Raw genomic sequence first — 144,179 nt, forward strand, 5'->3', positions numbered from 1 at the left:
TTTCACTGCAGAGAGAGTAAAATAAAGAAGTCTGAAGSAACAGTATGAACTGATCCAAGTTTTCTCATTTATTAGAAAGCAAAGAGGAAGAAAAACGTTCATAAGGCCTAGAAGTCAGGAAAATTGTCTCTGCTGATCCAGGGAGAAATCTGCTGGCATACAGAACCACTTTACAGAATTTCTGTCAGGACATGCCAAACTCCAGAAAAGTGCCAAGACTTGAAGGGAAAACTTTGAAAACCTTGTAAATCTAGATGCACTAGTGAGATCTAGTGCAGCAAACACCCTCCAAGGGCTCTGAGTGCACCAGAGCAAACTTCTCCCCCTTCTGAGGTTTGCATGCAGCCAGCTCTGACATGGTGCAACTGCATAACACTGGATCGCACTTCTGTAAAGATGCTAAGTAATGCAAAAGAACTGCAAGGATCCTCATGGGGAGGCCACAACCCCAATGTCTCTGACCCTTGGCTCARGAGTTTGTTTGAGCTCAGGCTCTTGTGTCTTGCTGACATTGACCTTGCCTTGTGGAGATGACATCCTGACTTGGTCACAGACGTGCCCTTATACTTTAGCAATTTGGAGATCACCAGACTGTGGCTGATCCTGGTGATCTTGACTGGACTTGATCTGATCCTACTGCTCRAGGACTGGGCCCTTGTTTTGAGGTCACTGCTTTGCTTTCATTACTGTTACCCTGGTTGAGCTCCCATCTCTCCCCCACTTACCGAGCACCTGACCCTCACTGCTGCCCAGCATCTCCTGCTATGCAGACTTTCCCACTTGCCTCTGATGTGAAGCAAAAGGAGCAGTGACAGAATCTAAGTAGAGATGCAGGGGCAAAATGATGCCTGGTATTCAGCAAAAGCAAGGTAAAGTTCAACAGAAATTGAGACGAGCATAAGGCAAGATAATGCCACCTCTGGCTTAGAAAATAACTCTCAACACTTACAACAAAATAATTATAATTACTTATGTGAGGCTGTTCATCCTTCAGTTACAGACAGCCCAATTACCGCACACTCTAGTTTTAGCCTTGAGCTCACTGAGTCTGCAGTTGAGCTGTACCAAGGAAAAGTTTCTTCAGAGCTACGTTTCTTTGGCATTGCCACTGTACGGCACAGAGCTACTGTCTTGTAAGCCCGCTGTCTTCTCATCATGCATCTCCCATGGAAACACCTCTAATTCCAGAGAATAGCTATTGTTTTGCAGAAAGACATGAACTCCCGGTGATCATAATACTGACATCACTGCAGTTTATTACCCAAACAGCACACTCAGTGGTCCAAGCAGAACACCCTTGACAGCTAAAGCTGACAAATGAACATTTCTGTACAACACCATCACTGTTATTTGTATGGTACCTTTACACATTCAAATATTGGCTAAAAGATGCAATATAATCAAATCACAGCCCAGGGGTCAATACCAATGTCTTTGCTTCCAGAAGATCAGTCACTCAACTACTTTACTCCTCAGCCTATGCAATAGTAATAAGAGAATCTTGGATTGTTTCAGAGAAGCTATTGAAATAACTACAGAAAGGGTTCAGCAAAAAAAATGATATAAAGAACAGTAACACATTGCCAAGACCAGATGGTATTCACTCAAGAGTTTTGAAGCAAGTCAAGGATGAAATAGCTGAATTGCTAAGAGAATTATGTAACCTTTCATATAAAACAGTCTAGGCTCTTAAGCCTGGAGGGTAGCATATGTGATGCTGAGGTCCCAGCGGAGATTTACAGAAACATCAGACTGATGTCCATATTGGGCAAACTAATAGAAAGTATACGGAGTAAGGAAGAAATTGCATAAACATTGTATCAGAAATAATCCAGACAGAGTCAGGGCAGCTTTACATAAAGGATGATAAGTTTGCTTTTTAGTGGAGTCTTGTGAAGGTGTCAACCAGATTTCAGAGTAGAGTGATCAGGCTGTAACTTGTAAGTGTAATTCCAAAATGCTTCCAGGAAGTCCCCGATCTGGAAAGACTTAGAAGGAAGTGCCACATATGTTTGCATTTTCTTTTTCTTCCTTAAGCACCTGCTTATAAATACTTTTGATAACAGGGTATTAGGTTAGAAGGATAGTTGGTCTGACCAGTCATTAAACTGGTCTTATCATATTCTTATCAGTCTGACTCATGGAGTAAGTAGATGTTTTCTAAGCTTTCAATGTATAAAGCACAGACCCAAACTGGCAGTTTGTTTCAGTYTGGCTCCCAAGGGTATAGCCATCTATCACAGTGATAGCTTTCCTTAATTCTRAGAACATTCAAGAGAGACTGTAAATCCCTTTGAACACGAGCTCTCTGTGCTGGAATATGAAGCTTTCCTGTGGAAATCACTGTATTTCTCCAAATGTTGTGCTCGTGCTAAAGTGTCTTGCTCACTTCTGCGTCAAGAAAATTCATTTCTAGCAGCCATGGGCTCCAGGTTCAAATAAAAATTACAACAAATTTCTTGGGTAGAGAGGAGTTTTCTGGGAACACTCTGGAGTGATTTAGCTCTACCTGAATGTCTTGAGACATGATAAACTTAGTCTCTTCAAACTTTCAGCATTACTATGGAAATCAAAGGGGATAGAAGCAAGAGGGCAAAGAAAGAAAATGCTAAATCTGCATGAGAAAGGCACAGAGAACAATAGAGATATGTGGCAGTGACTAGCAGAAAAGGATCGGTATTTATACAGAAAAGGACAACGGAAGTTGAAATCAGTTCAAGAGCTTTCAGTCAAGATTCGTACCTTGATACAGAGTCAAATGCCAGTACTCTTATCTCTTTTTAATTACATCTGCTCTGTTAGCTGCTATTTGGATGATATCCCCCAGAAATCACTCAAACCAGCTGAGCTGAGGTGACATTAGCATGAGTTAGATATATGACTCTCACCAAATTAATACAGGCCAGGGACTAGTTCTCTGTTGAAACCAGTCTCAGAGAGAAATGAAAACTGTCCATAGATGTTCATTATGGTGAAATACAATCTGAGCTTCAGGTAAAGTTAAGAGCTTACACTCTTCCAAATTCAAAATACGGATTTTTTTTTTCAGCATGGCTTGAGTTAGTGGTGGGAGGGGGTTGTGCATTAGGATGGTGGGTCAGAGAAAGTGAATCTGATAAATCTGCAAGATTTACATGACTTCAGTGATGAACAAAAGTCTGTTGAAGGAATTTTGCTCCCCTGCTACAGTCATCTCTACCCTGTATATTAGTGTCCCTAGCATACTGGCAAAGTCATGAGTCTTCTGTGAACAGATCTCTTAGCTACTGGATTTCAGTCCCTTTCTCCTAAGGGCATCTAGAATCCCTTTCTCAGGAAAACCCTCTACTGACATTATGGCAAATTCAGAGATGATAAGGCTGGGTTTCCTGCAAAACACAAGGCATTTTCATGATTTCTGATAGATCTGTGGTAATAAATTAAAATTCAGTATCTAAAATTATTTCTATTCTCAGCTTTCTGCCCTGCTGGTATCAGGACTTGCCAACTTAATAATAGCAACCTCACAGGAAACAGCTTCTGAACCACTGCAGTTTTCAGCCCAGCTACATAAAAGTGAAGTAGATTTACCTACTATCTTCCATCCTTCACCAGTACTTTTCATTTTTCCTCAGTAGTTAATTTCCTTGGCACTGAATGAACTCTATTAATCACTTCTGGCCCATTTGTGTCTGTTCTGTGCTGCAGGAAATCTGACTTTTAATTACAATACTTTCTAGCTGTAATATTACATTGTCCTGAAGCCTGACAAAGGAATTCTTATACATGAAAATGTTGCATTATGACTGACTTTGAATGTCGGCTGTAGCTTTTGAAGGTGAAGTGCAACAGCACACGAAAGGCAAAAGGAAACCATACTTACTATTTATCTCGGAGTTTATTCCTAAGGCACCGTGAGTGGCTTCTATTCTGCTACTGCTGTTTGCCTTCAGCTTTATTATTTGTTCTTCTGAGTCCTCAGAAGTGTTTTTAATCCAGGCCGGAAAAAAAAAAAATGTGAGGCAAAACACAGGTTGTTGCTGAAGCAGTTACCATATGTCCTTACCAGGTCCAGGAATCAATGAAGTTGCGTTGAATTCTGTGACTGAAAGACCTAGTCCACCACATCAAAGTTATATTGGGCCACACAACTGTCTAGATTGCCTGTAATTGTATACTATAATCATGCCTTGAAAAAACTTCAGGTAAACATATTTTCTTGGGTTTTATCTATGAACCTGGGTCACATAGGTATCTTGAAAAGGAAGAAAAGAACTTGAGAGCAACCTCATAAACAACCTTGTACCGAATCCCAAGTGAATCTGAAACCATCTTCCAGTTAACCTCTAAACTTCAGTGTCTGGTATCCAACACACAGCARTCTCCTCAGTATATTAATCAGTGGCTTTTCTGCCTTGTGTTAGTGGGCTCAGTGAAAGGGCACACAAAGTGTGCAGCCTATGCTTTCTGCAGAGTCTGTCTAAGCACCTTTCCTGCTAGCACTGGATATAGCTGAGGATGCAATGGACAGCTGAGACATCCAGAGTCTGCCTGGGCTTAAGCCATCTGGGCAAGATCAATACTCATTTCAAACCAAGGAAAGAAAATCCTGTCCATATGCTGTTTAATATGGATGTATCACACATGGCAATCTCTGCCCCAGGTGTATCTGTGCTGTTAGAGCAAACAGAGTATGTTTCTGATTAACAGCTCATTTTTCTCTCTTAATTACAACCATGTACTTTGCAAAATCACTTCAGAGACCATTTTAGGAAAGACAGAGGCAGGACTGAAAAAGTTGATGCTGGCTACCCGCCCACACAGTGTTTCTTCTGTGTGCCTGCTTTTGGAGCTACGGATGGTTTGAGCATTGCTTGCAAAAATAATGCTACAGCAGCACAGAAGATTAGATTGGACACAGGTCTGAAAGCACACACACTCGTGCTGCTTGTTGAAAGTAGCATTTCTAGGAATGGAAWGGAAACACACTACACAAATTTCTGGGGAAGAAAAAAAAAAGCTGGGCTTGTTTGATAATCATAGAATCATAGAATGCCCAAGGTTGGAARGGACCTCAGAGGTCATCGAGTCCAAACCCCCTGCACACGCAGGGTCAATAATCCATCACAGTTTTCTTCTTAGTCAAAAGACAGCCAGAAAAACAGCCACCAGGGATGTAAGAACAGTCAGAGAGCCCAATCAGATCCAGAAGACGATCATCAAATGTTGCTCAGAGGTAACTGTCTCCTGCTGCTGCTATTCCCTTTTAATCTATGTTCTAGGATATGTTGCTCATGCTTGAGTTAGAACATGAGTTCTCCCCTTCTTGCTCTTGGGCAGAGCTTCTGAACWTGGCATACAGAAACCCTCTTTGGGGATGGGAGAGCTGCCAGTTATCAGCACACAGCTACAACAGAGAGCCTAATCTCGCCACATCTYGGCACACAAGTGCCTCCCTAGCTTCAGAGTGCAGTACTGCAGGGATGCTGGAAGGAGGTCCATGAGAAAAGCCTTCGAATTCAAAGAGAAGCAATGCTAACAGCTTTTTCTTGACAGTTTTCACTTCATATGTGTTTCAATATTTTAAAGAGATAAAGAGAGAAATYTCAAGGATTTCTTTTAAGGAATAATCATATTTACACATATGTATCTATAGGTGCATGATACAGGTTGTCAGTAATGCTAATCTCTTTACATCCTCCTTCACACAAAATCTGTGGTATCCCCATCATTATCTGAAGTAACCACTTCAGACAGCATTTGTCACAGTGAAGGTTAGGTTGTTACAGGAATTACACAGTTAAACTTAACAGAGCCTATCTCAGACCAAACACTTAGAGGATATAATCTCTCTCAAGTTTTGGATTGGATTCTACTGTGAATAAGAACAGAGACAGTAGAAACTGTTTGCAGCAGCACAACAGCCATTCAAATCCAGATGTTTAAAAAAAATCAACAGTGTAGTTTGCTCATAACAATGGTTTGAAAAATCTAACAAAATCTTATAATCTTTTAGAAAATATTTTTGTACAAGATAAAAGAACATAAAGACCAGTATATGTTCCTATTACTTCTGCCTTTTTGTATATTTTAAGAAACAACTAAATAACAACAACAAAAAAAAGCCTTTCAGTCTTCATCATTTTTGTAGGGGATAGAAGAAACAACATCATAAGCAATAAAATATTTTCTTAACCACCCAAAGGCAACAAAAGTACATGTTTTGCAAGTAAATAATTTTGTCAATTTTTTTATAGAATTACAGGTTCTTTCYATGTCATTGACTTTACAATTGGCATTTTTCAGCACTTCAGAATCTTAAACACCTTTCTTCCCAGTAGGGAGGGAAATAGATTCATACCTGTTTTGCAGAGCTCCAGAGAGATCCAGAGGTTCACTGAAGAAATCAACTGCAAAGCAAGGACTTTTTTGTCTCTCCCACATCACAAATCAGTTCTTTAACTTAATCTTCTTGCTTCGTTTTCAAGTACTTTACTGTAAATCTTTTATCTAGCTTGTCTCTTTCTCTGCTCTTTCAGAATCCATTCTACAACACCCAACATGAAGGAAATGTTTTATGAAGTTGCATACAGTCATGGCTTTTGTGACAGGATCCTAGCTGAATCTCTGGAGCTTTGAGGAAGATCTACCAGTACGTTCCTCAAAGCAAACATCTCTCAAGCAATAAAACAGAATTCTTTTYCAACTTTCTTTCTAATGGAACAAATTTCCTGAATTGAAACCAAATATCTCCATCCACTGCCACTTACTGTCCTTGCAGTACAGATTTTTTCCTCCTGTACTGCTCACAGTCTAGCAACCAAAAGGGACTTGCTTGGGATAACAGAAGCAAAGATTGGAGGTAGAGTGAGCTCCWGTCTGACATTGTTCTGGGATCATGACTGAGTAGGTCTGGTAGTATCTTTTTCCCCAAGTAATCTTGTAGTTTTCATTGTGTGTTTCATTCCCTACAGAGCTAGACATTAAAGGCCRGTATGTACTCCAGAAACATCACACTGTTTCTTCATGCTTCCCTCTTACCCACTAGCAAATATCTTCCAAGAATCTTTGGCCCTGCATGCAACATGGAAGCTCTTTGGGGCAATAGCTGTGTCTCTTATGAAGCACTTCTCATAAAGCACTTGAAGACATTGCCTCTATACCAGTAATACAGTGTGTTGACTAGACTTCATGATATTTGCTTTTGGTCTAGATGTAGGCCAGACTCATGCAAAAGACTGAAGTCTAAAGTCTGAAGAGATGAATAAAGTTTTACTCTATTATAGGAAAGACTTAAAAGTTGCTTAAGCAGAATGAAATCTGAAAGCCTGTCCCCAAAATGGAGTCATAAATGCAGTTTCTGTATTGTCTGTCGGAAAAGGATGCTTTGAATGCCACCTGCATTGTGGATGCACACACAMGTGCTTGCTGTAATTCCATGTTTACATTTTTAGAGGCACTGAGACATGTAATAAGGGCTATTTACTATAACAAATTTAATTCTCATAGTAGATTCAATTCTCACAGTTCATCAGATCACTTTTGTTTATAGAATTTACTGTAAGTGACTGATAAGGAAAAAAAAACACAGCTTAGTCATCAAGAATGAGTAGTTAACCCTGCAAAATTATACTCAAAGCAACTGACTCAGCTTTGGCTATTGCAGCGGTAAAAACAGCACATCAGYCTATCTTCTACTGTGAGTGGTAAATCATCAATCGCACATAGACCTCGAAAGTGAAAGAAAATATGGTCTGATGTATCTGATCACACATTTAAAGTGGTAGAGAGAATGAGAGAATTGAGTTGGTCTAAAACAGAAGTCAATGCTCAGTTGCAAACTAAATTAGCAACTTCCAATGCATCTGTTACTTTATTTACAAAGGTCTCTGTGCCGTGTTCACTTGGCTCTGTTGATTTTTTGCTATTTCTTTTCATGCTGGGATTTTCTGAGCCTTTAGATTCTTATATTTCACTTCTTATTTCCCCAAAGAATTCCTGCTCTTTTTTATATTCCATTTTAAATAAAGTCCCACCTACAGCACATTTTGATATTTCTGAGCTGTCACTTCTACCTATGATTCATTTTTGCATGTTTTGTCATTCCTAATTTTATAGTTTCTAGAAGTGGCTGAGGAAGATGGCAGGTGATAGAAAGATCTATAAGAGAGAAGGAAGAAAACATCTTGTATTTCTCAGTGAGCTAAATTGCAGGCTCTGACATTTTCAACAGTCCATATGGAGGTGATCAAACTGTCTCCAAAGGACAGCAAGTGCTTCCCCACAGAGACTGTAATATGCATATATAAGACACTTCAATCACTTACCTTCCTCTACTGCTTGGCATTTCTGCGTAAGCTGTGGAGCTTTTTTCTATAATTTGGGATCTTTTCAGTTCTTCAGGGCTGGACAGGGGAGTTGAATCACTGGGCTGGTGGGGATGGGAATGGTCCCTATTTCCCATGTGGAGATGATCCAAGTTACATTTGAGAATTATTTGTTTTATTTTCACTGTAAAGCTTTAAAGAAAAATTATTTCATGGAAGCATAAGAATCTCCTGATTAATGCATCCTAACTGACCAAATAGTTTCCAAAACTCATTTGTGAGTGGAAATCAGGTAATAAAACTTAAGTGTCCAATATCTAGAGAACCAGAACATGAAAACAGGATACTTCAGACATTAAGAATTATCTGGAAGTCTTGCAATAGCCCTATTATGTTGGGATTGTATTAGATTCATCTTCTTTTCTTTCTTTTAAACCAAGGAGTCTCTAATCAGAGTCTCACCTGTTCACATCATCTTGCTGAAATGAAATTATTTGAGTTCTTTCATCTCCAGTTTGATAGGACACTGACAGGCTGCAATCAAGCCATAGTAGCTTGAATTCATGAGTCTGAACTCATCAGCTAGTGTCACGGCCATGCCATTTTGCTTTTTAGATGTAAGCTGTAATGATGATTGCTTAAACTTCACGTTCCTTTCTTCACTTTTAGTTATTATATACCTTCTATTTTCGACCCATCTTGGACCCATTTCAAAATGAAGTGTAGGCAGGAGTGTTGTTCCCAGTTTGACATGCGTACACATGGTACTTCTACTGCATCCTGGTTTGTACTATTCTAGAATAATTAATCAAACCTGGCATCTTTCTGCAGTACGGAGCATACAGGGACTGCTAGCATCAAAACTCTAGTCAAACCAGTTTCTTTTCAGGACTATTCCCACAGAAGTTAATGGGAACCATTTTTTCCTAGCACTTCTGGGAGTCAGTCTGTTCATTTGCTGCTTTCATAGCGTAAAACTTTAGAAACTGAACCAGTTAGCAGGTACCCCCTAGTTAGCACCAAGACATAAGAGTTTATAGCTGCATGGAGGCTCCCTCCTTGACCACATCTGCAGAGAACCAGCCCTCCTTCTGATGTTGTGACACATGGGGCAGTTCTGATCTTCCAAGCAGAGAGCTGCATAGAAGCACTTGAGACAAAATTGCTTCCAGGGATAGAAAAGGAAGGGAAAGATCCAAGCTATACTGCTCCTGTAGAACAGTAGAGACCTGCTCTCTGCAGGTAACTGCCTGGAGTACTCYGCTGACTATTAAGCAGTATTAAGTATTAAGTATTAAGCTTCCAGCATCTTAACTGGTTTCTTTCCACGGGCTTTTTCTGTGTAGATGCACTATTGTTAGGGTCTAGCATGCACATATACCTGTGTATTTGTGTGTGTGTGTTCTCTCAGACAAAGAGATTCGAGAGATCTCTCTGAGAAGTTCTGCAAAGTTCTGGAAAGAAGCTCCTCAGAGTCAGATGTAGAAGAAGGACACGACAGCTAAATTCATAATGTTGCTATGCTACTTGGGAGGTAGAAACCAGGCTCTTTAAATCCTAGCTATTGTCAAATTCTAGTATTTTTCATCCTGATGAGGCAGTTGTTCAGTGCTGAAAAATAAAATTAAATTAAACAGAAAAAATAAATAAGGAGTTCTGAAATATTTGAAAATTGGGTCTCTGAAAACTAACCTGAGTTTGGGGTGAATTATTAAACCTGAAACCTGCTACAAAATGGAAGCAGCTGAATTATTTTTATGTATGTCATCATATTGCAACAAATCCACAAATTCCAGGAAAATGCCACTGAGAAATCAAAACTAGCTGAGCATGAGTATTTATGTCCAACTTTATGTTTGGCTTTCATAGCTAGGCTTCCATATCGTGCTTATTGTCACAGAGAGGAAGCATCAGACCTGCTTAAACCACCAAAATTAGTTCTTACACCAAAAAGCCCAGTGATGTTATAAAAGGAGAAAGAACAAGGGCATGGGCTATGAATTCAGGACCAAATATGTTTTGGCTTGATTCAGAAACCTGTCATTTATCAGCAGAACTCTTGTGAGATTAATGACATACTTCTAATGGAGAACTAGTGTAATGGAGTGATAAAGTACAGCAGAATTTGTACGCTTTCTCATCCTCTGTTTATATACTTCATAAAAGTTCAGTATATTTTGCTGCAGAACACCAATTACTGGAGATGATTCCCCTTTTCAAGATAAAATTCAGATTACTTTCCAGGAAAATCTCATTCAGTTCTGTTAGGTGACCAAAGAAAGTGTTTTCGGGGAGAGAAAAATACCTAGTTCATTTTGGCTTGCAGAGAGTGTGTCAATATGATGCAGAAACATTATTTGAAAAGAAACAAAACAAAACTCAACTCCATTTTCCAAGGCTTTGATGGGGAGGATGTGCCACTACAACCTTTAAATGTCTGGCTGCCTTTTCCTCGTCAGTGAAATGCTAACTTATAGCAAGAAGCACCTGCCAGAAACCTCCAGAGAGCTACCTATCTAAAGATGATATGTGAAACATGATTTGTCTAGCAGCCAGTCTAACTTGGTCGGTAACGCTGCCATTTCTCTTTTTTCCCACTTTATAGTGTATCTGTCAGCCTCACAGGTGCCTTTGCATTTCTGCTCCTATCTTCCCATCTGCCCTGCACAGGCAGTTCTTTAAATAACCATGGCTGTTATTTGGTGACTTTTAGCAGAGAGAGACGAGCATAACCGGCAATATATTTCCCAGTAAATTCATTAGGCAAGAGGAATACATTTCTTCTATTACATCAGCCCTTACATGCAGGACCATCATTTCATTTTCCATTTTAAATTTAAATCTACTTCAAAATTTTCCATATCATATTACATTAGACCCTGTCTTTCTGTGCTAATTATWAATGGCAGGAGGAAATTGTGTGTAGCAAGCTAATGGTCTAATTTTAAGATATGGCAGGGCAGCTAGAAATCAGGTTTCTGCCATGATCGTTAACCAGGAGTATTTACTTTTATCAGATCAAATCCTGAGCCACCCTTCCGGAATTTCAGCTACAGAATGACTGACTCTTCCAGTCACTTTAGCAAAGACTGAGAAATCCTCCAAATCCCACTTCCTGGGACGTTGTGTTGACCAGTTGGTGGAGTTCTCTGCTAGCATCTGGAAATACCATGGTCTCTTTTCAGGGGTCTCAGCATGTGATCCATCCTCTATCTTGCTCTGTGGGGATGGTAAGGATAGGCAAATGAGGCAAAAACTGGGGACTGCAAAACTGCAAATTGCTACGATGTGCTGGCAATAATGGCTTCCACTTAAAATAGTCCAGAGAGCAAGACTGAGGAATAATCTAATTCCCTTCATACTTTATTGGATGCTGAGGACATTAAGTCAGTAAGGGAAGGCATTAGGGAAGGCAAAACTAAGTATTCTTGCCTGTCCTAGGAGGCAAAAATTGCCAGTGCTCTGACTCATGTYGCCTGCTGTCTCGGTGCTGTTGTTACCTCCACTTCCACGTGCACAGGGCAGAGGAAAGAGCTCTCCTGGCATGCCCTGCACTGGCAGGTCCTGCTGGCACAGCGGGGTAAGAAACACAGCCCAGGGTGTTACATTTCTCAGGGAAATGTGGATATGCTCCCGGCTGGTGTATTGAATGSCAGGGAGATTTTCTAGCTCCAATTGCTCCTTGGTGGGCACTCCTGCCAGCCCTGACCTTTCCAAGGCCAGCTCTTCCAAGGCCAGGGCTTGCAGAGCTGTGTAGTGACGTACCCTCCTCGCTGCCAGATACCTGTCCCTGGGGTCATGTACAAGGGAGCTGGCTCTTTCCTCTCAGGACTTGGCCTGTAAAACTGTCCACATCTAATGTGAGATATTTCTCATGCACAATCAGCTACCTTATAATCACCTCCAGGTAAAGCAGATTAAAGTGAAAGGCAGATTGAAGTATTTATTCCCTATCTAGAAAACAAACAACCCAGCTCCAAGTGCTTAGAAGACTAATAAATTAAAGAAAAATCTGTATGATCCTCTGCCATTAAGATCATACCAGTAAGACCCATCTCCCCATATTCAGTTGATTATTTGCTCCCCCAGTTCACTTTGAATGAWACTTTCTGGTGAAGTGTGCTCACTTTATTTTTTTCAGGCAATRTTTCCTTTAAGATCTTCTAGTTTTATCATTATCGTGTCTTCTTTTTGGGTACCCACTAGATTTATTTTCTGTCTTACTCGACAGATAACAAGATGAGAATTAAAACCAGGGAATGGAAATGTTACTTTAAGAGATCAATCATTATTTTCTGTACTTGTATGGCCTAATAACAACTTCTTGACTGGCTGAAAAGCACTTCTCTCCTTCACATAGTCTCTGGAGATTTTACACATAGAGTGTGTCTTCATTTGTTGCATCCTGTATCAATTTAGACATTAATAAACACASCTGCTAGAAACATCTATAGCACCTTACCAAGACTAGACACTGAAGCAGTCAACCACTTTGGGGAAATAATAAGCATGGCCTGACTGAAGTCCAAATCTAGCTTTGAAGGGAACCATAAAATCAATAGACAGTGTAGGTCTCACATACTCCACACTTCAAAATGTTCTATTTCCTAGCATGTGATATGGATATTCTGCATGCACAGCTCAAACTTTCAGGCCATCTCCCTCCTGTGCAAACACTTTTTGTCTTTCATGAAGCCTGCCGGAAGCTAACAGCTGCTCTCTTTCCCATCATTACTATTTTCTAAGGGCCAGATAGAACTGTATGTTTAGCAGCAGCTCTTCTCTACTGTGGCTGCTCAGTCCCGTCCTTGTGCTGCTGGCACGCATCACAAGATGTGCTGGAGAACTAGATTATGAAACRGATCCAGGCTAAAACTATCTTCAGCCAGCTGTGCGGCCAGTTGTGCCAACACAAGAAGAGGAAGAGCATAGGAGTGAAGGTTGGGCAATAGGGCTCTTTAAGTGGCACAGGCACCAGACACTTATGTGGCAGTCTAGGGGTCATCACCTCAGACAGTGAGCACTATGCTATRTCAAGGAGAACCTCTCCAATGTAAAACATAGGGGTGTTTAGTTCATAAATACCTATGTCCATTCACTAACAGGACAAAGGAGATAGAGTCAAAAGAAGCTTTGAGCTCCAGCCATGCCAAAGGAGCAACACAATGAGCAATAACTAAGATAAGAGAGACCTAAGGAACTGGAGAGGAAAGCAGGAGCTTTGAGGAACAGCATTAGTTTGCCTTCAGTCTTTAAGAAAAGCGTTTTTTTAAAACTGTAAAAGCAAGGGGAAAGGAAGTCTGTCCAATGTGAGAAAAAGCTTTCTTTGTGTCCATTCCAGCATTATCTCTGCTTCGGCTGAAGGTTGTATCTATCCAGTGCACAAACTCACCATTGAAACCTGGTGACACAGACAAGTGAAGGARACTGTTCTTGGGCTTCGTCACATGCTAGGGCTCAAAAAAAAGATCAAAGCATATTTATGGAAAATAACATTAAAGATGCATATATACTTCACACAAAAGTAAGAGAACTACCATCTTGCTTAGTTTCTAATGAGAAAAATATCTGGAAAATCTTGCTGAGGTATAGTAGGTACTAAGGTTGAGTTGTTTGGAGGTATGTTTGAGCCTGCATGGTCTTTGAAAATTTACCTTAATCACATAAATTCCTTTTCACTTCTGCCTGGCATAACCTGAGCTCTTCCCAGTCAGGCTGCAAACCTTCTACGCTCTCTGATCATGCAGTATCTCTCCTGCTCTTCACTTATTTACAGCTGTTCAGCATCCCCTACAATACAAAAAAAAAAGTGTGTTTCTGCCTATTGAGTCTCTTTCTTCTTCCTTCCTGATCTATAGCCCCTGTCTGCCTTGTGAAATGAAACTCAGCAGCTTAGGCAATTTTTCTCCCTATTTCCATCTGCTGCTGAATATATGTGTTGTAAGTTTAGAAGCTATGAATGATGAAGTATATGCAATCTTAATTTAACGATAGCTGGTTGAAGAGTGATGGCTTAGAAATGAGAGCATAACGGCCTTTGAGTGGAGTGTGTAAAGGAAGTGAAATTTTGTGTCTGAAGGTCTACAGATTACAACAGACTGAACTTGGGGACTAGTAAAGATTTGAAAGCATAGAGCTGGGATCAAGAGACCTTTGGAGATCTGCAGGGAGAGAAAAATCATTTCTCTCATGACCCTTTGGCACACTGACCTGTATACTAAACTTTAGATGAAAACATGAAAGGGCAGAATAGCTTTTTCTTTCTGACTGGGTTCATTCTTCTCTAACTGGGACACAGCTTCAGGTCATGGTTATATCATGCTCTAATCTAAGACAATCTTTCAGAAATCACTAGAAGAAGCATGTTTGTCTGATCCAATATCCACTGATTTGGCTTCAGAATGTTCTATGTGAATTCATTAAGTTGTGTGTTCAAGATCACTAGAATTATTGGTCATGATCCAATAGACGTCTCTGGCTCACAGGCTAGACAAATTACACTCAGATAGATTGGCATGCCTCTAATTATAATCTTCTACTTTGATTTATCAATGGCTCCCAACTTAGAAACATTAATTGGGAAACCAGATAATCAAATGGATCCTAGGAAAGAAACTTCCCTCAAAAACAACAACATACAAGAACAAAAATACAACAAAACAAAAAACAACAACAAAAGAGAAAGTAAACTGAGTTTCAGTGCCTAACTATGCAATGACATCATCATCACAAAGATTAGAGAACCTATTTAAGACAAATAATGATGCAGACAAACAAACGAAAAGCATGCCTAATAGTATTTATCATAAAAAAGACTCTAAGCTGCACCTTCATGGCTTCCTAAAACAAACATAATGTAAGGCATCAATGTTTGGCACGTGACACTAAATAATTAGGATGATAGTATTTAGGGACACAAGAGCATAATAACAGGAAGAAAGGATGATAGATGTCACTGTTATCATAAGCTAYCCTGCTGCTGGCACTTTCTTTAGCTTTCTGCTCCTGGCAATGGATTTTACATCCTTTATACAATTCTAATTGCATTAAGAGGTTTTAAAATATCCTCTCAGGGACAAAACTTGAATTCAATGAAAATGTTGTTTATACTGCCAAAATGTATAATTAAGAACAAGATCTAGCTGTCTTCTGGGAAATGCAGCTCAACAGGCCAGTTCTGAGATCTGCTAAGCTGTTCCTCCTGCCCCATGTCTCTGCTCTGCTTTTACCACTATGATGCTTCTGAAGCAATGAGAGCCAAAACTTCACTGGGCATTAAAGAAACAAATATTTTCCCTGTTCTTTCATTTGAAAGGGGGGGGATTTCATAGGGAAGGAGAGGGAATTCATCATGTGTCCCTAGTACAACCCTGAATAACTGCTTCCAACCCACTGTTTCCACATCAGCCATTATTTTATTCATCTTTATATTCCCCCTTCCGTCCTCACTTTTCCAGGCTAGAAAGTTGCAATTCATTCAGTTCAATTATGCACAGAAGCTGTTCTACACTCTGACAATTGCTTTRAACTGATCTTTACCTCTTTTAGTCCAACAGCAACTGGAACATGTGAGACCCACTTGAGATCCTGATATATGATGCTGCTTGRTTGCTTGAGGAAGAGAAGGGGGACGATGTGTTGCTCTGTTCAGCACCACTGCATCTGGGATGACTTCTTTCACTGCTGGAAATACAGGAGCTGAAAACAAATAGAAGAGCTAATGTCCCTTTTTTCCCCCTTCCAGATCTCCAATCTACTTCAGTCTCTTCCAGACTGCAAACCTACCTGCTGCACCCTTTCAGAATAAGGCTGATCACAAGTATAGCCAGTGCAGCTGATAGTCAACTGTGAGCAGTTTCAGTCACTCTCATTCTCTATATAGTCCACAAGAATCTCGGGAACATGGAACTGAGGTTGTCTGGAAATTRTCAAAAAAATTGATTCCAAGATCCATTTCCAGCACAGTAATAGCCCATTTATGCTTCCATCTTGCATGGGTACAGTGAGAGCTATTTTGTTCAGGTACATTTGCCAGCATCTAAAGACCCTGGGAGTTTAGGTAGTTACTTACTTTAGGTCTCCTATCTGAAATGTTATCATACATACAGATATCCTCAGTAAATAAACAAGTTCAATACCCAGCATAATACCTAGTAAGATCATATCTTCATGTCTCACTGAAGAAAAGAAGTCAATTCTAATTTGCCTCATCAGGAGAGCTTATCTATACTTTGCTTTATTGACAACCCCAAAGTTTGAAAAAAATGCAAGTTACCTTTATACAAAAATGATATATTTGACCTCAAAATAGAAAGATGCTTTAGTATGACACTGTCAGACTCCTGCTATGGCCTCTTTTTGACAATTGGCAGAGAGGACTCCACATATTAATTGATAGAATAACAAAATGGTTGAGGTTGGAAAGGACCTTTGGGAATCATCTAGTCCAACCTTCCTGCTCAGAGCAGTCAAGCAGAGAGGGTTTCAAAGGATCTTCTCAAATCAGGTTTTGAGTAACTCCAAAAATGGAGACTTGACAGCCTCTATAGGCAACATCTATGAGCAACCTATTCCAAACACTTTTTTTTTTTCTTATGTTCAAATGGAGTTTCCTGGATTTCAGTTTGTGTCCATTTCCCCACTGGAAAGAGTCCGGCCCATCTTTTTTACTCCTTCCTCTCTGGTAATAATAGACACTGATAAAATCCCCTCTGAAACTTCTGTTCTACAGGCAAAATGATCCAATCATTTTAGGCCTCTTACAGCACAAAGTACAGAGAAGCTCACAGAACAGGCAGACACAGCTTCCAGCTTACCCTGAGGAGTGCACACCTACAGGGACAGCAATATGAGTGAAATGCAAATTAAAGTAATCAGAACAAGCAATACTAAAATGAGAAATTAATTAACATAAGGGGGAAAAAAATCTGACAAATGTCTCTTTATATTCAAAAAAAATAAAAAAAAAAGGAAAGATGCAACGTCTCAGAGACCTAAGAGGTGTCTTTCTGTGGCAACCTAGAAATATTATCTTCACAGATTGTGCTGTTTTTTCTGCTTTCACAGCCACAAATTCAAAATGATTCCAAGAACCTTATGCCAGCACAATGGTTTTCTGCTCATGTGATAGGCTGATGTCTTTCCTCTCTTTGAAGCTGTGCTAAAAGGTCAACAAGCTACACAGACACACTTGGCAAGTACCTCTTCTCCACTGGCTAGGGTACTAGATTAATGCAGGTGACTAGACTTTTTTGCTCCTGAGCTCTCTTTGTTCCATATATTAAATTTTCCATTGCATTTCATCACTATCTCCCTATCTCTCTCTCATATAATTTCTTTCATAGTATGCAAAAGCAAAAAAAAAAAAAAAAAAAAAAAAAAAAAAAAAAAAAAAAAAAAAAAAAAAAAAAAAAAAAAAAAAAAAAAAAAAAAAAAAAAAAAAAACCAAAACTGCATTCCCATTTTTTCCCTCCAGAAATATATATTCAGTTCTCAGGAAAAAAATAAAGAGTAAGAAAGAAGGAAACATACACTCATGACCGAGAATATGCACATATGTGAACATTTTGATGGAAGATATTCAGATACTGTGGTGACAGCCATAGTAACAACACCTGAAGAAGAGAATACAAAATAATAAAATGAATATATGCATTGCCCRGAACCTTATTGCTTTACCCTTGCCATCTTTTTGTGATGGAATCCCTATAGAAAGTTTTAAGTGGATACCTATAGCTCTTTTGATTCTCAGAGAAGCCATACCATTACAGAGAAGTTCCCAGATTCCTCATGTTCTACAAGCTTTGATCTAGGTGAATGTCTTAGTGCTGGTGACATTGCAGCAATTCTTGTCTCCCTGAAGGTCCCCTCAAAACAGCTAATTGGGAGGTGACAAGTCTACAATAGCAGGTTAACGTGAAGATCCTGGAAGTGCTTCCAAGCTCTTAGTTTCAGCATCCCAGTTATCTTTTTGAGACTACACGGCAGGACCATTATCCCACCTTTCGTCCTCGTTTCCTTACAACACAGCATGCCATTTTCTAAATCCAAATACTCAAAGACTGTGGAGTGAATTATAAAACGTTTTCACTGCAGATATTGCCAGAGACACTGACCACAATGATATTGCCAGACTCAATTCACAGAAGCCACCTAACTGTAAGCAACACTGACTTTGAGGTGACCCAAAGCTACAGCGTCCTGTGAACACCTCAGTCCATCCTCTTGCTTAATACGTCCAATTAATATTGGATTATAGCAAATTAAAAAGGCTATTCTGTGCTTAATTGCACTGGTAGCTCTTCAGACTTCTCAAATGAAAATCAAATACCAGTTGCTATAAATTGTCGGCTGACAGCAAGTTGATGCTATGCGCACACATAAAATGTTAACCATGTTTATGTTACTGCTTTATGTTAATAGCTATAATAAAAGGGCAGAGACAGAAAGAGAACTCAAATCTCTGGAGTCCTAGGACAGCACAAGGAATGCTTCTCTCTTTCAGGGTTTTGCTTGTGCAGGAGGCCCTCATACACTGTAGAGCTCCTCAGTTCTGCTCAGGCAGAGCATGAAGGCACAGCCATCACACTGCATGGTAGCTCGTTTAAGCCCTCTGATCAGGCACTGCCTTCTGCRCTTGGTGCTTCCCAAAGCACAGGTGACAGACATCAGTCTATGTCACCAGCTTCAACAGCATGGATCTCTTGGCAGCAGCAGCAGTTCAATAACGAGCTAGCAGTAAAACACTCAGAGACAAAGTGTCAGAGGCAGTGACAAATGGCAGCAAGGTTCCCTTAGCCGTGACAAGGTCACACCTGCAAGGGCACCTTAGTTGAGAGCAAACCACAAAAGCCTGATGCAGCCAGGGCGTCTCCAAAGAAAAGTCAAACAAAGGAACTATAGACCTGTATTTGTTCAGAACAAATATAAACTCTTTAGGTTACAGAGGGGGTCAATGCATGCAAAATAGTGACAGGTTCAAGCCTCCAGACAGGAATCCAAATCTGGTTTCAATTTAGATTAATCCTCTTCTCTTCCTCTTTCCTTTCCTTTTTTTTTTTTTTTTTTTTTTTTCCCCCCTGCTGAAAGAATGTTTTTTGGGGCTTCTTCAAGAGTTGGGGGTTGGCGTTATGTCTAGTGACATACCTGGCAAAGTAGAAAAGTTCTTATCTAAAATAGCCTGGAAACCTACAAACCATTCTCAGAGACATTTCAACTAACTGTACTGATTGCCTTCTATCTCACAAAACTGCTGGTTCAGAGGTCAGTATTTTCAGGGAAGCAATCCTAAACTGAAAGAGAGTGTATTTATCGTAAAAAGGCCTTCTGAGGAAGCACTGCAAACAAAATTCAATGAAAGCAACAAAGCACTGATATCCTGAATACTTTTGCTGCTTTTGCAAAAGAGGAGAGACTCTTCCCTTTTTTTCCCATATGCAGAAGCAATGAGCATTTACTCTTCTTGCAAGCACTAACTCCATTGTTGCATAGGAATTATTTGTGCCTTTTGGACTTAAACCTCTTCAACACAGACTTGCTTTGGGCTGTTGCCAAGGCTTTAATGAAAGTCTCACTACAGCAGCCACACACAATCATTTCGTTTGTGCTGTGATGCACTCCCAAATTGAGCTTGCTTGACTGGCTTGGGCAGGGGAGAGAATTCAAAGCTTGCACTTATTTTAGCATTTGCTTATCTCTTTCCTGGGGTTTGGGTGTCAGTTATTAGACTTTTCCGGTGCATTCCTGCTCTCTCCAAAGGTTTTTCTGATTCCTTCTGTCCATTCACTTTCTACAGTTTTCTATAGATTTCCAGCTTCCCGATCCTCCATATTCAGCTAGTTGGCAATTAACCTAGAAAAGAACAAACATCAAGGAATTATTATGACAGCAATAAATACAATCAGACCAGTGGATGGCATCTCCCTTCTTGGCTCCCACCTGCAGTGGAACAGCCAGTAAAGTAACTCTCTACATGAAACTCGCTGATGGAAGATATAGAGAGCTCTTGTGCCTGAGTGTTCTGTATTAAGAGTACACTGGAGCAGGTACCAAAAGTACCAAAACTGCAGGAAATGTGGATGCCATAGGAAATCAGTTCTGGGGAAAAGACCATTCAATTCTAACTCCTCAGGAGGTGGGAAGAAACCAGACCACATCGRTAAGGAGGGATTGAGAGACTCAAACGTCTGTGATGCTGTTTTTCTGAAGTGCTTCTCATACCATTGATAGGACCACACAGCACATAGAGGTCTTGTTAAGCCAGCTTAGGGCATAGTCAGAAGACAGTAAAAGAAAGAGASGATTTAATTTATTGTGACTTGAGGTGTCCTAGGACAGACGGGGTCTATGAAGAAACTTACATGTCTGTCTAAAACAAGAGGAATCATCTGACCACACTAGAAATTACAAAGGTTATAAAATAGTTTTTTTAAAGTTAAGACTTCAGAAAAGACAACAGGTATTAAAGAGAACACAGAATATATGTAACATATATTCTAAGGATGAAGTCATTAAGCTAGAGATTATATTTTCACAAGAAGTTTAACAGAGATGTGGATAAAATTCTAACAGGAAACAGAATAGAGTTTCAACAAATAAAGTCTCTGTTACAGTGGATCTATTAAAATAGGTCATCAGCTCAAGACCACACTTTTATGTGCATTGCAAGGATCTAAAAATATATGGTGGACTGGAAAGCTTCTTTATGATAACACTGATAATTCAAAAACTTGGTGTAAGGAAATACATCTATGGTGCAAGCTGCCACCAGATACCATCTACTTATATAATGATTTATATCTATTATGTCTATTATATCATATTATGTCATTATATTCATTATATCCTATATTCCATGTCATTTGCTATATAGCAATAACATAGTATATAGGATTAACATAGTATGCATTGCCATTTGTGAAGAAGTTACATATTAATGAAAACTGAGAGTGAAATAAGAGAAAAATACAGAAATATTAACAATGTTACAAAGACRGACAAAATCCATACAGACTAAAATTTCCATGCCTGAACTGAAAAGGGGTATTATTGCAATATTCTTAACCACTCAAAGAAGTGGCTGGTATTGTTATATGCTAAAGAAAAGTAAGGAGACTGTAAGGGCAAGAGACTAATAATGGAAGAGTTTTATCCCCATACACACTGGGTAAATGTCAGAAAGCAGCATAACATAGACGATTTTACACATATTTAAATTACATTTTCTTGGAACAACTAACATCCAGGAAGAGGTGAAGCAAATTTTCCTGAGCTTCTTGAATCACTGCTGTTTTGTTTCAAAATTATACTGATATAGTGACCACAATTATGTGAATTCAATGCATTTTTTAGAGAGAATAAAACTATGAAAAGTCACTGAAGGTTCACTTAAACTAAAAAAAGGAGAACTGTATAAAAATAAGGAAGCTTATTAAAAGATTAAAGGAACAAGTCAAAGGATGAAGTGTTTGGTGTCGATAAAGACTTTCTTTCAGGGAGTAGAAACAGAGCAGAACAAGTTCAAAGGAAATATAAACCACTTTCAAAAAGTTTTTCTTTAAAAAAAAAGAGAAAAACTGACACCATAATAAATTACAAAGTTTAAAAGCAAAAAGAAACAACTTCAAAAAGAGAAAATCATAACCATGCCAAAAACTAGCATTTAATCTTGGCATGTTAAATTAAAGAACATGGTAGAACATTAGCAACCTGCTAATGGCTAATAACMTCTTTTTTAAGTACATCAGAAGCAGGAAGCCAGTCAGGGATTCTGTAAGGCTGATGGGCAAAGAGGGTGAAGCAGAGCAYTCTTGTAGGTCGATGGCTGAATGAACTCTTTGCACTGGTATTTGCTATGGAGGACCTGGGTTAAGTTGCTTCAGCCAAACACTGCTCCGCAGGGACAGTCAGAAGCAATTGGCTCCTCCAGTAGTTGAGGTTTAGAAAGAAAAATCAATAAATTCTGCAGGTGACATCCCTGAGGAATTCTAAAGGAATTTAAAAGTGAAGATGAGCTATGAAATGGGAAATGTAACCTCACAYATAAATCAGCCATATTTTCAGAGGAATGGAGTATCATCCTCTGAAGACAATTTCTTGAAAGATTTCAAATAAATCTAACTTCTTTCTCGTGAATTGGCAACAACTACAATAGACAAGTGAAGTCCCTTCAAACCAGATGTATTCCAAATGTATTCTGCTCATCTGAGCYTTCCTGTTTTGTGACTCTTTCTAAATAGGGAATTATCTCAATAGCTACCCGATCTACATGTTAGGTTTCTAAGGCTTAACAAGATCTCTCACAAATAAGGGAGAGTCAATACAACAGAAGAAACTCGTGTCTCACAGGCCTTTCAGAGTTCGTTAAAGGAGCCAAAATACACAGGAATGAGAGAGATTCAGCTGGCATAAGGTACTTCCTTTTCCAATAGGTTTTTGAAGAGTGCCTCATCAYAGACACTTTAATGAAATAAAGTTGTCAAAGGAAAAAAAAAAAGAGTGATCTTCTCTTGGAAGTGTCCTATTGTAAGCTTGGAAGCAAAAGGTAAGAATGAATGGTCAATTTTCAGAAAAGACAAGAAAAATCTCCATCACCACAGTTATAAAGTACCTGGAAAAGGAGGTGATTTATAATACTAGCAATAGCCAAGGTGAGTTTCTTCTGGATATTGGAGACAACACAAAACTTAAAAATGTATGCCAAAGAATATGCTGGGAGAATTAGAAAAAGCAAAATACTACTATCAGAAAGGAAGAAGAGACCAAAATCAAAGCTGAGTTGTATTAAGAAGAAAATTACTCCTTGAGAAATTTGTATTTAAGAAGATATAGGGAGGAGATCCCTGCCTGTCTCAGGCCATCCTTTTATCTAAGAATAACCATGGAGAAAGATGTAGAAATGAGCATGAGCATTCACAAGAATTAGACCTGCAAAGCACAGGTTTTCTGTTTTGAACCCTGTAGTTCTGAGGGGCTATCTCATATTTTTAGCTCCTGATTTCTATTTCTTACCTAGACTGTCTAGCCTTGGTTTGGTCTGAAAGCTGCCTTGTGGTTTTTTTCAGTAGTTAAGGACCCTGTCTGGCTTCTCAAGGACTTCAGTTAGCCTTTTTTGTTTCTTGCCTGCCTGTCAAAGACTGTCTCCTTGTCCTTGTGTCTTCTCCATCATTCAGTGAGTTGGCAAAAGGAAGGGAGGACCCATGTAGCAGCAAATCCTACAGCCACCACCTCAGCTGCTGCAACAACATCTTGGTGTCTTTTTGACTGAGGAGTTGTCTCCACTTCTACAAAAAGGATGACTTTAAGGGGGAACTGTGAGGAACTGTGAGGAAGAAGTATGGGGAGGATAACTGCTGGGATAGAATGGGAGAAATAGATCTGTTTAAACAAGGAGATTAGAATAGAGAGTTAGAAGGGAGAAAGATAAATTCTAAAGAACTGAGGTATTGGTAAGGGAGCTAAGGAATTAAAGGAATCATGAAGGCAATCTGATGAAATTTGAATAACTGCATACATCAAAATTTCACTGCTTCTGATGAACTCAGCTGTATAACATAGATGGATAACTTCAGGAAAACTTTTTTAAAAGAAAACTGAGATGTGATAGGTACAATACTTACAATTAGTGAAAATAATGCCTGGAGAACCCTTCTCTGATGTTTCTTTGATGTTTAAAGCTCTCTAGTAAGATATATTTAGGCTCTCTGCCCTTATGTTGCCATGCAATACTATTTTAATTTCCATGCAGTTTTTCTTAGCAGCTGCTGTCATCTTATTTGATTTGATGGCTTTTAACTTCTTCCCTCTCCTTGTTTTCCTTTCCTCGAGATTTTTGGCTTTGAAAAATCAGTCCATAACGATTTTAGTCTTTTCCAATCAGAAAATATTGATTTTCTCTTTTAGAGAGCATGAACAAAAATACAATTAAGAAGTATAAAAATAGCATTTGACAGAGCATGCCCCTCTGCACGTGATTTGGTAATTTTCTTAAGGATTCTGTTTATGCAGCTTAAAGACTGCAGAAGTACTGACTAGCGGAAAATGGTCCAATCTGTCATTTTATATTATATGGTAAATTCAGAACATCAGCTATGATAATTAGGCTGGTTGTGGGATTAGTTAATGTCTCTGTTTTGGAGACTGCTGATGATCTGTTTCCACAGTTCACAATTCTATGCAATGTTTCATGTCTCCACTTTTCACTACATTCCCATTTACTCTGTCTTGCTGCTCACATAGCTTGTTCTTTTCCTTTCTTTGATTGATTTTTCCACGTTCTACCTTTCATCTATCTCAAGCTATTGTGCAGACAAGATGTTCTCCAGCCTATACCTGTAACATCTAATGATTTTCCCATTCTTACTGCCTATCRAATTTTCAGCATGTTTTCTTAACAACTAAATACAAAGATCTTTTAGTGTCCTTGTCTCATCAGTGTTTAAATCTGTAGAGTATTCCCCAAATTAACCCGATCTCCAGTTTAGCATTGTGACAGCAGGATATTTTTTACTGACAATTCAAACACAATTTTGCCTGATGAATTCTAGTTCTAATCTTAGGATTTCATCAATAATAATTTGCTGTAAAAGTTCACAGATATTTAACATGACACGACATGTTTCATCTTGCTTTTCATATATATTTTTATAGTTTTATGAGCTTTGATCTTCATTAAGACTCCTGACTTACAGTCTACACTGATCATATTTTAAAATCTCTTTTTTCTCAGGAATGGAAAATTATGGTCACTAATTTTCTATTGATTTTTAACTGCATATCACAAATCTAGGGCCCTGCCTCATACACAGGGATTACGACACATAGATGAAAGAACAGAAAGTTTGGAGGTTTGGGKTTTTTTTTTAAACAACAGCATAATGCTAAAATCAATTTCATGGACTCATTAATATACAAAATATTACAAACAGGCACTGAGGTTTATTTCCTATTTCCAGGGAAACTGAGGGCAAAACTCCCACTGTAAATTCAAAATGCACAAAAAAAAAAATCAGAAAATGGGCTCTAATAATATAATTGAGTCAAAGTTCTTAGCCAAAAGAAAAGAAGTCAGAGAGGGAACAAAGAAACAGATCTCAAAAATACAAAAAGCTTTTGCAAAGGGGAAATGAATGCTTGTCATAGAGAAAAAGGTAATAAATAATGGATTTATACTGGACTTTAAAGTACGAAAGCTCATCTCAGACAATAGAAAAATTTCTTAATATTAATGATGATGAAACAGTGTGCTAGGGTATCTATAGAGATTTCAAGTCATAAAAAATTAACTGTTTTTCTGTCACATGACCCTCTCAGGGTTTGTGATAGAGTCCCCAAAATGATGTAGCTATAGTCAGCAGCAGCTCACTGACCCCAGATGGTAACAGGCATGAGGTGTCCTAGCCGATGAGTGAGGAGAGCCGAAATACTGACAGTCAAGTTTTTGCACCAGTGGGGTAACAGTTGTCTATCTGTAATTCTGCACACCACTTCATCCAGAACAAGGGCATGGAGATGAACTTCTACAGMCGGTAGTTTTATCTGCTTCTCATTCCTCCATCCCAGAACAACCATATTTTGGCTCGTTCTGGGGCTGTATGACAACCATCTCTGACAAATTAAATAGATCTAACTGATCCTACCTTGAGGAAAAGTAATCGACCTGATGATTTCCCAAGACCTTTACTAGATTTGGTTTTTATTATTCTAATGATTCTATGGGCCTAGAGGAAGCAAGAAAGGAAAATGTGTGTTGCATGAAATGCACTAGAGGATATGTCAACATTTTATAGGTTTTATATGTATGGACTTTTTTAAAGCTATTCCTTTCTAATAGTTGAAAGTAAACAGAGGTCAGGATTGCTGTTTCATATTATGGAGTGTTCACATGTTTAAATATTCCAAAAGCGTTCCTTCAAAACAACTACAGAGACCTTTAGCCCTTAAGCAACATGAGTTGTATGGAAGTCCAAAAAAAAAAGAAAAGGAAAAAAAAAAAAAAGGAGGAGAATTGAGCCTTTTACATGGCTTGAGAAATGGCTTCATGTTTAGAACAGTGTTCTCAGTGAGGCTTTTCTCTCTTTGCCTTTTTTAAGTGACAAGCAATTACTATACCAAATATAAAGGCATGACATCAAGCAATAACTCAAACATTCAATAACTAAAGAAGACTAATTCAGAGGCAGGCTAGAGAGAGAGCTCTATCCGAATCCAAAACTTTTGGCATTGAAAAAATTTACTAACGCTTGTAAGAGCAATAAAGAGAAAAGAAAAGCCAAGAACATCAAGTCAATTTGCAATGAGAAGAAGGGTGGGAAGAACTTCTGTGGAACTTGCTAAATAGCAACGAGAACACAAAGTTGGCATGGTGAGTTCAAAAACAACATCATTATCAATACTAACCTTCTTCAGGTTTCATCAGTTTTGTTCCATATACAAACAAATGCATCAAAACTAAAATACGAACTCAATTGGATAACATTTTGTACCATTTTGGTTTTAGTAAAAAAAAMCCACTTTTCTGAAATTTTCAGAGTACAGATTCAGTGTCAAATAAAAAAAAAGAATCCTTCAGAATTTTATGTTTAATCTCCTTTATCTCCTTTTTTTGGTCCTTTTTTTCAATAACTTGTTTTTGGCTACTACATTCTGTAATTTATACAGATAGTAACACTCTGCTCTTAGAAAATTTCCCTAAATTTAGACAACTCTTTTTTCGACTCCAAAACTCTCAATTTGATTGCTGTAACAATATTCAGTTCTCGTACATTCCCTCATCTGATGTACTCTTAATGTAAGAGAGATATTACCAAAACGTCTTCCTGTACTTTACGATCAATGTGCTTAGATTAAAAATTGACATGCGATTTCTCCATTAGGATTTTCCCTTGAGTTTCCCATCTGGCATTTTTACTGTGAAGATAAAGTTTAAAAATATGTGGTGGTAGAACCTCTATTTCAGAGGTTCTCTACGGGCTTTAAGGTTGGACTGAATTCCATTCTTAAAGTGGGGTTTATGTCCTTAAATCATTAATGGTAAGTGATTGCCAAATCTTACCATTTCTGGGGCAGCAAACAAACTGAAAATCCACATTAAATTTTAAGTTATCCTCAGATACAGTTTGAAGATTCAGAGCCATTTAAAACACTCCCTTAAAAAGGTTTCCTTAGTGTCTAATTCCTTTCTATCAGATCCCTCTAACTCAATCAACAGTTGCCTAATTTACTGCCTGATTTAACTTCATATAAAAACACTAACACAGGAGAATCTGAAGAGACTGCAAAGCAATACACTCACTAAAGACACATGTTCTTTTGAAGGGATGCTGACCCTTCCAGCATCCAAGGAAGGACCAGTCTGGGATAACTGAAGCCCAGGAGTGGAGTCTGGCTATCACTGGAGGCAGAAAAATCCCTCACACTCAGGWCTGCTGSTCTGGTCTCTGATTCTTCTGCATGGGTCCTGTGGTACAGAGAAGAGAACATAGCGCTGTCTGCCCTCACTCTCACAGGGATTATTTATCTTTTCTTGGAGTCTGAACAACAGAAAATCCCTCTTTTGTCATATAAATAAATAAAATGTTCAACTTCAAAGGACTAATGATATTTCTGCTCTGGTCACAGCCTGTGTACAGCACGATGATGCCTTCTTTGTAAATCAGCCACAACRCTGCATAGCTGGAGTGAGTTTCGCACTCGGAAAAACTTCTGTAATTTCTGTAGAAGCTTTAAACACAGTGTGGATGAATAGAATGAATAGCCAAAGTAAAGCATAACAGAGTATGTAGAAAAAACAGCATGACACAGAAATAACAATATGACACTTACTTTCTTGTACTCTTCTGTAAGTATTTAAGCCATATAGTTACTGTCATATTATCAATAAAGTAGAATGCAAACTTAGAGCCAAAAGCCCCGGTAGCTTTTAAATGTGCAGTAAATTTACAAAACTGATTAAAAATTATGATGGTCAACCAGGGGATAAAGTTCCTGGGTTGGGCGTGCTGAAGTCCATCCATGTGACACAACTTGAAACAACCCTGCCCTCAAGGCAGGAAGGCCTGGTCTGTGAAAAAGCCCTACAGAGCTGGTGCTTCTTCTTTTGTGGACCCTTTTGCAAGAGAACTGAGCATCTGGCTGCTTCTGGTTAAAAAAAAAAAAAAAAAAAAAAAAAAAAAAAAAAAAAAAAAAAAAAAAAGGTCACTACAACAGATAGTGTGAGAGAAAAAAAAGAGACCAAAAATAGAGGGAAACAAACAAAGTGGGAGGATCCCAAGAGCCATTGGAGAAAGGTAGAAAAGACGTTACATGATGACAGGCTGGATTCAGATATACAAATAACAAATTAATAATGTATGAATCACCTAAAATGCAAGATTTTAGCCATATGATGAGAAAAACAAAACCTAAGGTCATATTAGCTCCTTGTTTTGAGATCTCTTAGGAGTTTTAGAATGTTCCCAGCGTGGGGAACCTAAAAGCATTTTATACAAGGGTAGGAGAAAGTTTAGATTCCTTAATGGAAAGCGTGGAGAAGTTCAGATTCATTCAATTACTAGAAATCTCAAAGCAGACAAAATATCAGAAAGCTTGAGAGAGGATAAAGGTTAAAAATGAAAAAAACACAWACTATTTTCCATTTTTCAGCCACACTCAAGCTCCAGCTACGAAGATCTCTTTCTTCTTCAAACAACACTGACTTCAAAGATGTTCTTATCTAGGTGGTTGATTCGAGCCAATAGAGTTTTAAATTGGAGATTTAAACAGAGGAACAGAGCTACTAACTCAGTTCTCCTGACTTTCTGTAAGGCCCTGCACATGGCAGGAATCCCTCCATCAGCTCATGGGAACAGGGAGCTCTATATCCAAGCCACAGACCACATTTTACCTTTACCACCACTTTTACTTCTCTCCAGCAAATCCTGTACAATTCCTGTAGTAATCATCCTTCTGACTGTATGTTAAGTATTTAACTAGACAGAGGAAGATATCGGGGAATGCATAAATACCTGCTGCAAAAGAAGTGTGTATGAGGACCTCCGACTCTTTGCATAAGGTTTTTGCAGATGCACTGACTGCAAAATCACAATTTCTTTAGTTTTCTTATTATGCTCTCTTAATGCTGCTTGCTCTAAGTACACTGGCTGCAAATTATAAAGCTGTAAAGACAAACATCCAGTTTTTGCATATTGCTATAGACATTACTGTTCTATCAATACCTACAGATACATAAAGACCTGAAATACCCTGAAGTATATAAAAGACATTTTGAAATAACTCAAAAGCATTTTGAAATACTTATTTCTGAATAACAGAAATAAGCAAAGGAACAAAATAAGCAGTGTTTGAGTTAGGAACATATCTTCTACAAGTAAGAAACAAACAATTAAACAACCTCCCAAACATTAATCAAGAAAAAAATACACAGAGATGTTTTCATTATGCAGACATTAAATAACTAATCTGAAATAAATGATGAAACGTTGGCATAAGGAAACTGGGGGACAAAGTATAGGCAAAAGAAGATGGATAAGTGTGTCTGCGAGAAGCACAGCAGTTTACAGCACTTGTGAATAACCAAAATTCTAGTCTTCTTCCCTCCTTCTCCATCTACTTCATCCCAGTGATACAGAGCAATCCCCTTCACCACCCTGTACAAACAAATGAAACAAAATATCCACAAATAAGAAAGAATAATATTAAACACCCAACAAATTCAAAAGCTTTTCATAAACAAAAAAATGAATCAAGGCTACAGGACGTTAATCTCTACTATTAAGGATATTTAAGCCTTAATATTTTACTTGGTAATGAAGCAAACATGTAGAATAATTACTGTCAAGCAATTAACACATTTTAGTGAAGATGAAATGCATCGTTGGGTTTGCAAAAAAAAAGCTGCATCTGTTACAGCAATGATTATAGGAATTCAGGCCAAAATTTTCCCCTTACAAATTATGATGAAACATGTTTTAGGGCACTTTTGAATATTTTGGGGGAGTTTATTTGAATGTAAGGCACTGGGTTAGTGTCTCTGAAGTACTGAAGAGGGAACATTTGTTGTGTGCAGCGTTGATAAATAGGTAAGAGACCACGGAGGGCAAACAAGCACATACTCTGAGAGGGCAGTAACTCCTCTTCATTAAACAAGCGTTTCAGCTTGTTGCCAAGCGTGTTTGACTGAAGAAGCAGGAATATCCCCCAGTTCTTTCTGAGGTGTACAAAGGAACAGAGCAGCTAGACAGAAACACACAACATCAAAGAACAAACCTTGGAAAATACCCTGAGGAAATGCATCTCTCTCCTACATATAAATATGTTAGCTTCTCACAAGCTGAGAAAACAAGGCAGAAATACATGAAGTAACAGAAACAGAGGTTGAATAATAATGGAAATAAAAGCTCAGATTAGCCATTAATTTTAAATTGAAGTTAAAGCTTGAAAACTGCAATGGTTGGGCATAGTCTGAGTTTAAATATATATTTTAAAAATATATAGTAAAAATATATAATATTTTTAAAATATATATCCATATATTCCATATTCATATATTTATTTTATAAATATTTAATTATTATATAACATTTTTCCACTATATATCATAGAGATGAGAAGGAAAAAAGAACCACTTTAAAAACCATGTTTTGGAAGGAAGAAAAAGCTCACAACAAGGGATGCTTTGAGAAAAATGACATACAGAGGCTCCARGGGAGAGTGTGAGGGAGCAACAGACCTGACCACCTGTGGTTGGCTGGTAGGCTTCTTAAGAGAGACACAATATACACCCAGGATCTTTTTGTCTCTTTATCTCTTACACCACGACATCTTCTTTCTGTTAAGATTAATTATATTGTGCCCGTCTCTGTCACGTGGTTCTGAAGACGAGGCCACTAGCACCTGAAAACTAAGCAAAGATGAGTTACGAGGTGCGGTGATCCCAAACAAAATTAACAGTATCATGGGATTCTCCTCTAGCAGAAGATGTCAAAATCCCTTTCATAAGAAATTGCACATACCTTCCAGATATCCTGCAAAAGGACTGTTTATTTTCAAAATATCTTTACAGTGATAGGTTCAGCAAAGTAGAGACCCCCATATCCATCCTGAATAATCACTGGGAGAATCTCTGCATGTGGGAGGGTTTGGCCACCTCTCTAGCTCTGTCCTGCAGCCACTGCTAAAAGCAGTCATGCAAAGGTCCCAAGGTTCAGAAAATGCTCAAAGACAGCAATCTTGGAAAGAATAGTAATCTTTTAAGGAATTTCTTCCTAAAAAAATATGTAGTGAACATGGGAACTCCTGCACATCAGCAAGGGAAACTGCAGGGAGGAAGCCTGATGAGATGTTCAAAATGCTCCACGGTGCATTATGATTGCAGCAGAGTAGCAATGGATTATTACTGTTGTCCTTGGCATTTACTGGACCTTTCCAACCATTGTCCAACAGTTCTACTCTGTCAATTAATCTCATTTCACCTGGAGAAATTTGATATGATCTTCAGATTGGAAAAAAAAAAGTACGCATTGATTTCCATGAGCATGCCTCTGAGCAGGGAACAGGGCAATGATGAGTATGTTCAGTGCTGATTATCTTGTTCAGGAACACAGTATTTTTCATTGTCTATTACTCCTGCATGTCAGGAACATCTAATTCTGTCCATTCCATAATTATTTTTCAATAAGAAATATTGCTATTAGCACATCATCATTTAATAATGAACTTTGAGGAAAAGCTCTTTCTGAAAGACAGTGAGCAGGTTATTCAAGGCAAAGCTCTAACAAACTGCCAGGTTTCCTCATTTGTACTGAGAGGGTATTCAAAATATATGTAAAGGAGCACAGGAAATGTCTGTCTCGCAGAAGGGAAGATGACAAATAGGTCAACATTAATTTAAGCCTAATTGAAGATATTTTTAAAAATAGCTCTCTGCAGCTACTGGAGTGCTACACCTCCCTCATTTATTTAATGCTTACTCTCTGTGATATAAATGTAATTACAGAAATGATCCATCCAACACAGCATAATTTAAGACTAACAGATTGCATTGTAGAGCTTTACAAAAGTCCCTAGGCTTTATTGGGCTGCTGTTGCTGGTTCCTACAGGTCTTCACAAGAGGGCTGTTGAAACCAACTCTGCTAACAGGTGACAAATTGGACAGTCCTATTCCTGCTTGGCATGGTGCTGCCTCCAGTTTACTTTCATTGGCTGGATCCGGACCGTGAATGAATCACAGCAGATCCTGGATAAACAACCCCTGAGGCATATGCTGTGTCATGGGCTGTGGGCCAGGGCATCAGACCAACGGCATCAAACTGCCACATGGTGACCAGCATTCATCATCCCGTGTGACTCCGGTTTGGATCACGACCTGATCTGAGGAAAAGCAATGCGCTGATCACCATGATCAAGTTAAAGAAACATAAACCTGTAATTTTGTATATTGTTAATTAAAACAAACAAAAAATTCTGAATAAAATATAAACATCGTATTATTTCAATGACTGTAAGAAGAGGATTGAATTTGCAGAACATATCCCCATAAAACTGTGGAAGAAAATCACTTAGAAATGTAATCTATGGGACAGCTCCATCCCTGTGCTGTCTGAGGACCAAACAGAAGAGACAAGAGAAAGGTAACTAGGTGGCACATAGCAGATCATCTCATCTCTTATTCTCCAATAATATATTCCTTATAGTTGACATGGTGTTTTCAGCAGCAGCAACCGCCAAAGTATTTCTAATGGAGCCAGCCACACTCTCTGGAAGCCAATGCAGGTATCTGGAAGTCAGCTGCCTAAGTGGACTCTGCTGAGTTCACAAGGCCATTCACAAGGCCATTCCTCAGCCTCACAAAGCCAAGTGCTGACAAAGTGCTGTCTGTCAGCACTGCAACCTGGGTGACACCAAATGCACAGGTAGTATTTAGATCTTTGGGAAAAAAAAATCTCATTTTCTCAAAATGAGAATTTGCTTAAGAAAAAAATTGCTCATTTTCTGTCCAGCACAAGGGATCTACATTTTTGACATTTTCCTTTTAAGCCTTTTGTTGCCTGGCTTGGTGCTATAAATGAGAGTTATCACTTGCACAACCCTGTAATACAGCATTGACACTAGGCTGTGAATTTTTTACCAAAATTTTAGTCTCTGGACTGAAGCCTGTCAGATTTGCTCTGTCTGAACTTTTCTCAGCCTGCTTGCAGCTTTGTTTTTCTTGTTTTAGCTGATAGCTGTTTCTCTAATTGACCAGGTGTCTATGGCTAATTTGCTTTACTTCTGCTTATTTTTGCATGATGCAATCATATTTTGATATAGACAGCAATAATACGCAGTTATTCTATGCAGAACTAAATATATTTATAATAACATAATGATATAGGATAGAGAAAGAGCAGCCTGTTTTGACAGAAGAGCCCTTGAGGAGTGGAGGCAAAGGATGCAGCACAGAGGAACATGGGCATGAGACACAGACTTAACGGCACAGCTATAAACAACTCACCCATGGTCAAAGAAATGCACACCTGAAACTGGAAAAAAAATAATTTTCAGGGTAACAAAGAGAAGTAGTATCTAATACATACAAAAGGCACCATATATAGTAAATTCAGATGYAATGAGGAGCTGTAAGTCAATGAATAGAGTGAAGTTATAAGAACAAGCTGGCAAATGTGTAAAAATGACTCCAAGTGGATCCCAGAGCAAATAAGAAGAAACTACCATCATTATAAACATGAYTGTGAGTGTAGCAGAGCACCCATCCCACTGCTAAGGCTAACTCCAGGCATTTTATACTTGCCTACACTGCATGAATGGAGATAAAGGCAGAGGAAAGACAATACTGTGGCTGTAAGCCACAAAAGAAAGAGGTTGAGGTCAAAATACAGCAATGAATGATTAGTTAATTGCAGAAACAAAGTCACGATTCTAGTTTTCTAGGAAATCTGTGCATTCAAATGTCAAGTATTTTGAAATKAGTGTTTTTCTTATTATGATTCTCATGATCTTCTGCTGAGAACAACAGTTGAACAGAGGATTTGTATGATTTAGTTTCCTGCAAGACAAGAGACAAAATGAATCAAAGACCTCTCTTCTGCAAATGCTTCTGCCTAACTAGAGAGATCGAATGATAAAACCTAGAGATTAGACTTTTTAAATTCAAATCAGTGGCCTATTCATACAATAAAAAATCAATCATTTTGAAGCACTTTCCTCTTCTCGTCTCTTCTGAAATGCAGACAYTTAAAATTGCCAATTCTTTCTAAAACTTGGCTACAATTTCCTACAAATTACATACAAGCTAAAATACTCTTACAAGTRTACAAGTTTACAAGTATACAAGTTTAATACTCTACTGGAGGAAGACAATGCTAAAAGCTTTCTTGATTTTAGCAAGGAATGTTGCCAGCCTTTCTTCTTTAATTAACATAATTTCATAAGATCATGAACTAGTCATCAATGATTTTGATACGAAATATCAAAAATAATGAGGCAATAATTCTGTCAAAAAACTGCCCTGAAAGTCAGAATGACTTTAAGAAATGCAGTTTTTAAGTACATCACTCTGTAACTGCAAACAGGAATTCATATAGAGAACAAGACTTATGGTTTGACCTACTGTCAATAGTTCATTATTTGACAGGGAACTGGGAAATGATTCAGACACAACAAAAGACAAATAAATCAGGCTACAGAATCCATGCACAGGCTATTTGCCAGAGAAAGAACCTGCAACCGGATGGCTGCAGAAGGTAGATGCAATGAGGAAAAACAGAAGGCACAGCACTGCATGATCTCCGTTACTTTACTGCAGCCATGCAAACTGAAGGAAAGGTTTTACTGGGCCATAATTTGGATTATCATGCAAGTAACTGAAAGTTAACTCTAGTTAAGTCCACTGTTTTCAACACCACTATTGTGAAAAACCAAGACTTTTCCAATTAGATAAATAATAAATAAAGCTACATTTGGTTCTTGAATATGGTATTTTTTGTGCACACATCAGTAAAGAGTAGAAATATACAAGAAAAAACTACACTTATCTTGAAGGATAACAGTTATGCATCGAGCTGGAGTTCTGCAGATGCATGTCTTGTTCTGAAGTTTGCTRCAGATTTGCTGAATGATGTCGTGCAGCTTATTTTTGCTGCCTATTTCCCTAAACAATAAATTATTCATAGAAGGACTAGCTCTTGCTACTTTTTATACAATGTCAAATGCAATGGGCCTTGGTCTCTGTGGAAGGTATCTATGTACTAATGCCACAAGACTAGTAACACCTTGGGTAATGACAATTTTTGTACATTTTGTATTTTCAAACAAAAACAGAAGCCATTCTACTACAGGTATATAGGTTAGAATTTCATGGCATACATCTAACACWTACTATTTTAAACATCCATATGTTACCTAGTTGATGTACATTTGCAACACTTTCCAAACTACTTGCATCTCTTCCCAGGCAGTACTGCATCACAAAATACAATCCACTACAGAAGTTTTCTGTTGCAAAATGTAGTTTAAATCTAATGATWCACACAACTATTTCTTTATCATAAAATAATGCCCAAAGGATATTTGCAAATTCCTATTCATAAAAAAACAGTGTAAGAGAAGAGATAAAAAGTCAGCGTTCWTCATATCTATCCTCACTAAATCATTCAGATATTCCCTTTTGTATGTCCCTTTTAATAGAAATCCCTGCATTTCCAGTTTGCAATCAGTCAAATGATTGTTTTCAACAATGTTCAGAGCAATAAAATATTCATTTTTTTAATATATTTGAAAAATGTTTATGTTTCAGATGCACAGAGACACAGCATAAAACTGCTTGCCATTTTAAGGCAGCCATTTCCCTCATCAGCACCTTGATCTGACCAGAATGTTGCTTTTGAAACCAGTAACAATACACAGTAAACGTCCAATTTTAAGTGTTCTCTACCTGTAAATAAATGCTCCAAAGAGTAAAGAAAGTGAAAGAAAAATGTCTCAGTTCTTTTCTGCAATAGTGGGCAAGCCAATTTGTTTGCAACTCTATGGAAGAAAAAAAATCCCTAAGGAACTCCTGGAGAGAAACAGAAAAGACTACTGATTCCCTGCTTGGATTTGCCTTGATGAACACAGCTATATATRCCACCAATCTAGCACCCATCTTTTGTTCACTGGAGAGAAATCTGCTCTCTGCTGTTGGCCACCAGAGGCAGCCAGCCCCACATCTTTCAGAGAGGGAAAAAAAAAAAAGCAGTTCAAAATTTACTTCAAAATCAACATACAAACATATTAAGATAAACACAATAAGAATCATTAATTATAGYCTATTTCTTAACAAAAACAATGCCATCAAATAGTAGTGAGCACTTTATTACACAAATTCAGATTAAATAAACTATGCAACTTCAAAACATATTTGTAAGCAGATCCAAGGTATTTTAAAGCATTTATGACAGTCTGAAAAAAATTAAATCATACCAAAAGATATTAAAATAGGTTTCTTTAAGGGAAGATAATTTTACACTATTTTGAACGTAAAATTATTAGGAGAATGAATATGCAGCATGAGTAGGGCCCACATATAAAGATTCAATTTAAATGAAGTCTTTCTGAATAAATGATCAATACAATCAGTTTCACTGGCAGCTACATGTAGTGTAGTCTTCCTAAAAATCCATCAGGTTTAACAAAGCTGTATTCTACTTCCTCCATCATAAGAAAGTCAAATTAAGACATTTAATTAACTTTACCTTCTTCATCTGTTTTTTAAAGCATCTGTAATGGGCTTTTGCTAGCATGACTGTTCCACTGTACAGACGCATAGCTACTGCTAGATGACTTTCTACACTACATATACCTGAAAAGTGGATTTTTTATATATGTATATATATACATACACACTGTCCATTGGGCTATTTTTCACTGCATCTCATGTTACAGGTGAAATAACATTCTTAGATTGTTAGGAGAYGAAGGCTAGTTAGCTATTCAAGTTACAAAAAAACCACTGCAAATTCATTGCCCCAGCCTGTGAAGACTACACAGTATACCTCTATATCAAATTACTTTGTGTAATCATATGATCACCACTATTTTAATAATTTTCAGAGTTAGCAGGACTATGTCATCAAATGAAGTCTGGCTATTTTCAGTGGTTGTGACTGCCATAGTACCAACTGTAGGAAAAGGCCTTCAGAAGTATTCAAGACTGAACTGTAGACAAAAAAAAAAAAAAAAAGAAAAAAGAAAAGGTAGCTGCTCTACTACTGTATGGAGACATTCTTATCTCCATTTAATACAGAGCAAATAAATATTGAAATTCTCAAAGTGCTTTCAAGTACTACAGTTTTGATTAGCAGCAAAGCTTGTATTTAATATACTCTCTGTTACACAGTAAGTGTGTGTATATAAAATGTATACACATGTACAAMACATTTTATATACACATATCTATACAATGTGTGCCTAAAGATAGACATATAATATACAGACACTCTGAAATAACTGTTAAAATACCTATTTTTAAAATAGCAGTCCTACCAGAAGCTATGTCAGTTGCAAATGCTGACTATTAACATGTCATATCAGCAGTAGAGAAATTACTTCTAAATATTAAAATCATGTTGATGATGTTTAATCTGTTTCTAATTCCGGTACAGTGAACCTACATAAATTTGCTGTCTGGTGATAGCTCACTCTCCTTTTATTCCCATAAAAGACATAACTGGATATATATATAAAAAAAAACCCTACAGGCTATAAAATATACTTCTAGAAAACCTGTCTATGAAACAACTCCTAAAAACATATTTTATAAAAACAGAAGATGTGTACAGCTGGGAGCTGTGTTTTCCACCTAATGTACAAACCTGGAAGCATCTTTCCAAATGTTCCTTGTAAAGTGCTGTAAACAAATCTAGCAGTATCTAACTGTATTATCCTGAAAATATCACAAGTGAGGTCTCTTGAAACTATTCCATATTGGAATTTCTTCAAATGTCCCTTTGGTAATCAGACAGCATCTGCTGAAGTACAAGAAATCTGAGTTCATCAGGAACAGTTCTGAGCAATTTGTTCATAATTACAAGTTTTCATCTTCTACTGGATAGTTCTTTGTTCTCCTTGATAGTAGAGATACCTGGGAAAAAAAATGGTAGGTAGCATTTGTTGGAACTAAGTAGCTTCCACTAATCACAGTCACCAGGTCCAGGGCCAGCCTTTGTGCTATCAGCAAAACACAGCCATGCTATCAACATGATGTACAAGCCAAGAGACCCCAGATGTATATTGAAATAAATGTTTAAGTACAGAGATTAGAACAGAGTTTGATGCCAAAATGTGTGGGTGAAATTCTATCATTTACGCTATATGCATGGAATTAGTTTGTCTAATGATCTTCTGACTCCAAATTTATGGACTGGTCTTCACAGCACACCAGCAGAATTACAGCAGCATGGTGCAAAGGTCTCTCAACAGCTAATCAATGAGGTCTGAATGCAACATAAAGCATTCACGGGACAGATTTAACTCATGTTGCTGATGTAACAACTCCAGGGACCTAAGTAAAATGGAAAAGTAGTTTAAAGAAAGTCTTTAACATCACTTAACATCGCTCCTTTGCTAATCCTTCTTCAGATGGCTAAAAAGAAAAGGGGCCCCAGAAAGTGATGCTGTTTCTCAGCTGCTTCATATATGCAAATATGAAGCATTTAAGCATTCCTTCATTAAATGCATTTAAGCATTCCTCCATTAAATAATCATGTTGTTTATAGCATAATTATTCTACAAAAATATGAAGAGTTCTCACAATGGGTACTTTGAGAAAGTGCTTATTTTTTTGTTTCAAAACATCACAGCTCTATACTGCAAGAGTAAGATCTCTTCAGACCTTTTCTCCATGACATAAATATACAACATGTATAACAGATATCCAAAATCTGAGACCTATCAAACATTCCTCTACACACAAAGAGCCTTGGGAAGCATAGCGTATGTTGATTACTGAAGAACTGAAAGACATGGAAATACACAGGAATGAGGGAAGAAAAAATATCGTATATTCTTACGCATACATATCAACACGTACACAGAAATCAATTGCTGAAAGATCACTATTAAAGCTGTAAAGATGCAATATCTGTGTTAGGTGCATCTCCTGCTCACTCTGTTTTCTCCCTTACCAGTTAGTTAGTGCTCACAATTTCTTTCCCCAGACATTACCTTGAGTTGATCAGATCGCCTCACATTCTGTTCTGATGTCTAGACTTTTGCGAATTGTAAACCTGACAATTTTTCTATGCTCTGTCTAGACTAAGCATATTTAAACTGGTGCTGATATTTTGATAAGGCCTAACAATTGCCTTTTCTTTATGGAGCAGCATGTTAGAGCCATGAAGATCTGACTTTCCATTATCTGTAAACAATTCTGCTGGGAGAAAGGTAGTCTTCCCCCAGCTACAGTCATCAAGGCTATTTTGAGACAGTTTTAAAGAACTTATCTTCATATAGCTATGATTTTTGAACACTAAGGCCAATCATGTCTCCCATCTACTAGAAAACTTTCAGATTACCTTCCACATAGCCTAAGAAAAAAGCCACACCCCAAAACCTCCTTTCAATAACATCTTGCTATGACATCTATTTCTTTCATCTTAGGAGAACTGTCCTAGCTTAAGCAAACCAAGAAAGTCTCAGACAATAAAAGATTCTCTTTGCAATCGCTTGGTGTTCACAGAAGTCAGGTAAGATAGACGTCTGCTAGCACAAGAATGATTCCAGACTACAGCGAGCTTTGTGAACCACCCAGAGTAGGAATGTGTCTTCTTGTTTGATGTTATTTGACAGACTTCATCTATGCTCTATAAAAAGAAATTTGCCAAGCTGACATCTCATGGACACACAGAAGTCATTCTTGAAGTAAATCTTTTCCTTAAACTAGCAGATAGACCCACTTCAGAGTTGGAAGAGCAAACCAACCTTATCTCAGTCAAACAAATCTGTGCTGACAGATGCTTCCACTCAGAGATGGGAAGCTCATATAAGAACGTCTGAGAGCTCAGGGAATGTGATCTCTGCAAGGGATCACAGCCATCTGCCTAGTGTTGAAAACAGTCATTTCCACAGTCCAAATGCTGACAGACAGCTTCACAGTCCTGCACTACTTCTACAAACAATGCAGACTTAGGTCATTTGCACTGTCAAGAGACTATTTAATTTTATTTTATCAGTGAACTATATCAGCAATTCAGGATCTATCAGGCATCCAAAATTTTGTAGCAGGCCAGATACTCCTCCATCTTTTCAACATGGGGACTGATATGCAGGTTTCTAACTATTGCATTRCTAAAAAATGAACTGAGCAAAGACTGATCTTCTATGACAGTGACAGTCCTATCACAGGAACAACTTATTCTGGTATTGCACCAGATGGATCCCTGGATCACACCCTGGTCTGCTCAACATAATCTCCAAAACTACAGCTAGGTCTGCATGAAAGTCATTTACACCTAGCAATCTGGATGCTAGACTAATCTAGTAGTCTGAAGGATGAACAACTCTGCAGAAACCAACAGCTTCTGCTGTAGTTCCTATCATTCTGTTTCACAGAAAACAACCTGAAATTGAAATCTTAATTAGACTGACTTACTAACCACAGAGGAAAATATATTCTGGTTTGGTATCATAAATCAGAAACAGAAAAATACATATTTTGTGCCCTTGGACTATTGGCCACCCCTGAGATGACCAGAGCTTTCCTGTAACTATCTAAAGATCCAGTTAGCAATAATTCCTGAGCTATGGTATCCTCCTCTATAAGTCATTATCTCTCTAAAGCTCCACTATACCATTTACAGTACGGCTTGGTATACCTGTCTTCTTTTTTGAACACAGCGACTACTGATGTGGCTCTAACAACCCCTTCGTAATTTCTCTAGCAGTCATGAAAAGGTGCAGTGCACACACCACTCTATTCAGTGGCAAATGACATCCAGTAAGTTTCTTTAAGCCACCATTTGGCCACATATTTCTTGGTCTTTGGGACACTCTGTATTCACCAATGTGACAAGGGTTAGTCACTGTTTTATCACAGCATAAAACTGCAGCCAGTGTCAGTTGCTACTCCACGTTCTCAAGTTGTTCCTCCTTTTTCTAATAATTTCTGTAGAATCTGTGATTTATGAAATATAGGCCTATACTGCCTCTTAGTGGAAGGACAGCTAACTCAAAAGATGTGGTAAATGCAGATTTGTGGGAATAGGACTGTCTACATGTAACTGAATTGCAGCCATGGATGAAGAATACAAGGGACCGCTGAACTTTGTCAGCCCTTTATATGYTTTGTGGGAGATATAAACCAATAGATTGCTGGTATGGGTCTAGTAAATGCTGCTGGCCAGAATAATTTTGTTCTGCATATGAGAAGTATGAGAAATATGAACCAATGTGGACAAACACTTGGAAGAAGTCATCAATGAACTGAAAGCACAAGACAACATCAACAGGTAGTAGTGGAAAAACAGACTAACATATGGCAGAGCTTTTAAAATCACCCAGACATCACAAAGTCTGGCTAGTTTGATATATTAAAAAAAARYWRMYAWMAWAAAAAAARAAAGAAATAATTTAATCATATAACACAATTAAACAGGTAAATTAACATTGAAGAACTTATACATAAAAATGGTAAGCACTTGCAGGTAAGTAGTAATGTGTTTATATTTTTTAATGATATACCAGTGGAACATTATCCCCAATACAAACRAAGACCCTCTGAAATAGTAAAAATGCAGAACCTGCTGTCATTCTTAAGCTATATTATTCTCTTGTAACACTGTGGGCAATTCTTTGACTTGCTAATAATGCATAACTATCATTAGAACTGGAGCTGACAGTTGTCCTCTTTCTGAAATATCTCTTTGTAACTACACAAATGCTGCTCTAATTCTAATTTTTTCTAATTCTAAAATTCTGATAAAAATGGAAAAGAGGCTTTGAACAAAGTGGGGAAAAGGTGATAAATGATAACATATTAATTAATGTACTTGATTAGGAACACTATTTCCTTTTATTCTTATACTACACTGCTACTGTTCTGTGTCCTACAAAACCAATCTCGAACATTTCTCCCATACACAGACCTCAGGTCACATGTGCGATAAAATTTTGCCTTTATACTGTCACAGTGAGCTTCAGCAGTCAATTGAACACAATATTGTCTCCAGCCATTGCTACTTTTTTTTTTATTGGTAATGAACCTTTTTTTATATAATTGAGTTGCTGTTTGAATTAAGTCTCTTAATTAAGTAAAAACAGATTTTTGCATCAATTTGGTATTATATGTCTATATCAGTAAAGAAGTAGAAGAAATAAAGARTTGATGAGAGTTTGAAACTAGTTTTCATGTGCTGTTCATCCATGGTTGCACAAAAAAACTTCCTCTCTCTGAAACTAAATCAGAATAGGGGGAAAAAAAGCAAATAAGAGCAGGTAGGATGTGAATAGAATGATTTTGAAGCATTCACTTTTTTTTTTCATATGTGTTTACTAAGTGTCTGCATAAATAAGTAACACAATCTGAGCATTGAGTAATTTCAGGAGATTAGTGACAAATGGGCACAAGTTGATTATTCAAGATAAAGCTGAGGGTCATTATCCTCAGCTGGTCATTAATCCCCATGAAATGATTGGTATTGAGATAGTAATTACTATTATAATGAAAATGAAAAAAGAAGCATGACATTTTTCTGATGAGGCTGTCTCTCAGTTTCTAAAGAATTAATGTTTCTTTCATTATCCAATCAAGTACTTGAATCATTTTTAACCCATTATACAGTTTATTCATTTTATACAATTTTCACGCCATCTCCTCACTTAAGATTCGGTGTCCTGTCATAAATATTCGGACATACACACACACAAACACTCTAAAAAAAAAAAGAAAAAGAAAAGAAAATGTATTAAATGTATTTCAAAAATCTTTTCTGTATAAAGCCCRCTTTATAATGAGGTAGGAGACTTCATTATTACACTACATGCAGTCAAGCTACTTATTCTGTATTTAACAGGAATCCACATGAATCCMTTGTCCAAAACCAGAATTCATCTTGTAGCTTTACAACATACGGAGCCAATATTGTTAAGTCACATTGTTCAGAATCCATCAAGAAACTGGCCGTACAGCTTTAAAAATTATGTAACTTTACATACTTTTCTGTAAATTACAGAAAAAGCTTTAAAAATTACGTAACTTTAAAAATAAATTTTGTAGTATTCTGGTGTGCCTTCCGAGGTTTCTTTGGAGTTCATTCTTTCACTCCTCTATCAGAAGAGCTGAAATTTGTTATTGGCAAGAGGGAAGGCAATTCATTTTCCCCCTAGAAATACTATTATTCTTTGTTTCTTTTTCGAGAGCCTCACACAGGTTGCCTCATTCCAGCTTCCCATCCTCGAAATTGCAGACCTCAATCCAGAGTGAAAGCATTTTAAATAAGCTAGGAAAGTTAAAAATAGGAGTGCTGCCCTGCTACATGTTCCTAATACCAACAAGATACAGATACATATTACACCTATCCTTTTTTTTTTTTTTTTTAATCCCAAATCCTTCCTTGCAAATACTTTTCTAAGAAAGGGATCCCAGAAAAAACACAGGATGCACTGAGTTTTTGCTGGAAAAATTTGCAGTTGTTTCTGAAATGGTTCACTGTGTATAACAGAGAGGAAGTGGAGTAAAGCTCATAACAGCTTAAGGCAGAAATGGCTGTTAGGATGTTAATCTGCAGGCTGCAGATCAAGTTCTGTGTACTAGAATAAAGCCAAATAACAGTGGACACTGATAAATGGCTTGGACTGCAGCTTGGGAGAGTGATTTGTCCTTTTGGCTTGCTTAAGCTGTTTGGAGAGTTTGAGGCGAAACCTAATGATGCATGTCTGCTAGCCAAATGAATCATTGGATACTGGACAGTTATCAAAATTGAACTGTTTGGTTGTTTGGACAGAGTCTTAGGAAAAAAAAAAAAAAAAAAAAAAAGAAAGAAAAAAAAAAGCCTAAGTTCTGAAAGCTCTAAGTCGCATTGAGCTGAGAATAGTTTAGAAGACATGGTAGGTCTTCTGGAAATTGAGAAGGATGTTTTTGACAGTCAAGGTCAAAGTACGTGTTTCAAAACATTTTCTGAAACAGGGAAAAAAACAAGGAAAAAAAYATATAACTATCTGGGAGCAGAACATGGACCGGAAAAGGAGTAATATAATAGTGACAGGAGAACTGACTGTAATCATGCATCACACCAGATAATAGGATGCAATAGTGTGGTGAAAAATTGAGGGCACGTCTTGCTASCAGTGACAGCTCAACAACCAGCCGGCTATTGTTATGTGCCAGCTAATGCCAGGACGTGTTAGAATAACACACAGGCAGTGGAGTGGGTCAAAGCCTCATACAGCTGCTACATGCACAAGCAAGAAACRGAAAAAAAAAGGTCAAATTTAGGTAACATGCTTTGAAAGAGTAGGAGATTTTACTCCATTCCTTTCACCCTGTTCAGAGTCAGTTTTGGCTTTGCTACGAGTCCCATGAATGAAGCACAAATGAGCACTGCTGAGGAACCAACATGACTCAGGGGAGCCACAATTTGACTTCCACTGKTTTTTTTTTGCTCGTGAGAAAATCAAATACATCACAGAGCACATCCACCTAAGCCAACAACAGCGCTGAAGATTGCCCAGACTTCCTTAGCCTTTATGTATGTGAGGAAATCTACCGATCCAGCTTATTCTTTTTTTCCAGTTTCTTCCTGCAGGATAGACATGGCATAGAGAAGAAGTAACTTATACTACACTGTCCTCCCGTGTCTCTATGAAAAATGGCCTCTTATATCTCCTCTAAAATGAAACTTCCAAAAAAATGAARGAAAATCTTTATGATTCTGAAGAACAATTGCACTGGAGGAAATCCCAGAACAGATTTCTGGGAAATCCCAGAAAAAGCAGCAGTTAGAAACAAGTAGTGCTACTAGAAAACATAGAATATTAATTATTTTACTGCTTATTCTCCTGTGCATTTATGTCATATTTGTATGTTACATGTTGAAAATTCTAGCATATTTTATCATAATCTTTAAGCACTCTATGCATTTCCATTGATATCTCATTTCTGTACTAGAGTGTAGAAGACTCATGCCCACATTCAGTATTCTGCTCAGTTATATTAATTGCAATAAGATGCTTCTTTCCAGGCTACTTAGGAGTTAAAAGCCTGAACAAAGACAATACACTTACACATTTACAAAAAGGCCCGCAACATCTTGAAGTTAACAGTGAGAGCTTTTTTCATAATTTTATCAYAAATTGTTCACTATTTAATATGTTTCCTACAGCTCCCAATCGTGGGAGCATTTGACTAAGACAAAAATTTTGACTATTTGAGAATACTTAAAAATAAAATTGTCAGACCTCATGGCTGCAAAAATGATCTCTGAAGAAGTGTGATCTAAAGTTTCACAGAAAAAAAAACTTTATTTTTTCCCTTGTCCTTTTGTGTTAGCAACCACTTTTTCTGTCTTTTCTGGTGTACTCATTTTACTAAATACATCAGTTTAACACTTTCAGATGTGTAACAACAAAGTATTACAACATGTCTCATTTAAAATGAGCAGGATGACCTCTTTTTCAACTATGGCTTTATATGGAAAAAAATTTGAGGAAATTGCTGCCAAGCTTGTCTTGTTATTTGAGTGAGGAAACCATGCGGCCAAAGCGGCTCAGATGAGCTAATGTGTCCCAAATCAATTTCTTCCAGTCCATGCATCTATGGTGTTATAATGAAAAGTGTATTGCACTAAGTTTAAACTGAAATTGCAATTCCAAAATCAGAAAAAAAATACATTTCTTTAACATACCATAATTTAATTTTTCATTTTTAAATTAAACACTTGGACTCACCTGTTAGAAGAGAAATTGTAATAACCAGTTTCTTCTAAAACCTCTTCAATTAGAGTCTATAAGTCAAAGGAAATTTACTTCAGTAAAATTATCTTGAGCAACAAAATAAGATTATACCTTAAAATATATAAAAAACTTACCTGCAACTGTTCGTATGTCATCCCTTCTGCTGTGTCAGCAGTGCCAACAATACCTTAAAGGCAAGTAATGATATACTTCTCAAATCTGTGTCCGGGTACTCTGTTTCATTTTCCCAGTACTTCCAAAGCAAACATATCAACAACAGAGAAACTTATTTAACAAGAAGTTAACTTTGATTAGCCACAGTTTATTGTACTGACCACAATGACTCCTAGTAAATACGAGTCGGGTCTTATGRTATGATGTGAACACTTGAGGGACAGTCATTACATTATGAACGAAAGTTATAACTGATGGAAAAGTATTGATTTTTTTGGAAATATTTAATGTGAAAGAACATAATAGCGCATCATTTTGCTATACTCCCCACTTACTACTTGTAGTGGAAGGGCCACACAAACAGTGGCAAATTATACACGAAACAAACACAAAACACGAAAGGATTATTTGCTCATTAAAAGATCAAAAAAATACAGAAAGTGACCATTTGATCAACTGCATGGTTGTTTCAGGGAACAAAATAAAGTTTACATTTCAAGTGACTATTAGGAGCTTGTTTCTCTCTCAAATATCAACCTTGACAGATGGTATTCAGTTCTGTTTTTACAATAAGCTGTCGAAGTGATATGCCAGCTTCAACCCAAAGGCCAGCAAAAGAAAAGATTTCCATCGTCCTTTCAGTAACCCCTGTTTCTAATCTTTGTATGTCCTCTAGCCTATGAATTGCAAACATAACTTTTCTTGCACTTAGAAGAATGAAAATGACAAAATACAAGCCGCGCATTTCGCTGAAGTCCCTTCAAAATTCTCTTGCTTTTATTGCACAAAGAGATATATTATCAAACAGATCTCTGGTTTCACTAAAGATGGAGTTYATGATTTGTCACTGTATGTATTTCTTTTTTTCTGATGCTGAATTAGATATGTAATTAAATAATTACAGCATACATAAGTTCTAAATATAAGAACAACATAGAGCTTATATACAGTTTATTTAAAAAACATGTGAAAGAGCAGGCAAGTTCTAAGCAGGACATTTGTAGTCATAAACATTCCTGTTGACTTTTATAAGAAAAATGTTCCATTGGTATCTTTCATAACTCAAAAATATACTCTTTTATACTATCAGAATGTTCCACCTGCACCTAAACTGCACCAGGAAGAGAAAAAAGAAAACAAACCTACAGATACCAAAAACCAGTACAGCCAACACAAAACCATGTCCGTCAAGTAGGAGTTCCTTCCACTTTAGTCCCATTTCCTTATTAGAAAAATATATGCCATGATAGAGGTTCTGATGCTTTCTTTTACCTTTTCTATCATCAGGAGCCAATATATTTCTGCTTGAAGAGAGAAGTAACACATGGCAATCTGCTGTAAAGAAGTTGGGCTCAATCAGTTCAGGAGAACCTTGGAGCAGCTGTAGCAGGGAAGAAAGAAAAAAAGAGCATATCAGAAATGCCTGCTCTTTTTTGCCTAAACCTTGGATATCTGTAAGGAATCTAGAGTTTCCTATGTTTCCCACCAGAGTCAGAGGTCAAACGAGATTTCAGTACATGTTAGATTAATGAAAAGTGGTGAACACAATTGCGAGTGCTGTACCTTCTCTGTAGAGACATTTACAGAACAAGCTGCCAAACTGCACTTGGTATAAAGCAGAGAGTTCTTCGGTTTATCTCAATAAAATATCATAAGCTACACATTGGTGTGAAGGCAGTCTGTTCCCTCAAATCTAAGAGAGAAACAGTCAATGACTTTGGTTTTCAAAACTGGGTCTCAAGTGAAATTTAGTGCATATTCAAGCAGTATAATTTCTGTTAGTGAGACCCCAGCACTGCTGAAAGCGGAAGGTCTGTTCAGCTACTTGATTACCTGAACTGCTTCTTGATCATCTGACGCCAAACTTTTAAACATCTAGATTTGAAAATATTCTSTGCTACAACTTTGAAATGAAAATATTTTTTTAGGCAAGAAAGAATTTTCAGTTGTGCATTTCGACAACATATTTAAACTTTTCATTCAGGGACTTATTTAGTTGGCTTTCACTCATTAAAATATGTATCATTTACTTACTGATGTTAAACTACTCCTCGTCCTTCTAACTTTGTTTTTTTGTTGTTGTTGTTGTTGTCATCTTTAAGCAATTTGTATTAAATACCTTCTTCAAGATAGAAATGCCCAAAATGGCACTAAGCATTTCAAATGTCTTCAATTTACTATGATTTACTTTTTAAATGTAGCATTTCTTCCCTTTTCTTCAGGTTTAAGACTGACGGTTTTGAAGTTAACATAATTTTAGAGTTAATAATATTACCAAGTCTTAAATAAAAAAGATTATTTATGGGCATCTGTGAAATTAGGGTAATTTTTTAATAAGCATTTCTTTTATCTTATTTTTGGGCACCCTACCCCAGAAATATCTATTCAGTAAATGAATAGAAAACATCTCGTTAGACATAATGTTATGTTTGAAATACAGGAATTGTTTAATGTAAATCCCAGCTTGATTTACTGATAGCTAATTGGCAGGAAACTGATGCCTTGGAGGAAGATTACTCATCTTTTAAGTGTCTTTCAAAGGCATTACCTATGTAAACACTGAATGGTGGCTACCTTCCATGAAGTTTTACTGTCTCAGATAAACTATGAAAGTAGACATTAAGCTATGAATGGCCTTACTCCATCCAATAGCAAGCAATGACTTATAAGAGTCCACATTTCAAAGTAAGTTTGGTTAGGCAGAGGAAGGACTTGAATTTCCATCTCTCATATCCCACGGGATATTGAAAATGATATTTGTCATCAAATTTTGGATACACTAGTGTACCTATTAACTGCTTTGTCATCAGTCCAAGAGTGAAATATCGAAGCTTCACATTCTCCTCAGCACCCAGATGCTGAAGATGTCATTTTCAAATCCTTTATTGAGTACAGTCCTCTCAGGAGATTTTGAAGAAGGAACATTTAGAAACTCTAATATTAGCCATGAAGGGCTCTTTCTGTGTTGGAAAGCATCCAACATGTCGCTGGAAAACCGGCACGCATGGTTCTTCAGTCTTCCAATTCTTGCAAATCTGTGATATTTTTAAAGTCAAGACACTAAATTGCTGCTGACACACTATTCAACAATTGGACAAGATATTCTATGCTCAAGACACTTTGGTCAGCTTAAGTGTTTTCACAGTTTGATAGGAAGACATTTCAAATCAAGAGAAATAATAGCAAGCTAATAATAAATTAGGAGCAGTTTGTATAAATTAAGATAAGCTTACATAATCTTTTGCAGTYTTTTACCACAGAAATAACCCTTTAGCACAGAAAGTTACATTTTCTTTTCTTTCTCTGAGCTCTGATGAGATGGATTTTGGTTTGAATATTGGCAGCTAGTTGAACCTTTGCATTTACAACATGTTTTAACGATCAAAGACCCACTTGAAACAAATCACTATTAACTACTTACCTARGAAGACTCCATAATTTTCCAAATAAACAATGGTCAGAGCGTATGCTAAATATTCCCTTTTAAAAATTGGGAATATATACTTCTTTTTTTGTGATATTACTACTGATGGGTTAATTTAAATAGAAGAGAGAAAATCTGCCACTGATAATAAAATAGGTGTACTGTACCTTTCTCATTTCTGATTTCAGGTTACAGGGATTGCTCTGCTGACTGAAGAGGGACTTCTTGAATCTCTCAATGACTCTCCTTTTCAAGTTGCACTGCAAGGCTGGAGGAAGCTAAATGAGACAGAGAATGTGACGTTATTTTATCACTGCGCAATTACRTCTCCTGTGAAGACAATTTGGTCACCAGCACCAGTACTGAAAAAAAAGTAATTAATACTGCAAAAAAAGCCATATTGATATTCAATAGTACAGAGATAAACAACAGTACAAAATGTTTTCTAATGGCATATAATAGTGATGGCTGTTAGTTTACCCATTCTATTAGGACTGGCACACCTTATATCTTAGCCACTCTAGCCATGAAGGAAAACATCGTTATACTGGTGTGGGGCAGGAAAAAGTCATAATATAGGTAAAACTAGATTTGCCTCCCTCACCAAAGTGATCAACCAGTGACCAAGGATGTTTCTCTGTGGATGGAACCCAAGAGAAAACAGTAGACTCTACACAGAAAGTTAGGGTAGATTTTATGTTAGTTACTTTGAGTTACTCTGGATGAAATTAATTGAACTACAAGAGTCTAAGACCTTTCCAAATGCATGTAGAAATTAATGTGACCTTTCCTCATGATTTCAAAGAGCTTTCTGAGGACTGTATGTATATCTTAATACAATACAGCCCAGTTATTTTACCAGAAGTTTCCTCTGGGAGGTAACTTACATTTCATTTGACTATAAGCTATATAGAAAATCCAATTTGGTATAATTTTTCTTCCATATTTTGAGGCTAAAAATACACATCTCTATTGTATTTACAAAAGGAAAGCACACAGCATACTTGAGTTTTAAAAAGTCATCTATAGGCAGTTCAAAGGAGCTCTCTTTTTTTGCTCTTTGAGTTTTTTTAAACCATTTCTCCAACAGTAAGTATAAAGCTTCAGTTGTTGGTCACTGCAGTGATACTGMTACTCACATCTGTCACCATTTCAGTTTGATGATCATTCTACGGTATATCCACTTGAAACAGGGTCTTCTACTCTATTTCTCTTTTTTATACCAGTGATTTCCTATACTGTGATTTCCTACCATTTAGTAAAAACTTTATAAACACTTTACTAATGTGAATTCACAACGTGCTGCTCCTTTAAACTCAGGAAGATTTTTGACTACCCAAGAAAGGTTTGGACATTACTGACATATTTTTAACACTGTTACGGTACAAATTACAAAGAAATTTTGTATCTGGAAAGAAGCACTGTACTTAGACAGCTCTAAATCTGGAACAGTCTGGAACAGCAATACTGGCCTCACAGGATCAGTTGCTGATCTGCTGTCACAAACCTGGGATCAAGATTAAATTCTAGGCTTGAAAGACTTCTTCAGCAGAAAGCTGCCTGCAGACAGCTTTCTATTACAGATAGCTAMTTCTGTCTCTTCCTCATGCCCTATATGCATGTTGCAAGCAAACGTTGCATGTTCTTAACCCCAGGAAAGGCCTGGCAGATAGTCTCTAGACTATGTGCCACAACAACGAACTTTGTATGTTCTAGTGACCTATTGGGACACTCTGAAGCGCAGGTGGCAAAGGACAGGTCCCCTGCCTGAGAAATTCAGATTTGCCTTATGCACCAGTGTTCAATTTTAGCTTGTGTTTTAATGTATTAAAAAAAAAAAAAAAAANAAAAAAAAAAGGCAAGACCAAGGATTTCCATAATGCTTTTTTAAAAGCTTTCTTTTACATTGTATTCCATAGATTCGGCTGCCTCTTGTTTCCATGGCAACTGGATTGGAAAGGCTGCTGAGAGCCAGACCTAACAGTTACGAGTTCTCCCCGCAAAACTTCAGTTTAGAATTGTGAGCTAAAATATGTAATWGAGAGCTTTAGAAAGAAGCTGGCTTATTTTAAAAGAATTTTCCACCTTGAATCTGTAAGATTATAAACAAGTGTAAGAGAAGCAAATAGCACACAGCAAAGAATCACAGTTACGGATCCTGCCTCCTCCGCCTTCCCTTTCTGAAACCAACCCTCACATCAAAGTTGTTACAATTGCTTAAACAGCCAAGTTAGGGTTAGTCTTTGAGTTGTTTTTCGTTCTTAGGGTGTCTGTGTTAAGATAACACAAACATTGTAGACGCATAATAAAAACCTGTTTCATTTGTGGCAACAGGCACTGCAACTATTCTGACAATTAAATTACCTTTTTTTACTAGTATTTTAATAGACTAAAACCATTTACATTGAAGTTTAAACCATCGGTTTTAATTTAAATAATGTTTTTTTCTTCTTTGTTCCTGATCATTTATTTCCTGTATTACCTGTTTGGATAAGTTTGACAGTTCCAAAAACATTTAAACAACACATGGCAGCTAGACCCAAGCTCAGTTGTGCTAACCTATTTTAAAAGAAATGATACAAATGAGGCTTAGCAATCAGAAAGCCCCTGTGATGATAAGTATCATTTGCCAAGTATAAACTGTTCATTTTGGAAGGTAAAAAGATGTTTTGCTAAAAACAGTAAATTTTGAGAGCAACAATGCGAGCTATCATCCTGGAGAGCAAAAGCTCTTTCGCTACATTTTCAGTTGCGAGTTCAATTTGGATCTGTATCAGTTCCATTTTTACTTTAGCATTTAATATGAAATAACTTTAATTATCTTTCATTATGAAACATTTTAAAAACAGGCATAAGTCTGAAAAACACCAGTACTGAAGTTTGGAAACACACTAACACACTCAGGATTTGAACTATTGCACTTAAAATCCTATGAAATTACTAGTACTTATTAATTATATAAAATTTTACATAGAAATTATTATTACAGAGGAAAGCATTTTATGAGATTTCTACATAATAAGTCACTTAAAATATTCATATTACTAGCATGACAGAACGTTGTAAAAATAAGTTACTATGCAATTCATTTTTTTTAGATAAGCAAATRGATTTTTTTCATGAGCTTTTTTTTCCATATTATTGCCATCCTCCACATACTAATAATTCAAGGTTAGTCTGCATTTAAATGAAATATTTTTAAAACATCCTGCCATCTGTAAAAATGTCAAGTTCTGTTGTTTTTAAAGAAGAGTGACTAAATTAGCAGCACTTCGCAGTACCGTCATTTTGACAACAGCAAACAGCTAAGAGAGAATGTCAGAAGCAACAGCAATGCATACTTGAGTGATGAAGATAATCTTGTGGAGCTGAATAAGAATCTGCTGAACAGGGTCACTGATCTGACGCACCTTCCTTTGTGACACAGCAATTCCTGACGATGCTGTAGACGACAACACTAAAATCAGGAGAGCTCATTTTGTTGCCTGTTTGTGTTAGTAACAGCTACTGTTTACAAACTGTAGATGAATATATTGAATTTTAATGCATGACTTGTTTTTCCAATAGTGTTGGGAACAAAAAAAAAGAATAACCTGGAAACTTAAAAAGATTAGGTAGTGTAATTAATGTCTTTCAAAAGAAAGTATCTGTCCCAAGTTCTGTACGCTAACTTTCTCTATCAGAAAGAGAAGAAGCATTGATGTTCCTTGCTAATAATACATTTTCCACACTTATTCATATGTAAAACTGAAGATACTATAGATATGGTAGAAAACTAAAGATAGGATAAACCAATTTTTGTCCACACATATRATAATTTTTAATATTTTAAGCAAGAAATGGGAATTACAATACAATGTCTTATGTGGACAATCTAGAAAACCTTTTTATCAAAATATCCTTTCACTTGCCTTTAGTAACATTTTTTTAGTAACTTTTTTTCCTACTATCTACCAACAAGAAGCTTGAGAGAAAGTCCAAGATTTCTGCCATGGAAAATTTAGGATTTGTGCCTTTTGTGAGAAAATCTCCCCTACCASAGATCATATCTAAAGAATGAGAATGAAATGTATTAATGGAAGATATGCAAAGACCCACCATAAGCATTCTCTATGATCGGAACAAAATCACTGTAAAGTGCATTAAGTGGTATTTTTAATGCTTAAAATGAAAAATCAACACTAAGCAAAGTAATGCTGTGGAAAATACACACATACTCTTCTGTGTGTTCTCATCCCCCACAASGAAAGAATAGAGGCAACTGCTCTTTATTACAGACTGTACTTTGCTTTCACTTGTAAACTCCATAAAAGAAGTACTGTGCTGATCTATGAATATAAAGGACCAGCTGGTTTTAAAAATTTTAAATGCAAAGCTAGTTAGATAATGATAGAAAAATGCATGAGGTTAAGCAAACCACAGATATGAACATCAATCCAATTACCACATATATACGCAGGTAATGAGCTATGCACATTACATATACAGTACATATAATGAAATTTTTATGCACCTCACGGCATATAAATTTAGCCTGTTTCAAGAAAAATGAAAGACTTGGCAAATACAGAAATTGCATGTTTTGTCAGGCTTGAAAAAATATTCTCTCTGACAATAAAATTCCAGATATAGCAATTTTCTAAGCATTATCATTTCAAGTAGACTTGTACACTAGACAGCTTAGAAGAGAACCATTCATCGACAAGGATGAGATGAAGAAGTTGGAGAACTGACAATAAGGAAATACAGSTGCCTTGAGAAAATAATGTTCCTGTGAGATATTTCTATTTTTTTCTAAAACAGATACTCAAAGTAATTTTTCATTTTTTGTAGCACTGCATTTGAACATTTCCTTTAGCTATTGTTTAACAACAMACAAATGCAGGTACCCACCTAAACTGCCATTCTAGTGCTTAGCCATATAATTGTGTAAACAAAGGTGAACTTTGCTAACAAGCATCAGTCATATCCGTATTAGAATGACATTGCATTTTGTACTACAAACTCTAAAGTAAAAAACAGTCCGTTTGGAATTGAAAGAAAAAATAATACATTATGATTTTGGAATTAAAAATATTGCAGTATATCAGCACTTTGGCTACTTCATTTAATTTTTGCTGATTTTATTTAGGTAAGTGTGAAAGACAGCAGGATAATGATAATAATTATCATAACAAGGAGCAAAAAAAAGCTGATTTTTTGTATTTCATTTTGTGAAAACTGTAAGTAAATGTAAATCTAAATCTTTTCCTCTGAAGCTAGAATATTATTTTCTATCTAGCAAATCCATGCATAGAATGTATATTCTTCATTAATAAAAGCACTGCAAAGGAAGTCATGCATGAATAAAAGCTATACTTTTCTTTCAGCATAATAAATTTAATGCCACAATGGTTATAGTCTTTTCATACTGCTTTGTGTAAAAAAGAAATAAAAGAAAATATAGCAGTTAAATGAAAATATTTAGTTCTTGGTATGCAAGTGTATCTTCGCATGATAATCAATGTTGAAAGTGCAAGTATATTTCCTCTGTAGAGCTACTGTCTAGGACCTGCCATAAACCTCCATTTAATCCAAGATACGATCTTAGTCAACAAGACAAGTCATATACACTGTCAGTCCCAGAGACTAAATATGAACTTATCAGCAGATTGCCACTACCAAACAGTTATCACTGAAGAACACTGGGTAACAAAATTATTTTTCCAATGGGAGCATTAAGCCTGGAAGCTAGATCCATGTATTGAACTTCAGCTAGCAATCCTGTATCTCTCTTTAATTCATTCATCTCTAAGTTATTTTTTACAGGCTCATTTAGATCCATATTTTAAAATTTCTTCAGTAACAACATAAAGATTGTAAAGTCTTACGTGCACATTTACATCCATTTTCTTTCTTTCTCTTTTTTTTTTTTTTTTCTTAAGTGATCTGGTAACAAGAATGAAAATTCCTCTGAGAAGCAAAGGAAACGCAAACACCAAAATTAATTGGCCTCCAACAGAACTAGCATTCTGTCCTGCATTTTATCCTGTTGAATTTCCCCACTGACATCCTTAACAGGAGGTAGACTTGTTACAGACTTATACAGAGCTGTATCTTTTTAGACAATACCATTATTTTTCAGATTGTGAAAATGAGGTGGAAGGCTATGTTTATTTTCAATTAAAGTTTGATTGTTGAAACCGCAAAATTACCTGGCCGTCTTGATCCCAGGCCTCCAATGTAGTCTCTATTAAAAGAAACAAAAACAGGTAACAGTCATTTTAACTGTACTTTGGCTTTGAAGACAGTAGCAGTAGTAAATTTTCCTTAACTCCTTCTCAACCATTGCTGATGGTTGAGTGAGGGACAGAGATGTGCTGACTTCCACACTCGAGCACTAGGAGGCTGCTGTTATTAAKTCAGGTCTGTGGCTGGAAAGTTGCAGACTGGATGGTGACATGTCGAGAAGAAATTCAAAAGAAAAAATAAAAGACTTGGTTTTAAAGGGCCAGAAAAAGTTTCAATAGTAGAAGCAGAAGGGGACATACAGAAACTGGCAGGATTGAAGGTATGGCTATAGAAATGTTTCTTGCAGAAGGGTCCTGAATGGGCATTTCAAAGGCGAGGATGCATTTCTCAAAGGCAGAGAAGATTCTGCATCCATGATAGATAGCCCTGTGAACCTGAGCAAAAGTTTTAAGTGCATATTGATAGAAAAGGCTATGGTATCTTAAGAGATACCATACAAGATTGAGAAAGAGATGGTATCTTACTTTGCACAATAAGGAATAAATGTATGCTTAAATCAAAAGATATTTCACCTAACTGAAGGACTGAGTAGTAAAACCAGGAAATTCTGCAATATTTTTCCTATACAACTAAAACTTTTCAATAGAATACCCTGCATTTCGTAAGTTGCCAGGTAGGCAAAAAAAAAAAAAAAAAAAAAAAAAAAAAAGTCTGCCACAGTTAGACATATCCTGGCTGCAAGGTCTTAGATATGCACGTATATGTGAATGCTCAGATCTCAAGGTGGTCAAGGTGGGTATTATCTTCTACAATGATAAAAACAGGAAGCAATGGTTGAGACTTCAGGTACTGGCAATTATGACTTGCAGTTGTGTAGAAGCCAAATGTACTGTCACACAGCCATACAGAGATCTTAGACAGAAACGTCAAAATTAAACATGGACAGAAGACAACACATTTGGTCTATAGAGCTAAAATCGTTATTTTAATCAAAGGTAGATGAATATGTACATGTGAAACTTTGATAAAAAAGAATATAGAAGAGAATTAGTAATAAAGCTACACACAACATCCAGAGGAAATTAGAAGGACAGATAAAAAAATATCCTTCAAAAAAGMTGTTTAAGAATAGTTTCTTAAGAAGGAGAATCAAGGCAAGTCAAAAGACACCATGACTTCAAGATGAAGAAAATGCTAATGGTAAAGAGCAGATCAAGAAAATGAAGCACTATGACTTGGAAGAGTTCATTTGAAAGTTCAGCTGTTTCAGGTATACTCCTTGCAAAAACCTAAATCAAAACAAAGTCTACAGAGGAAATGAATTAGGGCAGTTAATATAAGTAATTGAGTTACAGGAGAGAAGAAAGAAAAAAAAATCTGAAGATAGATGAAACCCAGGGCAATTTTTCTTTTTTTTGCGGATAAGAAAACCAGGAATGAAGATATGAACAGAAGAGAGCGCCTATGAATAAGAGTGAGGCCAAAGACAGAAAAAGTAATGGGTAGTAAAAAATGTGTTAGATGCACATCTGAGTTAATGACAGAAGAAAAAGGAAAGCACTTGAGAAAGAGAATGCGGATGATGATGTCATAATTTCTGTTTTGTTTCCTTTTTTTGAGAAAATGAGCAGGGCTTCAGAATTCCCAAAACAGGTATCTAAGTTTACATAGGAGGTTTAGAGCAGTTCAAAGAGATATTATTTTACATTATCAAATATACAAAGCTATTTTTCTATGGAAAAATAACTGACTACAATTACAAAAATAGAATTATCTTACYAACTTACGTAACAGGATTCGCTTTTAAAACTGTATCATTTTGACAGTAATCTTTAAATKATGTGCATAAAGCTTTTGCACGAAGGCATTCTCAAAGAATATTCCCACAGGCTGAGGCAAAATAAATTTGTAAAGAAAAGTAAGGAAATTCCACAAGTGTTTCATGCAGGCAGTCTTGCAACTGTTCCCTCTACAGAAATTGATCATATTGATGGCAATTTACGAAATCTATATTAAAATCAGAGATCATACRTACCTAATCTGATGTTGTCTTTCAGAAGCACTACAACTTGGTTTAATTATGCCTGAAACAAAGGTACAAATGTTATAAATTTCTACATTAAAAATATGACATATATATAAAATATACTCACATTCTGTAATCTCAATTTCCCAGATATTTTGCCAAAATAACTTTTGAAAAGGAGCAGTAAATATAAACTTCCAGACATGAGCACTCCAAAAGCACATTTGAAAGTGGAGTTGCTTTCTAATACGTTGATGATCGGCTTGCATCTTAATTGAAGTCTCAACCACGCCTGGAGTTTTATTATTTCTTTCCGAATACCACAGAAACTAACATAACATGCTGAACTTATGTCCACAGAAGATGTATATGGGCTAGCACTGAAATAAATACTTCAGTTACTGCTACCAATGTAATCACAACAACATCCTCAGATGGATAAAAAGTTCACACAGAAGACTTTTGCTGTYTGGTCTAAACTCTGCTGTGTCAAAGCTTTACTGTCATCCTTTGAATTAGCTAGTTTTTTTTAAGCAGCCACATATTTAATCTCACTGATTTTAAGACCTAAAAGATAGATGTAGGACCACTTCCAGTCAACAATAAAACTAAACTTAAGCATTTATTATGTTTATTGCATAGTGCCACAAAATGTAAAGAAGGAGTGGTAAAAATTTGAAGAGGAGCGCCATTAAATATTCCCATAAAACAATTCCTTTATCAGCAATTTTGCCTTATGTATGAGATGGTATCTTACTTTGCACAATAAGGAATAAATGTATGCTTAAATCAAAAGATATTTAACCTAACTGAAGGACTGAGTAGTAAAACCAGGAAATTCTGCAATAWTTTTCCTATACAACAAAAACTTTTCAATAGAATACCCCGCATCTCTCTCTGCATAAGCTGTTCCTTAGGAACAGCTGTTCTTAGCTGTTCCTAAGATCTGATGCACCTAATCACTCAAAAACTAGCAGGGAAAAAAATTATATGTCAAACTCTCCCTAATTCTCCCACTGTTGGTATAATASTTACAATAGTCCTAAAGCAACAGTAGAGGAATTTCAGAGATGGTCCAGCCTTCAGAAATGAATATTTTTTGAAGAATGTTAAATCTTTGCTTTGTGTTCAAACACACTTTTAATGCACTGAAATATAGTACTGCTATTTTTCCCTACTTTTTAGAGATTTKCTGATTTGAATGAAAGGATTCTGAAGGAGGAAGGCAACAGCCGCATTAAAGCCACATAGAAATCTAAAGGAAATGACAGACCTTTTATTTAAGCCCAACCTGCCAGGGGAAAGAGAAAGAGGGGGAGAAGGAGGAAAAGAGAGTAAAGGACCAAGACAAAGAGAGAAAGAGCACAGGAAAGGGAGATCACAAAGACATAAGGCTTCCATACTTTAATCTTCACTTTCAATCCACACTTCAACAAGTCTTTCATTTATAGAATAACACGTAAGCTAATCTCTTATACAAGTACATACTTCAAACAACTTTAACACTCGGGGGACACTTAGTATCCACYGTCTATAAAGCAAAGAAGCAATTTGTAAAGAAAAATTATGATTGTGTTTACCCAAGTAAGAAATACTTGACCTGCAGAGGATGCAGGCACAAATGCTACTATATAGAGTAAAAGCTCTGGCTGAACCTCAATCACGTTACTTGGGATAAGAATTTTGAGCTGAGGCACTCTGATATAACCACATTTGATCTGCAAATCTGCTTGCTTATGAGTATATTTGTAACTGCATAATATTTCACACCAAAGAGTCTGCCTCACCAGTCACTGTACATAGCAGATGTGTAATAAGGGTTATTCTCTGACTCATACACCAAGATTAGGAAAATACTTATTAATTAAAAAAAAAAAAGAGACAGAGCTTCATTAAACAATGGCCAACATCCTTTAGCTCTCTTTTTAAAGCTTAATATTATGTTAGAGACCCACTGAGCACTACAATTGACACAGAAGTCTCTTTATGCTGGACATTGTGAAAATGCATTGTAATAATTTCTTTAATAACTTAGTATGAGTAGATTCAGACATCTAAAAATCTTTGTTGGAAACAAAACATACACAAATACATTGAACACTCATGACATTAGCTATAGTCAGCCCAGTGTCTTATCTGGACTACATTTCATTTTACCACGGTTACTCCTTTGATATAGATGGGAAGGACAAAGCAATCTATGCTTCTTTTAAATGTCATGCTAGTGGCAATTTCCCAGTTCGACATAATCTCATGGAAAATCAAGTATGGGTGATCTGTGTCTTTTTGGTTGTGTGCYCTGTCCTGTTGGAGAGCGAGGACCAAAGCTAAAGCTTTTGATTCTCATGCCACTCCCCTGCTCTGAATATCCATATGAGGATTCTACAAGGACATTTAAAAAGCTGAATTAAGCATCAGGATTTTTTTTATGATTACTACTTTGGTCTTCAATAGCTGATGTAATTAAATAAATTCTAGAGCTTTAACATTGCAACATGCATTGACATCAGTGCAAATCAAACAAATTCATTCTAAAATACAGTTTAGTATTTTTTCATGCAGGCATCAAGTCATCTACCTATGTATGTTCACACCATGTAATTTTAAGAAAGGAGGTTTTAACATGACATGAGTTCAGAAGAACTTGGCAAGATGGATAGTTTTGCTGTGGCTTTGACTTCAGTGAATCTAAAAAAACTCTGTAAACCATTGAGAGGAAAATTGAATGAAGATTTCCTATTAACAGAAAACTTAAAGCAATGTTCCTGAGTGAAACAATGGCAGTGATTATTTTGTTGTTGTTTTGATTTTTTTTTTTTTTTTTTTTTTTTTTTTTTTTTTTGAATTATGGCTCAAAGATCTTGTGAGGAGAAAGGTCAAATGGCCTTTATTTATATGAAATGCACGTGGTAAACTGCCCTTTAAATCACTGTGAACTAGAATGGACAGCACCAAACACGTTAATAAAGCTGGTTTGCAGAATAAACAAGATTTAGTTCTTTGCTCATTAGCAATGACCACATGGGCAGCGAAGGAAATTGCAGCGACAGAAATAAGCACAGTTTAAGCTTAAGTCCTGCAGTATACTGGAAAGTCAGATCTTAGTAGATTTTATTCTAGCAGAACTCCTCAACAATCAAAGCCTATAAAAACAGAGATCTCAAAAAGCCAGCTGCCACAGTAACCTTCTGTCCCCATTAGACCCAAGGTCTCAGGAGAAACCTAGATCTTAGACAAAGGCAGTCTTTGAGAACCAAGTTAGCAAAAAACTTTAAGATCACTAAAATTCTCCACAGGCAGCTCTTGTGCACATAATGGGCTTCTTGAGGCAATAATCATATTGAACAAATTTCTTAAGCATTTCCCTAGCAATCTAGGGAACCATATGTAGCAGATGCAAGAAGCTCTTTCCCTTAAGACTTACCAAACCAAGTCTTACTTAAAGAAGAAGTATTCTCAGATCATCAAACCTGCCACAGAATACCACATTCTGAATGCAAGCTGAATTTGCAAGAGAAAAGGTAGCTGTCTGCAATTAAATGTAAATTTCTGAATGAAATGATGCGCTCTGCAGAGCAGACACTGCAGTATCTCACAGCACAGCAAGTGACCATCTCCACAGCACAGGAGGTAATTTGTCATGTTGATGACATGAAGGAAAAATTGTTCTTAAACTTCTTCCTTTCTCTCATATTACTTTCTGTCCCTGGTTCTGACTTTAATGCTTAGGGGATAATAAAATTGTTAAGCCCTGCAAATGACAGGTCAAAATCCATCTGCTTCCTTTTTTTTCTCCTTGTACAAGCATTAACTGTGGCAGTTACTTCTAGCAGAGAGGCTCTTAATTAGTATCAGTGCAGATACCACATGTAGAACTTTGCTCCTGTGGGATTAATAAAGTCTAGAGTATTTAAAATTCTAAGCAAGATAATTTCAATTTGCATGAACATCTACCCTAAATCTACATATGCTGCATTTGGCAGTTGTTAAAAGAGTTGGTCTTGAAGAACCGTATTGGCTAGATTAAGAACCATATGCCTCTTCTTAAAAGAGAAATAGAAAGCATGGAACAAGTAAAATCATTAAGAATATTATGCCAATTAGTGGACTATAATCAAGCTAACCTCTAACACACTGTCACTTACCTGCATAACAGTTTCTGTGCCATTAAACAAGTGTCACACACCTTTTATCACAAAATAACAACTTTATTAGATTCAAATATATTTTTCCACACTATTTTCTTTGAAAGGGATATTGTGATGGCAGCACAAGTAGACAAGCCCTTTTAAAACCCTGATCAAGACAATTGTAACTTAAACTCAAATTTTCATATTAGTTGTTTCCAAGATAATGAGATGAAAACTGATCATATTTTCCCTGTCATGCTGACCTGTTCAACAAAACCATGACTGACMCCTCCTACAGAGTTAGTCATTTATCAGCAATGGAGCATAACCCAAGCAATACCTAAGAAACCCTGATTTCATAGTAATTTTTTAAAAATTTATCTTTTTCCCTTAAAAGAAGAAAAATTTGTTAACATTAATTACAACTAATATGGAGCATTAACTCCACCATTTAGTGGAAACTAAGTGTCATCTATGAATGCATGGCTCTACAATTATTTCTTCTGGAAAAGCAACACAGCTGCTAAACTGTTTGCCAGGAGGAAAATGTGCAACCACTTCTGGAAATTGATTAAAGTAACCGATCAAGTTCATGGGATTAATAGGAACTGCTTAGATCTTTCTAGTTACAGCATTTTATTAAATCAATAGAAATGTGGAAAAAAGCTATTAGCTATTTAACTATATTTAAATATTAGATGATTTTTATTGATGTCCAAATCTTAACAAAGAAAAATGAACAGCAAAGAAATGATTACCAAGAATGCTTTTGGGTGAGAAAGTATTTTCCTTGTCTTTGTATGATGCTGAGCTAGCACCATATTTAATTCCTGGAGGACATGAAATGCGCTCTTCTTTAAAATATATACCAAACCASATCAGCCCCTCTGATGGCTGCTGATCCACGAGAGTTTTTCTGTGTAATCTCTTCCCTGTACCTGACTTTGTTGCCTTGTTTAGCCTTCTCCTGTCACTCTCTCAGCACTTTACAAGAAAAGCTCCGTAATAATTGAGGGCTGGCTAGACCCAGGCCCTCCGGCCTTCCTAATGGAAAGCTATCCAGTTACAATTAGTAGAAGATATTAATGGACTTTAAGGAGAAATACTGAATCATTTATTTGCCCTGTGCTAACGGCTAGACAGTTCAATTAAAACTAGTCATATTTCCTTGTTACTTGGACCAAAATTTGCCATAAATGCAGATAGCAAATAGCAATGCAAATAGATAAAACTGCTATTTCTTGTTTTTTGAGGCTTGGGATCTTSTAACACTAAGATTTGCTGACAGTTACAGTCCTTCACCTTTGAAAAAGACTGCATGCTTTCAAAAGCATTCACAAATCATCTGTCAGAACTTAATGGGAGGAATAGAAGTCTCAAATTTTATTTGGCTCCAATATCAGTCTTTTTCTAACAGGGAATGCCGTTAGCTTCTCTTCTAATCAGAAAGACATCCCCAGTTAAAGAAAACTAAAASAACTGTGCCTCGATGGTACCAGGCAGTAACCACTGAACTCCTTCACTTTTAAGAAAACTTACCAAGAWCAGACTCTTTCACAGGACTTGTACTGGAACTGCTTGAGTTGTCTAATATATCCAGCTCATCATCGAGTTCAGAGAACACATCTGCATACAAAAATCAAGCAAAGRAACTTTTAATCCAACTCTGAGTGCATAAAAGTACTCTTGATGCTTCTTTTGCTAATGACTACCTTTTTCAGAGTTGTCTAAAGTGTTGYTATCCTCTGTCAGGACTTCTCTGTATGTTCTGCCTTCAACTTTTCCACACAGAGATTGACAACCTCCAGACGGGATGTCAGCGTTTTCTGAGCATTCATGTTTGCAACTTGTTGTTCCACTGCTGCTGCTGCTATGAAGACTCAGCTTCTCATGATGTCCCTGACAACAAAAAAAAAAAAAAACCAAACAAAAAATGGGGTTATCCAGTATTCATTAGATAATCTACAAATGAAAGATTCATTTGTATAYACACGCACGTAAACCTGGAGGCATCAACTTTTAATTCCCAATTAACTGTTTGTATCAGGTCCAGCAAATGATTCTAAATTTAGAGCAAAAACTTTCCAATATTTATTTAAACAAATTATTTCTAGTTTTCATGTAAAAAGTACAATACGTGCTGAAAAAGAAAATAAATTAAAAAAGAAAAAGAAAGAAAAAGAGAAAGAAAAAAGGAACAAAAAAAAAAAAGAAAAAAAAATGAGAGAGGAAAAAAAAAAGGTGGGGACAAAAAAGTGCCACACCAGAAAGGAATGGCAAGCAACACAAAAATTAAAGACTGGACAAAGATGTAATTAACAGCTGACAAGAGTTCTGCACAACACAAAGCCTGCACAACAATCGWTATGTCAATAAGATATGAAGCAGGCTCAATATGTGATGCTAGAGAGATTCCCTGAGCTAAACTGACCGCATGCTGACTGGCACTATCAAAACACAGATAAATAAATGAAACATGGAATATAAATTATTTGGTTGTCTCAAGGCTCTCATTAAAGTGCTGAATCGCCTCTGCAGCAAGTTGCTCTTATTGAGCATAAAATTCTGCCTCTCCTGCTATCACTGTCTATAGCTTTTCTAGAAAGAATAAAGATCACTGATCCCTGTTATGCCTCTATTCTAATGCAATGTATTTTGAAGGCAGACTGKTTTTATGATCTCTTTATATATTGTTCCAAATCATTTCATATTATTGCTGTTGCGCGTAAATAAATTCATTTTTCATTCTACTGTATCTTGTCAAAGTGAAGTCTGATAAAAGTGAACAGAAGATAAATCATGCAGACATAATAGATTAATGTTAAAATAATTTCAGAGGATAATTTGTTCCAAAATCCTTATACTCTTTTAGCAAACATGTTGAAGACTATTCAGCCTGCAACTAAGCCCAAGTCTTCCTCAGTCCCAATACTGGGCAGAGATGTTAAAACAGCAGTGGTTGCAGTGTAGCACAGTGTGGCAAGCTCTATGGGCATCTTGTATGGGCATCTATGCACCAGTTAATACACAGCTATTGACGATAAGCAAAGCAAAGCAAGAGTAGAATCAAAATGTACTGCCATAAAATAAAAGTTTGTCTTTTGGAAGAGGCTGGAGTGTGAGTTCAAAGCCATTTCTGCCCAATTTTGGATTGGGAGCAGTAGGACATATAAAGAATACTGTTTTGTGACCAGAGAGTGGAGAATGTGTTCTCCAACACCTTAACACAACACTTTCCATMGACAGGAAGACATATCCATAGACTTTGAATAAATATATTAAACAGTGAGGTATGGAAATCATGGAAAACATTTCCAACATTTMAACATGAGTTAGATGGATATAACTGATTGATTTAAATTGAGCTCCTAACTGACTCTGGAGTCCACTACTTCACAAGTCTTGTGTCTGGACTTGTGTCCAGAAAAGTTTGTTTTGTTATAATGAGTCTCAGTTTCCCCATGGGCAGACTGTTTACCACCTCTGATAAAACAAAGTCTACCTTCTAGTGTAAATAAAAGAAATCCARGAGAAACAAGTCCCTGTGCAAGAATCTTCTCATAAAGATCCAATTAAACTTTTGTTTACCTGATTTCATCTTTATGATAGAGCAAAGGCATCTGTGGAAACATAAATACCTGTGTTGCAACTGAAAAGCAAAGCCTCTAAGAGCTGAGATGTTTCATCTATATCCCATGCACTTTCACTATCTCTGTTTCCACTGCTCATCATTATCACTGTCAAATCAGATGTACTGTATTTTTAGACAAGTGAAATCTGTACTAGAAATTGGTCTTTTCCATTTCCATCAAGAACTTAAATCTTCTACAAATCAAAACACTATTTTTAATTAAAATACAGATACTTAGTTAAGGTCTATTTTGCCACATTTCAGTCCAAATAAATTAATTTTTCTCTAAGAAATACAGAGCTCTATAATAGTATTCAGGAAAAAAAGAAATTTTAATTAAACTTCTTTATTAAAGACAAGTAAATGCAGTGTTACACTAATCAAAATTTAGATATCCCCTTGTTCATCAAAAGGGATGAAGTGGAGGAAGGGATGTATTCATACATCCATCTGTTATTTCCTGGAATATTTCATCCATAATATGGTGCATAATGCTGTGTCAGGCATACAAAGCTGGACCAACATTTTCTGAAAGCATCAGACTCATTGCAACTACAGTATATCACACAGTGCATAAATGTGCTATGGATATGCCCAGGATTTTCAGTTYTCAGGTCTCCTCAGAGTTTTCCAGATAATATATTTGAATGTAAAAACAAGCAAACAAAAARGAGGTCTTCAGACATGTGATAGCTGAAAGTAAAGAGTTTTTCTTCTACATGGATTTCAAACTGTTCCTTGACTTGGGGTAGTCTGTCTGGGGAGAGCACAGAACTGCACAAACTATTTCAAGTCTGGTCAGGCTCTTCACTTTAGACACMCTCCTGCATGAAGATACTGCTTCTATCACCATTTTACCTTATCTACCTCCGCATAACAGGGAACTGCACCTGAATATTTAAATATAAAATGTGGATTTAAATATAAAATGTGAATTCAGGGGACAATATTAATATAAAGAATGAAAATAAGCTTAACTTCCTAAAGAACTGAACASTATAAAATCCTGCTACATGGAAAGAATGGGATAGAGCAGGTGTGCCAAATGCACAAATTAGCCTTCGGGGAGATACAGAGGCTACTCTCAGAGACTAGTTTAAAAGTGGGCAGACATGGCAGACTACCTATRTGATCAGAATAGTAGCAGGTACAAAGAGCTCAGATTTTGTTACATATTTTTACATATAGATTCTGATATAAAGTTTATGATTTCCTATCCCACATTCAAAGCATGTAGCTGATCTTGGTATTCATCACACTATATTGTTCTAGAGGGGAACTGAATATTTTGAAGGAAAACATAATTTGCAGTACAAACTCAAGGTGTGTTTTTGGTATATTGATACTGTAAGTTAAAAAAAACAGGCATTCTGAAAAAGGTTTTCCTAGTTATATGACAAGAATTATGTGAAAATACTTGCTTCTCAAAGGCTTCTAAGTATTAATCCTAAGGTGAAAAGCCTCAGGACATATGCAGTAAGTGAAAAAAAAAAAAAAGGATGATCATGGAATCATGCAATCAAATATCTATTTCGACGGTAGTAAAAGTGACTTATTTCGAGTTTTTTGTACAAAGCCAAAATAATGTCTATACTTTTCAAATCTAGATACCTGAAGCAAAGCAATGGAATCCATACAAAGTTGCCCAATCAAATCTTTAAAGGAAATACTAAAAATATATTTTGACTTTTAGCTAAAACAACTACTGTTTTAGGACTCAGATTTGGCTTAAAACCCAGAATGCCAATGGTCTTGTTGGTGACCTGGCACAAACTACCTTTTCTCTCTTCACCATTTTCCRTTCACAGCATGAAAATACAATATTGATTACCTTGAAATGAAAGGTACTATGGATGAAGTACAATTATTACTGTGTGCCCTAAGCACTCTATGATATGTCAGCAAACTAACTTTCAGGACACCACTGCTATTAAACACCATGCTTACATTTCTTTCTGTTCTCATTTGGAAAAAAAAAAAAAAAAAAAAAAAAGCAATTCCTATGGAAAGCAATGGAGGATAACAATTTAGGAAAGGAGGTGACACCAATTATTTTTACTAGGATTATTCTCAAGAATAGATACTATGCTATACTTGCCAGGTGATATAACAACATTTTCCTGATATTTCCTGATACTATCTTGTCCTTCAGGTTGCCAGTTCATCATTACCTGTTTACAAAGCAGACTCCACTCTGGCTCCAAAAGATCTATGCCACATAGTTCGGTAAACCTGGACAGAAGGTGCGCTCTTTATTTGAGCAACATTCACAACATGACAACATGACACAGCTGGGATGAAAAAGATGACCTCGGCACATCTCAGTAGAGAGAAAATGAAGTATAAGATAAGTAGCTTCAACGGAACTTTGAGCTACATGGCAGAAATGCTGAGTTTTCTGACACTGTGGAAAAATGACAAATTACCTGGCTTTGGAATCACTGAGGCCGTGACTAAGATGAATGAGGTTGTCCACACCTCATAGAGTTTTCATTTCAAGAACAGCTGCTTGAAATTCTTAATATTTGTAGTCAGAATATTGGGGGGGGAGTTTCTTCAAAAGTTAAAACTTTTCAGGAGTAGTTGGTCTTTTTATTAGAAAACCTTCAACTTCATAAATCTTTCCTGCAATGCTAAGAAAGAGACCTTCTATTTGTAAGCTCCTCCTATTTGCAAATCCTGCAGTACTCTCTTGAAATCTGGGACATCCTAACCTGATTTCTTATTCTATCAGATTTACAGCAAGAACACGCAATCAGGTCTCTCAATTCTCCACACAGAGTCATATTCCTTCAACTTCAGTGGTATCCTGGATCTTTCTCAGACCTTCTTTTTGAACCTGTTTCATTCTACATGCATAATAAAATATCTGTTGGAGTTGAACCAGAATTACAGTATTTCTTCCTTCGGAAGATTAGCTATTATTCCATAAATTACAGAGCTATTTTCCTTCTCTTTGCAAAGACTAGTGTATTTTTTAAGTCTTTGTATAAAAGAGAAGTGCTCTAACTTCAAGGTACAACTAATGTATCATAATAAAGGCTATTTAAAGGCTTACAAGGGTTTGGATAGGGCACTCTCTTCTTGAAGAATAACTGCACTGAAATACTAAATCAAGTAGAGCAGCAAAATAAACAGTTCAGTTTTGCACAGTAGGTGTTTTTACAAAATTGATCAGAGTTATGCATGAGAATGACTATATCAAGATATGAAAAATGTTATACAACCAGCTTTCAAGTGTAGGATAAGAAAATTCTAAACATATGTAAAATGGCTTTTGATACTTGTTTATTTAAGCCATAATCCTATCCTATACCTTCCCTCCATTTCAGTACCTCTCATATTTCAAATYACAGTGGTTTACTGATTTTTAGGGGAAGCTGTTCACATCCTTTTTATGAAAAACAGAACAGAATGAAACAGTAATATGTCATCACTGAAAACAGATAATGTTCTTGGACTGCTAGTTTGAAATCCTAAGAAGAAAAGTGATTAATTTCTACACGCCTTGTAGAAGGCATGTGAAGACAAATAAGTAAACTAAAAACTCTGCAAGTTTAAAACTTTTTTTAAAAATTTCCATGGTGTCATAAAAAGAATGACAATCTTTTTCTTACAGGCTGATGCCTTTCTTAGACATATCTTCTCAGAGACAATATAGAAGTTTGCTTTATTATGTAAAATACTGATGTCCTTCATGAGGCGTGTTTGACAGCCTCACAGCCTGAAGCAATAGAAAACATTGTAGTATTTCTGCAGGATGGCATCAGACAGTAAGAAAGCCTTAGCAAATACATTATCAGCATCGCTGCTTTTTATATACCAACCTGTAATTAAAAGTTATATTTGTGTTGGTTCCATTTTCTCAGTGCCACTGCTGGTGAATCAAGACTATCCATTTGTTCCACTCTAGCCAAGTGTACATTCTCCTATTCACTAACCCTTCACAAATGCAATTAGATGTTATCAGAGGATATCAAAATTGCAAGTCTCTCCACAATAATCTCATTTTCCAACATATGATGATACAAATTTTTAAGATAATTGTTATTTTTCCTGCTTGAGTGTGTCTGAAGAGAATGAATGAATACCTAGTTAAAAATAGAGTCTGCATTTGAAATTGTTCTAAGTTCTAATTGTTCTTTTCATTTTGCTTTATTTTCTGCTTTGCTGAACTTTATGTTCCCAGATATGACACAATGTGTAAGGGGAAAAAAAAAAAAGAAAAGGAAAAAAGAAGACAAATACATTCACTTACTTGTGATAAATGGGAAAGCTGATGGTGGTAAGTCATTGCATTTCGATTAGCCTCCATGAAGTACCTCTGGGTGCGTATCCTCTCCCGATCCAGTTTCTTCTCCAGCATGAGATGGGAAGTGGATAAAATATCCAAATATTTCATCATCACCTCAGATATCAGTGAGCTGACCTCCACTATGTCTGGACGTGCTTCTGCATCGGGAGTTAAGCACCTAGAGAAAGAACCATCCTTGGATAAAATGTAATTACTTTTTTTCTAGTAATTTCCTTTTTTGTTGTTTTTTACTCTTTTACTATCACTGCATTCATTCAACGGTGTTCATCAAGTCATGTCAATTAGCACTTGGGACAAAGCAGCAATATGTCAGAGCAACAATTTTAAGTTCTTACAAGGACTCAAAAATTACAAATGGATATACTTTCAGGAATGCACAAATACTTTTATGCAAAAAGACCAATTGATTAACATCTACTGACTTTAGAAACGCTATTGCCAAAGTCGTCATAGTRAGAAATTTATCGAACAGCCTTTTCCCATTCGAGATGACAGTGAGCAGAGGAAGCTAAAGCAAACATCGCAGGTCTCACAGCAGATGCTGAAGCAGATCCACAAAGGGGCCCAGAATCTCAACTCAAGCCTGAATGGGATTGCTCAGCACTGCACGTGTTGGTGCTGACCCACCACAGAGCACAGTGCCCAGCACCAACGTCCCGTCCCATCAGATGCATCAGCAGCTGCTGTGCAGGGCTAAGGCTGCAGTGTGAGACAGCAGCCTCGCCCGTGGCAGCTGAGCTCTTCTCGAGGCTCTGAGCAATTACAGGGGAGCTGAATGCACTGTCAGAAAACACRTACAAGAGACTGTAGCAAAAAGACTTTGCAGCCTCAAGAGCCCAGGAGGACAATTTTCACTACCACAGGGCCCTCTTTGAGGAGCATGGACTACTGATCAGGGACAGAGTCTATCTGATGAAATAGGGCAAGAAAATCATTGTCAAGAAACTTACTAATTTTGTGAGGAAGACATTAAGCTAGGTATACCAAGGGAACGTTAGCAAAATACAAAGAGAARTGGAAGTAAATGGGGTGGTAAGAGGTTGTTTGTGGCACGCTATGTTGGAGGAGGCTATAGTGAAAGTAAAACAAAGTACAACTTGGTTTCTATTTCAAGGGCTTGTGTGTAAATGCACACAGCATGAAAAACAGTAAAAGGAATTAGAAGTCCATGCACAGTTGCAGAGCTGGGTTGTTAGACGTAGTGGGATTTCAATGCTGCGACAGATAGAGTGGTAAGGCAAGAGGCAATAGACACATGCTGGAACATGGCAAAGTCCAAGCAGATGTAAGGATTATTATTTTATCTTGTTTTCTCACCTATTTCACCTAGTTGTCCACAGCCAGCTGAACGTGAGCCAGTGGTGGGCACAGGTAGCCAGGAAGGCCATCAGCATCTGGCTTCTATCAGGGACAGCGCAGCCACCAGGACTACACTGTGTGCTGGCAAGGCCGCACCTCAAATACTGCTCGGTTTTGGGCCCCTCACTACAAGGAGGACATGGAGGGGCTGGAGCGTGTCCAGAGAAGGGTATCAAAGCTGGTGAAGAGGCTGGAGCACAGGCTTTATGAGGAGAGGCTGAGGGAGCTGGGTTATTTAGTCTGGAGGAGACTCAGGGGAGACCTTATCATCTCTACAGCTACCTGAAAGGAGGTTGCAGTGAGGCGGAGGCCAGTCTCTTCTCCAAAATAACTACCGACAGGACAAGAGGAAATGGCCTCAAGCTGCACCAGGGGATGTTCAGGTTAGACATTAGGAAGAATTTTGACATGGAAAGAGTGGTGAAGCGTTGGAACAGGCTGCCCTAGGAYGTCATGGAGTCACCGTCTCTGTCAGCATTCAAGAAATGTGTAGGTAAGGCATTTAGGGACAAGGTTTAACAGGAATAGTGTTAAAGGGTTTACGGTTTGACTCGATGATCTTAAAGGTCTTTTCCAACCATAACGATTCTATGATTCGAAAGTGGTCAAGTATTTGAAGAGGACTCGGAAACACTGTGGACTCCAATTTCAGCCCAGATGTCCCACAGGACCAGTGCTTCACTGTGCTGCCGGGGTGAAGGGATACTCACTCGAGAGTGGGGGACTCTAGGTGTCTCTTTGCTCTAGATGTCCTTGCTGGAGCAAGGATGTTGGGCTAGATGATCTCTAGAGGTCCCTTCCAACCTTAACCATTCTGTGATTCTGTGATTCTCCATCCGTGGATATATTTAGAACTCAACTAGACAAAGCCCTGAGAAGTCCGGCCTAATTGGATCTGCTTTGAGAAAGGTCTGGACTAGGTTAACTCCAGAAGTCCCTTCTAATCCAAATTATTCAGTAGCTCCTGTTTCAGACACTCTAGGTTGATGTCTAGTAACAATAACAATATTAGGTCAATATTTAAATCTCTAGAATATTTGGGATGCAGGTTAAGGCATGAAATCTGAAACAGGTGGTTATTCATGTACTATAAGCTGTTTTAAATCTGTTAACTCCAGTGGGTTTGACAATTTGCTATGATTTCCCTGCAGAATAATATTGATCACCTATCGTACTGTCTATCATAACACTTGACCCAAAATCCTTTTTAAAAGGAGGTGACACAGAATCACTTTATTATTTCTAAAACAGTACTTTTTAAATAAACACTACCTCCATGTAAAGCAGCAGTTCTGAAAGCATGTTTTTCATCATTATAACTTCTTGATTTTAATCTCTTTTTACAGGCAATTGCTCAAATCTATTACGATTCRTCTCATTATCATAATTGTGTTAATCTGTTTTAATTAAGCTTTCATATTTCCTTTAAAAAGATGGGTTTTTTTGCCCTAAGAAATGCTCCACTTATTTCTCTTTTTAATTCTTGACTTTAATTCCAYTGAAATTAGTTAGAATTTTTAAGAATCATGTGAACTGTAAAAGATTGCTGATAGAGCCTTAATCCATTTTCCAAGTCTAGAAAGAAATGATTTGTGACTCATCACTGAACAGACTGATGCTCAATTCTGAATGACTTTTGCTGATTATGATTTCAAAACCTTCTTTAGTAGCTTAATCCACTGAAACTAATCTAATATACTGAATGCAAATTTCCAGTTGCAACATGTTTTTTGTTGCAACTGGAACTTTTTATGTTTTTCCTAATCTTTATTAACAAGAGAAAATAGRTTTTTTTTCTATTTATGGCATTCCTCTTTGAATAGGTATTGTGCTTCAATCCTTATTCAGAAATGAACTTCTTCACTTCTTTCCTTTGATGTTCTTAATTTTGTCTAAATGTCTCTTGAAGCATGAGCCAAAAAAAAAAAAAAAAGCCATTTCAATTAATATTTCAGATTAACCAACAGGCACCATATTATTTTATGTTTCCCACTGCAACTAAAGTAGGCAGGGTAAAGCTTATGTGATTGAGAATTTTAACTTTTCGTGCAAATATCTACTTAATCTGCTATTTAAACCATGCTGACTATCAGTAAAAGGATGACAATAAAATGGCAGCCAGTTTGATAATGATAGAGGGGCTTTTGGTGAAACTATTTAATACAGCAATAATATCTGTAATTTTAATACAGCAATAATATCTGCAATTATAATGGATAATCAATAGCTGGCCTTCTACCAATGAAATACTTTATTTTATGGAGTTTGTCATCACTGTCAAGAATGAAGAGCGATGAGGAAAAGAAAGGCTAGAACATCTGGATGAGTTTATCCAACTTTACTGATAAACATCAATTTCAAAATTTGTGAAGATAATGCAATAAATATCAGTTCTGGTATGACATGACACATGACACAAAGATATTTTCTGTATAGATTTGGGATGACTATRTTACTCTTAAATGTGTAGCAGCAGAGCAGTGAATGACTAAAGCCAGCTATTCTGCTGGTGAAAGAGAATGTATCATGTCTGTTATCAAAATGCTATTTTGAAAATACTGTTTGTACTGTTTTCAGTCTCTTTTTATAAATAGAATGCTAGGTGTAGCATTAGTCAGCTAATGCTACAGAGATCAGAAATATACTTATTTCAAAATTCTTCAAAATCAAAGACAAATACCTGTAAATATTTGAAATGACTCAATTACAGAAACTTTGAAACTTAAACATTTATTCTATTTGTTTCTATCCTCTCTAGTGACTTTTTTCAGTTTCAAGGTCTTGGATAACTGAACCTTTTCATAGTGTAAGAGATACAGAAATTCTATAGTCTTTGCATGGGAAAGTGTTTTTTTTAGAGATGGAATTCCACATTTGAGTGAGAAAGGAAAAAGATTTTTCTTCTAAGTTGAGTCTCTCTAAAATGGACAAGCTAAGCTGTTACAGAAGTGCACCAACTCACATTCTATAATTTGCCTTATGTGCTACATTTTCAGTAGGAAGAAATCTGTAATTATAGCAAAGAGAAAATATGATGATATAATGGCTGAGCAGAAAAAATACAGACTCATCTTTTCCCTTGTCATTGTGTTCTCTCTGCTTTGTTAGCATGTTTAGAAGTAGTGAGAAATGTATTTCTAACAATCAAATAAAAGCACAAAACGATGAATATGATCATATAGTGAACTATAGAAAACACACTGCAACAGTTGACCACAACCTGCACTCAAAAAAGTCTCCAAATGCTGTAATTTAATGAGAACAACATAGTTTTATGTGTAGTGGATTAACTGTAGCAGTGGTAGGGATAAACACCTTAGAAGTTTGTATAAACCCATACCTGTTGCCTAAACATATTGACTCTACTGGCATGTAACTGTTAGGCTTCTCTGTACTAACTGCATGTTATCAGCAGGGTGGGCAGATAGCACTATTTTCCACTAAATTAGGAGACATTGCATATTCAGAGATAAATACTGATGGTTGCTAAAGTCAATAAATTGTCACGTCATTACCAGAAACAAACAAAACACTCTTTTGGCAACATGTTGAAATAAGACGAAATGAGTAATTACCTTTTAATAGTAACTGACACTTTTTCAGAGTACACTCCTTCTGGCACAGGTTCATACACAGCCCCTACTATCTGCAAAATCAATAATCTACAGTTAATCAAAGAAAATACATTCCATATGAATTTTCAAGTACCACATAGCAACTTTTTCTTGGAATAACCTGAAATGCATTAAATCATCAACTTTATCTTGCAAGGCAATGTCTCTTCTTATTGGGTAGTCACATTAATGTATATGAACACTGTAGAGGAAGGGCATGCAACAGCTAAACAAGAGAAATGTTCACTAGCAGAAATGATATTTTCATTGGTGATCATCTTCTAAGATGGGAGGAATAAACAACCCTTTAGCAAATGCAATATTATAGCACTTCAACAACTTTCTTATATCTAAAATTCCCATCTCCAAATGTATACAAATGTGATAAAAATGTGCTAGTATTGAAAGTAATCATACATTATTATCAGCAAGCTATTTTTGTGATTATAATGACAACAGTTCATACAGTGATAAATATTTCTGCTCATTTGCATATCTGAAGCACCAAGCAGTTTGTGCTTCTATAATATTACATATGAATTCTTGTGAATCCAATGAACAATGCAGAAATAATTCAGTATGTTCATCTAGCAAATCCAAATACCTTAGTTGCCAAGGAGAGCATATTGGTGCTGTAGAATGGTGGGTTCAGGGTTGCCATCTGATAAAGGATGCATCCTGCAGCCCAGACATCAGCCTTCTCTCCATACGGCTCACTCTTTACAACTTCAGGGCTAAAAAAAAAAAAAAAAAAAAAAGCAAGGTAATCCGTAAGTGTTTAATTAATGTTTTTCACCTGGATGTAGGCTGAATGAAAAACAAAACAAAAAACTCCAGTTAGTGTCTAACTACTGCAAATTCTCTGGGCATATGCAACTACTTCCAAAAATTTCCTTTCCCTGCTAAACTCTGTAAGTGAATTCTTCAGAATTATTGTCTTCAAATGAGCTAGCACATTCACAATTTGCTTCTGAAAATGCATTTCAATAAAATGGACTAAAGAATGGTGAAATATATCACATCCTCTTGTAATTCAAATATCRAAACGGTTTGGATCACATTCCTTTATTTAGAACACTAAAGACAAGGGCTTTGCTGCTAATGTGAAAAAAATGCTCTCAATATCATTTTTTGCTGTGAAAACTGCTGTCCTGCACTGCGTATGCTGACATCCCTGATGATACTGCATAGACACTCATAGCCTAATGACAATTAAAAACATATATTGCAAAGTTCCATTTAAAGCAAATGAAAGAAGGTAGTAATTTCAGTTGTGACTCAACATGAAACAGACTTCCTTTCCTTAATTTTCTCAGCATCCATCATAAACTTTGATGGCAATAATTTATATTAAGAGGGACAGCCTGATGCTGGACTTCAAATCTTAGCAGATTTAAAACAAAGGCTGTTTACTTGGAGATTTAGTTTATTTAAATAATAATAATAAAGAGAACACTTCATTTCTTTCATCTGTAAAATCAACTTGAAGCCATTCTTATTTTCCGTTTGCTATCAGCTCAGAAATTGGAAATACAGAATCAACTTTTGACATTGTCATCTTTGGTAAAATATTCTATTTTCGAGTGTTGTACTGTATAAATTCGATTACTGGTGTGTTCTAAACAAAGTATTTTACCAGAAGGTATAATGGTATGTACAAAATAAATACAGAAATTTAAAATAAATGGGATGAGGTCCCTTAGATAAACTATTTTGCTGAGATATTTAAATTAACAGATTAGAAAATTATACCTGAAATCACAGCATGGGGAAATGAGAGAGATTGACAAGGGCAGACCTTTCTGATAAAATGCATCAAGCAAGAGAGAGATTTCTGGGTGAAGTCTATTTAGCAATTTCCCTTGAATTTCCTGCTGCTGTTACCATCCAGTATTTGGAACATGATGCTAAAACAGAGTATCATTTCTGTAATTGGACTGTCATTATTCCTCTCTGAGACACCAGGGACTTTGTCAAAAATTCATTTTCATTTATTAAATGCAGCTATTAGTATGTCACTTAGCGTGTAGATGGTAAGCTCAATAAGGTAAAAGTTTCTATCTTAGTAAAGTTCTGACTATACTGATACTCCATAAAAATCAGTCTATGACTCAGGCTTTACAACCTTTCTAGTGACCATTTTCATGGACAAAGACCTATAAAGTTACAAATTACTATTTTCAGATGAGTAAAAAATAGGAAAATAAACTGAGATTACTCATGCCAAATGGACGCAACTGCAAAAAGTGCAAAGCTGTGTAAGAGTCACTGAAAGAATAAACAGAAGACAACAGGACTTTTAAAGGTCATATTTTACACAAAATTTCATATATACGCATAAAGTTAATGAAGTAATTTGGTCTACTGGTTTATAGCGAAAGACTTTTTATTCCAAATACAAACTTAATCCATTTKCTTTTCCAAAAGGAGGATCTGTAGCAGAGTACTACCTGATCCAGAATAAGTGTCTGTATTCAGAAGTCAGTTTCTAATATTTTGAGCATTAGGATGAGTCCTGCCTCACACTGAAGTAGTAGTGTGTATTAATAAAGTAATATTTATCTTGGGTAATTGTTTTATAGAGAATTCACATTGTTTTATAGAGAATCTGTATTATCCTTATATGATAATATATGCTTTCAGGAGAAAGAAAAAATGTGTAGTTTACATTTTTAAATAGAATTTCTGAATATTACTTATTTATTCCAAAAAAAGCCAAGTAGTGAAATCCCTCATCTTGCTCTGCAGGCATTCCTAGCCATCTGCTAGTTAGAAAGGTGGGTGGGTTACAGTGCTTGTCGACTAGCAAAACCATTTTGCAGTTGAGTTGCATCTTTGGGCTCCGTGCCGTTGAGGGAGGCCAAGCAGAGAAAGGGCCCAGTTTTGTTCCCGTCCCCTGCTGCCCACAGAACAGCAGGGCCGTGGGAGGACGTGCAGCCTGTGCAACTCGCTTGACAACAGAGCATAAATTGTCACTGTCTGGTTAAGTCCAGGAGGAATGAGTAAAACCAAACCTTGAATTTTATTCCATAAAAATCCTACAAAATCAGTCTTAGCCACACATACAGGAAAGTAACTTAAGGGGATAGTGTCGATATTACATAGTGTTGTTCCGTGTTACTGTAAAAGCTTCTTCCTTTAGTTCTTATTTGGGGAAAAAAGAGCAGTAGCACTGATAAGATTTCTAGCAAACAGACATCCATATCACAAAAAGAGTTGATAGTTGCATTTCCATTGCTCTCAGGCAGGGTTGATCAAACTGCTGAGAAGCAGCAATGCAGATGTTATATTTTATGATATTCACAGTCTTGGATAGTGGAGGCACCAGCTATGTCGGGGGGGGAAGGAGAAATGTTTTGTTTTGTAAATAATCATTTGGTTCTTACAGCTGATGTATCGAGGATTATCACTGCAGTTTTCTCCTAGGTTTACAAATCACTGCTCATTTCCAAATTACAAATTCAGCTGAAAAAACTTAACGACAGTGGCATTATGTTAGCTATAGGAGGCTCCTTCACTGAACAAATGTCWATAGCAAAAGCAAAGCTGAATTCTTCCAGGCAAAGGACACGGAAATATATCCCCAGCACTATTCACTGTAGCTTTTGTTGAAGCTTCAATTTTGGCTTGRCTGAGCATACACTCAAGAGATCTCAGTATAACTTAGGAAGCTTTGTCTTATCAGTACCTCAAAAATCTGTCCAGAAGGTGGGATCTACTTACATTTTCCATGTTCCCAAAGCACAGCAAGGTTGGAGGGAACACCACTTCCAGTCTTGACATTTACATAAACAGTTAACAGAGAGACAGTTCACTGTTTTCTCTCTTCTATCATAAAATCATACAACAATTCAGGATGGAGGTCTCTAGTTCAATCTTTGCTTCTAAGTTAGGTCAACTATGAGATTGGAACAGATTACCTTTGATTTATCTAGTCACATCTTGCAAAGCTGCAGAGATCGTACAAGCTCCTCAACAGTCCATTTCTATATTTGTCTGTCCTAATGGAGTTTTTTTTTAATATCAAGTCAGAAGCTCCCTTGTTTTAATGAATGTCCTTCTTTTATTTAGAACCAGGTCTAGACCATGAAATTTAGACCAAAGACTGAGAAGGATCAAGGGGAGGCTTGAATATGAGCACCTTTTTTAAAGTTTAAATGAACCAAATGCCTCATTCCCACTCATATGACAGACCATGCACTTTATTTAATTTCAGTAGAATATGATGATTGGAGAGCRTTATTTAAAAGAAAACAAAATAAAACCCTACTCTATAATCAGTTCTCTGTTTGAATCACAGAAAGAAAATGTATTTGAAAAGCAGAAATAAAAATCTTCTCACCATTAGCATCACCCCAAAGCAAAAAATACAAAATACAGAAAATAGTTTCTTCTGGATAGCTTATGGTGAGCTACTAATACTCATTTGATATTATAGCATCATAATTACTATGAAAAGCATTGAAAAAGGAGGAGCAGGAGCCACAAAACAGCTTGAATGAAGGGTTTCTGTGAACATTACTAAAAACTCTTTGCATTTCTCACCTACAGAATTCACCACAAACCTTTTGGGRATATTCTGTCTATTCCTTGAGTGATGAAGCTGGAAAAGGATTTTCCATGACTAGTTAGATACCTAGCCTTCTCTTTTAGCCTAGTTTTCTACTTTGAGATGTATTGTGAAGATCTTTATAATGTAATTTGTTAGTCTACTAACCTGCACCTACTTTTCTCATTAGAAATTACGTTAAATATTTCTTTTTGTAAAACATGACATACAGATTTTATTCTTATTAAAAGAAACACTTTCAAACACCCTCTGCAGCCCATTAGAAAAAAATAATAATTTCCATTGATTTTTAAAATGCATGGGGGCAGGGAGTTTATTACCCTTAGTAATAAATCCTCATGCCACGAGGTAGGGAATGTAATTTTATAATGACTGAAGTCAGCTGGGAGAGATAACTTTCTCATACATAATAACTCATACATAATTCCCAACAGCATAATCTCCTGCACAGAAATTTCCTCTCCATTTAATTTAGTCTATGAAAAGCAAAAAAAAATTAAAAAAAAAAACCCCAAAATTGTCTGATGTCAATAAGCAACAATCAACTAATGACTGTAGGATATATACAGATTATATAACAATGCATCTTTTTAGTTTTTATTGAACTTTTTCTTCCAAAAGTACCTGTTCTGATATGGAAGGGAACTTAACACCAAAAATGGCAATAAACTTCTGCACAGACTGTCGCAAACTCAAATGTTAATGAGCACTGAAAAATTTGTATAAAACAAGAATCTTTAATCAGTAATAAATGATTAATAACCCACACCACTGATATTTCCTCACATCTGCACTGTCATTGAACAAAAATCTACAGAATAACAAACCTAATGGATTTTTTTCAGCACATATTCAATTTCTGCCTATTAGAAACAGTTGCACATGTTTTGCACTCTAGCTTTTGGKTTTGATTTTGCAATTTTGGAAATAAAGGTACAGACGTTGAGTTAACATTCAACTAGTAATTTGCATTTCCTTGAATTTACAGAACATTAAGCTAATATTATACTTAATTGCTTGCAGATGCCAAGTACATCAACTGGAAAATAATTTATGGGCTTTAACACTGTAGTTAGACAGTGTTCTAGAATATATGAAGAATGACTGCAATTCCCTTCTGATAAATACACCCATGTCACATTCTAGTACTAATTAGGTTACATTTAAAAAAAAAAGTTTATTCTATTATTCTTGCTCTTTTTTAATTAAAAAAGACATCCTCACACCTGAATTAGTTCATGCCCATGCATTTCATAAGCATGTTCCATATGCAAGATATATTTTTTTAATCCATAAGTACAAGAAGTCATCCCTACAGAGATGGTTTCCCCAGCAGAATGCAGAGCACATAACAACAGGCTAAAGAGTCTCAGATGTATTAAATTGTTGAGGCYGTAGTTTAAAAAATATTGTAAACCCCAACAAGAAGTAGTTCTGCTTTTCTGCTGTTCCAAATCACTTTTCCCCACTCCTGCCTACCAGAGCAGCACAAGTATATCTACAGCTGCATAATGAGTCAGATGATTCACCTGAAAAAAAAAGTCCAGATTATTTCTCAGCTGGAGCATTTCTTTGATCTAGTTCATCGCCATGTGCTTATAAAATTCTTGTGTTGGCCCAAGAGTGGCATGGTTGGTTCTCCTCTTCCCCACGCTATTTTTCCACTTTGATCTTTTCAATGACACATTTGATATCAYGGTGTTAGAAACAAGTGGTACTGGCACAAAGTGAAGACGTTTCTTTAGGGAGCTGAGATACTAACTAACTGCCAAAAGACTGGACTTTCAGTCATAAAAACAGCCTCCACTGAAATACRAATTTCGTTTTTTCTCTTAGTTCCCAATGCTCAATTGATTTTTTTCCTTTAATGTTTTGCTAGGTAAGCAAGAACCATTTGGTCAATCAAAATATAACTAAACTGAGGAAATAAAAGCTTCAGAATATCTCTTCTCAGCCTTTCTTTATTTCCTTGAATAGAAAATCTATATAAAAAGTTGCTGAAAAGACTRCAAAAGTTTTGAGAGCATATATGTGCTCAAAAGATTAAGAAGTATATTCAGCTACCTTGTGTCCTCCCATTTGTATTGAAGAACTCTGTACTTCTACTTCAAGTGTGCACATCTTTTGTAGTTAGAAAGGTTCAGGTATTTACCCCTCTGGCAGACATTTCTCCTTGAGGCAACTTTATATTTTCACTGATTTTTAACGCAGTGCTGGTGAAAACAAGTTCTTTCTGATTCTCATAGAGCATCATAAATACCTAGCTGCATAAGAACCTCCTCAAAAAAGTAAACTTTAGAACTTAAAAGTAAACTCCACGGATGCTGTCCTAGACGCATCAATACCTGAATGTTCTCATGCTKGAATACATGGAAAGCAGAATATGCTCCAAAACTTCCCATATCTCTCAACTGTTTGCCAAAATACTACTGGACAATTTCCAAGTCATCTGCTTAAGTATCAGCTCTAGCTGTTGGAACAAAACAGCTGCCAAAACTTCTCATAACGCACAGGATTGTATGTATGGAACACATGACAGTGACAACCTTGCTTAAATATAGTTATGCCAGAGACAGACTCGCAAGCTGGATTAAGCAAACTATGCTTAATTTGGCAATGTAGAATTCCCAAATAAATTGAGCGAATAGGAACTTAACTGACTCATGCTATCTAAACTGAACTAATTTATCTACAATCATTCTGACTGCTTTAAATATATGTAAATATATGTATATATAAATATGTGTAAATATATGCAAATATATGYACATATATAGATATGCATAAGCATACATGGTCCTACTGACAGACAGACTGGGCCTCTAAAGGCAGTGCATAAAACTACTTCACGTTTCCAGGATGTTTCTTTTTCAAATACTTGTGTCAAGAACAGCTTAATGAGCCTTGCAGGTTCTGTCAGGGAAGGTGATGCTGATAGTCAGATTTTTTCTCATTTTCAATATCTCACTGTTACTGAAGAATGCCATCAAGTATCACATTTCACATTGTAAGGAAAATGCAATGATTGTCTAATTAAACTAAAAATCTAATGTGCATAGTAATTTCTACTGGTTTTATTCTTCTGAATTCAATATCATCATATTTACCTCTGAGCAATTTTAAGGACAAATCAAAGTATCATCACAACCTAGTTTGAAGGTCCAGTATTACATACAGAGCCTGGGAAGCAGGCTCTGTACATATTCAAGTTTTCATTTACACCTGTTTTCCCTTCAGACACATCATGGAAGGAAGCTTAAAATGAGACTGTAAAAGACAGATCCCACAACTTTAGAAAAGAAACCTTCCCTTCAGTGTGATTTCTCATTAACATTATTTAAGGCAAACACTATTGCATGGTCCACACTTCTGGTATTCTTATACCAAAAAGTTCCCTGCCAAGCTGTCAATTTAAAAAAATAAATAAATAAATGTAGATAAATCATATCTCTTAAGCTGTGAGAAGACACCATCCTTGTACATAAGAATTGATGCATTCATATTCTTAAAGGTAATCCTAATATGCATCTAATAGTCATTTTTCAGACTTGATTCCTTTTAACCAGTACATTACAATCGCAATTTCCTATAAAATGCTTGGAGGATTTGCCTTAAATCTGCAACTGTAAAAACAGCTCAAAAAGGAAAAAAAAAAACAGCAAAAAAAATTAAAACTTTAATTTATGGAGCAAAAATCTGAACACTTAAAAAAAAACCCTGAGCACTTAAAAAACAGATAAAAGATTTTGCTTACAGTGTTTTATGTCCTTCAAAATAAATTTAACGCCTTTGTGCACACAACACAGTCAAGCTCCTCAATAACATGAATATTTAAAATTGACAGGGAGATGCAGAAAAAGAATTTTCTGCAAAAAGATGACCACAAGCAGGGGCAAACCCAGTTCTTCAGTAACCCTAAATAACCTTAAATTTCAAAAAAGCAAGTTCATAAAAATTGTTAATGTCACCTAACTTTAAATTTCCATAAATTAGCCCTAAACTGAGTTAGTGCTCTAGCTCCCTCTATAGGAAACAGAGATGCACATCAAGGAGGTGATTCACCTCATCTTGGAATAGCTGTTTAGGATAGATGGGATGTAATTCCAGCCAAAGTACTGTTTTTTTCTGTGACACTCTGTAGTCATTCAGCTGCTTTTCTGGACAAAGATGCCTAGTTTTTGAACAGTTGCATTTAGGTAAGATGAACCCCAGCTACACACAAGTCTTCATTCTGACYAGATTAGATGATTTTTCAAGAATTTGGATTTCCTGGAACCTAATAAACCAGGTTTAGCAATCATGAACAGTTTATATTAAAAAATAAAAGAGGGAGAAAGCAGTTAGATGAAGATTTTATCTCAATATAATGGTGATATTATTGTCTTTTTTTTTTAAACACAGAATTTGTGCAATTCTCAAATCTAAATAAAGTCTATTGATTCAGATACCTGCAAAGACCCTCATGAAAGCGAGTGAACTAAATATGAGCACAGAATCATAACATAAATATGACTATTACAATGTTATGTTTAAAACATGGACATATATTGCTAGATATTTTAATATTAAACAAGTGATTAATTAATTGATGGCTCAGTTACAAACATCAGCAGAAAAGGTATGTCTACAGGGAAAATTTGACAAAGACTACGGAGGAGGAGATTTGAGACATATTATTCTTTTCAATTTGCTCTCTGAATGTGGCAATTGGCACCCTCAAGATTAAAAAGTATTAAGTATTTAATAGTTTTCTTCTCTTTCCAGGAATAAACTAAGGCCTTTATCAGCTTTTCAGACAAAACACTGTACATAAAAAACAACTAATCAACTAAACCAACTAAAGTCTACTGGCTGCTCTGCTTTTCAGATGACTCAAACAGAATTCAATACTCAGCATTGATTGAAATAAACACTATAATTTCTCCAGAACATCTTCTCCTATTTGTCCTTCCCRGTACAGCCTGGCCAGGCAGTTCTGTTCTCCCTTCCACACTAGCCCAGAAACATACTGGGTACAGAGAATACAAATAGACAGGAATAACACCTCTGGGGAAGAACAAGATTTCCCACTGACCCTACCAGGAAACACTTGTTCTTTAGCAGGTATCAGTGCCCCCTTCCAGCACTGCCAACCCAGATATCTATTCTAGTTATCATTCTATTTATTTTTCTCTATTTTAATATTCCTTTTATCCTAGAAGAATACTGCAATCATTCCGTTTCCCACTATTCRGTCTTCTTGCTTGGCCTTTCCTTCAGTCAGATACTTGGCATACCTCATGCTGACTTCAGTAATTCCGATGCTACATCTGACAACTTCAAGTAGGGAGCAAAAGAGAGAGAAAGGAATTCCAGCAAAAAATTACCACCAACATTGGACTAAAAGACATTTACTTTGGTTAAATGACCATTWTTATTCCAGTACAAAATGCTCAATCATTACATTTCTGATTCCAAAGGGATTAAAAATTGGAAGTCTTAAGTTATTTAAACAACAGATTCTGCCACTCCTGAAATAACTGTTATGCAAGTTCTAGAGAATTATTTCTGAGAAGTACAGTGTTGATTTGATCTGTTATCTTCATAGATTAGTACACTTTCAGATAGCAGATTAACTTCATCATAGACTGTAAAAATTCTTACATAGTGCACCCTTATTTTTATGTATTTTTTCGAGTATTAAAGTAACTCTTTAGAAGGTAGATCAGCATGACTCTCCTGCTACAATAGGTATAGGTAATTTCACATTCCCCCCAAGAAAAACTCTTCTATGACTTTGTAAGATCATTTGTGAACTATTCTGAGTAAACTCTTTCTATCAACAGGAGAGAAAGAGAAAAGAATAAACACCTGTATAAACTAGACCACATTACTTTCAGTGTGGCTTTCTCACAGTCCCAAATTTTGTGTATTCTGTCCTTTCTAGTATTAAGCAAGTCTTACAGTGTGGGCTTTTAATTTCCATTGAAAAATTTCCTGAGATAGAGATCTTTATGTGTTCTAACTTTTGTTTCACACCATCCAGTCTTGTTCCAATGCACAAAGCTAATAATGCCAAAAGCAGTGTTAAACAGGTAACTAATGTGTCTTCCTGTTTCAAATCCAGTCAACTTGTTATTTAGTCAAACTATATAAAAAAAGTTAAATCCCTTGGATGTTTTTTCAGGAGTCAGTATGCCCACTACTTTTAATATTCTTCCTTGAAGTTGATCCAGTTTATCTTTTAGTAATGGTATGTCCATAGTGAAACATAACATGCGATGCAATGTTGCACTGCTGCATACAGAGAGAAACAGTTTTATGCGCCTATCTGCAGCTATATTGACTCTGAGGATTTCACCTTAACATAAACTATATTTTTTACTGACAAATTTTATTATAAACCTTGGTTTAAAGTACAACTGCACTATCACAATTATGTTTCTTTGCTATGCTTCATTTTCAGAGCCAATACCTGAATTAATTGTCCTTTAGCAGATCCTATTATACAGACATTATACTAATACACTGACAGGATTATCCAACTTCTGGTAATTTTCTAGGCAAGGCAGCAAATCCTCACACTGAATAGTACTATCAGATGATATCATGTATTGTGGCTTATTTGGAAGGTAACTTTATAGCTAGGCTCAGGCTTTTTTCTCACTGAGAAACCTAGTTCTCTACACACCATCCATTACCAAATTTCCACAAGCATTTAAAGAACCTAAACCCTCAAAACCTGGTTGAAATTGGTGAAATGGTTTAAATGTTATTTCTGAAAAAGGAAATTACATGAAAAACTAGCAATCAGCATGATTACACAGCATCATAAAGCAGCCTAAAAATTAAATAGTTAGAACTAAGTACAACATACGCTCACATCTTTAATTACCCTTTGCAACAGGAAAAGGCTTTAAATAAGTGAAATGTTACCATATCTGCCAACAGAATGAACAATAGTAATAATTAAAAAAAMCCCTACACAGATCATAAAATCCTGTCACGATAGTGAGTTGTGCAATGCTCTTACAAGAGATGGCAGTACAACTAGAAGCAGTGATCAATACTAGAACTGAAATTTGGGTAGCTGACTGGGTGCTCAGTGGACACAAATGAAGATTAAGGGATATTTTCTCCTCTGCTGCAGGACTGATGAGGGACACAAGGGAAAATATTGACTGTAATTACCAGGAAACAGAGAAGAGTTTCTCAAAATCCCGCAAAGAGATAAAATCTCATCTCTAACAGAAGAAAACTTAAATCTTACATAATATTGTTCTACCCATCCATTATCTATCACTTTAGGAGCAAACAATGATGCTGTAGACAGATCAAGTTAACACTCCAAACACCACAAGTCACCCTTAGATGATTCTATATGATACCTGAGGGATCTGCTCTTTCTCACAATTTTTCCAATAGCTTTTCAAATTAGTAAAAGTTTTCAAGGAACTGCAATAGGGTTCTCTATTCAGTTTCAGCATCAACACTTATATCATTCCCTGAAGTTTTTTTCTAAAAATTTCTGTATACATACACAATTAGAATCATAGAATGCTCAAGGTTGGAAGGGACCTCCAGAGATCATCTAGTCCAACCCCCTGCACACGCCGGGTCTCCTAGAGCACGTGTCACAGKGYTGCGTCCAAGCTGGTTTTAAAGATCTCCAGAGAAGGAGACTCCACAACCTCTCTGGGCAGCCTGTGCCAGGGCTCTGTCACCCTCACTGTCAAGAAGTGTCTCCTTAAGTTCCTGTGGAACTTTTGGTGCCTCAGCTTGTGGCCATTTCCTCTAGTTCTGTCAGTGGCCACCACTGAAAAGAGGCCGCCCCCTCCTCCTCACTGCCTCCCTTGAGGTATTTATAGACACTGATCAGGTCCCCCCCCAAGCCTTCTCTTCTCCAGGCTGAACAGGCCCAGCTCTCTCAGCCTTTACAAAAACAGTTATCATAACCATGGCTCAGCTAACTTATCCTTAGATCTCTTGGTCCAGTGTTCCTAGGTCTCCTTCATAACCCAGAATTTTCTGTGTGTGAAACAAAGAAATGGCAGGTTTACATGAAAGAAAACATTGTTCTTTACATGCACTTAGGATTTGCCATTTCTTCCAGGAGGGCCTTCATGCAGCTGGATTATAAAGACTTGGTCACTGCTAATTTTGGGCACATTGTTTTTGGTGACTTATGGGGCTAGGAAAAACCTTCAGAACTCACCAGTATTCCCTTAAARCAGCCAGATCCTCAATGTTTAGTGCATTAAACATAAACACATCCATTTAATACATTTTGCCTTCCAAACATGCACACTGCTAGACTTCCTAACTCAAGGATCTAACCAATTAAAAGGAATTGAATCACTTTTATATTAGAATTATGTATTAGTAAGAAGTAGATTTAAAATCACAATTACAAAGAGGAATTGTATAAGCTCCTCTCTAAACATAAAACATAATACTGCTATAATTTTATAATGACGCAGTTTCTGAACTGCACTAGCAGATTGATTCATTACTTGCTCTTACTAATCAACCCTAAATACAAAGATGTTTATTACACAGTGACATGTCTTTCCTGGCACCTGAACCACTCTGCATAATGCCATATATCCAAATCTAAACAATAGGCAGGTTTCACTTATTATTTTGTTTCTGTACTATGTTGTGGGCTCCAAGAAGAGTAGGTTGCATTTCATCCTACCCGTAACTATTACCTTTTGATTCAGCAGAAAGCCATTTTTGCCACTCTAATCTGACAATGTTGTCTTTCAGCTCTCGCTCCCCTTTCCTTTTCTCCTGCAGGAACTAATACTGCTGCTCTGGCTAGATGTGCATTCCTAGATGAGGAACCTGCAGACACCGCAGGGACCTCTGCAGATAATGTAGTCCAACCCCTTCGGCTCCAACAAGAGCACGTTGTACAGCATCTCATCCAGGCAGGTTTTGAAGATCTCCAGAGAAGGAGACTCCACAACCTCTTTGGGCAGCTCTGTCACCCTCACRGTCGAGAGGTTTTCCCTCGTGTTCAGATGGAACTTCCCGTGTCTCAGTTTGTGACTGTTGGCTGCTGCTGGGCCCCGCTGAAACACGTCTGGTCCCACCTGCTCTACAGCCTCTCTTGAGCTCCTGGCCACGCTCTCCCATGGCATTGGCCACAACGCACCTCRGAACATCAGCGGCCTTCTTGGACACAAGGACACACTGCTGTGTTTAACTTGCTGTCCATCAGGGCTCCCACAATACAGCAATCTCTGATGGCTGCTATTTATGCATCATGAAACACAAAGATCTTATTACTCTGTCCTGCTCACATTTAGTTCATTTTGAGATAATCCAACGTGTATAATTATATGCACTGTTTCCATTTGGAAGTGAACCTTTTGGATGGGAAATGCTTCTTTTCCAAGCGTGCCGGAATCTTTTTGAAGTTTAGGCAGCTGTATCAGTATGGCAACTTAACATTTCAGCTTGCAAACAAATGGGATGCCAAAGGAAGTTTAGCTCAGACTGAACAGTATATCAACTAAGGCAAAATTTTAGATTTCTCATTCACACATTCACTAAGCTTAAATTGCAAAAAAAAAAAAAAAAAAAAAAAAAGTGTGTGATGCTTTCCCACAGCTTTTGTTTGCAAATTTTAAACAACAGAAAATAGTTCTACAGTTCAATCATTAAAATCAAATGGCCACTGATCTCCGCCTAGAAGTCACAAACACCTATTTCAAATATTTTTCAGAATGTAACTCRTTCATACGTATAATGTAACCAATCAGTTTAGCCACATTTAAATTAAAAGCCATTAAAATCAAATTCTATTTATATATATATATCTTTTTATAGCTTGAAAATGCTTTTTTCTCTTTAAGGGTATGGATAGATAAATAAGTTACTCTAGAACAGAAGATGTTTCATTTTGTGTCAGTCTAATGAACAGTAACTATCCATATACAAAAAGAAGGAACTACTACAGAGTAGCTGTGCATTTACTTCTACCTTGTACCTTTTGTAAGGTCTGTTCTAAGAAAAATAACCATGAAAGATGGAAGCAATTAAATATTGTGGTTTACTCTTACCAGGAATATAGAATGGTTCCAACAACTGATGCGAGTTTATTGTTTTCTTGCTTTTGCTTTGCAAGACCGAAGTCAGCTACAAAAAAAAAAAAAAGAAAAGAAAAGAAAGCGAGGAATGGTTTATATTTATATATAAATAACAATAACTACCCTAACAATTAAATAACTGATACTTAATGCAGGTTCACAACAGTTGACAAGCATTCTTTTTAAAAAAAAAAAATCTTTTAAAGCATGCAGTAATGCCTATCTGCCTATTTCCACATTAATCAATGAAATATGTTTTAAGCAGTCATGACATTTAAAAATATAAGCACATAYCTGTTGCTTTTAATCCAAACTATATGACCAATTGCAGATTTCTATTAATATTTCCCAATCAACTATATGACAGTAATAAAGTATCAACAAGTAGTGATCTTATACCCAAATTAATGGAAAAAATAATTATGTAGCTTTATTTCAAATTATGATAAACTTATGTGAAGCATGGACTTCTCCAAAATTTATTTTTGAGGAGTATGGGAGGTTGAACATCAGAAAAGTTCACGTTAGAAGATTGTACTTGTTAAGTAATAATGGAGAATCTAAGTCTTAATTTATGACAAAAACTGTAAAATCAGATTATCATGAAATGATGTTAACTGCCTTTTGTGCACTTCTCAGGTTACCTCTTTCACATAATTAAGTCACATACATCTTTATAGATTTTTTTTTTTTATCTAATCTTCATTAAAACAATCTCGAGTTCCATAGATCAGTGCTGTACAGCTGTCTCAATACAACAATGCAGCTATAATATTGCACTTTACTAAATCTAAATGCAGAGAGCAAGAGAAAAATTGCTGTATTCAGTTAAAGAACTGTTAATAACACATTGCATTTTAATGCCATAATAGAAATGGTAAGATTTGAGTGGGTTAAAATATTTCAAGGTTCCTTGTCTATGTGGATCTAGACAGTATCCTAACTGTCCTAATCCTGTTAGGCAAGTAAGGCAACACCCATCACAGCATTCTCACCCCAATTGCTTTGAGGTGAGGTAGTGTATGAAGTTTAGTTCAAAATGCTTCTACTCATCAAAGCAGCTGTGGATCAGAACTAAACACAGGTAAGAAAAAAATAGTTTCTGCTGGTTCTTGCTTTGTGCGAGGCTCAAAGGTCTGAAAAGTAGTAGTTGTCTTACTCGAGAAAGACTTTGATAAGAAACTTTAATCTAGGCATCCTGGCCACAGATTATTTTTTCTTTGGGACTGTAGTTCTTCTTTGTAGTGCTGTATTGCTTTTATTGCTGTAGTTCTTGGAAAGCACAGGTAGAAAGAATGTTAAATTAACAGGATGTGTGAAAAGTCTCCCTCTTGCCCTTGAGTTAGACTCTTCAGGCAGTTCACCTGAGGGGATAATATTCACAACATGACCTGAGATTTTTGCAGTGTTGATACTTTCCCTAATTTGAATAAATCGTTCTAAATTCACTGCTTTTGAGCTCTTCATATAACTAATATTTTAAAAAGAGAGTATTAAGAATACATAAATTCAGTTCCTAATGCTTGAGAAATTTAGGGATGGATGTCCCTACAGTTCTAGTTAGTAGCCTGTTATTCAAGTTCATTTATCTTAAAATATTATTTTTCATCTCATCTTACTTCAAAGGGCTGAAAAAGTTGCAGATCAGCTTTTTATAATGTAAAATATCTTGTGGCGCATTTCTTGAGTAAAATTTGTAAGTCATCATCATATTTATGACTATTCCAGGCATATGAAATTTAGCAAGACAGGATCATTGTTCCCAAATACACCTTCCTAGACAATCTATATCACATACATATTATGTTTGTATGTTCCTATACCAGGAACTGTTCCCCACTTAGAACTGTAATTTGTGAAGAAATACATGATTGTGCATTAAGTTATCAATAGTTTCCAGAATGCTCAATTTACTATATAAGATTAAACAAAAGGATGGAAAGCTCCACTCAAACTCTTCAGAAAGCTTTGAAAATTAAGTACTATAAGCATTTCCTTGAATCTTTTTATCAAGGGCAGTGATCCTGATACTGAAGACTGGTTATATGACCTGCAAAAACAGCATTGCTGTAAGTGACACTGCAAAGTAATGACTAATGCACAACAGAGTAGTTATATCACTAGACATCACCAGACACTTGTGTTATTCTGTGTCTGGCACAGAATAAGACAAGAAGTCTTTTAAAAAGCACACACAACAACCAATTCTAAATTTCAGAGTTAACGTGTGGCTTTCCTCCAAGATTTGCCAACTACATGAACTTTCAAGCCTCCTTTGCTTTACTGTTCTGTCACTTTGTGACTGCCTTCTATGATTAGAAGTATATGGGAGAGGTGATTTGTCCCATCATCAGTATTCCGCTGCCATACAATAATCCTTGGTTTCAGTTGCATACAGATCCCCTCTGCTAATTGCATTATTTGCACTAAAACATAAACAGAGCACATCCTCCATGAAAGCATATGAAACTCTTYCCAGATCTCCTTGATAGCAGATCTGAAAGGTCTCAAAGTAGTTCCATAAAACCTTCTTTGACCATCAAGCTCTGTATCTTGTTGAAATTAGAAGGCATTGGGGAAAAATGATGTACAGAGTCTTGCAATTTGCCCTACGGACACATGCAACTATGAAACTTTAGACAGAAGTAGCCTGTGTTAGAAACAAAACACAGATGCAGTAAGATACAGCTGCAGTAAAAACAGATAACACAACAACTGCATGTCTACAATCAGAAACAGAGATCTTTTATCACCATTAATATGGCTATGAGCAGATTGCAAATGTTTGTTTTCCTGAGCTTAAAAGAGCTCAGAAAAGTTTGAGGTGAGGCAGATTCAATTCCCATGGGTAAAAGACATCATAAGAAACATGGAAGTATTATAATTGACACATGAAAATGAATCTGGTTTTAGCCTCCTGGTCTTACGACTTAAAATAAGCGAAGAAACAAAGACTCAACAAGAATAGTGTCATTCAAGATTTAAAAAAAAAAAAAACACACTGTGAACACACAGATTCAGAAGCTCTCCCTATTGCTACCTCAGGTTGTCTTTTTGCAGGAAAGCTACCGCAGGCATGTTCAGAGACCATCTCTACAAAATGTAGTTATCTGGAATGCAGAGTCATCTGCCCGTTGGAACTCTTGCCTTCACTGAGCTTTCCCACTACGTCCTAGCCCATTAAGTTCTGCTGGAATCGCTCTGCAAGGGCCTCCTCTGTAGGCAGCATTTTCTCCATGACTTGAAGAACTTAAGCACATTTCTGCAGTAGGTCTAATTTTTTTTTTCCTGTGCCCACAGCAAGGTAGAAATATTTCCCATACTAAACATTCCTTTCCTCTTCAACAAACATAAATTCAGAATCTTTATGAGAGACCTTTATAAGACTTGGAACAGAAGTGGCTCAGTTCTTCCCACATGCACAGTGGGAAATACTGAGGATCCCAGAACTTTTCTAAAGCGCATTGTTGTTGGGCTGCTCCATAACCACGCTCAGTATAGAATGAAAGTCTACAGAAGCACTTTGCTCCAATTTATTCCTCAGTATTCTTTTCTTCTTTTAGTCAAAATCTATGCGARTTCCAAACCTGGGCCATTGCAGTTCTAATAGAAACAACATATTTGAAGGATTTTGGTTACAGAGGAATTAGCTTAATTGAATTATATGGTCAGTGAGCAGATTCTCCCCACAAAAGTTTACAAAAGTACTATTTCCAGAAAGACTGCATAAGGAAGAGGAAAATAAAAAAAAAAAAAAAAAAGGAGCATTACACTCATACAAACTTTCAAGCTTTATTCCCTCAAAGCCAAATAGTTTGAAGAGAGACAATTCTTAATTAGCCTGTCACACAACACTGCTTCACTGCTAACACCACAACAGTATTACTGCAGTTAGAGATAATTTGCGCACCATTTTGGGATTTGAAAGTCTCCAGAAAATTSAATTTTGTCTCTTTATGATGACTCTGCACAGAATTACAGTTCCAAGTAGATTTGTGGAGCAGAAGCTTTTATCTTATAAAATGTGAAAGGTTAAATTCACTACAGAGCCAAGATTTAAAATTTCTTAATATTGGGGCAAATTGGGGTGAGCAAACACAGAGTTACAGTTCTGAGTTGATTTGTGGAGCAGAACCTTTTATTGTACAAAACTTGAAAAAGTTAAAAAAAAACTATTAAAAAGTTAAAAACTTAAAAAAGGGTTAAATTCACTATAGAGCCAAAATTTAAGATTTCTTAATTTGGGGGCAGATGCTCTCATTTCCATCAGACCTTTTTACATAAAACTTCCTATGAAACCATTTGAACTTGTCAAATGATCGATAATTTGCCAACCTTCTCCTTAAATACTGTGTGATCTAAAGGTTAACACTGTAAATGATCCAGTCTGTGGTATGGATTCATTGTATGAATCAAGCATGATACTACAGCATGCACCAATACCATATACATTTACTACCATTAGAAAGAACAGAAGTTATTTTTACTTTCATTAAGGCTGCAAACCAACACAGCCAGTCAAATTGAGAAGCAATAGGTAAAAGATCTTCAACTCCCTCTGGAAATTCCTTAAGTTTACTATGCTATTACTATTTAAATTCCTATATAAAATAATTATGTTTAAATACCACAAGAGTGTCTAATCAATGAGCCTAGAAATCGTCACAACAAGTTTCAGTTCTTCCAGTTTTCCTAAATATCTGTAAATCTTTGACGAAAATACAATACTTTTCAATGGCAATTTAGTAAATTGGACCAGCAGTAAGGCAAAGGAGCTAAATCAAGGCAAGACTGCCGCCCAGTGGCTACATGTTGGTATAAAATGCCAACACTACATACAATAACATTCTCAGTATTAATTTTTACCATTCAGGGACACTGAGTCATAATTTCTCAAAATTTTAATATTGTTATRAATTAGAGCTTTTCAGCTCATATGATTTAATAATGAATTTAAATGTGTGTATCATCAGGTATAAGTATCTACTTGAAAATGGCAGCAGCCAAATACATTGGTCTACTATAACGTAGCGTTTTGTGGTTGGGTGAGCTTCTATTTCTGCCTTTCCCTTTTATTTTCAAAGACGCAGAGAGGTTACAATCCTCAAATTATTTATTTTGTTCAGTAGCATAAGTAATAAGAATGTAGTAGATGTGCATGGAAATTAAAAACTACAGCCTCTGAATTGCCTGTTGAGCTTGCTGCATATTCTAGACTGTATTAATTCAGTCAAAGATGATACCAAAATAAAACATCAGACTGCTGCACCCAGTAGAGAATACAGAAATACAGGTCGAGGCTATTGACTGCCACAGGATTAAAGACATACCCCCCTACACCTCAATTGAACAACGAGAACAACTGATGGGTATTTACATTTGCATGGGCAAACTGGATTAGAATGGATACCCATTTCACTTTGTATGTTCATTAGCATTTGCTTAGACATGGTGCCTAATCTGGTTATCTCAGTATTCTTATTGATTTAAATATAAGCAGGCCCTGAAGCATTGTGATAGATTAATTTCTTTTATAGCTAAATCATTTCTTCAGTCATATTTAATATCCTTACCTGCAAAAAATATAGCTATGGATGCTGGTCCCTGGTGGCAACGAACACTAAATCTGCATTAATGACTGTTTTACAGAACAGTACAATCATGAAACAATTCACTCATTTCAGGCACAACGRCCAATGCACGTGAGTCTGAAACCTCCTACGAGTTGCAGTAGAGAGGTGCTCCTCAGATATATGACGGGCAATTCTCTTCAAATAAAGGAGCTTTACTTACTAATTGTAACTTTGTCCTTATCCCCCAGCATGATATTGTTTGGAGTAAGATCTCGGTGAACAATCCTTTTCTCTTTATGCAAATAACGAAGAGCGAGGCAAAGCTTAAAAACAAAAAAAAAAAAAAAAGAGATTCTTTACTGCAACCTAAATAAAGGCAAATGCATTTTTCTTTATATCTTGTATTAGTGACATAATAAGCATTACTTTGTTGGTTATTATTAGCCTGAGAAACATAAATGACACTACTAACTACCTGTAGGAAAGTCTCAATGAAAAACACACCGACGCTTACTTGGATAAATATATTCCATATTCTTTCTTCTGTAAAGTGCTGTTGCTTTTCCTTCAAAGAATGAAAGTGTTCTCCCAATGGCACCCCCTCTATGAGCTCCATCACTATGTACAACCYGTCATCTACACAAAAAAGAAAATAGTGTAGAAACATATTTATACAGAAGATGTAGCTTTTTTGGTTTTACTTAAAAAAAAATATATTTGTACAAGCAAATGTATTTTAACYTTAGGTACTCCCCWTTGTTATTCYGTTTTTTCCTCCATATACATTTCTRTCAAGGCAGCTGTAAGGAAGTCACTGTCCCATAACTACTCAGTGGGCAGATGTCGGTTGCTTCCACTTCATTAAAAAGACAACATGACTGAGCAACCTATTTCATTCCATCTACCAGCCTGCTCAGCATTCYAATTGTGAATTTCAGATTCATAATTCTACAGGATGAGGACCACATTTCCTATGTGCTTACATTGCATCTACTTTTAGTGATATAGATATAACAGTATTTCTCATTTTTTTCCAAGTTAATATAAGTATGTCTGATCTGTAATAGATCAGTAAACAAAAGTGCTCAGAAAATATTAGCACTTACTGCTCAAATCAGACATATTCCTTTCCAACTGTAAGTACTTGTTACATATTTCTGTTTCTTCACTGGGTACAGTATGGTAATTCTCTGCATTTATACTTACTTTCCAAGAAGGTTCTATGATAGCGTACAATATTTGGATGATAAAGCTACAACAAGGAAAGAAATGTAGATGTTCAGGATYGTTAGACTGATGGCACATAATTTCTAATGTTTAGCTAGGCATTGGAAGGAAATAATTATGATGTAACAACATCTTTTAGATTTCTTAATAAGGATTAATAAGGATTTCTTCCTCCTGTTTGTACAGCAAACAGGTAACAAGAGTTTCACAAAGTTGTCTATGAACTGCAGTGCAAGAGACCTTTCCCAGCTACCCTTMGGACAAGCAGAAGAGAAACCAGCATGGTTGCTATCCACTCTCCTCTTAATAACCACAACAGTCTGTAAACAGGCAGATACATCTGCATCCAAGTGCTGACCCTCATAAAGGTGTTTTTTTGCTGTTGTTGTCTATTTTCTCACTGTATGTTAAAGTCAAGAATACTTAATTGGAACAGAGACTCGTTAGATTTCAACTGCCACCCTAAATTACTGARATCTTTTAAAAAAAAGTTTGAATACTTCGAGTAGAAAAAGTCAATACCTCCAGTAATGAGTATGAGCACTGTTGTTTATATCACAGCAGGAATTTATGCAATATTGACAACTTTCAGGCACAAGGAGCCAATATTGCACTGATCAGACAAAACCACTAACAGCAGCTGGAAGCCCTGTTACACCAGGGCTCACAAGGATAAGGCTAACAGGAGGATGCCCATACACAGAACTAGAGTCCATGGGACATACCTGCTCTTTAATGATGGTTAATTCAGAGACGATGCTCTTTACATTACTGTCTCTGTCTTTTTTGTCCTTTCCAAACGCTGGATTGTGTAAATTGACTTCTTTCATTGCTAGAAGATTTTGTCCATTATGTTTTCTAACCTAAGAAGAAGATAAAAACCCCGTAGAATTAATATAGGATGAGGACAAAAGGATATTATTATGGATTAGTTCTCTGAGTCTAAGCCTCCCTCACAAAAATTAAAAGTTTGTGTTTGTTCTTTTTTCTGTATGTATGATGTGACTAACTATAAGAACTGCACCCTAACACTGTAAAGTTAGCAGTAACCTGCTAAACTCTCTGCAGTGTTTCAAGGAGCATTATCAACCCTTAATGTTGGATTTCAGATTAAACATGTCTGAACTTCTGTGTTTCTAGAGATTTGTTAAACTTTCAATAAATAGCACTTCTGTTCATYGCAAGTAATTGAAAGAAAGCAAAAGTAGCATTCAATATATCTAAGAGAGATAAGGATCAATTTTACACAGAGATGTCAAAAATCACAGTAAACACTACGAACAAAAAGAAGTGCAGAACTGGAAGCAACAAGCCCGGATGTGAAAAAGGTTTTTCAACCCCTGCTTTCCCTTGATGAAATTCAGAGGAAGGCAGTCAGTACTTTAAACAGTTCATAGACCCTCTTTGTGAAGCTTCCCCCAAAATGTATAGTTAGCATCAAAAGGGAAGTTTACCTTATATACATTTCCAAAAGCTCCACTGCCAAGGTGTTCTAAAATTGCATAATTGCCTATGTGTTTTGTAGGTGCCTTATTCTGATTGATGTTCTCAATGCTTTCAGCAATTTGCTTCAATTCATCACCCTGGTCATAAATTAAATGATAAATATAAAATATTTATGTGCAAAAAATATTTCCGCCTGACTCTATGAAACTTTTTACTTACCTTTAATAAATTTAACTTTGATACTAGCTCTTCATAAGCACTGATATCACGAACATAATGTCCAATATCGATGAAGATTTCAAACAAGTCAGTAGGGAAAAGTCTACAAAGATTTAACATTTTGATATATTTTAGAGACATGTTCACAAAAGCTATTAATCTACAGCAGTAGTGGAAATATTGAAAAGTAAGGCAGATGAAGAAAATATGAGAGACAGCAAAGCAGGCATTCATTTTCCAGTGCTTGACACTAGCCCCTGACATTCATTACAAGCTGGGGGCCCTCCACTCGAAAAAGTTGACAAATTCCACATTTTTAAAAGACAAAAGACATATTTAGAATTCTAGCAATTTATGATGGAAAATAAATCAYTAGAGAAACACTACCAACGGCCAGAACCCATAGACAGTATGATCTGTAGCTATCCTAAATCCACACATCAAAGAACATCTTTTATATTCTATCCAGTAAAACTTTCTACATCGTTGTAGAATGATGGCAAACGGGTAGCTGGTGAAAGATAATTTCTCCTTACTGAACCAACCTTTCAGGAATAGTCCTARGTATCTCTGCTTGATGCCTGGTCCTTCCTATCTGAAAGAGTGGAGGAGTGAGGAGAGAGTAAATGCACTCCTCCCAGCTCCTCGCCAGCCCCAGGTCTGTAATTCACACCTGATACTGCTTTGCTAATCTCTAGGATGAAAGTAAGGTTTATCTCCAGCAGACATCTTCCCTCAACACGTTTTACAATAGGATTTATGGGGCAGGAAGGTGCCACTGGAGACTGGACTGGACAGATTATTTATTCTTTTTGCTGAAAAGAAATGATGACATTTAAAAAGTATGTTCTTATGATTGGAGTGATAATTTGTAAGCCACCCAAAGGCAGCTGTACAAAACGTCTTGCTAACTTACCTTCTGAAGAGATGTCTGTTTCTTTCCATACTGAAGAGGAATCTCAAGGCTCTGAAAGCATAGCACTACAGTAARGGAAAAATTGTATTAATGACAAATATATACAAATTAAAAAGCTTCTGATAAAAACCACCTCTGTAATCTTTGTATTGAAATGAGTCAGTAGATTACCTCATAAATTAATCTCAAGAAAGCTAAAGTAAATATACTTTGACTTCATGTGATTGGCATACGTTCCCACTGTATTTCAAAAGTAGGCAGACCCACTTGGAAAAAAATATGGGTGACTATTTTGATAGCACTGCTAGGTGCCAAGGCACATATAAGTCTTCATTGTGTTTTTCACTTGCAGATAGCTCAAGATTTGAGACCTGCTTAGTTGTCCAGTACTGAAACAGGGCAAGTGTTACCAGTGAGTTTGTAATGATGCAGTAAAACTGAATTTTAGATTTAGGGCTTTTTTCCCCCTCCCCCCGAAAATGAAGTCTAGAGCACTGGAAGTTCCAACAGAAGGAAAAAGAAAGGAAGAAAGAAAGGAAGAAAGGAAGAAAGGAAGAAAGGAAGAAAGGAAGAAAGGAAGAAAGGAAGAAAGGAAGAAAGGAAGAAAGGAAGATTGTTATACTGTTTTGGTTTTTTTCTTTTTTTATCTCAGTTACACAAATTCCTCCATACACATGAAGTACACCTCAGTTTCTATATGTTTACCACAGAAGAAAACTTAATTTTAAAATAGCCCCCAGCAGGCAGTTAATATGTCTGCTTTTATGTAACTCATGTTAAATTCTCTGTACTGACAGTCATTTACTTAATCTGCTATACAATACGGTTAACCAAACAAAGATGACAATATGAAGCAAATCAAAGAGAAATATGCTACTGATATCTAAAACAGTATAAAATGGTAAGTGCCTTTAACATTATGTAAATCTACTTTATTACACCAGTGACTAAAATGCTACCGAAGTCCAATTCAAAARTCCTTATTTAGGCAACCATAACTGTGCTCTAGTAGTGCAGAATTGGTCCCCAAGTCAAAAATACTTTTTTCAGCATGTGGAAAACACATTAAATGAAGAAAACCAAGGTCAAATACTATTTTTGAAGGAAGCTGAATACTTGAAATGTTACAGGAAAGGACTGGATTGTTAATGCTGCCAAGAAGCTCTCTCTTTTTCAGAGCAAGATCCTTTTCAGTCCAAAACAAACATCCAACAAARGAGAAACAGGGCGAGCTTCTTTGTCCAACATCCCCCTGAGAATCCCAGCAAGAGCAACTTAGCTGTGCAGAACAACCTGGYCACATTTGGTCAAAGATGCTACCTTGAAAGGTTCTTTTTTTTCTTTTTAGAGACTGTACATAGTTCTTAGTATAGGACTCCGTCTATAAGGAGACAACACAATAAGAGATTAACAAGGAGACGGGTGACTTTCTTTAATGGGAATAATGGTTGTCTCTCTCACAGTAACAATGTGATGTAAAATATTAACACCTATGACATGCTTCAGTTAAGGCRTGATGATCTTACATACAGTATGTATGCACAATGAGTAACTGATACCAGAGCCACATAGAGGGGCAGCCAGGGCAGCAGCAGCTGTGTCACAGATGTCCCTGAATCACAGACAACTCCTTCTCTAGAGCTTAGTGGGACACCAATGACCTTTCACRGAGGCTAACAGATAATCCACAACTACTGATAATTTGCATTTTAAGTTGATCCCTCAGTTGAGTCACARTTTAATTCTTAGTTCCTGGGCCACCTGGACTTCCCCTGACTTCCCCTTCCCTTCCTTTGCATGGCTTATCGCTATTTCAAATAAAATTTTAAATCATAAAAATAAATCTCAGGGACTATTTTGGGCTTTCATCGTGCAACAATGTTAAAGGAAGTTACCTGTAATAAATTAGCTTTCTCAGCACTACTTTCTTTGTTTGGCAAAATCAGCTTTGCTATTGTATGTATTCCATTTGCCTGAAAGGGAAAGAGAAAGGTCAGTAATAATAGCACTTCTTTGCACAGAAACTACAAATAAAAACTAGCATTACTTCAAATATATTAGAATACACACTGCATTTCAGCTTCCATTTTCCTGTAACCATGCTTATGTCCTCCATTAATAGAGAGAACACTTTGTGTTGGTGGATTCACTGGTGTATTTGGTCGCAGTACTGCTCTCAGGTATCTCCCTGGTAGAGCTCCCTGATAGAGACTAACTGGAGAACTGAAGGGGTTTGGTTTCCRCTCTGCACGTCCTTTGGTGCAGTTCCTGACATATTTGCTTAAGCTGTTCATGAAAGTAGATTTGAACCCAGGTTTCAGACTGTAAAGCAGTGCCAGAAATGCACATTCATTTTTGCACACTCTGCTACTCAGGCTGCAATTCCTGATGGAGGTGCAGGATGCACAGGAAGAAGCAGCTACAGCGAAAGCAAACAGTTCTCAACTGTTTGAACAGAGCCCTTTGCCACTGAGATAAACCTTCAGAGAAACAAAGCTTGACTTTCTCTATAAGCTTGAACTCATAAACAAAAGAGCTGCAATTCTTCTTCCTCTATCTGATTGATAAAAATAGTCCTATGTGAGTTCCTTGATCATATTCTCCCGGCAGCTCTCAAAAAGTTGCATAAGCAGAAAGGAGTGGGAAATGAAACAGACTGTTGAGGGGTGGAACTGCTGTTGAAATAAATGTACTTGAAATTATGTTCGTATTCTACATTAGTTCCTTAATTTCCCTAGAGTTCTGCTTTCAAAATACATCCAATTTAAATAAGTGCTATTTTATTTGGATAAAATCAACTCATATGCAGACAAAAAGTTGTCAAAATTGATACGCCTTAATTAATTTTAATGCTTAAACTACACAGAAAWTTTTTTTCTAGACCTACTTCCCTTCCTTTCTTCTTGACCAGTTCTTTTGAAATATATGTCAACTCCTCTGCTTATCAGATTTAAGACTCTCCATTCCCTTGATTTGATTTAGGAACAGCTCTAGCAGGGTTTTAAGCTAACACATGGATTAAGAATCTTGGCCTATCATTTAGTGTAACAGAAGTGACTATAGATTTTAGCTGGTACTAGTGTCCTCAATAGTTATGTCTTTAGCTATGCATGAAAACCTTAACAGGATTTTTTATGAACCATTTTCAGAACCATTGATTCTAGACAATTTAAATGCTGCATTTTATACTGTGCTCTAGGGCTGCACTTCTGGGGGTGGAATGCTAGGACATTATTTTAGAAATATCAAGTCCCGAGGAAAAAAAGGTAAATAGCTTGCCTGACATGCCAACATTAAGTTGCTCAAAGTCTGTTTTAATAAACTACATAAAAATTGAAACTGTGTTTTCCAGCAAATTCCATGTTTACTCTGATCTACTATTCTATTTTGAATATGGCAAAAATATGGTGAGAGATTTCAATCAAAATATAGTAGGTGTTTGAGTAAAGTGGTTCATTCTAACAACCAGGCACATACGTTGATCTCTGTCAGTCTGAGTGTGTGTGCCTAAAAAGAGACATGAAGTCATATAAAGATATATCCAATCCCTTTGAAATTCATTTTGTTTGTTAATTGAATGATACTGACCAATAACAAAAAAAAAATAGTCAATTCCTACAAATATAGGTTGCTTCCTTGCTCAAGAGAATAATCAAGATATGGTAAGATTATAAACAATGATGCCTTACTTAACTGAAGCCTTCTCACCTGTATGACTTGGTAAGCATTGGTATCATTGAGCACCAGTTCAGTAATTGCAGCACAACAAGCTAGAATTGAAAAGATCAGATGTAATTCAAACCACTAGATGCACAAAAATATTAATGTGGATAAAAACACAAACACTGTCAAAATCACAAAAGATCTCTGYAGGTTCAGTGCTTACACTCCAGTGACTTATGTAGGAGTCCTTAGAGAAAGCAGGCAAAAGTAACCCAGAGTAACTCCGTGGGGGCAATGTTTCTGCAAGGGGACCATATTCTCTACGCCATATACCAGTGTTATTTATTTCACATTCCACGCTCCTCAGATATAATAGATAGTGTATTCAAAACCAGACTGTTGCCTATTATGTTATAATTTTCAAGGGGACATTGCCAAAGTTAATATAATCCCAGCAAGGATCATTTGCATAGTCCTTCCAMAGGGAGTGACAGTTCTCCAGAGAGCATTTCCGAATGGCAATACTGACTTGCTGTTGTGATACGGCTCTAATCTCTCCACAGCTGCTGAAGGAGGCTACTGATCTCACCCAAAGCCAGCCTTTGAAATGCCACTTTCAAGGTGCTCCACCATAATCAGTTCAGGAGTGGTCTAGCATAGCAATTTATATAGAGGGTATGATACAAGCCAATAAAAATAAACTCAGGATAAAAACAAAGTTTAAAAGGAAAAAAATGCTTGAYGTGTTTTATTGGTGAAATAAATGTATATGATTCCCATGAACTAAATACATTACTCTGTGCTTCTTTCTTAAAAAAAAATAGGATACTTTCTGAAAATATGTACTGGGACTGCACATCTAGACATAAACACAGCTTATTTGATGCTCCCACTCTYCGAAGCAGGTGTTATTAATTATTATTCCAACTTTGAAATATTTTGAATCCCTTTGTGCAGGTGGAGGTGAACACATAACCAAGGACTAGGGTTTAAAAACCTACCTGCCTTAAGAGAAAAAGCATTTTCTTCTACCTCTTTAGGACTCAAATCTTCTGAGAAATTAAGATGCTGGATTCTCCCTTCTGCATTCGCACTAGATAAACTTCCAATTGAAGAGCGATCAGAAACAAGATTTCTCTTGCTGAGGAAAATTAAATTAAATTTAATTTAAAAATGGCAATCTAAAAATTGGCTTAATGTACCTTTGTTAACCAATTCTTACATTCTTAAAATCTGGGTGCTTATCTTTTCACCGGATTAGGTACTATGCTTCAAAAAAGCAAACAAACATTTAAGCAGAAAGTACTTTAAAGTGTCCATCAATTTTACCCACAATTCTAGTTTACCAAAAAGGTGTCAGAATATTAGGGAAGCTAAGTAGACAATAACAGCATTTCAAATCTATTCCTGGTTTTATTTATACAGTGAAAATATAAAAAATGCAATTTAACAGAGCAATGAAATATGCATAACTGGAAAAGAAAAACTTCCTATTCATTATGTTTTGTATAGCTTTTTAATTTCTGCAGTCATCACAAACAGCAGAAGAAAGAAGCTGTTTTATAAGATGTGGCTTGGTCAGATGTACCTTAATATATGAAACAGGTTGTTGAGGACATAAACTGCCATAATGTTGAAGACTGAAAACCTACCCTTGTAATATATGAAGGAGCTGCTTGATTCCACCCCAAACTCGGATTTCCACACTTGTCTCAGGATCTTCACAAACCTGTACCAGAATCCAAACTATACTCCACAGAAGCTTGACATGATCAGAATGGAGCAAACTCAGCAGGATCGGAATTCCTTCATACATTTTTATTTGTTCTTTGACTTGTGACTCTGCACAGAGGAGTCGTAACAGCTCTGCCGTGAGCCTGAAAAATCAGCAAGAAATTTCTGCCTCATTCACTTGAAATGCCATTTAACAGAGGGGAGAAAAAACATAGCAAATGTTTGAGAGAGAACAGACATCTCCTATAAAAGGAGAGGTTAAAGAAAACTTCTATTTTCTATTGAGTATGAATGTCACAATATGCAGCCAAACCAACAGTGACCAGTACCACTGTGTAAAATTGTACAGTGCTACTGTGTAATTATAATAACTGCATAAGCAATTTAGGTTATTCTCCAGTATGGTATTAATATTATGGAATGTTATGTTTACAAAAGGGATTTGACATATCACAAAAAAAGTTTATACAGAATTTTTATCAGCTCCACTCTCTGTTATTAGTGTGCATGTATCAGAAAAATTATGGCTCTCATTTGGGGCCAAAAAGCTGTATATATGTTTGATAAACCATATCAAACCAGATGAAACCATCTGAACTTCTGTCCTTACCTAGCAGTGAATTCACCAGCTTTTTCTCTGGTTTCAAATTCCTCTTTTTTAAACAACATTATAGTTTTAAAACGATCTAAATAATTTAAAATGCAGAATATAAATAACATCTTTGGGCATTTTTAATTGCTTTATTTCTAATCACATGTAAAATTAATAAGCAAAGAATTAATACTCTCTAAAAATGTTAAATGTGATAGGGTAAGTGAAATATTAAGTTCGTGGATTCTTATGCAAATGCAGACAGGACTGAAGGAGCCTTTCTGAGCTTCTGAGCAAGAGGATGTGCGGCTTCTGCTAGAAACTAAAGCAGCTGCGTCTGATGCCTTTTACTCATTTCCATTGTGCATCCCAGGATGTGTGAGAGCTCAACCCAGGTGCTCTGCTGGGAGCAAAGAGGAGAAGCTTCAAGAAACGCAGCTGCTGCCACTCAGAGGTAGCTTTACCATCTATGTGAACTGYAGGCCTTCACCAGGCACGCAGGAGACAGCCTCCTGGAAGAGATTTTGCTCTATCGATACCTGACTGAAAACAGAGAGTTTTAGAACTTTACCTGGAATAAAATAGCATGTTAYCTAATTCATCTAAATCATCATATCCCTAAATAAAAATTAAAAAAAAAACAACTGAATGAATCTATAAGCAAAATCTCACCTTTTAGAAAGTAAATCGTATTCACGTAATATCACCAGCAAGTTTTCAACAATGATGAGCTCACTTATCTTCTCCCTACATACTGGACTACAAATTGATTATTTGGGGCATTTATGTCAAATTAAATTATATAAATAAAAAACCACACCCTTCAGCCTCCCTCCTTATGCATTCTTTGACTAATTATTTTTTTCTTGAGACTTAAATAATGATACCATATTGAGCACAGGAACATTTAAAATTACAAAAATATGTTCGGTCAAAAACTGATACTGCCACAATTTCCAGTTTTCCCTGTACCAAACAGTAAATGTGTAAAACACAAGTATATTTACTTTGCTTGATATTAGAAATTAAGAAATTAAGTAAATAAGACTTTTTTTAAAATAATCAAACGTAATTTGTATAAATATTCTTAATGTACTCCAGATATCTTTTTGTCCTGTCCAAATGTAAAAAATAAAATTCTASGGATAGAATCAAATGCAAGTTAAAAACATAGGCGTAATTCAAATTAATCCTGAAATATTTTTTTAAAAATGAAATTGAATGAAAGAGATATGCGCTTCAGTTTCCTGATTTTCCTAAAATTGTTTCACTTAAAAGAAATAATTGTTTTAAAAGTCTAGAAGCAAAAATATAATGTAGGACAAGGAGTATTTCTTCTAAAAAACCCTTAAGAATTAAAGATATTGTATCTTTCTTTTCCTTTTCTTCCCCACACCAGAACTATATATTATAATGTAATTTAAAGCAGCCATTAGTGAAGAGAGGGCACATACCCATGTATTTGGCTGTATCCACTCTTTATTTACTACAATGAATAAACTTCCTGCTGGTTATTTTGAGGCACTGTCATATTCCAGTACAGGACATAAATTTTTTATACACAGAGAAGTAAGAAAGGATTATAAAAGCCTCTGCAGGGACTACAAAGAGATTATATGACTGCAGTCTTGCAGAGTTCTTCACATGAGTGTGAAAGCTACGTTAAGGACCTAAGTCTGTACTTGGTAGCTTGTGAAAGCTTTTTAACTTCTCATTTTTACTGCTGCAGTGTAAATTTAAGTACACTTCATAGGTATCTGCAGAACACGGCCTCATTTTGAAAATAAGTGTCTGCCTCATAAACAACAGTTTTAATAGTGTACYAAGAGATAAGATTAAAATGCTTACTGGGAACAACAGCATGTTAAATGGAACTTACCTTTCCGCCAGGCTTGTTAGAGCAAGGAGGGCCCCCAAAAGCACATTGCTGTCTCTGGCAGCTAACAAACTTACTAAAGTCTGGAAAACAAAACATAAAACAAGATAAGTGAATATAAACTATATGCTTTTCTGTTATGACTCAAAATCTTTTTTTTTTTAAATTGAAAAGTCAATATTTTACAAAATAAAGACTCTGAATCCTCACAAAATATGCTAAAAGTATTAAATACACTTAAGGTGCTCTTAAAATACACTTAAACTTACACATAAAATCTCAGAATATACTGAGTCTTAGGACGAGGAAGGATCTCTCTTTTCAAACTCTGGCTAGCATCTCTCATGCCTGTTAAAGCCCAGCTTAGGATACCATTTTAAATTCTTTCYTGATGTGAAACACTTTAGAACTTTAAATCAAGGGCCCTTGAAGTTAAAAATTAATTTTCAGCCTATATTTAAACTGTATGTGATGTTAAACACTACACGTACTCCAATAATGATTTAGATTATACAGTGGCACTCAGAATTGTCTGCATTTTAAAAGAATATCTTTAAATGCTATCTCATCACAATTGCTGATTTTTTTACTGCAATATAATAGAATAACCAGACACTACTGTTTTCAATCTCAGTTGTTCCACAATTTGGCCACAAATTGGCCTTCAAATATGGCAAGTGTGTGTCCTTACACTCACAGTAACCTCAAGCTGCTTAAGGGAATAATCACAGAAGATACGATAATGTAAATTGSTAGGAAGTAATATGTAGTTTGGTACAGTGTACGCACAACTACCGCTTTTATAGGAGCAAGTCTAGCCAAGACACTTAAGACTTAATTACCTCAAAGCACCAGTAAGCAGGCACCAGGCCAATTTAACACACACACACAAAATGATTTTATGATAGTAATTCACACCAGTAAAATGCAGAACTTACATTGTCTTACTTAACAGCAAGTTTGACATTGTAAGAAACATAGTCCCAAATTTGAAAAGCATAAAGAATTCAGTTAAGTAGCTAGTAGGTTATAAGTAGCAATTTTATAAAGCACTTACTTTATGTGCTCCACTCACTATAACCCTTTTTCTTTTATCTTTAGCAGCAGCAATCTTTTGAAAAATATCTATGAAACAGAAGAAATCACATAAATTGTGTCTTCATCAGTGAACATTTTTCATTTTACCAAAAAAAAAAAAAAAAAAGAAATTAAAAATAAGGATAAGTTCTTTCTGGTTCACTTTATCCTGTTATTTTGATATACAAGGAAGTAACAAATTTTTTAGGAAGAGATATTAATACTCAGGAAAACAGGATGTTGCTAGCCCACAGCTGTTTGGGTTCCCTTTATGCTTGTGTGATGATGTCTACATAGAATCTAGTGATATCTTACTTTTGACCTTCTGAAGCATTTCAAACATTTTTTAAAGCCTCACATACAATCTTTGCTACAAAGGTCTATGGGGACTTGCAAGATAATAGCTGTAACACTTACATGTCATGTTGACCAATTTGTCCACATTATGCTGCTGTTCTCCATACTCAAGATAGTCATTTGCTACTGTTTCCATATACTATAGGTTAAAAAAAAAAAGGATACTATTAGAGAAAAAAAAATAAATCATAAATCTAATTGTTATTGCACAGAAACAGCCTGCAGGTGGTGCACCTGCTTCACAATACTGTACAGTTTACCCAGTTATTCCTGAAACTTACTGCTGTGGCTAGGTTCACCACTATAATTTTATTAGCGTTTTCTACAAAACACTTTAAAATGAAGTTTTTTTTATATGTCATGGTTTTTATATGAAATTGTGATACCAAAAAGATGTTTTCTGTATTGTATATAATAGTCTAATGAAGGACCTTAGACTGAGATATGTTCAGATTTGGCAAGAAAATTTAGATGAACAATTCACACTAGACTTACTGCTACTATTCAAATTTCTGAGGGAATTTTGAAAGTCTCAACCTTAACATTTTTCAAAGTGAGTTTTGGAATGCAAGAATTCCCTTTAGCACTTCATTTTATCTCACTTTGAAAGATAAAAAGAGATTAACTTCTCCCAAAGTTCAGAAATCATTAAAATTACTACTGATGATTTTTGAATTCTGCCAGCAACACATATGCAAAAAAAAWGATAATCAGTTCTCTGACTTGGTTCCTGTTGCAGAGGACTGCGTTTGCAGCTGTTGCCAACATCTCAGGAGGCCACTGTACAACCCCACTGTGCAATCCCTCAAGAGGCACAGCTAAGCATTCAGTGGCATAGGAGTGGAATACACCAAACAATTCATACGGCAGCCACATCCATCAGAAGGAAACARTCTTTAACAGCTGCAGCTCTATGGATGTTTCAGACTGGTGACTGCCAGACCAAAGAATTGATAGCACGTTATTAGTTCCCTGAAGTAAGAGTGATGCCATAGATATTCATGAACAATGATTACATTCTGGAAAGATACATTTATTTTTGTAAATTCTACTTTTCTGGGAGGAAAACTACCAATGGTTAGTGCCAATCTCAGACATATCCAAGTGATGCTAAATCTTGCTGTCAGGTGGACAACAAGAGCAGAGCAATATTAACACAGAGCAATAACAATACAACAGCGAGCGTAATACAAAGATGCTGCAGCTCCCACATCTCAGCCTGTTAAGCAGTTCTATCACTCTAGAGTCCCCTTGGGAAGTCATTTGCTGAAGCTCAAGGTGACTTCACTCATCTTTCCTTCAAAAGTCTACAGTTCCCTTTCTTTTGAGTCACCCAAACRTTGACCTGTCCTAAACCTTTTGCCACTTCAGTGGGCATCTTTTAACCCTCCCAACTAAAAGCTAAGAGTTAACCCCTGCTAGATTACATGGACAGTTGCTTTGTACCCTGGTGAAAAAATAAACACACTACCTGCCCAACTGCAAACAGAACATACCTATAAAGTAAGCTTACATGTACACAGCTTTTTGCATGCAACACGATGGGCGAAGGTACTAATAGGACTTTTACCTGAGCTAGACTTTCCACACCACCCAAACTGTGGAGCATTTCCTAAAAAAAAAAAATAAATAAATGGACGAACAACTTAAGAATACAGAAAACAGGAATGAGAGAACATATGAAGATAAATGTCTCATTTCTTATGAGAGTTGAAAAAACAGTAGTCAAAGTCAACAGCTTCTGGAGATGCTCAGCACCTTTAAGTTTAGAACTACTTACATGAATTTTATTACTTATATAAAAACATAGGGTTGAAATTTTAAGGTTTAGAAATTGGAATATAGATACAAGCCTCAGAGTACCTGCTAAATAAATTCATAAAGACAAATATCTTCATATTTGAGATATGTGAGAGTTAATCTTATGAATAGCAAATATAATAGCCAGAATACAATTAAAACTATGAAGTTGTAGTTCAAAGTATAAGGTTTCCAGGAAGAACAGGTAGTTTTAAGTTTCSTTCAATTCATACATTATAGAAAATTTATACATTAATGCCAAGAAATCAAGTCAATTAAGCAATCTTGACCAGAGCAATGACCAAGCTCTCTGTTACACAGATTCACAGGTTCTTTGCYAGGCTTAGCAGCAATGCATACTACATAGTAAACACGAGAAACTGAGTAAATTATCTAAGAACAGCAGCGGTTGACTCTTGGAATGTTTGCTTGCAGCTCACTTGTATCTTCATATGAAGAAATATAGGTACAAACATGTAATAAGTTTGTGTCTGTAAAAATGCACACATTTTTATAAACAAGCCCCTAGATTATTATATGCATGCTGCTTATTAGCAATCTCTTCTCTAAGAAGGAAGTAATATTTTGATATACTGACCCGATAGCAGGGATCCCTTATTAGTAATCTCAGGCAGATTAATACTCTCAGAAAATGGATGGATGGAGCTTGCTTAACCCACTCCCTGTAGTGGAAATATCCAAACATACAAATCAAAACCAATAAATCACATTGCATAAGTCATTTCAATTTCAGGATTGATTTACTAGAAATGAATAACCTACGCTAGCTATGCAATATACTACACTACAGAATTTTATACTATGCAACTCTAAATCCTATTTATATTCAAACTTAGTAACAATTTTAATTAATTTGATTTAATTAATATGAACATTACCACCCTCATTTATTATCAGTGAAGTGATCTASGAATGAACTAGGAAAGATCAGATCATGATTTGACAGAAACTTAGCTCAAATGAAGCATCAAGGCCCCAAAGGGTAGAAACAGAGAAAGCATATGCCAAATTTCAGTGCACTAATTCTACATTCATAAAAATGTAATAAAAACATGAGTGCTGCAGAGAAAGAATAGCTAGATTTGAAATAAAGGTTTAAATGAGCATCATCTATTCTGTTTTTTTAAAAATATATTATTACTATTGTAAGAATATTAGTCTATTATTAGTCTAATTATTCTGAAGACTATTACTAGTCTTTGGAATAACTTATATTGTTTARATGTTTTTATATGGGATCATACTTTCACAGAGAGCTTCCTCTTTTATTGTTCCTGCATGTGGAGCTTGGCAGAAACCCCAAATTGGACTTGCACAGAATACCAAAGGGCAGTGGTCCTACATAAATACCAGCAGTGTTTGAGTAATTACATTGTCCTTGGAAAGTATATATACCCCACTTCCCCATTTGAAACAAATCGAGCATTGGAACCCTCTTGGTTTTGTTTTACTTGAGAGAATCTGTRTCTGGGCAAGTTTCCAAAGAATGGGAGAAGTCTGTGCGACGTGGCAGCTCTCTTCCCTTGTTAGCATTTGCAGTTAGGAATGACGCCAATGGTTAAAAATATTTGGATAAAAATAAATGCTGTGCAAATAGATACTAGCAAAATCTCAGCCCTTTTAATGCCAATATTCTGCCAGAAGCAATATTTTTTACTTTGTTTCCATACTTGGTCCCTTTAGAAAAGCACTTTGCTTTCAGGCAGAGTAACCARCAACCACATTCTGGCGCTAGGAAACAGTGGTAGGTGAGACTGGAAATGATCTTCACCTCACTTTGAAAACAGATCCTGTAAAGTTATTTTTTCAAAAGATCTTGATTCTTGATCAAAGCTAGTTTCCATAACGGAGCCATCCATCTGCAATACTTTCAGGAAAAGTAGTTCTCCGAGCCTAGTTAAGGTTTGAGAGCCTCTGCCTCTAGTCATATTTAGGCTGTTTGTTACTGGAGAGCCCAGTGTAATTCAGCACATGCCAGSAGGCGTTTTTCTCCCTGTTCAGTTGCACTGCTTCTCCCAGTTTAAGGTCAGCTGATCAGAGCTTTATTCTCCATGGGACTATCTGCAACCARGTCTTCTGCTAACACAGTGATGAATCAGCAAGTGGGTGTGAAGTTTTTGCACCCCTACAAACATGGTTGTGCCAGCAAAGTGTCTAATGGAGATGCAGGTGACAGCTCCTTAGGCAGCTCTGMGAAAATGCCACGGCCACAGTTCCAAAGAGAGGATAACATCATGGCTGCAGTAAGAGATTTACAAAAGGCAACTAAATCACCTTTGTAAYTGCACTTCTGCTATGGGTTTTACAGGTCTATTAATATACACTTCTTTCATTAATCTTATCTGGGTGCTTTCATTTATAATAAAGGAGGCTGGTTTTATTATATCATCATCAAAAGACATGTGCCACAATATGTRAACACAATTTGGAAAGAGAGGACATAAGCTATTCTTAAATTGTTATTCTTAAATGAAGTGGAGCCACTGATATCCCTCTAGTAGTACTGAGATGATGAAATTCACTCACAAAAGAGAGAATTTCCAAACTTTCCAAAGATTTGTCTTGATAAAAAATACAACACACTTCAGTGGCATATATTAATCAAATTCTGAAAAAGACTTTTCTTTCCCAGAAATGGAAGGCATCAAAATGGGGCAATTTTCTTGAAGGTCTTGCACTTATTTTTTCACTCCATCAAAAGCTATGAGAACAACATTAGAAATGGGTTTTTTTCTTTCTGTTACATGCACATATACAAGTAAAAGTGAACAGCAACATAAGCTCATCTAAGTTGCACTGAAGTCTTTTTATATACTGGCAGCAGTCCATAAAATAAAAATAAATATCAATACAATAAGAATGAAATTATTTTTTAAAAAAAGTAAACCATAAACCATAGCCACCAGATTTGGACAGACAATCATGGGAAACATGGGAATCATGTTAGAATTTTGGTCATCCACATTTAGTGAAAGGTACCCAATTCATCCTCCCAGCAACCAAGTGTTCAGTCTTCAGTACTGAATACAAAAGATTGTTTATAAGGCTAAAACAATGATTATCCAGATATGTGAAGCCAGTAGTTTCCACACAAAAGGCTGCCTATGAAATATCCATGCCAGGTCTTACCCACGCATACAGGTTCTTTGCTTAACTCATGGAAGAGTAACCTCTCTTCCTTAAATATAAATGCATGCAGTATCCTTACCTGCAGGTAAGCCTGTTCTGAACTAAAGCTGTGAAGATCTCCTGAAAAAGTTCATGCTTAGGATGCTTGCTAAAATTTCTCTCATTCTTGTAGCTCATGCTAATGAAAAAAAAAAAGTTGTATTGGTTGTATTTCCAAATAAAGACATCACTACTTCATTTAAATCAAATATAATAAAACTYGACAGCCCACTCTGTTCAATGGGAACATATGACTGACACTTACAAAAGCAAGAATATATACAGTTAGGTTTAGAAAGCTAGAAGCAAGTAATTCACATTTTGGACGATGGGTTAAGATGGAAGTACAAGATACAGATAAAAGTGCAGATTATAGATGCTTTTAACACCCCAACAAGCCCAAGGTGCATTAAGATGTTGATATACAATAGGGTGTTGTCGTGAGAGCTGCCGTTTTTCAACCTGAATTTTTCCAGTTCAGCAGATTCGATGGTTCCTTGCGACTGAGTGTGGTGTTTCTGCCCATCACCATTGATGACAGACTGCTGAGACTTGGTCATGCTGGCTTGATCGCTTTCAAAATGAGTAGCTGGAAACTAAAGAGAAAAGGGAGTATTTGCAAGGCAATCACTCTATTTTATCAGTTCTATGAGAATGTTAACATGCAAAATATGCGTTTTTCCAAGTTCTGACTTGAACCACAGAYAGCATTAAATTTTGGATCTATAATTTCCATTATGAATTTATATGTATGCGTGTGTTATATACACATATATATTTATGTACACACACACTTGTGATATTTATCACAATACAAAAATGAAGTGCTGGAGAATCAATGTAAAATAATGCTGTACATCAAGCTATATAAAGTGTCAAGATGGTGTCTTTTAAAATTTATAAAAACAAAGCTCAATATCAAGCTCAATTCTTTTTGTCATCACTTCTTACCAGTCTCACTTATACAATTGCACAGCCTTCGTATTTTATTTAAATTGGAGGACTGGGATGTTTCAGCTTTATACTTGGAAGCAATTCCATGCCTCCATCCAGGAAGTGAAGGGAGTGATTCCTTTACCCTATGAGGGATTCCTCACGTCTTTTTTTTTTTTTTTTTTTTTATGATTTTTATATGGAATAGAAAGGCAGGAACTGTTTGGCATTCAGAGAACTGCTGCCTCTTGCAATCTGTTGCTTTTATTTTCTTTGAATGACAAACACAGGCTCCACTAAGCGTATCAAGGTGGACAAGATGTTACTGCTAACAAGCCCCACACAGTGAAATCTTCCTGCTGAGGATTCTCAGCTGAGTGTTACTCTCCCAAGATGAAGTGTTTACAGTAAAAATGCCAATTTGTGCTTTTATATTCTTTACTGTTCTTAATTGTATTGTAACTAATAAATCTCCAAGACTACTTTCTCCTAATATTGTATAAAAAGCCCAGATGAAGATAAAGCTGTTAGACTACTTGACTATGTGCAACAATATCTGTATAAACTCTGCCAGAGATATTGAYATAACAAAGCAATATTTTCCCATTAAACAGAGATTACAGCAGGTGAGGTTAAGAGGTTGGTCAGCCTCACTCCTTCATTCTTTCTGAATGGGATTTATCCCACTGCTCGAATTCCCCCAACAAAAATAAAAGATGCCACATGCACTGCACAAGATTTTACTAACAGATTTAATTAATTGTACCAGAACATAACATCATAACTATTTGCAGCAGGCTATAGTCACCATTATTTATAATTATACAATTGTAGACTATGTTTAATAGTGGTTAGTGAAAAAATACCTGTTGTTTGCTGGTCTGAACGTTTAAAAGAGAGTGAAGCTTTTTAAGATCAGAATAATCCCTAGGATAAAACACAGCAGCGTGAGAACATAAATTAATAGTCACATACAAATATTTTTTTGTTAAAAAAAGAGACCAACAAGCTACATGGCTAATGGGAAAAAATAAAGTTCTCTGATGTGGCCTAATGTCACCACTCTATGTAGAAAAGAATTTATAGCTTCTCCAGAATGCCTTAAATCAATAAAGGTGTAAATAAACTTTGCGACCAGAGTAACAGTCGTCATGTTTACACTGCATTTCCAATTACAGCATTCAGCCTTGGCAGCTAGTGCAAATAGCACGTGGGTACTGCTGAAGTTCAAACAAAGTAAAACGTCACACACTGTACCTAGTAAACGTCCCAAGAGTTTTCCTGTCTGATGCTTTTTCTGTGCTCTTCAGCTTTTTGTCCTGATCAGGCATTGTACATTATCATCATCGTCACGGGGCTAAAAAAAGCTTTTCCTGAAAAATAAAGCAACAGAATTCAATCACTATGACAAAAAGCAGCAAACGCTTACAGAAACAACTGGAATTACTTCAAGACGAAAAACGTGGGTCAGCTATCTGGTCAGCACAAAACTCTAAACACTAAATGACTAGAGTCCTTTAGAATTCCACATATTAGCAAGCAAAGTAATTAGCCTTACACASAGCAACCTTCATTTCCAGAAACATTTTCAGTGTGGGTAAATGACATCAGCTGTCTTGCCCTTCGTCTGTATTGGCATTGCTCCTCTTGCAGCATCCTGTTACAGTTACTTGCATCCCTAGGGTGGGATGGCTATTTGYGTGACCGCAGGGCTTGCAGCCTGGCACCTGGGCTGTCCCATACGATGGGCTGTCCCAGCAGCAGGGAAAATAGTGGCTTTTTTATCATCTAAACACAGACGAGAGATGAAAGGTAGAAGAAGGAAGTTCCTGACAAAACAAATGAGATGTATGCATCATGCAAACTACCAGGGAGCCACAGAAATTTCCTGCGGAGTTTAGAATCGGGATCTCCTGAATTTCAGCTGCAGGCCGTACCCTAGCAGTGCCCAGGCTTTCCCCACCGAGCGGGATGTGTGTCCTGCTTAGCCCAGCAGAAGAGCAGAGCTGGTTGAATAACGGGAGCAGCGCAAGAGCGGAGCCTCAGCCCCTATGGCCCCCTTGTCCCACCGCACATAGACTCTCAGTGTATCTGTCTGCCCCCTGCACGGCCTGACTTTCCACAAAAGCTCTGGGCTGGCCGCTTCCAAAGCGCCCATCACCCTCGCTGCAAACGCTGCATCGCAGGCAGGGAGAAAGGGAGAGAAAACCATGGGAATAAAGCAGCCACGAGGAAGCTCTCACCATCCTTGGAGCAACCATGCAGCAGAACCTGCTCCCTGGGGAGAAAGGGACTCATCGATCCGGAGCAGGCTGGAGCGGAACAATAATCCCAGGGAACTGCACAGAGCTGCGCAGTGAGAGAGCACTCCGGGTTTAAGGAAAATACATTCCTCCCTTTGTTTCATTCTTCACTGGACATGGAGAGTTTGGATGTCCCATTGATGTCTCTTTACCAGGACTTCCCTATGAAACCTGACAGCCTCCCCTCCTCCTCTGAAACAAAGTTTCAGAAAGTGAAAACAACCCCCCAAATAAACCAAAACACAAAAAGACAGTGGAGGATAATCTCCCTCCGTAACTATAATAGCTAAGAACCGTCTTAAACAGAAAAAAAAATCTAGCATGCTTTATTATTTTTGCTATCAGTCACTACTGGATACAGATAATAGATATGAACAGCTTTATAAGCCAAATATCCTATTTATCTTGAATTCTTTTCTTCATTACTCCATTGGCTGAGCTCCACTATCTATCACACTGAAGGGTAACTGACGTAAGCTGGATAAAGAGGCAGCAGATACCTTGGCTTTAGTAAGACTTCTGATGCTGTTGTCAGACAGGAAAGTATCTAGTACCACATGCTGGCTGTGAGATCACATGGAAAATTTCTCCTTAAAGGAGCAATTATCAATATGTTATTGCCAAAAAAGTATTCCAAAAAGGGTCAAATGATGGGAAGGGAAGCATTAAAGGTGATGAAGAGCTCTCGAAATTGCCTTCTGCAGTGACCTCGGGAYGGCTTCCCCCACAATTCCCGGAGATCCAGGCAGCCAGGAGGTCACGGCCTGTGACGAGAGGGTCTGAACCCAGGAATCGCACAGGCATCGGCTGAGCAGTATTTCCCACGGGATTTGCATCAACATGGAAATCTGTACATTTGCCACACTACACACATACACCTACCACTCAGTTTTACCTTGTTTAACCAYAGGGAGGATCCAGAGAGTGGTTCCTATTCCCCCAGCAATTCAAAACATTCAAMCCCCTTTTTTGTGTGCGTGTTTTCCCTCTGCTTTCCCAGTTCCAGTGGAGCCATAAATGGGCAGGCCAGGCTCACATTCCTGGAGAGGAGCCAYGCGAGGCCTCGGGCTCCTTTCCCAGCTCATGACTTACGGCTGCAGATTGGGCCCGAGTGCACCCTGATAAACTGCAGCTCACAGGCGTGCGGAGCAGCAGCATCGCTGCGGTTTACACAGCAGATCTCTATCAAGGCACGGACACTTGAGCAGCTCCGGGAAATCTCTTCCCTCTGCCCGGCCAGGCCTTTTTAGGGAATCCCTGGGGAAGACTGGGGATGGTGCCGGGATGGGGAATGTCTCTGAGCATTGCGGGCTGGCTAAGGCGCTGCAGGGAGCGCGGGAGCGAAGGGGCCGCCGTGAGCATCATTTTAGGATAAATATTTTTATATTTATATACGGAAGATGTTTTATCCTAGATGCTGTTAGGGCAGACAGAGGCCTGAGATGCCAACTGTGYGGGCAGAGGGCACCCAGTGTACACAGGGCTTGAAGTACAGAGACTCCTGGCCTTTGCAAAGGTGCCCCCCACCAAGCACTTGCTTTTCAAGGCGTTTTGCACCACCTCGTGCGCCTGCAGGAACCCGCTGCTATTACCTTCGCTGAACGCGGTGCTCCCCGCGGCTCAGCTGCCCCGCGGCGGGAGCTCCTGCCCGGGACCGGGACCGGGCCCGGGCCCCGCCGGGAGCGCCAGGGCCGCGGGCGGCGGCAGCCTCGGGGACCCGCCGCCCCCCTCGCCCCACTCACGGCGCCGCCGCGAGGCCTCCGCGCCGCCTCCGCCCCGCTGCGCGCCCCGCTGCGGCCGCGGCGCCCCGGCCAATCGCCTCGCCCCTTCTTGGGGAGCCGCCGGCTCGCCGACCAATCGCAAGTCCCCGTGCTCCGCGGCGCCCTAGCGACCGCTAACGCCGCGGGCGTTGCCATGGCGACGAGACGCGCCGCGGCCCCGGGCCCTGCACAAAAACGGACCACACGTAGAAAACACATTAAAAAAAACACACATCAAAAAGACCCCGTTTTGGCGTTCAGGAGGTTTTTATTACTTTTACCGACATCCTGAAACATTACAAAAGATACGTTTTCCGCCGCCAGTAATTAAAACACTTAACAAAAGGCTGGATGTTTCACATTAAAGACAAGTTCGAAGTTTGGCGTTTTCTGTATAAACCGCACATTGATTCCCCCTCTGGAATAATGTTTTAATCGACTTTGGATTCTGTTACAAAGTAGGAAAGCATTAGGGTAATTAGAAAAGCAGTTGTAAAAACGTCCAGCCGTGCAATGCGGCATCACCTTTCAAATGGCCGGCATTAAAATCCGAATCGCGGCTCGGCTAAAGGGGCCGAGCCCTGGAAGACACGTTTGCACAACAGTGCAGCAGCAACAACAGAAAACAAAACACTACCAACAAGGGGTCTTCTCTTGCCAATAAAACATTACTTAGAAAACTCAATTTTCAACACATTATTCCAATTAACTCATTATCCCAAGGTACAAAATTCAATAAGAAAGTGTSCTCAGATTAGCTTCAATGCCAACTAAAAACTTCCTACAGTTTGATTTCACTAAAAAATTATAAAAATTGATTTAAAATGACTATGAAATTTGCTTTGTATTTATAGCACTACTTTTACACTGACTCAAAGCTGTGTGCCTCTAGTCTTAAGTTTGCTGTAAAATAAATTACTGTTGGTATAAAAGTATTTCACATATTTRTACTGTACTTCATAGAGAATTTAACCTGTGAGAAAAATTAAAACATTACTAATCATATAAAGAAAAAAAAAAAACCCTAAAATCATTGTGTGATGCTCATCTAACAGACTACATTTGTGAGCTGAAAAATTACGAACCATTTACCTTATGATTTATAGAACATATGTACAAGACAACCCTTTAAAAAGGTTTCCTTACATTACACCTGTTCATTAAACATACCTTTTACAGTATGTTGAACCTGCCTTAGCAAAGGACACAACGCTGATGAGTAAATGTAATGTATAGAGAAAGATGTAGGGGAAGCAAGTGAAAAATTACAGAACTTTGATTAAACAAAGAAAATGGCCAATACACTTAATCGGAAAACCCACTAGGGCACTGCATTCTACCTGAACAAGATTATCATCATAAAACTCGGCAATCTGGATCATTTCACTAACTAATCATACGAGACGTTACAATACAGCTGCAAATTTAAATTAGGAAGAAAATATAATTAACGTGGGCATGTGCAAACTGGATAAAAATTGTGTCATTGTAATACATACGAAAAATAGGAAGAATGAGTTTTGTAAAACACAATTTAAACATGAGACTGCCTCCTTTTAAATGAAGTATTTTCAAAGATAATTTAAAAGGAGGGGTCAAAATCAAGACCTACACTTCATGTAAACATTCATCTTTATAAATAAATAGGAAGAAAAATARAAGGAAAAAAGAGAACAGAGAAAAGATGGAAAAGGAAAAAATAAAAGAGGAAAAATGAAAGAGGAAAAAGGAAAAAGAGAGTAGAGAGGAAAAAAAATGGAGGGGGAGAAAAGGAAAAAAACAAAGAAAAGGAAAAAACAAACAAAAACGTCCTGAGGTGGCTCCACAGCCAGATACACAGTAGCAACAAGCTCCATTCCAGAAAACCAAGGCATCTATAAGGAAAGTGCAGGGCTGTTTCTTTCCCTCTATCTGTTGGAATGGAAATACATTGGCTTAATTTCTTCTAGGGTTTAAACCCTGTGCTAAAAGTCAGTGCACAGTAATTATCACTGCTCTTCTGCATCCATTAAGGCAAATGTTCATCTCCATACAGTAAACTACATCCTTAGCTATTATGCATGATTTTAAAGCAGAAAAGGAGTCAAAATRAGCAGCAAATTACTTAACCATAGAATACCACTGGGGTTTTATGCACTTAATTCAAGGCCTTATTTTATTCACACGGAGAATGAAAAGAATGTGCAAGCATAACATGCTACTAACCAAAAGCAACAAAACTGAGTGTCACTGTAAACTGCTTTGCAAGTCATGGTATTTCTAGCACCAATTAAACTATGCACACAATTGAAGAAATACTGTGATTAGACATAGGATTTTTTTATTTTTTTTTGGTCTTCTTTAAAACTTTAATAGAAAAAAAAAAAAGGAGAAAAAAGAGAAGAGTTCATAAAATATTGCCCCAAATTTTATATTTCAGAAGTGAAGTCAGTGTGCAGCATCAGAGAACCTTTATTTCTGGCACTGCAGAGTTTAAAATAATGAGGCATGTGACAATTGCTTGGGTCTTTCTGTAGGGCTGTAGGGCAGTATTAAATATACTGATACTACTGGGAAGACTGGTATGAAAGCATTATAGATACTGCTGGCATTGCATTATAGATATTGCTGTGTAAATTGCTAGAAATAGTACTTCTGTCCTTGGATTCAGCTAGAGCTGCTTAGTAGTCCACACTGATCGCAGATGTGATACTGCTGAGGTGTAATATATTTTCCTTGATTTTTTAAATAATTCAGAAAGTTTGGGGAAAATATCTATCACAGGTTCACTGCAATGAAATCTCRGTTAAAATCTCAATTTAACTAGTGGAAAAAAATGGTATTTTACAGAAAAGTACATACTGAAGCTAACGCATAAGCTATACTAATAACCAAGAATAAAGAAGCACCTACACAGCTCAGACACACATTACTCCAATTAGTAATGCAGACCTTACTTATATCCAATATGTTTTCAGAAGAAATGGTAACAGTCCATGTAATCTAGTGTTTTCAAATATTTCTAATATTTTCATATATTCCCATTCATTTATTTTGTAATACATAATTAACTCCTATCCAAATGACACCTATCTGAAAAGCACCAAAATTCCAACTTGGGAGGAATTTTCAAGTGAATTCTGCCCTCCTCCAAAATCTGCTACTTTAGAACATCTTGAGAATTTTACCGTGTTGACCACGGTAAACCATTCCACTTTGCTGACAGTAAAATCAACCTAACAGTGCTGAAAGTAAAATCAACCTAGGAGTATCTTACATTTTAAAGAAAGCATGGATCATAGTTAAAGCCAGAAAGGACTGATAGCAACTCAGAATGTAGAGAGACCATTTCAGGAATTAAAGCCCAAAAAAATACAACGCAAGGCAAAATAATATCAGGAATTGAAACTGCAACAGGTAAGTGATTAAGATTTTGATTTATACATAAAAGTATAGTCCTTTCAAATAYCAGAATGCTAAACATGAGAACTTGAAGGTGTAATAATATACTGRCTGAATATTCATTAAAAAATTTAAGTGAGCCCCCAAAAATCCCATTTATTTTAATAAATCAATATTTATTTTTTCCATTCGTCTTACATGATAAAAATTTATGTTAATTAAAATAAATAGAATGTTTAAAAATAGGTTGTGTGCTATCATATATGCCCTTTACAATGGAGAGGATCAGAACTGTAAACACAAATACCACAAAGCAATTTGTAATTCATAAAACAATACTGGTCATAAGCCTATTACAGAATTATAACCAACTACAGCTCATTTTAATGAAATACACAGTAAGCTTAAAAACGAATAAAGCAAGAAAGGTATCTTGAGGAAATGAAATACTCTGAAGTTTCAGACTTGCAGTTGACCAAATCAAACTTTTAAAGTCAGTGGAAAAATATAAATAAAAACAGGAAGGAAAGAATTCAAGACTATTAGCGTAGTAAGTATGTGTAAATTCCTATATGCTGAATTTCTGTCTTTAAATCCAATTCATCAATTTATGTTTTTTAAGTATGTAGTTTGCAGAACAGCAAATACTGACTTGGGGCTTTAACTACAGTTACTGCAACCATACTACTATTGGGTGATAAATCGGGGCAGGGGAGAGGAATCAATAGTGGATTAAGAAAAAAAAATAGATAACAGAGCAGGATATTTAAAATCAAGGGTGGATTAAGACAGAAAAAAAGTTTCAGAACATCAGGATACTTGTACATATTCTAAGGATTAATCACTCAACTTAAGAGCTCTAGGCCAGGAGTGACAGAATCAAAAAAATATTAGCATGTAGTGGAGACATAAAACACAGTAGTTCATGTTAACAGCACATTAATATTCATTCTACGAAATCACAAAAAACGTGCTTACCCTGCAAAAAACACGCAGTAACTGTCTGCATGGAAAATAAACTTCTGTAACACACATTATAAACACAGAGGTATTGCAAAATTCAAAGCAACATGGACCAGCAATCATCAGCAAAAGCTGATTTACGCACATAATGATTATTGAAAAGAATAACTTCCTATTTAAAAATGAAAATAAAATTTCCAATAAAATAAATATCTGAAGTGTGATTACCACTCATCTTATTTGTAGGAAAATCTTCTTGGTATGCAAGCATATCTACAGTGCCCTAAACAATGGCAGAATTAAATATATGTTACTCCTTAAACTTGGAAATCACACTTCAAAGGTATGATATCCTACAGTGATAATATATATATACACACATATACACGCACACAAATACACAAAATTCCCCTTGCTTCAGTTCTATAACGATGTTTCAGCATCCACGTATTTCACCACAGGTGCATCTTCCATGTTTATTTTCACACTTTCTGGCTTCTCAGAGCTGTTGAAAACAAAGATGAATATTTAAGGTTTGGTTCACTTTAAAGGCTTATTTTCAAACAGTTTATACTTAATAAGTCAACATTCAAACTATTTATGCAAGGATACTAATTTGCAAATACAAATATATAACAAGCAATATTATCAGTATTTCTTTACTATTGTGAAGGGAGAATTTTTGTTCATAATAGAAGACTGGGAAAGCATTTTGGTCTTATACAAATGAGGAACCACTTTTGCAGCAACAGGAGACGACAGCTGGAAATCTGGATAAGCTTCCATTCAATGAGAAGGCCCTAAAGACAAAGAGATGGCTGGAACCTCAAAAAAACTGTCTTGCTTAGGGACACTGATATTCAACAGTGACTTATGCAAGCAGAGACAGAAATGTCCCAAGGTGCYGACCGAAAAGTAGAAGAGAAATTGTTAGGCTGTAAGAGGTAGGATGGCTTTGCAGGCATTTTAGAGGACATGTCTGTGGAGCTGTTCTTTAAGGGGAAAAAAAGTGTTAGAAATCCATGTAAAGAAAAATAGCCTGGCACTCTGTAAAAGCTGTGTTAAAACTGTCACAGTGTCCAGGCATACTTACAAATGTGAAAAGCAGAACAGTGAGAAATAAAAAGTTGTCTAGATAAGATGGGGAAAAACAACAAAATATTAAAGTAGTTAAGACTGTTAAGGAATAATGCCAGCTCATGTAACATGGTGTCTGGAGCTCCATAAAACATTGGTTGCTTCAAACATCTTATTTGAAATGCATGAGTATGAGAATAGCAGGGACTATGGAATCTTCCTGCAGCACCACATGTATGTTCACATTAACAAAAGAAGATTTTCTTTTCTCCCGTTTAACAAACCCACAAAGATATCCAAAATGAAGAAAACTACCAGAAAATACTTCTTATGCAGTGCTGGTGACACCTTTTTCACCAAAGGATCACAAAAATACAACAAACTCATCAGAAGTCTAACATGTTTGTGCTGCATATAATTCTACAGTAACTTGATCAACTCAAGGCTCAAGGAACATGGAAGTGAAAGATGACTAGTCTGGAGTTCAGCACATGCTGAATAAACAGGCAGTATGGAAGGGCTGAGTAGCCGGTCACCACCACTGCTTCCATCAAGTCCCCTCCCACTTCTCTTCCCCTGAGACTGAAATTTACATAAAATTGGACAACTTATTCTCCTTGAAAATGTCCTCCTCTGACAGGTTAACTGGAAGGTACCAACCAAAAAGATGATGATGTGGGTACAGAGAGGAGACTTAGTCTCGTTTTCTTGGACAATCAAGTCAATTCTCCTCTTTGCCCATGCAAACACTATCAAGCCCCCATCTGCTGGCCTACTGCAACAGACCACAGCCCCTGCAAGATACGTATCTTGAGGCAGGGGACCTTATGTATTTGTATGCTCAGGATTGGTTTGGCTTCCCTTGGCAGAATCAGCCGGACAGGGAAGAAGCTAAGGCAGAATACCAAGATGACACACTGAATGAAATTTTTCTGAGAAAGAGGCTGGCTAGATGCAGGAAAATCTCATAGCTGCAACAGATCCTAACTTGTCCAATATTTCATGCAAATATTTTCACTTCCAGGGAAGATATTTAGACCCGGTTTATTTTTTTAAGGGTTTAAAAATAAGCTGTGGGTTGGGGAAAGAACAAAAACAACAACAAAAAACCCCACACATACACACAAACCAAGGGGCACATCCTTAGGGATACATAAAACGTCAACAAAACTTACCTTTTACTCCCAGKGGCATTTCTAATGTTCAGCATCAAAGAGTTTCCATGCTTACATCTATTCCAGTAAAGCTTTTAGAAACTCTTATGCCTATCAGAGCACCATGCAATTGTATTAAGCAAAYAAATAGTAACTTTAACAATGTAATAATATATTTCATAAGAATTCCCTGCAGATATTGTTTAAAATTTCATGATAAAGAGAAAAACAAACCTCAGATGAAAAGTCCTTGAGAGTAAATCAATACAAGTCTTTCAACCATAGACACTAATTTTGAGACACACTTCAAGAAAAATGAGCACAATGATCATTTGCTACATACAAAACTGTAGTTAGAAAAATGTGTGAGTAATTATAGCTACCTCAGGTTAGCTCTGGTTACTTTGGCATTCTCAGTACTCATGGCAAGAGCCTTCCATTGTGCAGTTTTGGCCATTTCGTCTGATATGTTTACAACTGAAGGATCAACGCTAGAGGACAAGCATACTTTTTGGTTAGTGCTCCGTACCTTGCAACGGCATTACACATTTTGTCACTCAATGTTTACATCAGTTGTGCCTTCTTTTGACATTTACGCAGCCACAAGTTGAATTCACCTCTTACAAAAATATTCAAACAAAAATTTGAATATGTAGTTCATCAGCACTGCCCTCATCATGCAGAATCTTAAAACAACTTTCAGTTTTTCATGTAGATATCACTAAGATACAGTGAATGAATGAGATTTGAATATTTTATTTTCAGACTATCCCATAACTTAACCTTATTTTGAATGTTCAGAAATTACTAAGTGAATCATATTACTCTGCTAAGGTTCTCATAAATCAGAATTATTTTAAGCTGCTTCCGGAAAACCATGAAGAGGAAAACAACAGATGCTAATTAATTTTAAGATACCAGTATCAAAAATTTAGAAGTAGTAGAAGAAAAAATCTGGAAATTCCGATTTCCAGTCATGTTCTTTTTTCCTGCATAGCATTGCTAGACAAATTTTGAGTCCCTCCCCCTTGCAGAGCCCCACAGAAATAAGTTTATGCTCACAGATGGCAATCTTTCAGAACCTACTATTATCCACTTTGCGCTCCATACCTCCAATGTGCAGATCAGCCTACACGTGGTGGCTATGAGCAGGCTTTCTGTTCCGCTCCACACTTAAAAACTTAATCCCCTCTCCACTGCACAGCCACTTTAAAAGAACTATCAGACACTATGTGGCCCAGCTCTCCACTGCCTTGCAATTTAGAGAACTATTTGCATTATAAACCAACTCAGAAATGTTTCAAAGACATCTTTCTAAGAAATCAAGACAGCATAATATGTGGTAAATACACACACGTAAACACATGGTGATGAAATCATAGTTCTACTATTAGCAACTCTTAAGTTTAAAAATAATCTTTTGCATCATTTTCACTTGAGTTGCTACAGCAGAGCTGAACTTGCTCTTACAGGACAGAACTTAGACAGAAAATATCTAACCCTGCACTCTGCTTATTCCCAGCTCACATCMAAGTACATCTAACAGTCCTCTAGATCCATAGTAAAGTCATTTTTTAGCTTACAAACACTTTCTATTAGGGGCACAAAAGGTGACAAGTTTCTTAGCTGTCATATCTCCTGGGGCACATTCAACAGAAGCAGAACACTTGAAAACTAAGCTCAATATTTCCCGAGTAGCRAAATAAATACAGAGACCAAATACCACTCAGTCTTGGAGTAACATTCTGTCAGGATAATTCCAGTACTTCCTTAGTCGCTCCTGAACTGGTTCAGCAAAGCAGAAAAAACAGACAGGGTGGAACAGTTCCTCTCTAAGMGGACTGATTATCCTGCCCTTGCTTTCACTTTCAGTAACAAATTTAAATGAAAAGGCTGCCTGATAACAAAATTKTTTTAGATCACAAAACTATGGACTTTGGTTTATCCAAGTCAAGGCAGCTAAAGAATTGCACTCTGAGGAGATCTTATAAATCCAACAGGCTGGTAAAAACATGGCTCAACTGATGCTATTCATCAACCACTGTTGAAAAACCAGCACTTCATGCACAGTAACACACAAATACTCCATGAAAACTGACCAAAGAAGTTTCTTCACCTTGAGTAGTACAGCTGGTCGAAATTGAGTCATCTGATCTGTTCGAGATGGTCATGTAAATTTATAATTAAAATGCARTTTCAAAGAACACCAGCACATATAAATGCTAGGATAGTAAAATGAGAGATATCTTCAAATTCTTCTAATCATAGCTCTACTACAAGCTTGGATGAAAATTCATTCAACTCATACATGACCAATCTAACAAAGGAAATTATGGCATATCATACAAAAACTCCACCTAAAATACAAACATACAAACATACCTGTATTTTAGGGTTTTTACAGGAAAATCCAAGACATTTGCTTCTTCATACCGAAGATGTACACTTTCACTATCCCCTGTCTGAAGCATTCTCTCTGCTTCCTATAAATCCCAAGTACAAAGATTATAAAATTAATTATGCAGCAGAAATCAACTTTTCCATAGAAGTTATACAAGCTCTATTAAGGGTCAACTAGCAATTGGATTTAAGTACTGCTCTGCATACAAATACAACTGAATGTCCCTGACAGGGTAATATGATATTAGTCCAAGCAGGGTTACAAATACAACATGTTTATTTATTTACACTTACTGCTTTTTCCTTTTTCTTTTTGTCATCTTCTTTCTTCTTTTTACTTTCTGGCATGAGATCATCAAGCCAGCTAAGCTCTCTCTTGGTGAAGCATAAATCCATGAGCTTGCGAATGAACACTAATGCTAGAACCTTAAGGGAACCATAAATGGAACTTACGTTAAACTATTTAAATGAATAAACAGGCACACATACTTTCAGCTTATTCAGTATYTTTAACTGAGAATCCTTTTTGTAGTACTAGTTTCATCTTACAATGCGGTTAAATCATCTCCACTTCCTGTAGCTATTCACAACCAAATCGCTTACTTTCAGGAAACAAAAAGCCTCTGTGTTTCAAGCATGAAAAGCTTACAGCATAAATTCCCCTTTCTTTCCCACTCCCTTTAAGGCAGTAAATATATTCTGAAGAGATCTCAGCTGATACACATGTTCTTCGAAACTGCACAGCTTGTAGAACAAAAAGCTTACCATCATAGGGAAAACAACAGCAGCTGCAGAGGCTTTGATCACCCACAACAAAACTAGACAAGTGAGCTGAATGACTGTAAAGATGTGGACCTTCCAGAGTGGCACGTAGCGTAGATATATCAGGTCAGGTTGATGTTTGGCAGGCATTCCAAACAGCTTTATACGGTCGAAGAACTGCATTGAAAAAACAAATCATACTTCAGTTAGTGATCTCTGACACGAGCAGCAGTTATTAGTTCCAACTTTTAGGGGACATGGAGCAATGAAGGGCATGGAGACTGTATGCGGGAGGTGGGAGGAGGCAGCGTTGAGTGTCAGACATTTTAACAGTGTCTCTTCAACATCTGAGCATACTTCAGAAATTTGCTGCTCAGCTAAACTACTGAAAGAATAAGCACAAAAGAACTGAGAACCAAAAGCGYAGTGAGGTAAGAACAAACACATGAACGTGCCACTTCAGAAATTGTTCTACATCACACTCTGACAGTACAGGTCACATTTCATGCTCATGTAAAAGAATGCATGAAAACTTCTTCTTTTCATCTAGTATTAAGTAAAAGCAAACTGTTCATGAAAAACAGATTTTACCTGAATGCCTTTCAATGAAGATACTCCCATGTAAAGAAAGACACCATACAAAACAGGCATCGGAATAAACTGGGGAGAAAAAAAAAAAACCCACACAATTACTTCTAGAATCAATATAACACAGAATATGGTAATTCACGTTAGTAAAATAGATAAAAACATTTTTTTTTTCCTGGATATTTATTTTAACTGAAATCTGTAAAAGCTGAGGTCATTTATCTGGGCAATATATGCAGCACAGAACAGCAAAAAAAAGCATGGAGCTGGTGTAGGACCTACATCCTTCCCTGTGGCCTGTTCAAGGCTAACATCCTGATGAGATTGTAGTTCAGTCTTGGCTGCCCATCCACTACACTTTCTAGACTGCAAAAAAAGATTTCTATTAATTGTTAAATATRTTAGCTTATGTGGCTGTCACCTACACACTGGATTGAGACCATCAGCTTCATGAAATGCCACATTAAGATTACTGTTGATCCGCATATATGGTATTTGCAGAACAAATGAAACAAAAAGAAATCACATCTACTTAGTTTTCAAGGTTAAGATTTGCTCCAGTAAGAAGATCAATTAATTTGTTTATTGATTTCAGAGACAATTTTATGAAGCCCTTGCAAGTGCTGGCTGGCACTTGCATGAGTTGGCTTTGCTCATGAATTCAAAAAAGTTCTAAATGAAGAAAGRAGAAGATATAATAGGAAAACTTAAGAAAAAAGTTGTTAAAATAGACACCGAATTAAGGTTCTTCCTCAAAACTGGAATCCTGGAATAACGAATCTCTAAGGCATAACTTTTGTGTATGTTTGTATATCTCTACTTCTCATTTTAATCAGACAGAGTTTACATAGCAAAGCAGAACTTYGATTTTACTCAAATGTAAGCAAAAAGCCAACTAAGCTGGTGGATTTTATTCCACTRAAATTCTCAACCTGAACATTAAATCTCACAGCGAGTTTACTGAGCTAATAAACAAAATGAACAATGTCATTTTTGATGCTCATTTTCCTTGGATGTTTTTGCTTCTTCTGCTGTTTCATATTGTTTTTACTTTAAAAACTTCATAGCTTTACCACATTCCTATTCTCTCACTTTCTGCACTCACAGTAAAACTACTAGGACTGTATGAGTAAAACACATTCAGAAACTAAAAAAAATCTCTAACAAGAAAAATCAAGTAACACAGATAAACACRGCTTTCTTCTCTACATACCTACCTTACTCAGATTTAATTTTACTTATATCTCCTCCTATCATTTCAATTCCATTAATATTTGTTGATTAAAAGGTCAATTTGCGAATGAGTCCACAGATTTAGCTTACTAAAGCTTGCTAACATTCCAAAATAATCACACATGACATCAAAATAAGAAACACAAAACTAGCAGAAATATTTTTGTAAAAAATAAATAAATAAATAAATAAATAAATAATATCTTTTACCTTTAACACAGAGGTCATGAACACTGACAGTCCCATCAGAACAAAAATCATCAATCCTGTCACTCGCTGCTCACGGATTCCCAAAAACTTCGGCTGTTCTCCTGGGGCAGAACATTCCGACTCTACTTTCAGGCTGTTAACATGACTTATGGACAGGACAGTTGCAGCGACAAACCATGGTAAGCCCATGACAGAACATATACCCAACATAACACCAACCATGAGCAGATCAAGATGATAACCACAGCCTTTCTGTAAAATCAAGCAAAGAAATGACTCCCTTTATGAGCTTAAACACAGTGATACATATTCAACATGCCTACAAAAGCTGGAGATTTTGAGAGTGTGCACAAAGTGATACTTGTTCTCTATTAGTAAATAAAAGAATTTATTTAGTGGTCACCGATAATGTTTCACAGACTTACAGAATGAATCTAACTTAAAATAAAAATGACTTATACGATCAAACTTCGTTCAGAGTTTTCATAAAATGCACAGATTTTACCTTCAGTTTATGCTCTTTTCTGTTTATAATAACAGCTGTAATTTGCTGATCCATGAAAATGAGAATGGTACAAAGCAAAGCAGGAATAGCAGCTATCAAGAGTGTCCACCAAGGATTGTCTCCAAGAGGATCTATGAACCATCCTCGGTCTTTCCGAGTTGGCTGAAAAACAGGCATTTAAAAAAAAAAAAAATTCACTAAAGGAGATATTTTATCGCTACAAAGATTAACTGCAATGAACAAATCAATCTAGTTCAGATTACCAAAACTTTTCCTCTAAGAATCTCTTAATTATGTTTACTTTTTTTTTTAAATGGCTTTGTTCAAAAGACTGATGAGCTGCTTGATCTGAATGTGATGTTTACATGGAAAAAATTAAAATAGTCCATGCCATTCCTTGATTTTTTACATCTCCACAAAAGAAAAGATTCTTTTCAATCATATTAGAATATAAAGGATACTCTTCTGTCACATGGGATGTGCACTCAAAATAAAAAAGGAAATTACTTTGATATTTACATTATAAATCAAAAACACATATTTTTGTTTCTATGCTACTCCACTATTTCATTGTCTATAAATTGCAAGCATTTTAAAAAATATATATATTTTTTAAAGGCTTTCTTTCTTACTTCGAATTTCTCTGGAACATGAAGCTTAGGAGAAGGTACTCCTACAAGATAGTCAATCAAAACCATGATTACTATTGTCAGAAATACTGCAAAGTCACTGATGGTCGAGCGCACCTATAAGGAAAAGACCTTTATTAACATTTGCTTTTCACCAATTGCAACTGACATATGGGTAACAAGAATTTTCTCCACTATAAATAGTGTTTAAAGTCTATTTACAGTATACAGTAGACCCCTGAACATGTTTTACTCACTTTATGTTTCAAAATGTAAACTATCTGCCAGCAGAGCTTACAGYTGTTAACCCTTGATTTCGAAGTACTGTTCACCTAACCAATAATCTCATTCAAACTGATCTGCCACAAAAAGCAAATTACTTCAAATAACTTCTTTATCTTCACCTATTCAGTCTCAACTCTGATGGGAGGCTGCACCATCACAGTTGGTTTCTTCTAGCTCAGTACAGTGTTGCTGTTGACRTGTTCCAAAATCAACACTCATTCATTTCATGTTTAACTGATGTGAGGGACATTCAGGTTATGGAAGGTGACATAAAGAAATATTAAGAACATGTTATAGGTTTAGCTTGAGGTCCAAGGATGATACTTATAGCTTGAGGCCCAAGGATGATACTCCACTTGATTTTTGCCTAGAAGAAATATGTAGTGCAAATCAATCTGAGGATAGTCACTGTATGGGCACCTGTAAGGAAAAGCAATTCCTTGAGGAACTGCGCAGAACGCTCCAGGCAGCAGCCTGGGGAGAGCACTCAGTGTTCTGTGCTAGTATGTGAAAGCACTCAGGGAATAGAGTAAGTCCGGACAATATTKGGCAATACTTCATACAGAATGAGAGATGTCTCAGTATTTGGAGCATTTTATTATAACTACAGGAAAAAAAGGCAGGCACTGAATTTTCAGCAGACAATTTCATTACTGTAATGCCTTATTTTTCCACAATCACTTTTTTTTTTTTGTCTCACATCTTAAAAGAAATGTGGTCAAAATCACACTCACAATACACAATTTTAAGGGACAGTTAGAAAAAAAATCCACTCCATTAAATTACACTAGTGTACACAAATATTTGTCTCAACAGAAAATCATTTCTTGTCAGAATTACCTTAGTTGGGAAATAGCGTTTGGTCTTGAACTGCTTAAGAAAAGAGGAGAGGAAAAATGTTGTAAAGAATAATATGACAGACCAGAAGAGAACATCTGGAATATATGGTCCATGATGACCACAAGCTGATCCACGAAAGACACCATGAAATTCTAAACATTCCTGCAAGGAGAAAAGCTTTGTTCAATTTCTAGTCTTTGAAACACATTCATTCAACCTAATTTGTAACCTTTCAGTGTAAAGCACACAAACTATTTTATAAAAAGTTAAAATGTGATAAAGATTCACATGCTCTCTGTTCCAAGAGTCACAAAAGCCAGCACTGATATATATTTCTAGATGCCAAAATGTTAAGTGGTGGCCCAGAGAATATCTTATTTATACTCACCTCATTTCTATCCTATTTTTTCAAAACATAACAACACTAAACCTTGTAAATAAAGGTCAAGAACAAAGCCCAGGAAAATCAGATCATCCAAAATCCAGTTGTAAGTTGGTCAAGATACAAAGTGAGCTCTGCCTCATTTCTTACATCTCTTTATTCTTGGGTTTGCTTYGTCTTGATACAGATCAACAATCTGTATMTTAACTTATCTTACAAGATAAGATTAATCCATTAGAATGATGGGTTGAAGGAAGAATTGAAAAATTGAATTCTCTCATTTTCTTGCCATTTTATACTAATATGTAACATGAAACATGTCTGCTCCCACACTATTAAGTTCAGATTTCATCTCTGCACCTTCTTAAACATATTTCACTCTTCCTCTTCAGTAAATTGAAGGAAGCAATCCCCTGTTTTCTCAGCTCAGTATATTCATTCGCACTTCACAAAGCCAAATGTTTTAGCTGCCAGTATTTTAAAGTCATTATCTCAAACTGCTATTAATATCATCAGTGTTTACTGACAAGGGCACACTCATCAAAAAGATGATTCCAATTCTGCCAGCTTAAAGCATTGCGGAAGAAACAGAAGGGTTCGAAATGGAGTTTCAAAGAAACCAGTTGGTGTTCAATTTGAAAAAGAGCTTAAATAATCAAGAAGGACTGGCATTGTGCGTGTTTTTGATTTTTTTAATATGTATTTTTGTAGCTTTCAGATACTTACAGACACTGTAAGGTTACTCCACGCAATAGTTTCCACAGACTTATTCTTCTTTCCCCAAATCTGTAAAGTTTCATTGCTAGGATTCTGAGGCTTAGAACATACGCACCTGGAAAAAAAAAGTAAATTCAGAACTTCACAAGAAATTGACAATTCTTGAAGAAATAGGCTTTTAGGCATATAAAAGAATGCACTGATCCATCAGAAAATATTAAATTAAACATTTTTAAACTAGTGATTTTCACACATTCAGCAAGATACTGCTCCTGTAGTACARGTAAACATCTTTAACATCACAAACYTAAATTTTATATATTTTTTTAAAAAAAGTAAAATATCCTGTATTACTTGTAAAGATTTTTACATCATTGAATAAAACCACAAGTATCTATGACTGTATACAAATTAAAATTTTAACATTACAACAGCATGCCATCCCAGAATGGGTCAAAATTCACTTTAGTCACACTCATTTAACATTAAAATAAGAGTAGAATAGAGAGATGTGAATTATCCTTTTTCAAAATCTGGTGGGTGACACGGATAGGTTATAAGGCCAGATCTTCCACACCTTCCTGATGGGCGGAGGGAAGGAGAAGAGAGACACAAAACCAGAACATGGCACATCTAGAAAAACACACGTGACTTCTGAAAAAGCTGAACCAAGGAGATGCAGAAGTTACCGCAGCCTCCCTACCCTACCCACGTGGGTCTGCCCACGCTAGCATGGCAGAACAACTGGGAGGCAGGAGATGGGAAAGGACCTACACATGCACTGGATAGTTTTTGCCAGATGGTTTTAGCTCAGTCACAGAGGAGTCCAATAACTGTCACAGTCAACAAAATGGAAAGATGATCAGTCAAGAAGAATGGGGAAAATTAGGAAGAGTTAGTGCGAGTGCACTGCCATGGCCTACTCCCATTGGCGAAGTGGCCCGGACATTTCATATCTTAACAACTGTTAGGACAGGAAAGTGAATGAAAAAAACACCACCTGTGTAGAGAAAGCAGCATGACAAGGCATTTGCCCCAAGTGGAAGGACACAAACTTTTGGAGGGAAAAAAAAAAAAAAAAAAAAAAAAGAGAAGAATCACTCTGGAAGAAATAAAAGAAGTGCGGAAGTCCATAATACTAAGCCACCTTGAAGCTGAAGAGCAGTAGGCAAAATCTGGCTTGCCCCTGCCATAAGCCACCCAAATAATGCAGCCACACACAGGACACCCACCCTGCATGTTCATCCTCTAGCCAGGTGCTGAGAGTGCAGGTGCAACAAGCACCATCCCCTCCCAAGGTGTGGGGATGGGAGCTCCTGGGTGCTCCTCTCACCAGCCTGTGGCTCAACCGACTGCAGGGAGCAGCATGGGTGCACATGGAGCTGCAGCATCCCCATCTCCAGCAGGAGAGGGGAGTGAGGAGAAGATCCCGTGCTCCTCAAGGATGGTTTGTGCTGTAAGCCACATGTCCACAGGGAGGGTATGTCAAGGTATGGAGGTGTTGCAATTAAAACTTTGGGAGGTTAGCTATAGAAAAGTATTTTAAAATGAATAGGTACTTAGTAACACTATGCAAGTGTCTAGCATTGTGGTTGCTAGTCACTATGTGTTAATGAAATCAGTGTCTTGGTTTCTGCTATGTTTTAAGCTATATGAACTGGGCAGTTTTTCCCTGCAACAGGTTAGCTAAACATTTTGGGTATTATATTCCTTGAACAAAATAAAGTTTTCTCAACATTGACAGTTTTACAGCTAATTACTCATCAGTAGAATCATTAGTTCTGCTAAGGCAGGACAGAGAAGCAAATGCTACTGTATGTACTTTTATTTTTGGTAGGAAAGGGAAAAATAGTAAGTCAACTATTTTCTCCTTATTTACAGTAGAAAACAATGTGGCTTAAAGATGTTAACTCCCCTTCCTAGCCTATGAAAGTTGCAGGATCTCTCATTACCCAATCCCYTCTCAACTCAGACCATGGCCTAGCAACCAGGGAGTACTCCTCATCCAGGTGGGAGAAGTGCTTCTGATTTCTGGAAAGGGCAAGAGAGGATTTCTGTCCAGCTAGCAGAACAGCTTCACTTTTAATCAAGGTTTAATTASACAGATCTGGCAGCTATCACAGCCTCTGATCCCATCCAACCCTCCAGAACTATTACAGAAAATTCAATTTCCTTTTATCCCCAATAATTTTTTTTTCTGAGGTTTCTCATGCCCAGCCACCCCCAGCCTCCCTCCTGCCCTCCTAAAAAGCAGCACACACTGCAGTTTGATAAATGGTACGATGCTATAATACACAACTTTCCTTATGTATTTTACTAATGGATAGAAACTTGATACTTACGAATACAAAGTCAGTTTATCCAAATCACTGTGCATATTGAAGGCATACAGCTCTCCCAAATGAAAAAGCTTTTCCAATGCCTCATAAATAAATATGATGCATATAAGTGCTGCAAAAGCTTCCTCAGTAAAGCGAGTGATGTAACACACAAGGCTGCTGGCGTCTGTTGCTACAAGTACTATGCATAAAAATGCTGTCCACAGACCAATGCTAGTTCGTAGGGAGAGGTAGGAAAGCTTATAGTCTCTGTGTAAAAAGAGAAACAAACATTTAACTGAGCCTAAAATCATCTATGTTATCTCCTACCTGAAAGGAGATACTGAGGCCAAGACCTGTAACCCATCACTTCTTTCATCCTGRAGGGCAGTTCTGAGGAAGGCTGAATCTTTTCCATCTCACCTTCCATGAGAGCCAGCGGACAACCATGCAAGGCATTTCCAGAATGCAGGGGGCAGCTGCCTGGCTTGGGAGCCACTACAGTGATGTTCTTTCCAGGACTACCTAGGTGAGCTTTCCTGGACAGAAACCAAAAACCCCATAGAATAAAAGCAGACACCCACCCTCAGTCTGAACAGTATTTTGAGACAGATGCTGACCACTTCTTAACCACTGACTTTCTTATTAAGGACCACCCATTTCTCAAGCTACRGCCAAGGCAGGGGTATACAGTAATGTCTTGCCAGTCCCTTTATTTTCAYAGACTTTCTCTTTCAGCAGATATCTGCTTTAAAAGTATTCAAACAAGCTGGGAATTTAGGAAGTGCATCAAGCTAATGCAAACATCACTTACCTGCAAAATTTAAATAATATTTTTTCAAATACTAGAACTGGTCCGGTGCTCCCCAAAATAGTAAGAGGTTGCCCAGCAAAGAGAGAATAGGCAATCCCAGTTAACGAGGCTCCAAAGAGAGACTCTATTGCACTCTGTTTGGGGGAAAAGAAAGCGCTGTAACTACGCTGTCTCTCACATTAGCATTTAACACCAGATCTGCACAAATACAGCCTTAAGATGCATTCACTTAGAAACAAGGCAAGACTTAAAAACATTAAAACCAATATCAATTTTTGAGACACAAGAATAATCTAACACACTTTTACAGTAACAATATCACAGATAAAAGAATCGGAAAGCTTCACTCTTGAGAAATGAAAAGCTATCCAAAARCCTGACAAGTTACTAGTTGTGCTAGCTATAGAGGAAAAACATAGCCAACAGTTATTTAACATAAAATCTACTAAATACGTGGTTTAAGGAMATGGAAAAAAAAATCTGTCTCTGTAAATAAAAGGAAATATATATTGCAACATACCTGTACCAAACCATGATACAGTGTGCATTACCAAACCTGCATCAACCAAGCGTTACAAAAGAAAAAAAAAAAAACAATGATGGGCAAGGGGATGGTAGAGGAGGGATGTAAGTTACTGAACAGTATGTTCAGTATGTTTATGCATACATGACACCATTATAGATGAACAGCCAACCAATGTCCCACCTGGTAATGCATTTCTTTGCATTGAATAAAGATACTTATTTCAGTTCTTGAATGACATGTTTTACTAGAATATTCTCTGTTAAAACAGAAAAAAAAATACAATGCACCTCAAAACAGAGAGGTAGAGCTTTCTAGAACCTAAAATGATAGTAATTCTACTTCAGTAGTTAACTACAGCACTTAAAATTGTGAGAAGTCATGAATTATTGGTTATAGAGTTCCGGCTGAGTTTTCTGAAAAAAATTACTATTTTGCAGTTATGCAAGCCTGAGGAAAAAAAATAATTATGTAAGATTAAATCCCAACTCAGGAAAGCTTCTAAAATGGAGCAAAATGCTTTGCTGAGCTGGGGTTGCTAAAAATAAAGAGTATTCATTATACTAGAAGCAAAAATATTGCAACCCAGTCTCTTGATCAGCTATTACCTTTCAAGTAGTTTTTTGTTTATTTATTGTTTTTTTAGTCAATGCATTAACCTCGGGGCTCTCAATCAGGGTGGCAGGGACAGGGAGTGCTGTGGAAGTGATGACCTCTGGGAATATGAGGAAAAGGTCTGAACACAAACCGTGTACCTTACAAAGTCAGCTACTGTGCTTGAACATGTGTGTGCAGTAACTAAATTTTATATGATGCACACCAAGTATCTGAAGGCAGGAACAAACCCGCAAACAATCCCAGATAGCTAAAAGAAAGAAGGTATTTAAGAAGCGAGCTTCATAACGGGAGTATATTTTCATAGCTATACATAAGTACATTCAATAACTACAGCATTTTGATAACCATTTTGTTTCAAAAACATTTTGATAACCACAGGAAAATCTATTCCTAAAATGAGAGGGGTAAAAAGAGTGCACAGAAGAGACACATTTTTGCATTTGCTACCAGCTTGAAGTGCTACATCAGCAAATATATATTCAACTATATTATTTGCAAGAGATACAATTATGAACTATAATGCATTACAAGCTCAAAATCTAAWCTGAGAAGTATCATGAACTTTATAGCACTATTATAAGCTTCAACACAATCTTAAAATTTGTAGAGTTTCTGAATATATCCTGCCCCTCCCAAAAAATAGATTTTTTTTTTTTGTAATAGATCTAAAAAACAGAAAATACACTTCAAATAAGTTTAATCACAAGTCTGCTGACCCAAGCGCCAAACTACTGAAATGGCATATATAAGGATTTTTTCACTACTCCAAAATGCACAAAGCACAACCAAGTATTTTGGTTAAAAAGGCGTTTGGTGTTATATAAGGTTATTTTTATTTTTTTTATTTATATTTTATAAGGTTATTTATATTCACATCATTTACAGTGAAGAGTATTTTCTGTTCCTAAACCTTAGTCATCTTTTTATTGGTAACAAAATTGGTAACAGCATATATTTTGTCCATTTTTTTTTTTATTTATATTTTATAAGGTTATTTATATTCACATCATTTACAGTGAAGAGTATTTTCTGTTCCTAAACCTTAGTCATCTTTTTATTGGTAACAAAATTGGTAACAGCATATATTTTGTCCATTACTTAAATACACAATGTACTTTCTCTACCCATACAACATAGGCATTATCATCCTCATGGGCCTGCTACTCAAGGCCAGTGCATGTTCTTGGCCATCCACCTTGGGCCTCTAACTTTGCCTAAAGTTGGCCTGGTGGGATGGTGCACCTTTACTGCTATGCATTATTTTTAGTTAAGAAGCCAAAAAGAAGGCAATGCAAGCCCTTCCTCAATTCATGAAGCTATTCATCCAGTAAGGCAGGATAAACATTTTTTTACCTCCACTGTGCATCTTCTCCTGTTCACATGGGTTCCCCACATTTTCCACAGCAATTACCTTTTGGGGGAAGATCTGCTTTTGGGCAGGCTAATCAAGTGCTGTGGGTAAATTCTTCAAATACAAGGGTAAATAAATGAGACAAATGCACACAGTGACTTGCCTCTGAAGGTCTAAAAGCCTGGCCACTACCATTCTTTGTACTCACTATTCTGCCTTGTGTAGCTTCTCCCAGGAGCCCTCCAAAAGTGATTACAGGAGACATACAGGCACAGTATAGGAAAAGAATCGAGGCCAGGCACTGCAGGCTTAATGCATCCTTGAAGTCACTCAAGAAAAAAGGTGCTTTCCTTTTGATGTCAAGTATCAAACCACCAAAAAGCCTAAATAGGTGAGATGAAACTCGTCAAACTGTACACTAAAGGATTCTAGCTAGTTCAAAACTATGGGCTACACAAAAATGCCTGTGCCRATTGCCAGCACAAATTAACTATTTCATACTCCAAATTAAAGCATAACACAGTTTAAAATGTAAATTAATTTCATCAATTCCAATTGAGTAATTTTCAAAAATACAGTCAAACAGGTCATTATCCGTATTTTTTTAATAGCTGGCTAGGTATTTTTGCATATATTGGGCTAGATAATGAAAAAAACATCTCTGCAAATAATACCAGCAAATATACAAATAAGACAAATCTGCCTAATGATTTTCAGAACAAGGAATACACAGGCAAGGAATGTACTAAGGCTCAGCCAATACGACCGCTTAAATACTTTCTGATTTCAAAACTCTACTAGGTAACTTTAGCTTTGGTTTTAATCCAGATTCTCTGCAAACATATGGTTAGGTCCATTAAAAAAAAAGTACACATCTACCATCTTTAACCCTGGAAAATTTGGGAGCATTGAGTTATTTTACAAAAGGGAAATCTGAAAAAAAAAATGTAAATCAGCTTAACTGGGTAAGTCATTAGCAAGAAGTTAAAAGATTTTTGGTAGCTTCTAAAATTTTTCAAGGCTTATGCTTGTAAGGTAAGATACTAGGTAAGACTTTCTTTGTTGGGAATTATAAAGAATTAATTAAAAAAGTGAAATTATTCCATTCCTACAAAACAATTTAGAGTTATTTAGAGATAATCCTCTAGATAAAAGTGAGCTTAGGTCTACATACTGTATGAAATAAACTGAGAAATTAGCATAATTTCAAAATTTAAAAAAATAGTAAAAATCTTTTATCCTTCTTGCAAATAAATGTGAAAGATGCATTCCATTTGGAAGTTGATCATTCTGGGTATAACAACTCTGTACATCTTTTCCAGAATTTTAGTCTTATCCAAATGTATTTATWATGTTCTGGAACTCTTGACAAACGTTTCAGAACTGACAGTCGAATTGCAACTGAAATAAATTTCTTCCTATTTTTATTTTAGGTCTAAAAGAAATCTGACCAAAACATGCTTTTTTTTTTCCCCCCCATTTAATATTCCTTGTTGTTCCATTTCATACCTGTTTAATAAAATGGATTTGCATTAATGGAAATCTTCAGTACCTAGCCCAGTACTGAAAATGGTATATTTCCGGTATACAATTGCATACTCAATAAGTAAAATTACAAAATAAAAACTATTATTTAAAACGAGTCAGTTAAATAAGGCAGCATCATATATGAAATCCTTCACAAATGTGTGGAGAGATATTGCCACAGATTCGAAAATGCTTTAAGCAGACTGGTAGTTACAGGCAAAAATCCAACACTTGAAAAGGAGGGAGGATGCGCCCTGACACTTATACCATGACTTTTTATGCTAAAATGTCATTATTAAAATTGTGAAGATTCATCATTTTTATTTCTCTGTGGTAACTAGTATTTGGGAAGTGAACACACCTTCCAGTTCTCTCAAGCTCAGGTCCAGCATGATGGCCTTCTTCTTTGAGAGTCTCTCCTGTAGGAGTAGATCCATTTGGAAACTTAGGGATCTTCCTTTTCTCCTACAGGAGGAAGAGAGAGGAGAGAAAGAAAGAGAGAGGAAAAAAACATACATCAGGATTACTGTTAAACTAAACAACAACAAAAAAAAAACCCTCTAATTTAAAGCATGCATGTAGACACTCCAAGTCTCTAAAGTCTTTCATATTTCTAGCTTGCCAACAGTCTTCCAATTGCCAAATTCATCTTTTGTTGAATACACAAGACTTGAACTGCACAACCTTTCCATAAAGATCTTTCTGAAGTGCCTAGCCCAATGCTATTCATGTCCTTACTGCCACAGGAAATACCTCCCCTGAGACATGCTCAAACAAAGCCTGCCTTTGCAAGACCACACCACAGCCGTGAGGCTGAGAAAGCCAAGAATTTCCCCCCACCCGCCACAGAATGGAAGCCTCCCATTTGTAACAAACACGCACCTCTCTTCACAACAGAACCAGTATGTATTTGATGCATAAATGAGAAGTCATTCTTTCAGCAAGCTCTCGAGTGCCTCATAAAATTCTCAGCCAAGCTTACATTCCTGAAAAGCTTTAGCTGTGCTTATTTTGGAAACAAATTAAAGCGGCAGCTTCGTGCTATTTATGAACTCAACTGCACCACAATGACACTAAACTGTCAGCCCCTTTATATTCCATCCATTTTCCCAAATCGTCACATAATTCAACACCAACATCATCCTTGGAATCAGGATTACTTCACTCTGTCAAGCTCAATCCTTGCGGCAGGAATTCCCTTAGCTCTAAGGGGAACGAGTGCAGGGAAGCCTGTACCCCTCCAAGGTCCAGCCTCCCCAGGGCTTTTCGAAGCCTTGTAGCACAAGTGAGGAACATGATGCATTTTTAGGTATTTCATAAACTTCCTGCTAACCAACACACAGCATCAAAACCAATTTCAGCCAACGCCATGTGCAAATGCAGGTTTTCTAAGAAGTACAAGGCCCTCAGAGCTCTGTTAGATTAATTATTCCTACCATGGACCCAGCTACCATTTCCGACCAACTCTCTAAGACCACAGACAAACTCACTTTGGTATTATAGAAGTAAAAAAACCACCAATATATTAATCCAAAATTACATGACTCATCTTTCAAAGGATGCTTTGGCTTCTCAGATACTTTCCTAAAGTTCATACCCAATATGCAATTTTGTRTATTTTAAATTGCATTTGGAAATAATGTTTTCAAAATAAAAAAAATCACTAGACATAGTTATAAGATTTCCACTCCTCCTCCTTTATTTATTTATTTTACCTGGGAAGGAACACTCTTTGGCGGCTCAATTCGTATAGATGGATCCCATTCTCCTGGTGGCAAGACTGTCACTTGGTCTAAAAACTCATCAATTCCTGATAATAAATCGTTTCGGTCTTTAGCTTTGTAAGCAACATCATGGAAAACCTATGAGGAGAAAGTACCCACCATTCAGTTAYTTATTTTTAAAAGAGGAATAGATTRCAAGAGACACTTAATACGTTTTAAAAAGTAATGAGATAAGAAAAAAAAATTTAAAGGCCCTCAATGGTTAGGCTTTTACTGTGTACTTTTGCATTAAGAACTGTATACACACCCTAATAGATCATAAAATTTCTATGCTTTAACCTCAAAAGAATTTTTCATTTTTTCTAAAATTCATCAAAATTTTTCTCTTCTTGCACATCTTCTAGTATAAAATTCATTATAGGAAAGAAGCACATGAAAGCAATCTTGTTTCAAAATAATAAAACAAACAGAAGACTATCCTAGAGTAGACTCTACTACTTCCAAAAAAAAAAATTGACATAGACTTGGAATTCATGGTTTAAAAATAAACAGGAAAAAAATAAAYAAAATAATCCCTGAATTCAGAAGATGTAGAACAACACCGTTAGTTTTGGTACTGGCATTATTTGGTACAAAACCTGTTGCAGAAAATTTTCCTGAAAATTTGCCTTTGTAGATACAGGAGCCTAAACTATTGTCTCTAAAGGACCTGACTGTTACATCTAATAGCTGTACATCAGAACTTTTAAGCCTACCTAAGTTTTTAAAATCACCAAGTAATTTATATTTTCTATTTCAATCATCTATGTCACTGCTAATAATTAGTCCACCTAGAAAATGAGAAGCTGCAAGTTAAGATTCAGTTCTCATTCAGAACCAATATTTGATCATGTGCTAACTATGCAATTACAGAATGACCAACTTCTGGTTTAAATCTCGCAAGTTAAAACGGCCGCTGTATAAAAGATTTCTGCTCGTTCACTGCATTCCCTTTCAATAGGTGGCGCTCAATACGAAGTCAAAAGTGGAACATCATATTTTGCTCCGTAGGATGAGAAATTGTTTAAAAAAGTCTCAATTCAAATCCATAAACTATAGCTAGAATATCTTTTCTGGAATATATTTAGGATTTCTACARGAAAAGCAAGGAGAAAAAAAATATTTTACTATTAGCCAATTCACTGAATTGTGGGGAATAAAAAATGTAAAGTTTTACYGTTCTTCATTTAACCAGTTTGGTTCCTTTTCTCTAACATGTCATCCCTGGATATATTTAAAAGCAGTCAGTAAATACATTATTTTTACTAGTCTTTAACAACATGTGTTTTAAATACACCACTCACATCATCTGTCATAAGCGTAGCTATTGATCTTCCAATTTCATGGTACTGTGGTGCTTTGCCTGCTGGTCCCAGCAACAAAAACAAAAATCTATGGAGGAAACAATTGAGACAAATCAATAGGGCTGCTCATCTGAATATCATCAGTAAATTCTTTCAAACTGACGTTTTAAGAATATTTGATGTAGTAAAAATGTGTTTAGCTTTTGTCATAGCTTTTTGTGTCATAGCTTCAGATCTCATAGACTGCTCAAAGACAAGACAAGCCTCAAAACCACTACTGAACCTTTCATACTGAACCAAAGTAACTTAATCAAGCCTCATTTTTCAACAACAATGTTATAACTGGAACAGAAATCCACAGGCTACAGCCCAATGAACATTTCCTTGCATTAA

At 36.6% G+C, this 144,179-nt stretch overlaps 2 protein-coding genes and 1 long non-coding RNA gene across 4 annotated transcripts in view; all 3 read right to left on the reverse strand.

Moving 5' to 3' along the window:
- Positions 1 to 15,987: 15,987 nt before the first annotated feature.
- On the reverse strand, positions 15,988 to 17,904 carry LOC112952598. The gene is made up of 3 exons (XR_003250437.1): positions 17,838 to 17,904; positions 16,092 to 16,224; positions 15,988 to 16,004 (listed from the first exon to the last, which is right to left on the reverse strand). It is a non-coding gene; the product is annotated as an uncharacterized LOC112952598 (long non-coding RNA).
- Positions 17,905 to 38,319: 20,415 nt separating this feature from the next.
- NEK10 (NIMA related kinase 10) lies at positions 38,320 to 118,297 on the reverse strand. Its single transcript, XM_026045563.1, has 36 exons — positions 118,275 to 118,297; positions 115,637 to 115,752; positions 115,246 to 115,306; positions 113,909 to 114,042; positions 113,487 to 113,585; positions 110,856 to 110,940; positions 110,028 to 110,069; positions 108,518 to 108,596; positions 108,081 to 108,148; positions 107,027 to 107,106; positions 105,820 to 105,906; positions 104,474 to 104,698; positions 103,823 to 103,962; positions 102,867 to 102,928; positions 101,054 to 101,131; positions 99,159 to 99,223; positions 98,243 to 98,345; positions 98,032 to 98,160; positions 97,303 to 97,440; positions 96,557 to 96,602; positions 95,865 to 95,986; positions 95,571 to 95,673; positions 89,751 to 89,826; positions 75,736 to 75,865; positions 75,093 to 75,163; positions 70,102 to 70,315; positions 63,925 to 64,111; positions 63,752 to 63,838; positions 58,092 to 58,140; positions 56,020 to 56,054; positions 53,167 to 53,267; positions 49,993 to 50,103; positions 47,674 to 47,782; positions 46,362 to 46,414; positions 46,222 to 46,277; positions 38,320 to 38,422 (listed from the first exon to the last, which is right to left on the reverse strand). Exons 2-36 carry the CDS (start codon positions 115,708 to 115,710, stop codon positions 38,383 to 38,385), a joined length of 3,339 nt encoding a protein of 1,112 aa, XP_025901348.1. The 5' UTR covers positions 115,711 to 115,752; positions 118,275 to 118,297; the 3' UTR covers positions 38,320 to 38,382.
- Positions 118,298 to 122,162: 3,865 nt separating this feature from the next.
- SLC4A7 (solute carrier family 4 member 7) overlaps positions 122,163 to 144,179 on the reverse strand; it is a 56,419-nt gene continuing 34,402 nt past the window's right edge. For both annotated transcript variants that reach the window (XM_026045561.1, XM_026045562.1), the window contains 17 exons: positions 143,787 to 143,874; positions 142,435 to 142,581; positions 141,081 to 141,184; positions 139,401 to 139,575; positions 136,701 to 136,834; positions 135,911 to 136,156; positions 133,578 to 133,683; positions 132,470 to 132,631; positions 131,348 to 131,461; positions 130,716 to 130,877; positions 130,211 to 130,462; positions 128,771 to 128,839; positions 128,183 to 128,356; positions 127,712 to 127,843; positions 127,400 to 127,500; positions 125,401 to 125,508; positions 122,163 to 123,291 (listed from right to left, as the gene is read on the reverse strand). In XM_026045561.1, coding sequence (XP_025901346.1) covers positions 123,210 to 123,291; positions 125,401 to 125,508; positions 127,400 to 127,500; positions 127,712 to 127,843; positions 128,183 to 128,356; positions 128,771 to 128,839; positions 130,211 to 130,462; positions 130,716 to 130,877; positions 131,348 to 131,461; positions 132,470 to 132,631; positions 133,578 to 133,683; positions 135,911 to 136,156; positions 136,701 to 136,834; positions 139,401 to 139,575; positions 141,081 to 141,184; positions 142,435 to 142,581; positions 143,787 to 143,874 — 2,356 coding nt within the window. In that variant the 3' untranslated portion in view covers positions 122,163 to 123,209. The remainder of the gene's footprint in view (positions 123,292 to 125,400; positions 125,509 to 127,399; positions 127,501 to 127,711; positions 127,844 to 128,182; positions 128,357 to 128,770; positions 128,840 to 130,210; positions 130,463 to 130,715; positions 130,878 to 131,347; positions 131,462 to 132,469; positions 132,632 to 133,577; positions 133,684 to 135,910; positions 136,157 to 136,700; positions 136,835 to 139,400; positions 139,576 to 141,080; positions 141,185 to 142,434; positions 142,582 to 143,786; positions 143,875 to 144,179) is intronic.

The sequence above is a fragment of the Nothoprocta perdicaria genome, unplaced genomic scaffold (genome assembly GCF_003342845.1).
Source record: "Nothoprocta perdicaria isolate Ctin4 unplaced genomic scaffold, notPer1 scaffold_40, whole genome shotgun sequence".
In the NCBI taxonomy this organism is placed as follows: domain Eukaryota; kingdom Metazoa; phylum Chordata; class Aves; order Tinamiformes; family Tinamidae; genus Nothoprocta; species Nothoprocta perdicaria.